The following is a 144,179-nucleotide window of genomic DNA, read 5'->3' as shown; positions in this document are numbered from 1 at the left end:
GAGATTAAATTACATTCTGTTTTGAAGGAATCGAAAACACACTTGTTAATATAATAAATGCCTTCCGTTAGTTCTAGAATTTGTCTTTGTTAGGCACATAATTCAAGAATTATCTATTACGGTAAAAAAAAAAAAAAGAGTCATCTGGGTCTGTGCTAATATCTGTAAGCAATAAGTCTTCGATTTCCTTCATACTTCATTACTGGCAATACACAGAGAGCAATCATTCCAAAATCAAAGCCTGTTTTCCGTGGTCGGACTATTGTTCATCAGGATTTATGAAGCAACGAAAAAGCATTTTCTTGATTTTCATAAGTTAAGCTAACAGTCCGGTGATGACAACCTCATTAAAACCCAGCAAGTTAGATGTTTAAGCCATGGAGTTTTATACTGTATCTATCATTTTTACAAAGCACCTTTCTTTACTCTGACTTTCCGTAGAATCTTTTATCGATAGAAAGGACAGGAAAAAAATGCTTATTTACCGTATATTAGTTAAGCCAGATGCATTTGCAATGTATCTTACCCGACAATGTGTAAAGGATATAAAGCATCATCCAACTGACCGATTTTGATGATGTAGAGAGAAGAGATGTGGGCAAACAGCCTTCTCTTCCGAACGGACTCTGCCACGCTGCATTTTAATGCACTTCTCCCTGGGGATGGAGAGCAGGGAAGAGACAGCTCACTGGTAGCTGAGGTCAGCAGCACACTTTTCTTTGGAAATAGCATGCCTGCCCATCTCTGGGTTATTGGGTCTACAGTCTACAATGGTGCAACCTGTAGACTGTACCTTGTGAGCCTTCTTGTGACTTGCGCTGCTGAAAAAATTTAGTGCCAACTAAGACTTTGGGAATCAATGTGGGAAAGGAATCTCTGACTGGCAAGAAAAAGAAATGTCTTGGCTTTAAAGTCTTGCATTTAGAAAGTTCCCATTTGCAATAAGGGAATTCCTTTTAGGTACTGAGAGCATTAGTTTATTCTCTGTGACTCATTTCTTCCTCGGGGCTGCCTGTTGGATTTACAGCAAAAGAGTTGTCCAGGGCAGAAAGTATTTTTTTAGGAAGGGAGCACTTGTCATCTGAGAGTCAAATAGATTCTCAGGCCAGTTCCATCTTAAATCAGCCTACAGCTTGCTGGTGGCCATGGCCTTAGTAGCCTGGACCTGAGAGACGAGCGTGGATGTCACTGAAAACAGAGGAAGGAATTTGAAGAAATTTCATTCTGAGGAAAGGTGAACTGCCCAAGCGGAGTTAATTGCAAACTTGTATAGAGTCAGAGAGATGGATCGAGTGCCCAAGAGCCCCACAAAGTCTTGCCTCCAGGCATCTTCCATTAACTTGCTATTCTGGAAACGCAGTGGGAAAGGGAGGGGAAAATGGGAGCTAACATTTTGTGTGTGTGTGTGCCCAATGTGTTCCAGGCACTGTACTAGGCATGTTTATATATGTGATCTGGGCAAAGATGCCCAGTCTGCTTTCTCCCAAACATAGCCTCTCAGGAGCCCAGTGCTACCAATTCCAGCTGTGACGCTGAGACATGGGGAAAAAAAAAAAAAAAGTGTGCCCAGTTGTGCTTCACGATCTGCCCCCAGGAGGTGACTAATGTGGACCCAGCAAAAGCACAATCACGTTGATAGACGACTCGAAGCTCTGTTTCTAAGAAACTCAAAAGTCTTCCTGTGGGATTGCCTAAAATTCCAGAAAGCCTGGGCTTGGGTTCTTTCTGCCATCGTTGTGGCTGAGGTCAGAGGCCATCTTTTGCGTGACTAACTCCCTTTCCTGAAATGAAAACCAGTCGAAGCAGCTACCAAACACAGACCGGCACGGGCCAGTTGGCAGTTGAGCTCCCCTGTCCACCAACGTGGGTTTCTTGCTCTCCCAGCTGGTGGGTTAACGCCACGAAGCGAATTCCCATTCGTTCCATCATTACCCTTTATCGGGCTTCCCTTGGGGTACCCAGTGGAATAATGAAACACAGACTCCATTTTTTTTTTTCTGAAACTGCCCTGTAATAAAATAATTTTTAAGATGATAGATTAGATCTTAAAATATATGAACAGCTTATGTTATCGCTTGCCTGGGAGACTTCATCTCTCCTGTATGGTTCTGACTCTGTTTCTGATTAAATTAAAAAAAAAAAATGCTGTTGTGAGCGTTTGACTTCTGATTTTCCATAATTCTTATTTGTAAGCACTTTTGTGCTGGTCCCTCCTTATAATTTACTAAGTGCTTTGCTCTTAAAGAGCACTTAGCAGAAAGAGGTGCAGGGAAATTACATCTGGCAATTATGCCAGTAAATTTAACTCCAGGATTTAGGCTGAACAGGTCATTCTTTGCTTTAGGTTTCCTATGCCTGTCCCTTGCAACAGGTTGCCTGTGGGCTGCTCCTAACCACGCTGAAGGAGGCATGGGGTGATTGCCTGATGTTAAGCTGTCACTTCGGGCTCTGATGGCCCTTGGAAAGCATTAGTGAGACTCATTCAAGAGCTAGAACCAAGATAGCACAGCCAAGGCAAAACTCAAGAAGCCCACATTCCAAGAAGTCTTGTAGTCTTGGTTTCTTGAGATGCCAACTAATTCAGCCCTCAAAAAAAGAACGTGGCCACATTTTTTTTCTCTGCCTTAAAGAATGTGTCAGTAATCTTGCCCATGACCTGTGCCTCTCCTTTGCCTAAACATTCCCCATGCCTCATGTATAGAACAATCATATCATAGATATCCAAACTGGGGCACTTTGAGAGTGAAAGGGGGAGCTCTTAACAGTCACACAAGGAAAATGGATGTTACCGAAGATTTGGGGGCAAACTAAGGATGACTGGATACTCCCTCCCAAAAGATAGAGATGTAAATAAGGCTGAAGAAAGAGCGGTTTGAGTCATCAGCTGAATCCATTTCTCCATGCTGCCTTTTCTAAAGAGCTGGTGGTTTCAGCCTTCCTGCTGCCGGGGAGGGAGAAGACATTTGATATCATGTGTACTCTGTCTTCTGAGGAATTAGCATGGTGAAGCATCAAAGCATGTGGGTTCTGCAGCCAGACTGTCTGGGTTTAAATCTTAGCTCCTCTCTTACTAGCTGGGTGACCTTGGGAAAGTTACTGACTTTTTTGTGCTTCAGTTACTGAGTGAGTGAAGAAGAGAGAATCCAGGAGGATTACAAGAATGGAAGCATGTCTACCCAGAAACAAGAGGCAAGAGGAAAGGGGGTGGCCTCCTAGGAAGGATTCCTATTTTTAAAATGCGCACCAGCGTCAGACCCTACACGATAACTTTAACGTTCATAACAGCTCTCAAGGTGCCTGTTCTTAACACCTTCGTAACATCATCACCCTTGTTATGTCGATTTGGCAGATGGGAATATAGGAGCTCTGACATTAAGTATCTTGCCCAAGGTCCACACAGCTGGTGAGAATTAGAACCCCCAAAACCTGTCTCAGACTCTGAAGTCCACATTTCTTCCAGAACACAGTGTCTCTCAGCTAGAGTATGCATGTATAGGACAGGGGGCTTCTGCTTCAGTGAGACCCCTAGTCAAACTCATCTCAACTCACCACCAGCTCACTCCCCCTTAGAGAAACTGACCACGACCCAGACACGCCTCTTGCCATAGGATTCCTCCTTCCTCAGGGCTTCACTAGCACCAGTGTGTGCCCTAGGATAAGCTACTTCACCTCTCCTTGCTTTGGTTTCCTCATCTATAAAATGCGGCTAATATTCACATCTGCCCCCTGGGAGTTTTGTGAGCATTTAATAAACGCATACAAGCGAAACCCTTAGAACGGTGCCTGCACGTGGGAAGTACACAACAGTCCGCTGTCAGTGTCACCCTCACTGGGGGACACCGGAGAGCTGGAGAGACAGCAGCTGCCTCACTGGGTTGGGAGGAATGTGGAGAACTTCAGGATTCCTCTAGCAAACACAAAAGGGGGGGGTGCAGGACAAACAAAAAGATCCTCCTTTCCTGCCCTTTCTCCAGGATGTGGCGCTTGGGTGTCATTCTCCCCTTCACGTACCCAGTGGCAAGCCATGGGTCCACATTCAGCATCACTGAAACCCAGGTCTGCAGCTTCTGCCCTTGCCTGTCAACTCCCCTGCTGTCAGGTTGCCTGCATATTAGCCACGTTGGCTGCTCTGTGTCTACCTGCGAAGAATGAGCCAGAGCAGGGCAGCTGAAGCTACGAGGCACACACACCAGAAGAAAGGTTCTTCATCTGGAAACGAGGAGGTTGCACTCGGTAGAAGACCCCTAAGGCCCTCTCCAGCTCCAACATTCCGTGGGTCTGTGACTCAGAGGCACCCCCTGGATCACCGGGGCTGAGCCAGTTGCATTTCTCATGCATAATGGACTAGAGCAAAGCAATTGGTGGGAATTAAAGTCTCAAGTCCCCAGCACTGCCGTTTGTCCTTGCTGCTTATTGGGAAGCCGAAGGTCATGCTTTGCCAAATCTTAAATATCAGTCTCATCCATAAACCCCATTCGGGCTGCCTGGAGAGTCAAAGTCTCTTATTCCAGAAGAGAGCAAGGTGGGGAGAGGACAGAGGACAATGGAATGTTTTAATACCAGCAAACGGCTTTTGGAGTCAAATCGCCTTGTTCAGCTTTCCTTTGCAGCTGTGCTGTTTGATCTCCTTTGCCACTGGGTTGGAAATTGTAAAAATATTTAACTTGCAAAACTACACGGTGGATGTGGTTTCCCATCTACCAGCTTTTAGGAGGCATTAAATATACTGGAACGTTATGATAACTGGAGGCCATGGGCTGAAATCCTCAAGGGCAATAGGTACTGGAAGCAGGGATGAAGGTCACAGACTTGTCCCGTCCAGCCTATAAAGTGCGAACTTGAGAACAAGGGTGTGTTTTGGGGGGTGAGGAGGCGGCAGGGGGTGGTGTGTGTGTACAGACCCTCAGGCAAGTTGTGTCTCTGCTGCGTTACAATGGCATATTCAAAAGTCTAATGAGACCTTGGCCACGGGGTCCTCCTGCCAGGGAGTTGCTTGATTCTGTCTATTCCAAGTGTCTCTCTGATTCGCATCCTATAACTTGTCTCTCCTAAAATCACTTGTTCACCTGTGGTTTCCGGTGAACGGACACACGTGTAAGAGGTTGATAAGCACCGAAGCCCATAGCCAGACAACGTGGGCTCAAACCCCAACTCTGTCACATCTTGACAAGTTACTTAACAATTTTGACTCAGTCTCCCTGCATGCAAAATGGGGAATCGAATATAATTTACCTCAGTGGCTGGTGGAAAGGACTGCAGTACATGAATATTTATATATGTAACACCTGTTTTTTTTTTTTTTCCTTCATTCTCATCAAGCGTGGGCTTGGTATATTGGGTCAGATACTACGAGGGAGACTCTTAAAGTTCCTCAAATCCCCTTCGCCACCTAAGGGATTTATCCCTTCAGCATCTAAAGCTGAATTCCAGTTTTTGCAGCTGCAGAAGGCAAAGGTTACTTAGCTAGCGATTATCGGCGATTATCTCGCTGTCTTGGTGAGATCAAACCCTGTTCTGGTTTGAAAGGAAGAGGAAAGAAAATAAGAAAGTACGAAGTGCTGTGAAGTGAGAGGTGAGGGAACTGGGGGGCAGGCAGAGGAGAAGTGGGCCAGAACAGAGTTACCTAGAGGTCCAGGGAAAGCCTTCTTGATTTTACAGGTTTGCTTCTCTGGTCCCACTGCTTGTGGTCCCCTTCCCTGAAACTCCCGCATCTATATCCCTGCCTTTCTCCTCCCACTCCGATCAGCTCCACGCTCCCTGTCCCCCCAGAGGCTCAGAGCTGAGGGAAAGACATAGGTGGAATGAGGTAGGACCTCATGTGATTTGTGGCCACCATCCATAGCAGCGAGCCCTGCTGTCATTACCAGACATTCAGAAATAAGCCTGGAAACACACTTGATAACCTGTGCTCAGACTGACTCCGAAGCTGCATCCTCACAGCTTGCTGCAAAGAGGCAGGGAGGACGGAACCTGCCAGCCAGAAGCTCCCAAAGAAGGGGGCTCCCACTTCCAGTGGAAAAGAAGAGGATGCTTCCTGCCCTCCTGGTGAGATTTGATTTCTCTGAGTCTCCAAGGCATTAAGAGTTCTGCCAATGGCACATTTTATTGACTAGGAACTAGCACTTCCTCCGAAAAGTTTCCGAGACCCCAGTGGGCAGGCCTCGGGGCCGCCATGCTTCATCCCCTGTGTCAAGTCTCCTCTCCTCCTCCAGCTCCTGCTCCATTTCCCCGCCTCCAGGAAAAAGGCCCCAGGTTGCGCAAGGGACTTGAACTTGGCAAGAGGGAATATAGTTACTAGTAATACATGTTCATTGGGAGAGAAAATAAAGTTGAGAAATTGTGAGGGAAGAAGAAAATCATTCCCATGTTGGCTTAAAACCCAGCAAGTCCTCTTCTCGGGGCAGCCTTGTGAATATACTTCCAGAAGCTTCTTAAGTACTCATAAGCATAGGAGAATAAATGCAGCAGCTTTTTTTTAATAAAGTAAATTTACATCATGCTTGTCAGTTTGCAACTCCATATTTTCTGGTCCATAATAGATCATGGGTGTGTTTGTTTCCTGGGGTTGTTGTCAAAACTGGGTGGCTGATACACCCGAAATGGACACAGTGCCGCATGTCAGTTATACCTCAGCAAGACTGGAAGAAAATAAGCAAATAAAGAAATAAACACGATTTTATTTAGGAAAAAATGAAAATAAATAAAAGCTGGGTGGCTCAAACAACAGAAATGTATGCACTCCCCATTCTGGAGGCTGGGAACCCAACATCAAGACGCCGGCAGGGTCTTGCTTCCCCTGCTGGCTCTAGAGCAGAAGCCCCTCTTGCTTCTTCCAGCGTCTGGGGTTTGCCAACAATCCTTCGTGTTCCTTGGCCTGTGTGCACACCTCACTCTAGTTACATAAGTGTCTTCTCCCTGTGTCTTCACATCCCTCTTCCTTCTGTGTCTGTCTCTGTGTCTAAGTTTCTCCTTTCTAAAAGGATACCAGTCATACTGGATTAGGGCCCACCCTAATGACCTCATTTTAACGTGATTGCCTCTGTAAAGACACTATTTCCAAATTAAACCACATTCTGTGGTACTGGGGGTTAGGACTGCAACATATCTTTTGGGGGGGCACAATTCAACCCATAACAATGGGCGCCTTTTTGAATCTCTATCAGTTCCTTAATGACGGCTTATTATCCCAGAGTCTTATTGTGCTATAATTTACCGTTTTCCAAATGAGAGAAGTCATCTTTAATTTTCTAACATGCTAAATAGTACTTTAATAAAAACTCTTATAACCCACATATTCTTATTTCTGCATTTTTTTAAAGTGGGATCCTAGAAGTAGAATTTCTGGATCAAACTATCTTAAATTTAGATGGTTATTATAAAATTTTTTCTGCATAAAATTATATCCATTTTTACACTCAATATTATATAGTGGCACCCACTCCCCTACATTTTCATTAACACATATTTATTAAAGGATATCATTAATCCTTTATATTTCTGCCAATCTGATGGGTTAAAAATAACTTTGTATTTTATTTTCATAGGTATTTTCTGATCTCTAATGAATCTTATCATAAAATGCTTATAATCCACTTGATTTTTTATTCAGTTTTTTATATTTTGCCCACTATTTCATGGATTTTATTCATGGAGTTTCACTGAGTTTATTTCATGGAGTTTATTCATTCAGTGATTATTTATAGAACACTCATAATGTGCCAGTTAGAGTGCTGGGTTGCATCTATGTTTTTTTTTTTCTTATTTATTTGTAAGTTTTTAGACAGTATCTTCATAATGAGGAAATTAGTCTAATTTCTATGATATCCTTAAATTCTTTTCTTGGGTTTTTGCTTAGCATTGTTTGTGGTATGTGTTGCCCTGTCGTATAAAAATTGTAAAAATTTAAATAACTCACTTCTTTTTTCTTATTTATTCTGAATCTCTGTTTAGAGGGCTTTCCATAGTCCAAGGTTATAAAAAGTATCTGATATTTTTTTCTTATATTACTTTGTAATTTCAGTAGGTTTTCTTTGCATTTAAAATTTTACACAATAGAATATATATGTTTTTGATGTAAATTTATCTTATTTTACAGTGGTCAGCTACTTTAAATACCACTTATCAATTATCCTGTCCTTTACTAGTTAGCAATGAAGATATTAGCTAACATTTTGTTGGATACTTTCTGCTTTTGCCTTGGTTGGTTCCCTGAACATAGAACTCAGGACAAAAGTTTGATCCCAGGAAACAGGAATTCTTAAGTGGAGACTGAGACTTGGCAGGAAGGAAAGTCAATACATGAATAGTCAGCCACCCTTATGGACAACTATTGCCTAAGTCCCTGGATCTTCTGAGAAACTTCAGGAAATAGTCTGGGATACTACTAAATACACTGAGCACGCAGGGGAGAAGAATGTATCCCTGGACTCCCCTTCGTCATTGGTCAAGGGCAGCCCCATGAACATCGACTCCCTACAATTCCAGGTTGGGCGAGTCTGAGTACAGAACACAACCTCACTTACATTCCACGTGATGCACACAGCAGTAAATGGGTTAAGTGGTAGGGACCAGAGACAGCTGCTGTCTGACCGCACCTTCATGAAGCTGGTCAAAGCTTGCATTGCACGCAACTGGCTTTTGCAGAAAGCTCTTGAACAGTGCTGTCTAATAGCACTCTGCAGTGATGGAGACGGTCCCTATCTGAACTGTCCAGCATGGTACTCCACAGCCCCATATGGCTGTTGACTCTTAAAACGTGGCCAGTGAAACTGAGAAACTGAACTATTCATTTTGGGTAAATTTTAATTCATTTAAATGTAAGTATACATACCCATATATAGCTAGTGGCTACCTATAGGGCAGCGTGGATCTAGAATAAGAGGTAGATGAAGAGGATTTTGAAATGGTGTCTAAGTGATGCCGGTATACGTTTTTTCACGTACCAAGCAGCATGCAAACTAAGAATTTTCTAGGATGCGCTGAGATCCTTACCTGTACTATCTTACTTAGCCCTCACAGCAACACTATGTCATAGATACTGTTCTTCATGTTTTATAGCTGAGGTGGCTGAAACTTAGGAAATGGAAGTAACTCTCCAGTCTTTGCACAGGTAATAATTGACTGGGGCCAGGATTTAAGACCAGGCAATATAATTCCAAAGAGTACTTCTAATCATTATACTATCAGGTCCATCCCCTTTGCACTCAGTTCTCATATATACATGGATCTGTATCTGGATTTTTATTTGCCTACTGTGCACCAGTACCCCAATGTTTACATACGGCTGCTGTACAGTATGTATTGCCTCCTGGTACTTTTTTAGCATTCTGTTGTGCAACAGTTTAAAATATGTTGGCCATCACTGGCTATCTTCCATGTGTAAGAGAGAATTAATTAGAAAGGCAGAAGATGATTAAGATGCTTTGGACTTCAAGTAACAGAAAACTAAAAATAGGTGTTTGTTATCCTATGTATTAAGAAGTCCAATAACTAGATAAAGAAGACAGCCATAAAAAAGAATAAAATAATGCCATGTGCAGCAACATGGATGGACCTGGAGATCGTCATACCAAGTGAAGCCAGAAAGAGAAAGAAAAATGCCATGTGATATCACTCATATGGGCAATCTAAAAAAAAAAAAAGGACACAAATGAACTTACTTAGAAAACAGAAACAGACTCACAGACATAGAGAACAAACTTATGGTTACCAAGGGGTAAAGGAGGTAGGAAAGGATGAATTGGGAATTCGAAAATTGCACCTCTTGGGGACTGATGGAAGTGCTAGCTATCTTGACGGTGGCAGTGGTTTCACGGGTGTGTACATCTATCAAAATTCATCAAATTGTACATTTGAAATGTGTGTAGTTTACTGTATAGGAACTATATCACCATAATTTTTTTTTTTCTTAGAAAAGAAGCCTGTAAGCAGATACTTACAGAATTGGCTAATACAGCTGCTCAGAGACTTAAGGTTTCAGATTCATTTATTTTTCAACTTTTCCAGGGTATTGGCATTTGCCCTAAAGTTTGTCTCTCTATAGTGCAATGCAACACTTCTAGCACAGCCTCCTCAAACAGTCAGATGTGGATTTGAGTAGGCAGCTTATAGTGCCTGTTCTCATGATTCAATTCAAAGACTATATAGGTTTACTATTCAGTAGAACTAAAAATATTCCAAATTTGTTTGCTAACTAAATACAATCTCTATATTGGAACCAAAACAAGGGGAGAGAATATGGGGAGAGTTCAGGGGATCAAAGTAATTCAAGATTTTGATTCTTCTTTGGGCAAAAGGAAATCATGTCTGAGTTCAAAAAGTACACTGTAACTATGTCTTTCTTGGAAGAATTCAATTTTGCCACATATCTTATTTTTTATAGACGTTTAGTCCGTTTACAATGTTGTGTTCATTTCTGGTATACAGTGTAGTGACTTGAGTTATACACATACATATATTCCTTTTCATGTTCTTTTTCATTATAGGCTAGTACAAGATATTGAATATAGTTCCCTGTGCTATAGTCCCTGTTTGTCTACTTTATATACAGTAGTTAGTATCTGCAAATTCCAAACTCCCAACTTATCCCACCACCCCCATTTCCCCCTGCCCCGGAAATATCTTTTCTTTTTTAACATTTATTGTGGTATGCTTTCTGTACAGGTAAACTACACATATTTCAGATGTACAATGTGATGAATTTTGATAGATGTGCACATCCATGAAACCACCACCACAATCAAGATAGCTAACATTTCCATCACTACCCAAGAGGTGCAATTTTCGAATTCTCAATTTATCCCTTCTCACCCTCTTTAACCCCTGGTAACTATAAGTTTATTCTCTATGTCTGTGAGTCTGTTTCGGTTTTGTAGGTAAGTAGTTAAGTAAGTTGTGTCCTCTTATTAATATAAAGAGAAGCTGAATTTCAACCCTCTGAGCCACAGTTCTCAGAGTAGATTCAAACTGTGGCATACTAAAATTTTAGATCTTGGGAAATCTGGAAAAATCACGTGGTCCCGATTGTTCAATTTACAGATGAGGAAACTGAAGCCCACTCAGAGCCAGAATGAGGAGTAGAACCCAGTTCCCTAAAGACTGCCACATCCTCTCCCCCTGGACACTTTCCCCAAACAGAAGAGAAACGAACGCTGATCATTTATGGTTACATTTTTTTTTCTGTGACTAAAAGCCCTTGAATCATTTTTGACCAGCTTCTAAAATGGGCACATGCTCACAGTCTTCAGAACCCTAACACTGCTGTTGTTCAGAAGATATTTTCTGAATAAGTTAGATTATATAACAGATATGCTATGAGATCGTTTAGGCATTTAAAGGACATGGTGAGCTTAAAATTGGAAAAGACTAATGAAAAGTTTGTTGTGTATTTTCTAATTGATAAGGTCATGTGTACTGATGGCAGAAAACTTAGAAACCTCTTTACAAAAAAAAAAAAAGCTCAAAGAAAGAAAAATCACCCCGTGTCCCCCATCCATAATTACTTAGCATCATGGCTTTTGTCTTTCCACACTGTCGCAGTGCATCTTTACATCTGCATTTCTAAGTAAATAAGTGCTACATTTTTCTCTTTTGCAGCCTCCTTTTTTAAAAATTTGAAGATAGACCAGGATCATTTTCTAATAAATAAATAGTATACAGCTTGATTTTTTAAATGCAAAGTATCATAATGTATAAAGCACATTTAACCTAATCAATCATGTGTATTTATTACTAATATTTTGATATTGTAGACACGTATCTTTACACATTTGCAAAGGTGGAAATATGCAGTCAAAAGATATGCACCTTGTTAAAGTTGTTTATACATTTTGCCAAACTGCCCTCCAGAAAGCTTACACCAATTTACATAGCTCCCTGGTTCCCTACTTCTTTACTCACGCTGGGGACTATCGTTCATCGTAATCTCAGCCAAGTGCAGATCTTGTAAGAGCCACGCTTGCCTTGGTGACTGCGTTTTACTTGCACCCGTCCGCAGTGCCCGTGAATTCCTGTCGCGGCCAAGGCCGGGTGAGGGGTTCCTGGCCTCACTCAGCTGCGCTGACACTGATTCAGCAAACAGTTTTGCCAGAAGGACAAAGCTAACCGACAACCACGAAGAGAGTGTGAGGGGGAAACAGCAGCTCCTCCAGAAGTGCCTCTGACAGTCCGGAGAGGCGCGGTCCTCTCTCTAATTGCTTCCACCTTCCTCTCCTGCAGGTGACTTCCCTCCTGGCCTCCGATTTCCCCAGGTAGAGGCTTATTTGCATTTCCTTCTGCGCTTCATGCTAGTGGACACACAGAGGTGAATCTGGGAGCAAATCTAACAGACTGGCAGGGGTATCTATTCCAGCTTGTTCTGGATAAGCTTGGGGTAGCAGGGTATTTTATTCACTGCTAAATCAGTGCAAACAACAGGGTGCTTTATTTCTTTCCGTGCAAGCTTTAATAACCCAACCCAGTCATAATGAGTTCTGGCGCAGAATTAATGTAAAAGAGTAATGGTGATTAGGTAATTATCAAGTACAGAGAGCATTTAACCTTCCCAGTGACAGGACTGCCTAAGACTAGCTGATATCATGGATGCTGTCTGGAAATAATTAATAATTTTAAAATTATCCAATCTCTAGTATTAATCAAGAAATAAGGATCCAAGAGCAGCGTCAATCAAGCCGAAGTTTTCCTCCATTTAACGTCTGCCGATGCACCAGTTTCTCTCTGGTGTCTTTGAATGTGTCGGTCTTTTTGATTTTTATTTCAGGCAGGCCAGGCTTAAGCTGTGGCAAGTCTCTCGGAATATCTCAACAAGCTGAGACACATCACCCTCTAAAATTATCCACCCGGAGTGAAATGCCAGGGAGTAACCTTTGGCCTCTGCCTTTTTTAATTGCAGCTCAAGCCATTTTTAAGCCACAGGCTGTGACAGCCCCGTGTTCTGCTCTCCTTCACCCACACTCCACTCCCCCTACCCTTCTTGGGGGGGCTGCTCCCACGAGGACGCGTGTGCGCGTGCACATGTTACCTACTGCCTTACATCCCAATAAAATAATAGGCCTGCCTTCTCCCTGACTTAATTTAATTCCACAACAAACGCAGATATACGTCGTTGGGTCTTACGAACCCATACGTACATGAGCGCCTATGAGCACCCACAAATACACAAATATGACGCGCAGAATAGGACAGTTCTTTCTGCTAAGTAACAAAGTAGACACTACAGGAAGATTCAGAGTAGAACAACTGGAAGGGACTTTAAAGGTCATTTTCTCCAAACCCCCTGCAGAAGATAACCTCGAGACACCGAGAAAAGAAGTGATTCTTTTCCAGGATCAGTACAACTAATAAAAAAGAGAAGACGAATTACAATAAAATGCATTAGTTTGGTTTTTTTTTTTTTTTTTTGGCTGGGAAGGGGGTGGAGGTAATTAGGTTTATATATATATATATATATATATATTTATTTATTTATTTAATGGAGATACTGGGGATTGAACCCAGGGCCTTGTGTATGCTAAGCATGTGCTCTACCACTTGAGCTATACCCTCCCCTCCAATAAAATGTACAAATAATGAAAATCTTGATTCCTGTTTCCAGAACTCTTTTCCCCAAATGCAACAGAATCCAAGACCAGGATATTCAAGTACTAAAGGGAATCTAGTTACCAAAATATTTGCTTCTATGCATGCTGCCTCCTCTTCCTAGAATGCCCATTCATCTTTCTTTGACTGACTGACTCCTCAAGATGCAGATCAAGGAGCACCTCCTCCAGGAGACCTTCCCTGATACACTGAGAGTCAAGTTAAGGCCCCTTCTGTGAGCTCCCATAACAACTTGTGCTTAGTCTTAATCTAGCATTTTTCACATCATTCAGCCAGTTGTGGGTTTTCTGGTCTTTTATTTCTCCTGAGATTCTAAGATGAGGAGGTTGCATATCATTCCCTGTTGCACCCCCACCCTCTAGCCTCATGCAGAGAGCCCAAAAAGATATCACCAAATTATGCAAAATCTTGCAGATTCAGGAAGCCATGACAAGGTCAAGGGGGCATATGTGCAGAAGCGCTCAGGCCAAATAATTTGTCAGCAATCTGGGACAGGCAGACACATAGGAGGGTGAAGGGGAGTCACCACCAAAGGTGTTCCTGGGGGACAATCACAGTACAGCATCCGGCAGCCTTGCTCCTTCGTGAAGCAGCCATGCTCATCAGGGTGATGCCTGCTGTGGGCCAAGGGAGGACAGGAAATGACTCCATTTGTCTAGAAAAGAAGAAAGGGAGCAGGAGACAGTGGGGGAACAGAGATGCCAATCACAGCCTAGAATGGGGAGCAGTCTGGATGCCTCCTTGGGATCCACAGCTCGTTCCCCCAAAGAAGACTACCTGGGGGACAGGAGCAGGGTATACATTTCTGCCTGTTGAATTAACTGGCTGTCTGCTTGTTGCAGATCCGGGCTCCATGTCTGGGGCAGATGCGGGCAAGTCTGGGGATGTAGAGGGGGCAGGGGGTGGTGAGAGTCTGTGAAATATCCTCAATCCCTAATCCATGGCTGGGGTCTCAGGAAACACAGCCGACTATGTGGGATTTTCTTGTGTGTCCCTCCCTCCCTCAATGGGCTAGACCTGGGCCCTGAGTCCTGCATCCTGGATGACCGTTATTGTTTGCAAACATTTATTAAGGACAATTGGTGCCAGGCACTGGGCTGGGCACCTGGTTCTATAGCTCAGTGTTTCCCAAACTTCTGTGATCATCAAAATCTTCAAAGTCTTTTTTTTTTGTTTATTACAGATTCCTGGACAACTATTCTATATCTCTTGATTTAAACTCTAAGGAAGGGGTTTAAGAACGTGTATTTTTCCCAAGCCACCCAAGGAATTCATACCATCAGACAAGCTTGGGAAACACTGATAGAAATAAACAGTAATAATAATAGATACAATAAATAAAGACAATGACTTCTGTCTCCAATGAGTACACAGGTAACAAATTGTCCTTTAAAATAGTCATTCCTAACTCAAGAGACACTCATTCACTTTCTAAGAAAACACATGAAAAAAAACTAGAGTTCCATCTTAAATCCATGATATTTATTTGTATGATTTCAGTGCAAGCATTTCCTGTGGAGATTGACTTGGAAGTCCCCAAGTGGGGACAGCTAACTGAGAGGACTCCAGATTAGCTATTGAGAATATTGGCGTAACTGGAAGACCCTTTACAGATCAGGGCTCAGGAAATATAGAACATGTAAACTTTTAGATACAGAAAAGAGTTTCTTTGGGTTCTGGGAAGCATTTGCAGACAGTGGAGAACGAGTAAGAGTAAAAATCAGTCACCCCAGCAGAAGCTTATGATAGATGAGACACTTAATCCACATTATGGAGACAAAAAAAATCTCCCAGCTTCAGCCAGTAATGCAGAACTTGGAGCAGCTGGGCAAACAGTTCTCAGAAATCACTGGACAATCAAAATCCTATTTGGCTGTAAAATGTGCATTGCCACCACGCTGGTTGCCCAATGTCCTGTCTACCGTCTCTACCTCAGCATCTCTGCCTTCTTGTCTGCCATTATCCCCTCCCCTTAGAGAAGCCCTCCCCTTCCCACCCACTGGGCTTGGCTCCCTTTCAAGTGCCCTCACCCTACTCTGGAAGCTTGTCATCAGTCCGTGAGGCATTAACGCATGTACTGATGGTAAAGACACAATGAAGTTACTTCTACCCGGTGCCAGCATAATCAGAGCACTTGTTAAGGGGAAAAAAAAATCAGTCTGAATGGCATTTGGGTGCTACAAAGACTAAATAATGGACTGCATTTACCGCTTTTCAACTAGGACATGTTGGTGTTAAAAATTATTAAATATTGGGGATTACACGGTCCAGGGTTTTTGTTTCAAATTTGTTTGTTTGCTTGTTTGTTTCATCTTGTTTGGCAATGGGGTCCGTTTTTCCAATGAAATATGCAGACGCCTAATATACAATGTATGCAAGTCAAGCGGCTCTGGGTGGATGAGGGGAGGTGATCAGATTGCTGCTACTCCCACCCTTGTTCTCCCTCAGTGTCCCCTAAGGCACCCTACAGATGCCTAACACTCTGGGGGAAAAAAAATCTGTTTGTAGTCCTCCAAGCTCCTTGTTCCACGAATAAGGAAACTGAGACCCAGAGATTGAAACTGCCAGCAGCATCCTGGCCAACAGCAGTGGAACCGGAAGTAGAACTCAGGTCTCTTGAATTCCTGTCCATTGTCCTTGCCCCCATGCCAAGGAGCGTTCCTCCAATGTCTCTCACCACTCCAGGACAGTGGGGCAGGGTAGCAAGAGGAGGAAGATGATGTTTCTTAGGTTCTCCATCTGTACCTGTTCCCTGCTTTCTTTGTAGGCACCCTCTCATTTCTTTGAAATTCTGAGCTGGATTCAGGTCAAAATGATGAGTTAACTCCTTCCAAACTAGGCAGATTTCCCCAAAACGAAACAAAATGGTAAGTTGTAGTTTTACTCTCTGGCCCACCATCAGTCTCTGTGTGCTCTAGACCATAAAGCCCTGTGCATCCTTTCTGCTTCCTTCTGATCCAGCCCACATCTCTGCATTTCTGTCCCCGTTCTCCTCTCTAAGAATATCAAATAATCTTAGCTTCTGTCCAGACTCGTTGCCCTGCCCTGGAGAGTTTCTCTTTTTATTATCTACCAATAAGGTATTAATACTTTAGTTGCCTCAAAGTGCACTCTTTAATGAGGGCCGTGGACATTCATTTAGCTGAATTTGATAGCGACAACGCATTGACATTGGTAAGGTTAATCATCCAAAGCTCTATTTCATTGAACAAGTTGAACAACACTTAGCACATTGATCCACAATGTCCTACGATCCGTCTTTGCTATTACTTTAATGGTGCCATGGCATCGATGCCCTTTAAGTAATTGGCACTGTGGGAAAAGGTGGACTTGGCCTTGTCACGTCGGATTAGTGCTATGCTGAATTGTGAAAGATTTTTGTCTTTCCTCTGTTCTGTCTTTCCTCTCATTTTATGTCCTCCTGATTGAAGAGGCAAGACGGGGCTCATAGAGGCCGGTGGGGAGAGTCGGGCTGCAGAGTGAAGAGAGAATTGAGTGCTCAGGGGTACAATGATCACCATTTCTCAGCCCTGACTTCCTTCACAGATCAGCAGTTCTGTGTGACCTTGGGCTGGTCTCTGAGCCTCCTTACATCCCAAAGTCTTCATTTTTTAAAAGTGAGGCTAATTAATAAATCGACTCATCCCCACCTGGCTCACAAATGGTGAGTCCTAGTTTTAAGACATAATGCTTTACCTCTGGTACAAGGATATGATGAAAGAAGGAGAGGGGAGTGAGCTGGGGTCTCACCTGAGCCGTGTCCAGGAGGACAGCCAGACATTGATTTGGGGACAGTGTATACCAAAAGCTAGCTCTGAGGTGACACCTAGGAAAGTCTAAGATCATGGTGTGCTTCTGGGTCTGCCAGGAGAGGGCGCTGAGATCCTGACCAGGTAGGCAGAGCACCCTAGTCAAGGTTCCAGGTGAAGACAGGCAGGCCGTGGTCACTTGGGAGTATGTCCTTAAGACACATGTGCATAGCAGGACTGGATTCAGGCCAGGCCTTCTGTCCTGAAGGTGAGCCTTGGATGGGTGAAAACTTTGAAAGAGGTACCCTGGCTGATGGGAAGATGGGCTTTTGCTGGGGGACCACACAAAGCTCAGTGGTCCCTCTAAGTAGAGATCTCCCCTTGAATATTGGCAGGTGAGAGTCTAATGGTAACTGGGCCAATGAATTCAGTTAAGTCTTAAACCTGCAGATTCACCTGATTAAACATTAAGTCTACTTAGTCAGGACTGGCTAAGAACTTGGGAGAGGATGGAAATGGGTGCACTCTGAACTAGCGAGGAGAAGCCACAGGGCACATGAGGGCTGAGGAGGCCCGGGCACTGAACCTGGCCTCGCCACCAGCTTGCTGGCTGACTTGCTCACTAAACCGGTTACTGAAGAGCCCTGAGCTTCGTTTCCCTCCTTTGTGGGAGAGAGAGTGATTCTACTCCACAGGGGCTTTGTACAAATGACAACGTGGGGTGGTGGGTGGAACCTGGCTGGCAGAAGGGAGCATAAGCAGTATCAATTTTTGTTTGAAAGGAATGAAATGAGGCAGAAGAGAGAGACATGAAGTATGTCAAACATCATTCATTTAACAGACCTGCTATGTACCAGACGCTAAGCCCGGAGTTGAGAAAACAAAGATAGACCATATGGTCTTCCTGCCCCCAAGTTGTCCACAATCTAACAGAGGAGGCAGACTGTATATTTTGATGTCAACTCTGAAATATTTAGCCCCCAAGAAAGGGAAAAAATTACCAAACTACAGGATGAAAAAGTGTGGGGCCTCTTTCTTTCCATCGTCTCACTCACTACCCTCCAGCACACTTCTGATTCTGCCTGGGGCTGCATGGGTGAGTTTCACTCTGGAAGGAATTATCTGGGAGCCACACTTGGCTGCAGATCTAAGCCATGTTCTCTAGTAAAATCTACCCGTGAAGTTTATATTTTTATTTCCATCTGTTTGACAACTGTGTCATTTCTCAATTGATTCTGGATTCAATAGGGGAAATCAAAGGGGCATTGCTTATTGGTTTTCACAAAATCCAACATGATACAGGTTATTCTCCTGCAGAGTGGGTCCAAAGCACAGAGGTAATATGCAGCATGGGAAGATTTAGTCTATGCGGAGTGTGTGTGTGTGTGTGTGTGAGCGCGTGTGGGTGTGGGCATGTGTGCATGGGTGTGCATGCACGCACATGCATATGGAGAGAGGACGAGCTGGGAAATATTTACAGAAGGGGGGATGGGCCTCTAGCCAAAGGACAGTTGGCAAAGGGAATGAAAAAAGGACTGCGTGGACCAAGAACTGAAGATGAGAAACAGCCTATGCAAAGAAATTTCAGAAAAGGCAAAATGATGTCTAAGTTTCCAGCAGGAGTACCAGTGTCATCCCGCCACCAGTGTGCAAAAGAACCCATATTTCACAGGACAGCATCTCTCAGCTCTCTCCCTGTCACAGTGAGCAATGCCCAGGTAAAACCAAGAAATACCTCCGTCAGAGCTAGCCCTGTGCTCACTGTGATGACCCTGAGGAATCCCTAGGGGCACTGTTGCACCTCAGTAACTCTCAATCTTGAGTTTGGGTCCCAGGGTACCATTATCAGTGCCAGCTCTGGGGGACTCGTCTCCCCAAGTGGAAAAGGAACAGTATGACAATCTTGAAGATGTCTTCCAGCCCTGACATTCCATGGACCTCTCTTCCTTTCATACAGTTTTGTTTTTTTTCTGTTTTTTTTTTTTCAATCAATTCTTTCTTGACCTTTCCAACTCTCAGCAGAGCTCTGCGTTCTCAAGATCTGTAGAGATTAATTATCAATATTTCAGATCTTACTTTGCCAACTCTTGGGAGAATATCCCTACAGAGCATCACTTGACTCTTATTTCCCCCCTTTTTTCTTACTATCTACACAGGAGGGTATAGTTAATTTTGTAGAGAGGAAACAAATATTGGGCTGAGCCAGTGTTTGGTTTTAAAATCAAATACAGTTCTTGAAGCCCTTCTCCTTCCCTTAAGAACTCCATTCCCCAGCAGTCATACTTACAGACTCATAATAAAGGTTAATGCCAAGATCGTCTCTATCTTGAAAATAGGGCAAGTATAGAAATGTTTATTCCTCCAGGGCAGAGTTTCTCAACCTTGGCACTACTGACATTTGGGGCTGGGTGATTCTTTGTTGTGGGGGCTGTCCTGTGCATTGTAAGATGTTTAGCAGTGTCACCTATATTTACCCACCCAATGCCAGTGGCACTCCCTCCCCAGCTGTAAGGACATAAAATGTCTCCAGACATTGTCTAATGTCCCCTGGGGGGTCAAAATTGTTCTTTGAGTACAACTGCTGTAGGAGATCACATCCCCACCTAAAGTGAGTGAACTGATCATAAGCATCCGTGCATGTCTTCAGGGAAGAGCTGAAAAATGCATTTCTCTTTGATGCCATTCATGCCTTTGTTCATTCAACGAATGGGGTTCCTACTGGATGTTTCCTACACTTCTTGGTCATTGAAATTCTCATTTCTGGATCCCTGACTTCATCCATTTTAAACCTGACAATGCTGGCTTTCAGCCATGTCTCCTCACTTGTTTCTTACAATATGGCCACAGTAGTCCCTGCTGTCTGTCCACCATCTTGGGGTTTGTTCATTTCCAGCTCTGTGCTTCCATGCCTGTCACTCAACCACAGGAAATCACATGCGACTGTGAAAACACTAAGGGCCTGAAGGTGTAAGGCCGGGAATTCTAGTTCTGGTTCTGCCACTTCCTAGCTGTGTGACCCTAGAAAAACAGGAGCATCTCTGAGCACCGTACTCTGGCCTGTAAAATGGGAATGACGGTGGCACATTCCTGCTCACTGACCCAGTTGTCTGTGGGAAGAATAAGAGCATGGCAGAGGAAGCGATCTGAAAACGACAAAGCACTGTGAAGAAAGATTGTTGTTGTTGTGATCATTATCTGTAAAACAAAAGAGTATTAGCACAAAGTGCTTGTCAAGCAGAGAGAAAGCCAGCTGAGGCAGAGAAACAATAACCACCTAGATCGGACAAGATAAGGAATTAGAGGAGAAAGGCACAGTGCTTTGCTGATTTGAGGGCAACGAAGCTCACTTCCTCCAGGAATGTGAGCCTAAAGATAAGAAGCCCTGGTGTGGCCATGGGAAGGGCTCCGCTGGGCTCAGAGCAGAACCTAGGCTCAGGTATCCAAGTACAATTCCTTCATGCAGAGGAAAACTTAGAAAGTTAATCTGTTAACGTATATTAGTCACTTCCTGTGTGTCAGGAACTATGTTGGGCGTGTTCCCGAGGATCCTTTCAGGAGTACTGCATCTAGAAAGGATGGAAGAGTCGATGGAGGGTCCCCTCACAGCCCACGTGGCCCCATCTATGTTACCCCAATATCCAGTGGAACATTTCTCTACGCCATAAGGAAAAAATGGAGGCACTTTGGAAACACTAGAACACGAAACATAATAGTCCAGGAAATTGCGTATGTGAATCGGGAAGCACACGGCATGGTTCTTTTTTATGTTATAATAATGATGATAGCTAGCATGTGTGCCATGTCAGCACGGGCCAGGTGTTAAGCTAGACGCTTGACAGTCTATTCATTAATTAAAACAAACTGAAAATGAAGATAAACATAAGCACCACCACACAGAGAGGTCTGCATCCCTCCTTCCCTACCTAACCATTCCCATGGTCCTTGCCTCCGGATTTTCAATGACAAAGGACAAAAGTATGTCCAAAGCGGGCAGCCATCCAGGTAGTCCCTGATAAGAGCACTACCAGCAGTGGTGACAATGATCACATCACATTCAATAGACAAGTGAGAGGACAAGTGATGGTGGATGAGGCTGGAGGGTTCTCCATGCAGTGAAGGGAAGCCACGGTCAGAGGGACCAAGGTGACTGGTCATAAACACCATGGGAAGTTGGAGAAGTGGTCAGCTTAACATGATCCCACAGAGATTTCATCTTTTTCACCCAGGTAGAGATTTTAGGAAACTGGATCTTGTCATGATTCTTTGAGTGGAAAGAGAATAATTTAGTAACTGTTGCTTATGTGTGCACAAAGGTGCATGATCTACCAATAGGACCATCAGGGTCCTGGAAAGAGACATTTTCTTTGGCACTGAAGAACAATGTTCTACCCACCCCTCCCCGACAAGAAGAGCACGATGTTCCAGTGACATTTACTTGACGGGCCCCACCAGCTCCTGACTACTGCGACCACGGTATCCAGAGAGCTCAGTTTTCCTACAGAGCTCGTGAGCACAAGTCATTTCATGTACCTGGAAGTTTTGTGATTTTTTTATTTTGTCTGAGATCAAGCCCTTTTTTCCGAGCCAGCAAACATTTCATTTTCACTAAGACGAAGGAGGGAGGAGAGGCAGCCTCCAATGATGTGCTGTCACTAGGCCATGGTTTAAATCTGAAAAGATGGCCCTGTTCATTGTAGGTACAGCCATTGCTTTGATCATTTACCACCTGACTTGACCATCACGCTTGGATTGGATCCAAAAAAAAAAAAAAAAACTTTGGCAGCTAAAGAGTCCTTTTTTCAACCAAATACCATGCCTCCCATATTTAAAACCACTTAAAAAGCATCTTTTGATATATGTGTGTACCCCCCACTTTGTCACTGTACGTATCATTCCATTTAATCCTTAAAACAATCCTGAGAAGACAGGCATTACTAGTAATACCTCTGTTTTCTAGCTGATAGAATGAGGCTGTGAGTAAGCAAACAACATTTTCAAGATGAAGAAGCGGTAGAGCTGAATCTCACTCTAAGTGGGACCTTCATCGTCACCCTTCGCCGCCCTGCATTCAGTGCTCGGCTATAGATTTGGTAACTTCTTTGAAGGTCTGTTCCGCCTCGTCCCCTAGCAATGGAATTCCTTCCATGGCAACAGCTGAGCTGAGGTTGGTGGCGTCTGTACACCTGTAACTCACTCCTTTTGTGGCTGCTTCTTTCATACTTGCCTGTAGCCTCTGGTACAACTGCTCAAGGAACAGAGAGCACTCAGGCACCTCAGAAAAGGGACAGTCATGGCACAAAAACCTCCCGATGCTGGATATGAGGTCTGTCCTTTTTTTTAAACTTCTCTTTTCCTTGTAAATTACAGTTGGGTGCGCAGTGTCTGCTTGCTTCTGAGATGCATATGCTTCTACCTCTCAATCTGAATGCCTGTCAAGTAGCCCAAGACAGAGCTGCATACAAATACACAGCTGAAAGTTGTCTTCAGAAGCCCTCCATAAATCAGATCTACAAACTCAGCAAGCACATCTCTGGAGGTGGCAGATAGCAGCACAGGCAAAGAGAGGAAATGCCCGCCCTCCCCAAGCAAGGCATCCGATAGCTCAGAAGGTTCCATGGCCCCAGGCTCAGACGGCAAGTTAAGGCAGTCAGCAAGAAAATGTTTGCTCTTCTTCCACCGAATGGATCTCCAGCCTCCCTGGCAGTGGAAGAAAAAGGGGATCTGGGGTGTCAGGAGGAGTCCCCATCTCCCTAGACTCTCATGTCAGTTTATCTGTAGGGTCCCCTGATATGCCAGTCTCATTCTACCTCTCAATAAGTGACTGGTGTTCAACCCTTCTAGGCGATGAGGTCTTTCTGGACACAGGACATAGGTTTCTCACACATCTTTGCCATGTATCTTACATAGGCTCACTTTTGAAAAAAAATATTAGTAGAGTTAATTTGAGTTAGGTGATTTGACTTGTGTTGGTGGCCATAAGAAAATTCACAACAACATAAATAATAAAGAAACAATCATTACTAACTATTATATATAAAATAAACAAGTTCATACTGTATAGCACAGGGAACTATATTCAATATCTTGTAGTAACTTATGGTGAAAAGAAAATGAAAACAAATACATGTATGTTCATGTATGACTGAAGCATTGTGCTGTGCACCAGAAATTGACACAACATTGTACACTGACTATACTTCAACAAATATGTATATATACACACACACACACACACACACAAAAGAAGAAATAATCATTAAAGCCAGGACACCAAGGGAGCCTAGAGTAAGCAAAGAAGCATTGTGGGCTGAAGAAGCCAGCCGTTCTTGGAGGGCACAGATAGACGCATTGCTGACCCCTTTCCCCTAACAAATGGCTTGTGGGAGGGGCCTGGGCAACCCTGAGAGCAGAATTGAGTCCAGACCAGGGTGGAAGTTTCTCCTGCTTCCAATTTCAGTGCATGGAGCCAAGAGGCAATTAGAGAAAGTAGACTCTTGCTGTAAGCCAGGAAATTTGAATGGATTATCTTTCTTTTCACAGCTTTACTGAGGTATAATTGACACCCGATAAACCGCACATATTTAAAAGTACACAATTTGATAAGGTTCGGCATACATTTACGTCAACGGAATTATCACCACCACCAAGATCATGAGCATATCCATCATCCCCCCAAATTTCCTTGTGCCCTCCCTCCTGCCCCCGCCCCACCCCCTCCCAGGCAATCACTGATTTGCTTTCTTTTGCTATAGATTTGTTTGCTTTTTCTAACAATTGTAAATAAGCGGAATTGTGCAATATGCACTCCATAGTTCATTCTATTATACTGCTAAGTAATACACATGATTGTTTTAGCCGCTCGCCTGTTGATGGGTGCTTGGATTGCTTCCAGCTTTGCACTACCACAAATAAAACTGCTATGAATATTTATGTACAAGTCTTTCTATGGACACATGTTGTCATTTCTGTGGGGTAAATACCTAAGAGTCAAATAGCTCAATCATGTGGTAGGCATATGTTGAATGCTTAAGAAACTGCCAAGCATTTTGCAAAGCCTTTACACCACGTTACATTAGCACCAGCAATATATGAGAGTTCCAGTTCTGACACATTCTTGACAACATCTAGTCAATCTTTTCAATTTTAGCTGTTCTAACAGGTAGTGGTATAACATTGTGGCTTTAATTTACATTTTCTTAACGACTAATGATGTTGAATATATTTTCATATGTTTATTTGCCATCTGTATATCTTCTTGGGTGAGTATTTGTTCAAATCTTTTGCCCATTTTTAATTGGTTTCTTTTTTTCTTATTATTGAAGTTTTTAAAAATCAATTTTGTTGAGGATTAATTTACATACATTTCAACGAGTTTTGAAAAACGCATATATCCCAAGAACTACCACCACAATCAAGCTGTGGAGTGTTTCTATCATCTTATAAATTCCTGCCTCCTTTTGGATGGCCCATCCCTCTCCAACATTCACTCTTTTTTAAATGACAGCATTATTGAGATATAATTCACATATCAAACAATTCATCCATTTAAAGTGTACTGGTCAATGTTTTTTAGTATATTCACAAATTTTGAAATCATCACTGTAATCAACTTTATAACATTTTCATCACTTCAGAAAGAAACTGCATGTTCATTAGCAGACACTCCCCTTCCCCCACTTCCCAACCACTAATCTACTTTCTGTCTCTGCAGATCTTCCTATTCTGAACATTTCATATAAATTAAATCACATAATAGCTTCTGTGACTGTGTCTTTCAGGTAGCATAATGTTTTCAAGGTTCAATTAACTTTGTAGCATATGTCAGTACTTTATTTCTTTTTACTGCCAAATAATATTCTACTATATGGATATACCACATTTTATTTACCGATTTATCAGTTGGCTGATATTTAGGCTTTCACTTTTTTGGCATTCTGTATATAATACTGCTATGAATATTTGTGTACAAATGTTTGTGTGGGTTATTGTGAGATAATAGAAAATATATGTATGTTGTTCTGCCCCTGGATCCTGACACAGAGCTCCTGAAAGCCTTGTAATTTCCTGAGTGATAAGAACACTAGGAGCATCTTTGTTCTAATGAGGCAACTCTGGGTGGGTCCCTGGATGGCTCCTGGGCAGGAGCTGCTCACCAGGAAGACCATACCACACCTAGGAATTTGGAATTTTCAGCCCCCTTGCCCTTAACTTCTCCAGAGAGGGTAGAGGGACTGGAAATAAAGTTAGTAACTGATCATGCCTACATGAGGAAGCCGCTGTAAATCCCAATAACAGGGGGTTTGGTGAGCTTCCAGGCTGGGAACACACCCACAAACCAGGTAGGTGACACACCCCTGACTCCTTGGGGACAGAAGCTCTGACACTTGGGACCCCCCCCCCAGACATTGCCCTGTGTACGTCTTTTTCAGGCTGTCCATCTATATCCTTTAATAAACTAGTAAATGCAGGTGTTTCCCTGAGTTCTGTGAGCTCCTCTAGCAAACTAATCAAATTTTAAGAGGGAGAAGGTCATGGAAACCTCCGATTTGTATCCAAGCCAGACAAAATTCAAGGTAACGTGGGGACCTACTACTTGCAATTAGCATCTAAAGGTGGGGGAGCAGTTTTGTGGTACTGATCCCTTAACCTGTGGGATCTGACGTTATCATCGGGTAAATAAAGTCAGAATTGAGTTGGGTTGTAGGACACGCAGTTAGTGTCATGGAGAATTGCTTGATGTGGGGGAAAAAATGCACACACATGTGGTGACCAGAAGTGTCAAAAGTGTTGTTCTGTGTAAAAGTAAAGGAGATTCAGGAGGGAAGACTGGATTTTTACAATACAATTATGTTTTGTTTTTTCTTGAATATGTACCCAGGAAGGAATCTCTGGGCCATATGGTAATTCTATGTTTGGTTTTTTTTTAGAAATTGACAGACTGTTTTCCAAAGATCTGTACCATTTTACATTTCAACCAGCAGTCATGAGGATTTTGGTGTTTACACACCTGCAAAGACACTTATTATCATCTGTCTTTTTTTATCATAGCCATGTTAGTAAGTATTAAGTGACAGCTCACTCTGGCTTTGTTTCACATTTCTCTGATGGTTAATGATGTTGAGTGTCTTTTCATGTCTTATTGGCCATTTGTGTATATTCTTTGGAAAGATGTCTATCAAATCTTTTGCTTATTTTTCAATTGAGTTATTCATTTTTTTAAATAATTGAGTTGTTAGCATTTTTTATATATTCTAAATACAAATCCTTTATCAAATAAATAATTTGCAAAATTTTTCTCCCATTTTGTAGGTTGTCTTCACTTTCATGATGGTGTATTTTGGAGAATAAAAGTTTTAATTTCATTGATATCTCATTATTGAGATTCAAGCATTTTATGTGTATTGTAGATATATGCATATTTCTACATGCATATCCTTTATCAGATATATGTTTTGCAAATATTTCCTCCCAGTTTGATTTGTCTTTTCATTCTCTTAACAAACAATATCTTTTGAAAAGCAGAGTTTTAATTTTCATGAAGTCAAATTGATCAACATGTTCTTTTATACAACTCTGTTTTTGTTATATTATCTCTCGAGACTTTTGCCTAATCCAAGATAACAAATATTTCATGCTGTGTTTTCTTTTAGAAGTTTTCTAGTTTAGGTTTTTCATTTAAATCTATGCTGCATTTGAGTTAACTTTTTTATATCATGCAAAGTATGGATTAAAGCTTTTTCTTTTTTTTTTTTTAATATAGATATTCAGTTGTTCAGCACCATTTGTTGAAAAGACCATCCCTTCTCCACTGAATTGCCTTTTTACTGTTGTCAAATAAGTTGTCCAGGTATGTGTGGGTCTTTCCACAGACTCGTATTTTTCTTATTGTCTATCTTTATACCAGTACCATACTGTCTTGATTTCTACAGATTTATTAGCCTTGCAATCAGGCAGTGTTACCCCTCTAACTTTGTTCTTTTATAAAGTTGTTTGGCTATTCCAGATTCTCTGCATTTCCAGTGAATTTTAGAATCAGCTTACCAACGTCTACCAAAAAACAATAAAAAGGCCTGCTGCAATTTTGATTTGAATTGCACTAAATCTATAAATCAATTTAGGTACATGGACATCTTAGTAATACTGAGTCTTTCAACCCATAATAAATTGTATGTCTATATTTATTTAGGTCTTTAACTTCTTTCAGCAATTTCTTATAGTATTGTTGTACAGGTTTTTAGCATCTTTTGTCAAATTTGTCACTACTTCACATTTTTCATGGAATTGTAAATGATACCACAACTTAACTTCAATGTCCATTTATTCATTGCTAGTACATAAAAATATAGTTGCTTTTTACACATTGATCTTATATTTTATAATCTTGCTAAACTCATAAGTTCTAGTAGATTTTTGTAGATTCCATCAAATTTTCTATGTCAGTGATTCTCAACTAGGAGTGGTTGAGACCCTGGGGGGTCGTGTGGTGATATCGGGAGACACTTTTAGTTGTCACACCTTGGGGTAGGCAGGTACTGGCAGTGATGTCGGCAACTAGTGAATAGAGGCTAGGGTTGTTGCTAAACTTCCTACAACACAAAGGACAACTTTCCACAATTAAAAATTATTGAACCCAAAATATCCAGCAGAGGTTGAAAAAACTGTCCTAAATGCACAAGAATGTCATTTGCAAGTAAAGACAGTTCACTTCCTGTTTTCCAGCCTGCATGATTTTGTACTTCTTTTTTAACCTGGTAATACTAGTCAAATCTCCAATGTTGGATAAAAGAGAGAGAAAAGCAGACATATTTCTCTTGTTGTTGATTTTAGGGGCAAAAATCAACCTAGCCTTTCACCAGTACATACGATGTTAGCTGTAGGTTTTTTGTAGACGACCTTTATCAACTTGAAAAAGTTCCCTTCAATTCTCAGTTTGCTGAGATTTTATTTAAGAATAAATGTATTTTGCCACACTATTTTTCTTCTTTTATTGAGATGATCATATAGTTTTTCTTTATTAGTTTTGTAATTTGATAATATGCTTCCTAGGATAAATCCCCCTAGTTCAAGATACATACTCCTTTTTGTATGTTGGATTGGATTTGATAAAAGTTTGTTTTGAATTTTTCATTTATGTTCCCAAAAGATACTGGTCTGCAATTTTTTGGGTTTTTGGTTTTTTCCACATGTCATGTGTTTGTCTACTTTTGGTATCGAGGTAACGGTAGCCTCAAAGAATGTCTTGAGAAGTAGCCCCTCCCCTTCAATTTTCTGGAGCAGTTTATGTAGAACTGGTATTATTTCTTCCTTAAAAGTTTGGAAGAATTCACCAGTGAAGTCATGAGAGACTGCAGTTTTCTTTGTAGGAAGATGTTTAACTACAAATTCAGTATCTTTATCTGATATGTGAATATTCAGGTTATCTGTTTCTTCTTGAATGCACATCAGTAGTCTGTTCTTTTCAAGGAATTCATCAATTTCACCTTAGATGTCAAATTTATAGGAATAAAGCTGTTCAGAGCATTTCCTCATTATCCTCTGAATCTGTGTAGCCCTATAGTGACGTCACCTTTCATTTCTGACATCAGCAATTTGTGAGCCTTTTTTTTCCCTGATCATGTGGTGGTTCTAAGAGATGAACAAAACTGAGAAACCTCTAGCCAGACTGTTTTCTAGTTTGGTTATTTCTGCTTTGATCTTTATTTTCTTCCTTTCTACTTTAGTTCTAATTGCTCTTCTTTTCCTAGCTTTTAAAATAGAAGATGAGATCATATGATTTGAAACTATTCTTTCTTAATACAAATATTTTGTGCTATAATTTCCCCCTAAAATACTGCTACAGAGCACCCCACATCATCTAATATATAGTGTTCTCATTTCATTCAGTTCAAAACCTTCTGATTCCTTCTTTGACCAATGGGTTATTTAGAAGCACATTACGTAGTTTCTAAATCTCTGGGGATTTTCTAGGTATATTTCTGTTATTGATTCATAATTTAACTCCATTAAGGTGAGAGAAGAAACATAGAGTGTAGGACTTGAATCCTTTTAAATTTGTTGAGACTTGTTTCGTGGCCCAGAACAGGGTCTGTCTTAACAATCTGTAATAGAAAGCAGGCCCAAGGCGCAGGACAGGCATTCGAGGGCAGCCTTCCGTCTCTGAGAAGAGCCTGATAATGCTCTACGCACACTCAAAAAGAATGCATGTTCTGCTGTTACTGGGTGGAGTTGTTCTATAAATGTAAGCCAGGCCTGTTTGTTGATAACATTGTTCAAGTCTGTCTTGTTCTTGCTGATTTTCTCTTTTGAGATCTGTGGCTTTATAGTTTTCAGCAAGTTTAGAAAAAAAATTATCCATTATGTCTCCAAATACGTATCCTGACTCCCCTCCCCGTTTCTTCAGGGACCTCAATCTCACATGCATCAGGCGGCTTGACGTGGTCCCACAGCCCTTTCCATTTTTTTAAATTCCTTTTTGATTCCTGTGTGTTTTATTTCAGATAGTTTCCGTTCCTATGTCTTCATGTTTAAAAAAGATTTTCTTCTCCAACTTATCTGCCATCAATCCCATTCAGCGTATTGTTCATATCAGACATTGCGGTTTTTATATCTAGAAGTTTATCTTGGACCCTTTGGATAACTTCCATATTTCTACTTAACTCTTTAAACATATAAATAGAGTTATAATAACTGCTCTAATGGCCTTACTTCATCTATCCATTATGTCTGTTCTTGATCATGTTCAATTGATTATTTTCCTCACCATAGGTCATAGTTTCCTGTTTCTTTATATCTAGTAATACTTTATCGGATTTCAATACTGTGGATTTCTCTTTGTTGGGTGCTGTATTTTTTTTATTATTATTATTCTTAGAAATATCCTTGGGCTTTGTTTTCATACATATTTAAGTTTATTAAAAAACAGTTTGATCCTTTTGTGTTTTGTTTTTCAGCATTGTTAGGCAAGACCAAATCAGGGGTCTGTCTAGGGCTAATGTTCCACTTCTGAGGCAAGATCTTCAGGGGTGTGCACCCTGTGCTTCATTCATTATGCGTTTTTCCAGCCTTGGTGGTGGAGGCAGGCACTATCTTCAGTGCTGTGTGAGCCACCAACATGATCCTTTCTAATACTTTTAGATGGCTATGTCTTGACCTCAAATATGTCCCTAACACACATGTGTAAGTAGGCACGCCATTAAATATTTAAGACAGAGCATCTGCAGATTTCTGGGGTTCTCCCTCTGTGTAGCTCTCTCCTCTCCAGTATTCTGTCTTACAAACTCTAACCACCTTCGACTCATCAGACTCCATCTGCCTCCTCAACTTAGGAAGTTTGCTAGACTCCACCTAGACTTTCCTATCTGCATCACAGACTAGAAACTCCTCAAGGCAGTAAGCTGGTGTCATTATAGTGCTCACCTCATTTGTTTCCCATCTCTCAGGGGTCACAAGCCATTGTTACCTGATGGCCAATGCCTTGAAACCATTGCTTCACATATTTTGTCCTTTTTTTTCTTTGGTTGCTTCAGACAGAACAGTAAAATATATCCATGTTACTCCAACTGGTGCAGAGGCAGGAGTCTTTAATTGCATTACCTTCTGATTCACAACCACTTGGTAAGTACTAAATTTGTGCTGAAATTGTGCTTATTTTATGGAAAGATAATTTGAAGGACAGAGAGGTTAAGCTCACTCAAGTTTGCCTAGCTCCTAAGTGAGGGATTCAGGATTCACACCTAGATCTGTGTGACACCAGGTTCCGTGCTCAGAGTCACCATAATACTTGTCCTTCTAACCTTGTGACATCATGCTATCTGTGGGCTTGTCTACGCCATGATCAACCCCCAACCATCTTCACCTGAGGTCCATTTCCAGCCACACTCACTCTTACTTTTTCAATTCTGGTTCATTCAAGCAATGCATAGTGAGGGAGGAGGTGATGTGGAAAAGAAACCTCAGATCCCAGCAAGTAAGTGGAGGTTGGAAAAGGAGCTCTAAGTAAGTGGCACCTAGTGGTCCCATCTGGCCATCTGCAATAGAAGGTGGTCCTTCAGCCACAGGACAGCCATTCAAGGACAGGCTCCCCATCCATGATAAAAAAAAAAAAAAAAGTAAAATTAAAAGCAAGACTGGAGAGAAGCTTGGATAAGGATTCAAACAGGATTACTGTTTTCAAATATGGTTCACAGAATTGTAATTGGGCACAAGATAAAACCAAGAGGCAGTTCTCAGAACAAGTGTGCTGTGGGTTAGAGGGTGGATGGAAGAGGGAAATGAAGTGCTGGAGTTAGCACCTTATCCTCAGCCAGAGTAACAGGGAAAATAGCTCAGTGCTAATCCTACCATAAGACAGTGTGAGATGTCACATGTCCTTCTTGCTTTAGGTCAGGATATTGGAAGCTGGTCAGACCTGGGCTTAGACAAGCAGAGGAAGAGAGACAGGAGAAGTGGTGCTTAACTGATATGTCTTTATGGAGACGTGAGGACAAAAGTAAGGGCGGCAGGGTTCTAGTCCTGCACCTCCCATCCTCCTTGTTTGAACTCTCAGCCTCTGCTGGCCTGGGTCATACTTGAAGCAGCTGGTTGACATTCCCTGTGGCTTTCAGCACAGTCACGTGCTGTTGGGCTGAGGACAGTAATCCTCTACTTTCCCAGAAGAAGCAGAATTGCAAAATGAATAAATAAGAAATATGCCCTTGTGTCTGCATGTTTATTTGATGATCTGGGTTTGTGCATTTCATTGCCATAATGATGGGGGTGAACTCGGCTTTGGAGCCAAGTTCCAGTCTTTATCCGGATGGCCTGGGAGCCAGTCTGGTGGGACAATCAGTGAGCAGAACCACAGTGTGTATGAGTGCCTCTTTTTAAATGCATGACCCAGGATCTACAGGCTCATGGTTTTGTTTTTTTTTTTTTTTTTTTCTGACATAAAAGCAGCCTTAGTTCAGGCTAATCCAAGCCAGCAGGTAGCTCGGCATTGCAGTAAAGCACCAGCATTTTCCTTCACTGCCTCCTCAAAGCCTGGCCACAGAACTTGCCCAGGAGTGGGTCCTGGGCTCCCAGCAGAGCCTCCAACAACAGAACCCGGTTTGCCCTCCCTATGCATTGGGTCCCCTTCTTTGCCTTGAAGAGTAAAATTAAAAAGAAAAACCAAAAAACCACACTGGTTTGTCTACTCATAGATGCTTCTTGGAGGCATGAAGTAGACAGGGTTTGTCCTTTTATGGGAAGGCTTTGTAGTGTCATTCCCCTAGCATCTGTGCTGAGTCCCAGCTGCCCTGTAACCATGAGTCTCAGCCACAGCGCCCAGCCCCAGAAAGGCACTTAGGGGAAATCAGATCGTGGGTGTCTATTAGACCTTGTAACAGTTCTTTTGAGAATTTTGCTCCTCTCTCCCCTTTGGAGACTGCATCTCTGTGTTTCTCCTGTATGTTTTCTCTTTTTCTGTTGGATTGTCATTCCCCCACGTCCTTTCTTTCTTCTCTCAGGTCTTTAGCGTTCCCCTTCCATCGCCATCACTATACTTCGACATCTGGACCCAGCAGCCCAGCATGGCCTAGGTTTAATTTTTCACCACTCACTTGTTCCCTCCCTGCACCAGGCCTTTAGGGCAAGGAAGTGGTTATCCGTTTCCCAAATACTCTGTGTCCTTGTCCTACCTGACTTCCTTTCTTCATCCCACTGCCTCTGCCTGGTAATTCTTCCTTAACTTGGTATAATTGTCATATTCCAACACATCTTTTAAACATGAGCCCAAATGCTCATTCCCCTGACCCTCCTTAACACATTACCCCTTCCTGTTTCAGCACTTTACTATCTCAGTATAATTTCTTAGAATTTTCCTACTAGAATGACTCTTCCTCCATGGTAGGGACCATGTTTCATTTATCTATATCCCTTGCTCCAAGTATGGAGCCTAACGCCTAGCAGGTACTCAATTAATGAAAAAGTAAAGAAAGGAAGGAAAGAGGGAAGGAGGGGAAAGAAGGTGAGATCTGCTCAGTGTCATATGTTTTCCTTTAAAAACTCAGTGCTCCTGGGATTCTCAACAATACCCTTCTTTAACTAATCGATCATCTTGAAAAAGACCACACTAATAGACATTCTTGGGTTTTTATAATTCACTTTACTGCATTCAATATCAGTCTTGCATGTAGAATACAAACCAGAAGCAAATATAAATGGTGTTCCCCAAACCATTAGATAGTCTTCTGTCAGAAATCCCCTGCACTCTTGCCCTTTGACCTTACACATGGCAGTGCTAGACTGCTTCTACGTAACGTGGATTACCCCTTCCTGACAGATGTCAAGTGTAAGGAACTCCACCTATTAGATGGACAAAAAAAAAAAAAAAATTCCATAAGGGAAGGGAGGCACCTGCCGGTCTTCAAAAGGAGCAAACAGCATACTGCCCTGGATTATTCCAGGTCCACGTGGCTTATACCCTCCGAACATAATTCATGTGAGCTCATGTTTCTTTTAAATACCATGGTGCTCTCACCTGCCCATTCAGTTTTTGCACTACTTATTAGGTTATTCCAGTATATGGCATTGGCCATGCTCCTGGCTCCATCCCAGTGGAAAGAGTAGGTTCTATTATGTGGCTGTTTCGTCTCCTGGCATTTTGACTCTTAGCCCATCCCCAGGCTTACTCAGATTGCCTAGGGCAGTCCCAATTTACACACGTTGTCCCAGTGTAATTATTAATAGCACCCCCTTTCATTCTCATAAGTGTCACAGGGTGGATGATGAATTAGATGATTACCCTACCCATGTCTGGTTTTTCTACTTCTGTCTCTGAACTGACAGCTCAGTCACTTGTCACACCCACCTTGTAATATGCTGAGATAGGACAATCCACATCCTGACCTACTTCTGTCTGCTCCACAGCGTTTGGGATGCTGGGCAGAGAGTCAGTGACTATGTTAGAATAAAATTCCAGCTTTCTGCCCACGTCCCATTGATGAGTATGTCCATATTCCACACAGACACACAAACACATATGTGCACATGTGCACACTCACAGTTGAAATGACATTGGCATCCTTGTTTTTATCAAAGAGACCTCCATGTAGTAGAAAGGGAGGGAGAAAATTGTCTGGCAGTATTATAATGATAGATGTCAAACAGTGACATAGAAAAGAATTACAAAAGGCCAGAAAGCTTGGGCTAGACAGTGATCAAACCATCTTCCTCCAATGGGATGCCATTTTTCTTTCAAACCCCATACTATAAAGGGATGAGTTTTTTTTTTTTTTTTTTTTTTTTGCACAGACACTGGCACAAATAATGCTCACAAGGTCTTCCCAGCAGATGCTCATTACCTAAGCCAGCCACCAAAGAGTTCTCACCTAAGTTAAACCCTGTGAGCTGCTTACCTCATGGAAAAAGGGAACATTTCCCTGTTAGCAGTGTTTCATCAGTGTGGCTTTCCATTCTGCTTCCTCTGAAACCAGCAGAAGCCTAAAGGCATTTGATCTGTTAAGCATTTTATGCTGAGAATATCCCTTATTTAAAATGGCTTCATTACACCTCCGGAATGGCTCCAAATAGCACTCCAGGGTTACAAGCTCGCTTATGAATTTTACCTTGGTGCGGGTATCCATGCCCACTCCCTAAACATTGCTGAAAATTGGATTTTCCCAAAGAGCCTTCCCTGATCAAGTAAGGTCAAGGTGAGGTGAATTTTTTTTCTCTTAACAAACACTTCTAACCCACAGAAGTACACAAATCAGCGCAGATAAATATGGACACAGTTCTGACCCTAAATCCTACCCATTTGAAAAAGGAACCAATGTCCAGCTCACTGTTCTTCTCTGGATCCCAGGGCTTCCCAACCTGTGCATCATGACTGGGTTACTGGTGTGCCAAGGTTGATCCTCAACTCCACAGGTGGCCAGGCTGGGTCCTGACGCAGCCAGAACTCACAGACTATTGTCTCAGGGACTGAGCATCCTCAGTGGTTTTACTCCAACATACTGTTAACATTTTCAATGTGAGTTACGGCATAAAATCATTAGGAAGCAACACATGGCCTTAGGACCAAATACATACCTTCAAGTGAATGAAAAGGAAAGCATCTGTCATTGGTATGATGATTAACACGTCAAAAATAATACCAGCAGGTAGAGAAAAGGATGAAAATGTTAAAAAAAAAATCCTTTAGACACAGAATAATGAATACCTTGAATATTAACACTGAAAATAAACCATATGCCGTCCATTGTTTCATGGATTCTCATAATGTCTTTTTCGTTGTTGGTCAGACTTTCATGACATTGCCCTCTGAGATCATACTCCCTCTTGACACCATGCAAGGGATCTAACAGAAAGGGAACTTGACATAGAGAAAAGCACGCTGGCCTGGAAATCAGCCTGTCTCTGCCAACAGTGAGGAAATTGTGAACAGCTCCCAACATCTCTAGGTCTCAATTTTCTTATCCTTTCAATTAGGGGACTGACGGAGCTCTTCTACCACCAAAATGCTTTTACCACTGAAATAGACTCTTTGACCATTTATAAACATTATTGCATCTGGAAGTAAAAAGAAATGGTAAGTATATCCAGTTTATTTCAATGTCAAAACCCACTGCCATTATATTCAGATTTATTTCACTAAGCCAACCAATAATAGAGACATAATACAACGGTAGTAGAAACTCCAAACTCTCAGCTAGGACCAATGATCCTCCCCTTCTAGGACAAGAGGGTTATGCTCCTTTGGCCCCTTGTAGTTAGGCAAACCATGTGACTGATTCTGCCCAATGAACTGTGAGTGGAAGGGATGTGCTTCACTTGTGAGTCCAAGAGTCTTAATAGTCTCAATGCCCTGGGAGATCCTTTAGCACATTCTTCTTCTTCCAGAATTGGAGATAGTGTAGCAACAAAATCGTGTCCTATCAGCCTGGGGTGCCGAGTAACCATGTGAAGCAGACGCCTCTACTGCCTTTCCTGAGAAATACACTTTGGCTTTGGGAGGTGTGGGGGTTGTTCATTTCGGCAGCATCATGTAGCCTATCTTGCCTAATACGTTAAGGCCGCCCAACCACCCGCTACACTCATTGTCTGTTGTTGTCTTGTTTGCTTTTTTAGAGAACAAGTCCTTGGGTGAAATAGAAGGAAAGGAAGGCAGATCATGCCTTTTATTATTTATTTGTTTTGGCCCTGTTGGGTAGCTCATTAATTGTAGAGTGGGATTGAGGCTACCACTCACAACGTGAGCTGATGGTTCTAATAACAACAGGAAACTCACTATTCAAGCTAAGATTACCAGGAGGAGAAACATTTTTTAAATGAAGAAAAAGCAACCATATTTTTCATTATTGCAAAACATTCATCTTTGGTTCCTATCACCTCATGTCATACTTTTGACCCCTTCCTTAGTGAAGACCCAAAGTGGCCCTGATACATTTGTCTTTTGCTTCCCTGCACTTCTATTATGATGTGAAATTCTAATGCCAGAGCCCCCATCAGCACCTCTGCTCAGTGGTTCGAAGTGGGTTGAATTGTAGCTGGCGGCAGGGGGTGATAAATGTAGCGTGAGCTGCCTTTCCCCTAGCAAACTGCAAATTGCCTGAGCAGTACAACCCACAAAAGGTTCCCATGGAGTGAATTTATCTTGCATTGTCGCGTGGAAAGGGAAAGAGGAGACACCAGGCATTTTATTTTTGCAAAGTCCCATTCGATCTTGTTCAACGTGCAGTCCACACATCTTTTAAAGGGGGCTCCAACGGAAGAGAGTGCTAGCCCAGGAATGCAGAACAGATAAAGGGATTTATTTTAAACGCTGTTGGAGTTCACAACTATGTGAGCATTTCAATTTCAAGTCACTCACACCTGAATAATAATAATGTGTTCTGCGGGAGTGCACGTTATGGCACCCAATAATTCAGCATGGAGAAGACCACGCCATGGACCAGAGGACATACCATCAAAGGGAAAGCTCTCTTGCCATGATAACACCTATTTATTCAGGAGAGGAAAGCTGTACTTCTATCAGTGACTCAAGCTCTTCTTGATCCTCACTTCTAAGCTGGAATGCCTAAGCAGATTACTCCCTCCTAGACAAAATTCCGCTAATACTTCATGGGTCTGTCAAAGCAGCTGCCATTTGGAAATCCTCCCAGGTGTTCAAAAGCAGTAAGAACCTTGGTATCTGACCAGCTTCATTACATCAGGTTTTAGAACGAGGTCTTTGGGGCGAATCTTTCAGATATAGCTCTCTCCCTGTCTCCTGGGATAACTGACAACTGTAACAGTTTTCTTGATAAAGCAGGACTTGTCACAGAACTTCGTCACATTTCCCTGGCCACGGGTCAGAAGATACTCTATGACATGACTCTCTTGTCTTTATTAATATTTTCAATTAAGTCTGAGGAGAGGGGGATTATTTAGTTTTCCTTATTATCTGGAAAGCATCCTCTTCTCTAAAAGGCAAGCCTGAATCCTCTCCCATTTTTCTAGATCCACCTACCCCATAAGGACTTCCCTGACAACTCCAACCTACAGCGATTTTTTCCTTCTGCCAAAGACTGAGTGTTTATGATCTGAACTACCATATCAGCCTTTGTTAGGAACACATGCTTTCCTCCTCAAATCCCTCACAGTGCTTTATACATAGCAAGGGATCAAAACCTAAACTCTCTCAGCGGGGACAGCAGTTAATCTAGCGGTGGTTAATAGCCTGGGCTCAGGAATCACAAAATTGGGTTCAACCTCTGCACCTTTAACTACTAGCTTGGGTAAGTTTGGCAAGCCCCTCCAGATTTCTATGCCTTCATTGTAATATGGAAATATTGGTCATAACATCTATATCATAGGGCCATTGAGAGGATTAAGTGAGAAAGTGCATTTAAAGAGTTTCCGTAATGTCTGTAAATATTTGAAACACTTACTGAGTGTTCATTGTTATTGCGGTTCTCAAATATAATTTACAGCCACTCCCTTTGGTGCATTGAGACCTGCTACCTACAGCCCTTTTAACTGGAGACTTCGTAGGTGCAGCAGTGACCCCACTCTAGAATTTATCATATCTAGGTTTGGATTATGGAAAATAAAGGCAGAAGTTTCCCGTTACCATATTCTGGCACATTTGGCTAAAAGAATGTCTCTGGGAAATGCGAGCAAAATGATGATATAAGGAAATCTTCCAAGACAGATACCTGACCAGAGCAGAGATGATCAAGAACTACCCAAGCAGGGCTCCTGATTTCAAGTGGTCACCCCAGTGAATTAAAAAAGCCATTACGTAGATGACGAGTCCCACTCCTCCAGACACCGGACATGTGTTAAATCGCTAAGACAGCTCATCAGCCCAGAAAGCGGCTCGCAGGTGGAAGTCTGCAGGGGACTCGTGTGGCAGGCCCTGTGACACGTGGCTTTCCCCTTATTTGGGTGAAAATAGACTGCAGTTGACCCTTGAACAGCTCAGGGGTTAATCCATATCCCCAGCTCCTCCACATCCAGGGATTCAACCAACCTCGGACTGTGTAGTCCTGCAGTATTTACTACTGAAAAATACCCACGTATAAGCAGACCCGCACAGCTCAGAACGGAGCTATTCAAGGGCTGACTGTAAACTTTTCACAATTCACCGTGGGGTCTGGAGGAGAGATGGGCAAAATCCGCCACTCCCTGGGGCGTGGTTATTACCTACTACTATTCTTACAGGTGTCCCGATATACCAATAGATGGTGACATTTTCCCCCAGATACTATAGCCTGGGAAGAAAACTCTTTTTATACACCATGGGTTTGGAAAACAACAATAGTCCAAAAATTTTGTTTTTTAACTTCAAGTCAGAGGTCATTCCATGCAGATCATTCAAATCCCTAGCAGAATATTGTGCTGTCCACACTAGGTGTGGAGAAAGTCTGTTTACAATTACTCAGAGTCACTTTGAACTCTGGATCTAAATACCAGTTTGTCTGGCAGGGTTCTCTTTACTCTTAAACACAACAGATCCTTTTCATTCTGGCCTGTCAGACCAGAGAACCTGACCTCCCACCCCAGCAGACCACATCTTGTCATCTGGCCCAGCATCATCCAATCTCACCTGCAGGGCCCAGCCTCTACGGAGGCTGCCTTTGGTGCCATGTGGTCACTTTTAATGAAGGAGTTCCAAAACAATAAACATCAACTTTAAACTCTTTTCAGAAAAAGAAACGCTGAACAGCAACGCAGTGCACTGCCCTCGGATGTGCTGAAAATCACGCTGAGGCTATAGCTCACTTGCAACTTTTCAAAAATAATATTTCAAACACCTTTGCAATTAATGAGGTTAAAAATATGAAATGAAGAATAAAAATCCAACTGAGTAAAAAAGTAGGACTGTTTCCTTATTTTAATGGTGTTTGAAATCACCGATTTCCAACTCCATGAAATGCTTGGCTAAGTCAAATCCCCTTCGCTTTTTTTTTTACATTTTTTATTGATTTATAATCATTTTACAATGCTGTGTCAAATTCCAGTGTAGAGAACAATTTTTCAGTTATACATGAACATATATATATATATTCATTGTCACATTTTTTTTCTCTGTGAGCTACCATAAGATCTTGTATATATTCCCCTGTGCTATACAGTATAATCTTGTTTATCTATTCTACAATTTTGAAATCCCAGTCTATCTCTTCCCACCCCCTGCCCCCTTGGCAACCACAAGTTTGTATTCTATGTCTGTGAGTCTGTCTGTGAGTCTATTTCTGTTTTGTATTTATGCTTTGTTTTTTGTTTGATTGTTTGTTTGTTTGTTTGTTTGTTTAGATTCCACATATGAGCGATCTCATATGGTATTTTTCTTTCTCTTTCTGGCTTACTTCACTTAGAATGACATTCTCCAGGAGCACCCATGTTGCTGTAAATGGTGTTATGTTGTCAGTTTTTATGGCTGAGTAGTATTCTATTGTATAAATATACCACTTCTTCTTTATCCAGTCATCTGTTGATGGACATTTAGGCTGTTTCTATGTCTTGGCTATTGTAAATAGTGCTGCTATGCACCCATTTATGATAAAAACTCTCACCCTTTCACTTTTAAGTCATGAATCATGCTTTCCCTACACACAAGAAAATCCCATCGGTCAATCTGCAGATGGACTAGCTCATCTAAAATGGTCCTTGCCCTACGCAAAAATGACTTGTGTGGCTCAGTCACACATTCCATTTCTTTCCTGGTGGTTGAGATGGAGTGACAGGAAAACAGGCTCTCACCTCTCTAGGACTTCCTCTTGGAGCCCAATAGATAGTGAGCCGTAGACGTCTGCCTCCCCTGAGTCACAGATTGAAATACCAGAGCAGAACGAAATCTACAACCATAATAACAGCGATATTCTCTAAGCAGAAGAGCTGGCCATTGGCAGGGAATACCATTAGATAAGGTATGACTTTGTGGCGAAGATGCTTGTGACACCGGCCTGTGCGTAACAAGAACTGTTATTTCTCAGTGACTCCCTTCCATGAGCAGAATCCTCCTCATAATTCACAGCATGTGAACAAGTTTCAATATTAGACATACTAGGGCACCTGGTTTCAATATTGTAGAGATAAACATAGGGCCTAAAACACTAGAAAATATTATTCATCAAAGACACACCAGACAAGTCACAAACGAGAAAAGGAAAATCTGGACAGCTACTGAGTATAGAAGGTCATGCTTCACCTCCCTAATAATGAAATGGAGCCAAATAAAAAAACAAAAAAATGCTACTTTATGTCTATTATGCTGTAAATATTTGAAAATAAAAATAACAGAATAATAATTAAGGCACCTACTATGTGCCAGGCCCTATTCTGAGCAAAACCTGTGTAATCCTCACAATATCTTATGAAGCAGGTGCTAGTTTAATTCCATTTTACAGCTGAGAAAACTGAGGGAAGAAGTTTTAAGCATCTTAGCCACGGTTTACATAGCAAGAAAGTGGCAGAGCCAAGACTGAATACAAGCACAAGGCAAGGATGTGTGGAAATGGGACGTTGACACAACACTTAGTGGTGTTAGGTACGTTTCACCCTATCATTTAATGACCCCACTTTTAGATGCGTGTCCCACAGAAACTTTCACTCATATGCATAATGAGATGCAGACACAGACATTCATTGCAGCTCTGTTTGTAGGTATTCATACCTAGGGAAATGGGTAAATAAAATGTAATATATTTAAATAAGTATTTAATAGAATGCTCCATTTTGGTCAGAAATAATGAACAGGATAGATTTTAATATATAATTTGAAGTAAACAAAAATAAGATTTATAGTATAAAACTATTTCTGTAATTTTTTTAGTATACACAAACAACTTAACTTTTAAAGCTATTCTTGTAATTAAGTAAATGAAAGTTGGGTCACAATGCCAAGCAAAATTATGACCTCCAAGAAGATCCTGGCCTTAATCCTCAGAACCGTGAATACGTTAATCTATATGGCAAAAGTGACTTTATGGAAGTAAATAAGGTTGCTAACCATTTGACCTTAAAAAAAAAAAAAAAAAAAGTTGGAGATTATCCTGTATTGTTGGAGTGGGTCAGAGACCCCTCAAAAGCAGAAAGGAAAGCAGAAGAGGAAATTGAAGAGATTCTAATAGGAAAACTTATAAGCACAGGGAGGATTCAATACACCACTGCTAGCTTTGAAGATGGAGGAGACTTTGGACCAAGGAATGCAGGTGGTTTCTAGATGCAGAGAACGACTCCCACTAACAGCCAGCAAAGAACTCTATGCAATCAACAACCCGAATGAGCTAAGAAGCAGATTTACCCACCCACTCTGTCACCCCCAGATAAGAGCCAAAGCCAGCCAACACCTTCAACCTTCATTTCAACTCCTTGATTTCAACCCTTAGCAGAGAACCCAGCCAAGTCTGCTGGATTTTGACCTACAGAAACTGAGATAAGATGTTTGTGTTATTTAAAGCCATATGTTTGTGCTATTTTAAGGCAGCAAAAGGAAACCAGCACATCAAGAATATATATGAAACACACACGGGTCGGTGCCTTGAGAGTGAGGGGCAGAGGCAGTGAAGAGAAGGAACAGAGCAGCAATGATTAACAATCAAATAACAGAGATTCCTTAAGGGGACGGATATTAACATTGCAGTATGCATCAAAGACACTGTTCAACTCAATTCTGTGAATCTGAGGTCAAAAAACGTTCTGCAGGAAGAAACACTTGGTAACTCTTTATTCAGAAAATTTCAAGCACAGTCTATTCTAGGCAAGGGGCAGCTCTTCCTGGAAGAAGAAAGTTATACACATTGTTTCTGGTCAGCACTGACATCCTTAATCTATAGGATTTGGAGAGTGTGCTTCAGTCAGAAGTGGTCTTTCCCAGCAGTGTTGGTGGGAAAGCCCAGCAGGCTGACCTGAGGTCTCAGGATCATTGAGAGTTTTTCTCATGGACCCCTCCTGCCCATCTTTGCTGGTTCCCCAGTTTCATTCTGGTTCCTTCTCTCTGCACTGTGAATTTCACATCAGCCTACCCCATTAATTCCACTGCAGACTTTGGTCTTCTTTCTAACTGTACCCCTAACCACACGCAACTTCAAAAATCCCTTTCTTGGTCTTCCAAGCAAGCAGTGTATCTCTGCTTACATATAAATGTGGATAATTAGAGCGGGGTTTGAGTAATTTGGAGTCAAGTCTTCCGTATGTCATGGTTTATAAAATTTAATCTGCCAGAAGCTTCTGGCTAGATATCAATTGTCATCCCTAAAGTGAGAGAAGGGCCTGATGTTTCCACCGAGCAAGAGCCTAGCACATGAACATGTGCGCACGCGCACGCGCACGCACACACCCACCCAGCCCCACCAAGGCTGTCTAAAAGCCCAAAGGCCGTGAAAAATCTATCTTGGGTTTCCAGAATCCCCTGGGGAGATCTCTGTCACTGTCACTCATGAGATAACTTTCCTCTGTCAAATCCAGGAAAATGCTATAAGCTCAGAGCCCTCAGTTGATTTGTGCCCCAGTCCCAGATGGAGAAGGCAACCCAGAGCACCCGTCTGATCACATTTGTGACAGTAATTATCGAGGAATCAGACATCGAGTCATTACCAGTGAATGAATTATTACTAGAAACAGTTAGTGTCCAATGATGAAGTTAATGGGAGGTAATATGACAGTCATTAGACTGACACGGCTCTCTTCATTGTTGAAGAAAGAGGAGCAGCCATCAAAGGCTGGCAGTGGGCAGGGAGGATTAATCTGTGTCAGCAGTGTTTACGACACGTCTCCTGGACTCAGTCCTTGTGGTCTTAGGAGTGGGCTGCGCCATGATTGCAGGTCTTGTGTTTCCTGTTGGAAGTCGGCATTGGCTGGTCAGAAGAGATCTCCCTCTGCTTCAACAATGCTGGCAGTTTTTCAGTTCTCTGACCACAGGATGACCTTATACAAGGCTATGTTTTTGCACAAGCTATTCCCCTCTGCCCATGTTTCTTTCATCTATAAAATTCTTATATTTCCTTTAATCCTTAACTCAAGGATTACTTTCAGAGAAAATTTTCTGTAAATCCTCTGGGAGGAATTAGCCTCTCCCACATGGACGTCCCCCAGTGCCTTGTATAAATATCTATTTTTACCTCTCAGTGTTGCGTTCTACTGGTGTGTTAACATGCCTGTGTTTCCTGTTTCACTGAGAATGCCTCATACGCAAGAGCTCTGTGTTCCTCATCTCTGTACCACCAGCACTGAGGAAAGTACATCTAGGTTCCCTACAACTATCTGATGGAAGAGGAAAAGGGGTAAGATGGGAGGATGGAAGGAAGAGAAGAAGGGGAGGAGGGGAAGAGGGAGGGAAGGAGGATAGAAGAAGAAAGGAGAGAGGAAAGAACCAAGTTCCTAATTCAAAGTCAGCAACGTAACTGACAACAAATCGTTTAATCCACTTTGTCCTAAATTCCCTCATATTTCACAGAAGGCGGATCATCCATACTGTTTCTGACTTCATGGGCTGGGAGGTAGATAAAGGGGATACAGCAGATATAGGACAGCACTTTGGGCTAAGATGAAAGAGGTTTTAAGTACAAAGGGTTTTTATCTCCGTGTTTCACTGGATAGAGAGCGTATCTTTCTGGTCTTGTATAAAACTTTCCTTCGGTGTGATCCCACATCTCCCTGGCTGTACCTATGTACGTGAATTGATGGGGCCGAGAACAAACAAACCCAGCTTGACTCAGCAGAAAAAGCCAGAGCTGTGTGAGTAACCAACGATGCTCCGGTGCCTGCAGAGTTTTCTTTCCCTTTAGTTTCATTCACTGTGGTTGGTACAAAGTAAAAATCTTTGAGGAAAAAATTCTACTTAATGGTAAAATTGTTTGATAAGACAGAGAAGAAGAGGAAAAAAAAAAAAACCTGGAGGGTAATAATTCTTCCCCTTTATTGGCGCTGGTCTGTGAGGGTGTGTATCTGCACCGTCTGCACCGCCATAGAATAAAACCTCATTTTCCAGATGACCCACTGCACCCTGGGAATTGAAGCAACAGAGTTTCCCTGGAAGGAGGCTGAAATGAGGAGGCTGCAAAGACTTGGAGGTGGCCTGAAGTGGTAGAGGAACCAGAGAACGGGGAACTTCCTGTCCTCTTAACCCCCACGCTGTCTCCCTCTTCTAACTGCCAGGTCAGACAGAGGATGAAAAGAGACACACCCTGAACGCTTCAGAACTAAGAACACATCACACCATGGAATTTTAGAGCCCTAGGGTACAGATGTATGAACTATCGTGGTGATGGTGCACATTCTTGGAATAGTGCTGATGGCACCCGTGTGCATAGCACCGTGGTAAGTTCTCATCTATGCAAAACTATAAAAGATACCTTAAGTAACTGGTATTTAAGCCAAACCATTGCTGACGTGACTTTACTAGCAGCCACAGCATGATTCTGGGCAATAGCTTCCTCCTTGGGAGTGACTGTGGTGCCTGTGGCCCCAGCTCTGACTATGCTGCCTGCTTAAGGCCTCTGGGTAGGGAGTTGGAGTTGGCCTGAGACAACGCATTTGTAGTGACTAGAGCATAAATTATAAGTAATTTGGAAAACGTCTCAGTGACTGTGCATGCATGGAGTAGAACCAGTTAAACTGGTGAAGCCAGGCGCTTAGAAGGCCAGGCAGCTGCTTCGCAGAGGGTTTGAGTGAAAGGGGAGCTCGAGCTGCCCCGCCAGTACCTGGCAATCCTGCACCAGCAGGCAGTGCCCTCTCACCAAGGCTGTCAGAAGCCGCGCTGGTAACGCTGGGCAGAAGGGAATGAAGCGTGGTACCAGGTCTCAGAGGAGAAGAAAGCCTCCATTATTTTTGCAAAATTAAACCCACGTCTAAGAGCACCAGGCTACTACCAGCTATTATCTGACATTCATATACGGAGGCTGATAATGGAAAGGGGTTGATGATCTCCTAGACTAAGTCGGCACATACTTAAGCAGGACACCTAGAGTAAAGGCAGAGAAATTAGCAACTCAGGTCAGAAGCAGATGCATCCGGGCTAACCCATGCTGGAATTGTTCAGCCTAGCTTGGGATCTACAGGGTTCTGTGGTGGAGAATGCAGATGTTCACAGGTAATCTCTTTCACCAATGCTGTTACTGGCGTAGCAGTCTTGCTAAGTTCGGTCTTGACATCCCCAAATCTCCAAACCTCTAGGAAGTTATATTTTAACTGAATTCCTATTTTCTTTTCATTGTACAGCACACTTCTGGTATAAGTAAATTTACATCATGTTTTGACATCTGTTAGTTTCCAATCTATTTTATCTCCATGTCTCATATGTTTTTGGTTTCCTTTTCTAGTTATCTTTCCAGGTTTCTTTCCTGTAACAGGGGTCTGCAAACATTTTCTTAAAAAGCCAATCAGTTTTAATTAAAGTGAAACTTGTATTGTTTTCCTGAAAAAAAAAATCCAGTTAGTAAATATCTCAGAATTTGCAGACAATGTAATTTCTGTTGCAGCTACTTAACCTGCTCTGTCATTGAAGCCCAAAAGCTTCACGGACAATACATCGACAAAATAAACATGGCTGTTTTTCAATGAATCTTCATTTATCAAAATAGGTGGGCACTGATATGTCTTGGAGTTTGCCAACCTCTGTCCTAGGGGAACTGAACAAGAGAGATGATTCTCATGACAGTTAAGCCTGTCCAACGTCCATAAACGACCACGTGAAGGACCACATTCCCTGCCGTGATGAGAATTCTAGCAGAGGTACACGTACGGCCACTCTAGCTCTAACCCTGAGGATAACGCTAGCCCAGAGCAGTTCTGTTAATACTGAAGTGATATCGAATCACTTTTCTGCTCAGAACCCTCTGTAGCTCCCCATCTCACTCAGAGTCAAAGATCAAAAGGCCCAACATCATCTACACCCTCCATCACTCTCTGGGTTCATTTCCTGCTGCTGTCTCCACTTAACTGCTCCAGCCACTGGCCTCCTTGAATTCTCCCAGGAAGCCAGGAAGACTTCCACTTGGTACCTTAACACTTGTAGTCCCCTCTACCTGGACCGTTTTTTATCCAAAAATCTGCATGGCTCACTCTCTCACTTCCTTGAGGTCTTTTCTCAAAAAACCACATGCTCAGTCAAGCACTCCCAGTTCATGCTCTCTTGCGTGTGACCCGGCGTTGCACATCCCTCTTCTGCTTCACTTCCCCCCTCAGCACTTCCCACCACTTAGCTTATACATGTGTCACTTACTTAGTGTCAATTGCTGTGCCCCACCCTCCGCTAGAACACAGGCTTCTCAAGGGCGGTTGGCTTTGCTGACTGTAGTATCCCCGTGACCTAGAACGGTGCTCAGAACAGAATCAATAAGTGTTTGTTAAATGAACGCATCCTGGCTCGTAATCCTCGGAGGATCCTCATTAAACTGAAGCATCTTAAATTAAATGAGGCTTCTCTTTTGTCTGAGTCCACATTCCTTCACCCTCCACTCTAGGCATCTGTCTGCCTGGGAAAGATTAGAAACTATTATAGCATGAGTGTAGAGAAAAAACACGGAGGTAATATTCCGTTTTGAAAGGCACAATTTAGATTGTTGCAGCTCTATCAGAGCTGGCAAGCCAGGCTATTGTCTTGATAAGGGGTGTCCACATCTCTGTATCTCCTCCTTCAGCAGACCAACGCCAGCTCTCAGTCAACACCTGAATTCACAGGCATTTTTCTAGGTGTGAAAGCCTGTCCTGTGAAGGAGAGGCTATGGCAGAGGGAGGAGGTAGAAAAGCCCCCTGCCCATCCCTAGTGGGATCCTGGATGTGGTGGGAAGGAAGGGGGTGGAGCACAGAGAACAGGACCCGCACCTCACAGCTGTTCCCTGGACTTAGGCTCGGAGAGGGAGGGAGTAAATTAGACCAGCTGATAGGGGCGCTCATGGGAGGAGCCATTCACCCTGTTACTTTTGGGTACTCGCAGAAGTATCTTGTCACAGGCAGCCTCCCACCAACCTGGACCTTGGTAGAGATAATTCCTGGAGTGTGGTGAGACAGAGAGCCACCCTGATGTTTAGACTGAACCACCAAAAGTTCTTGGGTGAAAGTCACTGGCTCCCCATGGCAATGCAAGATGACCCCACAGTAGGCCCTGGCAGTGGACCTTCTGACCAGCAGGCCGACTGGAGACAGGGCATGAAGCTCAGAAGTAAGATGCCAGTGGGAGCCAAGAGGAGGCCAAGTCAGCAGGGAGCTCCACTGGAAGTGCTGGCTGGGTCAAGACAGATGACCCCCCCAGGTTTCACCAGCCATCCACTTCAGTATCAGAAGCAGATGAGGAATGTTAACCCAGTGACTAGGCAGACACGGAGGCTGAAAGCTGGCACTGGCAGGAGGAACCAGCAGGAGAGCCGGGGAGCAATTCCTTACTGCAGCGGACCCTGGCTAGATCCCACCAGTCTTGTTCCCTCTCTTGAGCACATAGTAAAAATGACACTTACTAGCCTCCCTTGCAGTTAGTCTGAAATCGTGTGGCCAGGTTCTGGTAAATGGAATGTGCACAGTATTAATGTCCACTAGACACAATTCTTTTGTGTGTTTTTTTTCCAGAAAAGCACTAAGATCATTCATTGGAGAGAGAGAGAGAGAAAGAGAGAGAGAGAGAGATTTTGAAGACAAAAATAGATGAAAGGAGCCTGGATTATTCAAGTCACCACTTGGAAGAAAGCCACCCTTCCCACATCACACTATGACATGAAAGAGAAATAACCCTTCTTCATGTTATGCTACTGAGATTATGGGGGTTGTCTGTTACAGAAGCTAGCATTCTTTATCCTGACTAATACATCTACCCAATGCTAAGCCACACACCCCTTCCCCGTATGCCCAAATACCAAAGAAAGAATGAGGTTCTATGAGATATCACACTTTGCTTTTTTCCTAGAGAGACATTGAACATGACCTCAAGGCATTGTTAAACTTTTTAACTTTTAAAATCTGACTAGGGTTATAGTAGCTTGGACACTTCACTAATTTATTTTTCCCACTAATGGAAGATCAGGAGAAAGACCAAGTTAATTACAGACAAGAGTAGAATTTCCTATTTTATTCTTTTGCACATCTGTGTTAGGGTGGAAGTTAAATGTGTGATCCCATTACAATTTGGGAGAAAGGTTTGAACAGTCATTCTAAGATCCTAATTCTTCCTTCTAAGATTCCAGTTAAGTGAAAGTAAGGCTTGGGGGCAGGAGAGCACAGAAGTAAGGAAGTGTGTATAACACTCACACAAGGACTTTCGAGTCCATCAAAACACAGCTTGACTTTTTGCTCAGCCTCATATGAACCTGTGACCTTGAGAAAGTCACTTGATGAATCTGAGCCTCATTTTCCTCACCTTAAACGGGGATCATACAACCTTTGTTGTAACCTGTAGGCGTTATGTTGTGTATAAATCACTTTGTCCCCAGCCTGGCATGGCATACTTACACAATAATTAGCAGCTAAAACAATCATAAATATCAACACAACCAAAAGAGACCGAGAGGATTCCAGAAGAACGGAGCTGAAAGGACACTTTTATCCTCTAGGCGCTGCCTCTTGCAGGGATGGTGTATTTTTCAAAACTTAAGAAGGAAGTTCTCTTCTTTCTAGTCTGTGTCTATCTGTCTGCCTTTCTTTGTCTTTATCTCTCACACACACACTCACTCACACCCCACATAACAATTTTATTTATATTCCAATGTGTGCTTGAAATATTCTGCAAGAATATTTAAGTCCTAAGATTGGAACTCCTCAAACTTGCAATCCGACACCCTGCCTCTTTCCAAATAGCCAACTGGGATATGTCCCAATACCCCAATGGGATTCCATCTTCAACAACAACAACAAAAAACAGGTCAATATTTCCCCTAGGTGGAATGTGACCCCACTTCACCCCTGAAAAGCCTGCCATCGCTAAAGACTAAAGATGTATACGCAGAGAATGGATGACCACCCACATAGGATGCTGGGAGAGGGGAAATCATGCATTTTTTTTCTGACTGCCTTTGATCTGCCCAGATGTGAGGAATAACCTCTTGCTTCCTGCAGACCCAGCACCACTAGCTTCCGAAATAGCCCACTCTGGAATTCTGTAGGAGCCCACTCCTTAAATAATCGATGTCAGCTGCATCTAGGGTAGACTTTGCTTCTAGAATAGCCAACACTGGGCACTGGGCTGCAGCCTCCTGGCTGCCCCCACTACATGCAAACACCATCCAAGGGCCCTTCTGTCTGGTCACTGGTTCTTTATGCTGTTTCCAACACCCCCCTCAGAAGCTCCGCCCCTAGCCCAGCTGGCCAGAAGCTCTGCCCCTTAGATTAGCACTTTCCCTAGAGATAGACCCAGCTTTATAGCCCCAACACAAACTTGAATTAAATCTCTATGAAAACAATGCAGATGTATCTCCAAATCCAGAAATTACTGCCTGGAAGCCACTCTCCAGCTCCGCGTCCCTGTGGTTTTGGAGTTTACCCTAGGCTAGATCAATCCGGAGTTCTGAGTCTTCTCCCTCCTGACTTGTGGTCTTGGCTCCTGTCCTTTCCGGACAAGAGCCAATCACATGTCCCACCACTGTGAGGGGAAGGACAGAAATGGTCGTTGAGCAGCCGAACATGCAACACATTGTGCCAACACTTTTATCAGTGAGTCGGGGCTTCTCAGTGCTTTTGAGTATATTGTGCTTTTTTTCATATCTAAAAAATGTAATGTTCACGTGACAGTATTTTGAGTATTTGCCGACTGAAAGATACAGAGTGACAAGCAGTTACTATGAATTCAGTTATGTCTTTTTTTTCATTGAAGTATAGTTAGTTTATAATGTGTCAATTTCTGATGTACAGCCTGTTTCAGTCATATATATGCTTACCAACTATGTCTTTAAATGATTTTTCTTTATGAATCCCAACAGCATATGTATACATATAGATAGGTACGTATATATATACACACACACATATATTTTGGAAATACTGTACAAATAAGAACAAGACATTTTTTACTCCGTCTATAAACAATGCTTAGCATATTGCATCTAGATTAACCTTTGCCTCTCCCACATGACCATGGCTCACAGGTAGATTCTTTCCCACGAAGGTGGGGGACCAGATGCATGGTGAGCCCCTCAAATTGTTTTTCCACTGCTTTACACTGGACATCTGACACTTCCCTGCACACACCTAGGTTGTGCCCAGTTCCCTCCTCGCAATGCACGTTACCCCTTTCTCTCTCCTTAGGAAATCATGTAAAAATGCAAGCATGGGTGGCATTAATGCAGAGGTAACCTTTATTGTAATTTCTTTTATAGACAAAAAGGATTTGTTATTTACAAGTGTTGGCATTATTATTATTATTTTAGAGGAATTATATACCTCAGAAGTGATTGTGGCATACCAGGACACCATGACTATAAATTTGAAACCACTGGAGAGATGGTTTTGATACTAGTAAAAAAAGGAAAAGAAAAGCTTTATCAGGTGTCACTTTTGCCAGACAGATTATGTGCACTGTCCTATTTTCCTATTTCATCCTTGTAATTTTTTCCAGAAAGGAAAATGAGACAAATCCTAGGGTCTGAGAGTGGTCTCAAACTTAGTTCTGTTACCAGAACCCTTGCAGTTAACCCTTGCTCTAGACAGGAGCCTGACGGCCCAGGAGGTCCATGTGCTTCTCCGCTTGCTTATTTCAACAACCTCAGTGCAATAAGGTGTAGTGATGAAGATCTCAGATCCAGAGCCAGACTGCCTGTGTTCAAGTCCTGACATCGCTTTAACTAACTGAGACGACCTGGGCAGGTTACTTAACTTCTCCGTGATTCAGTTTTCTCATCTATTAAATGAAAAGAATAGCAGTACCTCTGTTATGAGTTAATATATGTAAGCACTTAGCACATTGCCTGACACGTGGTAGGAACTATAAACAAATGTCTTTGCCATCATTATTTCTAGAGATCAGGAAATACTTTGCATTGACTGTATCTTAACTCTTGAGATATAGTCATCTTGAAACATCTTGAAACAAAAAGAGAGCCAATAAAAAGACAGTGGAGTAAAGAAAGCTGACGTCTAACGTCTACCACCTACGTGACAGGGATTGCACACCCTCTAAGCACTGAGTGAGGTGGGTTTTACTATCTGTGAATCCCTATAAATACCAAGCATTGGCTGTAACCACAGCTTCGTGAGTAGATGGGAAGGAGGGAAGATGCAATCCCAGTGAATATAAAGCCTTGCTTCTACCCACAGCAACGGCTGCAGCTCTTTTGTAATTTTAACCAAACTCAGTGACATTTGGACAGAGACTGAAGAGAAAACTCTCAGGAGGGAAAACATAGCTCTTTGCCATTTGAAAATACCAAAATGAGCACATTTCCCTTAGCATTAGATTTAAACTGTTCTTTCCTGTTGAGTAACATGTGACACGAATTACAAATGAGGACTCACAATGTGCTGTGCTCAGAGCTGGCTGGCCAGTGGGCGTGAGTGACCTCAGGTAACTTACAGTCTAGGAAAGGCAGTAAGACAGACACGCCTATAACTAGTCAATTCATTGTGGGCTTAATGTTTGGTTCAATGAACATGAGGATTATCCCAGATGGAAAAGAAATTTTGAGCAAAAACGTTGAAAGAGGAAAGAAAATAATGGGTTATGGGTTTTTTTGTTTGTGTTTTGTTTTGGTAAAGGGTTGGGGTCAGTGAATGGCACTCTTCACAAAGTTGTCAGAATTCCTGAAGTTCTAGTAGGAACTCAGGTCGGAAGGCAGAAGTTGGGAAGACTTGGCTCCATGTTAGACCACAGACATCAACACACAGAAAGGGCATGTGATTTGCTGCCTCTTTCACTAAGTTAGCACATCCAATAACTTGAGGTCCTTCAAATCAGAGGCTCCAGGCCCCATTCCTTTCTCAGGGTTCTCCAGGAACCAGGATCTCCATCCTCCAAGAGGTCGGCCCATCAGTCATTCACAGTGATCAGAAGTCAGCTGCATTCGTTTCCTGCGACTGCTATCACAAAGCACCACAAACTGGGGGGCTTAAAACAATAGAATTTTATTTACAGCTCTGGAGGCCAGAAGTTGGAGATCAGAGAGTTGCCAGGGCCATGCTCCCAATGAAGGCTCTAAACAAGACTCCATCCTCATCTCCTCCGGCTCCTGGTGGCTCCAGGTGTATCTTGGCTTGTGGCGGCATCTCTCCAATTTCTGCCTCTATCTTCACGTGGCCGTCTTCCCTCTGACTCTATGCATGCTTTTTTTTTTTGTAAGAACCCCTGTCACTGGATTTAGGGGCCACCCAAAATCCAAGATGATTTCATCTATAAAGACCCTATTGCCAAATAAGGTCTAACTCTAAGGGTCCAGGCAGATATGAATATTTGGAGACCACTACTCAACCCACTGCAGAGGCCATGAGAATAAACACGCAAGAGGCAAGTGTCTGCTGCCCACTCCTCTGATGCCAGGCATCACCAGTGACAGCCCCCTTTCAGCCACATCTCAGTTCTGCCAGCTTGGCCCCTCTCCAGGGGTCAGGTAGGTGCATTCCAAAGATCACACTTTTGAAGGGAGAATGACGTTTATTTTGAACACATGCTCCATTGAGCAGGAGCCTGAGGAGACAGCTCATGCTTCGCCCTTCCCAGAGGGCTGTCCTCGACTGGTGTTAAAACACTCAGAGGGAGCTGCGAGCTAGGGAACCGTGACCCCCCCCCCCCATTAGACCCGCTGGCTGGAAAACATGACACGCAGAGATAAGGAGCAGAGGGCCGGAGGGAGCGAGCCTCTGGGGCATCAGGCTCGGTCTCTCATCAGCCCAAGTGACACAGACAGAAACGCTAAGGAAATGGATCTTTTCTACCAGTGACTGAGTGATGCTGTTGACCTAGAAGCAGGTGGGCGGGCAGGCTCAGGAGAGGACTGATTCTTCAATCAATACCACACACGAAGGCGTTTTGTTTTTCCAAGTGCTTAAAACAGGACACTTTAAACTGAGCTGGTGGTTAGACTTCTGGGTGAATAAGAATCCCCTGAAAACGAACGCCAGCCTTTGCTGGCATATTCAGCCAGGCATTGGGGGAACATAGGGTCAACAGTGTTTTTCAATATTCAAAGCGGTCTCTCACCCCAAAAAGGCTAAGAACCCCTGGGTTTCCCTTCTCTATGTGAATTCCTCACGGGAGTGACTGCTCTTCTGTCCCAGATATAACATGAGCGGTTAGGGAGGAGATGCTGAATAAACTCTTAACTTTTGATCAGTTGAAATTTAAGACCAGACAGCCAAAGATCTTAAGTTCCCTTCCCTGCTTCACCACAGATCTTTTTGGGGAAAGCCCTGATGTAAATGATTGAAATCAGGATGAGAAAGTTAAGTTGTTCACTCCGTATAGTACCTGACATTCTGAAAAACAGAGCGTTCCCGAAGCAGACAATTGACATTCTTGGTCCGGCTGGTCAGCATTTAATGGAACCCTTGTAGGCTACTGCAAGGGAGGCTGGGACTGTCAATCTGTTTGCTGCGGAATTACACTGCTTGATCTTTATCTAACAAGAATTACTAAAACACTAGTTAATTCCACTTGCAGTTTCAACGCTCTAAGGGAAAAACTGTCCTGACTTGGCAACCTCAGGTGGGAAAAAGGCGAACCTGACCAAGGACAAAGCCGTATGTGGCCCATCAGCTGAAAATGGTATTTACATTTTTAAAAGGTGGTAAAAAGGAAAACAAAAACAAGATACCCCTCCTGTCCAACAAAAATACTAGGCAATAGGAAAACATAAAATATTTACCATCTAGCCCTTCACAGCAAAAACTGGCCAACCCGTAGCCTCTATTATAATAAAATGAAACTTGGCTCCCTAACCACAATTTAAAAAATTGAGATAGCATAGAGTAGGGGTTAAGTCACAGGTTAATCATAGGGGAAGTGACTAAGTTTGAGTCCTGGTTCCACGACCTACTAATTAGTGACTTTGAACCTCAGTCTCTTTATCTGCAAAATGGGGATAATGAAAATACGTCCTCGGTGCATTGTTGTGAGGATAACACAACAGTTACCCTTTTAAGGCCCTTAAAAGACCAGCACATAATGGAACCAGCTCTCAATAAATTCCAATATTATTTAAAATGTATTTTGTAAAAGCACTTTTAGGCAGGGACAGGAATCTGAACGAATACATCCTAATACATCCTGAACAGTGAACGCTGCTAGTGTTCAAACATTTTTTAGTGAACAGCACACTAAAATTATCCTAAATCGTAGGAAGACCTCAAAATACTATCTAATCCATCTCTCAGCCTTGAAGCTGATACAAATCCATTTTACTGATGGGAAAACGGACCTCAGAGATGTTCAGTAACTTGTCAAAAGTCACAGGCTCCTGCTTCCCACATCAGGATGCTCATGGTCAAGTGGACAAAGTATGTCATTGCTACTCATGCAAGATGTGCTCATTCATTCAATAAACACATATTTTATTGGCACATGCCAAGCACTGCACGAGGCACTGCAGACAAGCTAGAGGGGAACCTTCTCCTCGTGAGTGGGACTTAAGAAGCCTGATAAGTAAGTGAGGGCAAAACACAAAGTGTTACAGATCCTAACATAGAAGCCCACGCAGGAAAAGAGAAGACCGGGCTCCAGGCTGAGGAAGTCCTCACCAGGCAGAGGGAACAGCATGAGCCAAGGTCTGGGGATATAAAAGGATCTAGCATGTTCTGAGACCTTCAGGGAATTTGCTTAATTAAGGTGAGGGGGCCACGGTGAGGATAAGTAAGGACCAGAGCCTCGCAGGCCAGGGATGGCGTGCTGGGGAGTTTGCACCTCATCCTGTGGCAGCTATTTTTGGAGTTTTAAGCAAGGCGATGACATGGTTTGCACCTCAGAAAAATCACCCTGGAAGCAGCAGGGTGTGTGATGGATGGGAGGGGAGCAAACTGGAGGCAGGAAGGTCGATTAGGGGTCTGTTGCAAAAGAGCAGATAAGAGAGAGTAGCAGCCTGAACTAGGGCAAGAGCTGCGCAGAATATCAGGAGAGAGAGAGAGAGAGAGAGAGAAATCAGGGGGACCAAAGGCCAGGTCTCCACAAGTTCACGTTCATTTAGACAGTGGCAGGGGGAGAGAGAAGGGAAAAAGAAAGATGATGGAAGATTCCTCAAAAAACTAAAAATAGACTTACTGTATGATCCAGCAATCCCATTCCTGGGCATGTAACTGTAAGGAACTCTAATTTGAAAAAGTACATGCACCCCAATGTTCACAGCAGCACTGCACACAACAGCCAAGACACGGAAGCAACCTAAATGTCCATCCACAGATGATTGGATAAAGAAGTTGTGATATATTTATACAATGGAGTACTACCCAGTGATAAAAAAGAATACAATAATGCCATTTGCAGCAACATGGATAGACCTGGAAATCATCATTCTAAGTGAAGTTAAGCCAGAAAGAGAGAAAACTACCATATGATATCACTCATATATGGAATCTCAAAAAAAAAAAAAAAAAGAAAGAAAAAAGAGGACACTAATGAACTCATCTACAAAATACAAATAGACTCCCAGACATAGTAAACAATCTTATGATTACTGGGGAAATGGGGTGGGAAGGGATAAATTTGGGAGTTTGAGATTCCCAGATGTTAACCACTATCTATAAAAACAGATAAAGAACGAATTTCTTCTGTAAAGCACAGGGAACTTTATTCAATATCATATAGCAACCTTTGATGAAAAAAAAATATGAAAACGAATATATTTATATATATACATGTGTGTATATATATATATAGAGAGAGAGCGAGCTACATGGATAGATACACGTGACTGGGACACTGTGCTGTACACCAGAAATTTGACACATTGTAACTGACTATACTTCAATTAAAAAAAAAAAGAAGACGCAGCAGGGTCACAGACATAAACAGCAAACAAGTGATAACCAGTGAGGAAAGAGAACGGGGTGGGGCAATTTAGGGGTAGGGGACTAAAAGGCACAAACTATTTTGTATCAAGTAGGCTCTGAGAATATATTATAAAGCACAGGGAATATAGCCAATATTTTATAATAACTATAAATGGAGTATAACCTTTATAAATTGTGACTCACTATAGTATATACCTGTAACTTGTAGAATATTGCACACCATCTACACTTCAATCAAAAACACAGCACAGGCCGCAGTCTGACGAGCTCTCCTACTCTCCTCCCGCTAACGCCTTTCATCCGTCCCCACGTCCACTGAAACATCACTTCCTTGGGTTAGTACTCTTAATGTTTATTTCTTACAGTGCTTTGATTAATAATCCAGGCTCTGGGATCACATTTCTTGCAGTCAAATCCTGGGGTCACCATTCACTAGCTGTCGTGTTTTGAACACGACCTCTCTGTGCTTCTGTGTACTGATCTACTAAGTGAGGATAACAATAAGACCAAAGGATTAGTGAGAAAATAAAATCAAAGTATGCAAAGTGCATTAAACAGTTCCCAGTATCCAGATACTAAACGGACTGAGAGTGTATCCAATCCATTTTTTACTGTATTTCTCCACTGTGGCATTTGTCACAATTTTACTTTAGTAATCATACAATTAGTTATTTAACTCCTGACACTTCCAATTGAATATAAGATCCCTGAGGACTTAGGATAGTCTTTTTTTCCTTCCTCATTACATTCTGAGGGACCAGCAGGAACTAAGCCATCAAGGAGTGTATGCAGAATCAATTGAATTTATCTCGCCAAAAATACTGAGGGGAATAGAAAGAGAGCCATTGATAAGATGCACCAAGAGGTCGAGACTCAAGAGGAAGTGATGTTTTAAGGGGGCTGAGTGCCTGTGGAGCACAGTTCAGGGAAAGCACAAGAGGAAGCATGTTCAAATAATAAGATATTTTATCAGAGATTGGCTAGTGTTTGATGTTTAGTGCTCCATTCAAAAGAAAGAAAGAAAGAAAGAAAAGTTATCTGCACGAATGATAAGGAGGGTGAGATGGGCCGTTAAGGTATATTCGTACCATTATTAACATGTCCATCTGGAAGGGCGAGGACCAGGATCTCCCTGCCTCCGTCAAGTGTGGGGAAGTGCATCAGTGCCTTCAACTCTAAAACGGGGAGATAATGCCCTCTTGCCAACTTTTGATGAATAAATAAAAATATAAAGAACATGGTACGTAGTAGGTATTCGATAAGTGGTAGCTGCTCTTACAGTAACAACGATTATTCCTGGGGCATAGTTGTCCTCCTGAGTGATTGCATGCAAATCAGTAGACACTTGAAATGCACTGCCATGTTTGCTTCATAAAAGAATCTTATGTTGAAGCCTTTTGTAAAACATAAAATGACTCTGTGGCGCAGTGATCCCCCCATTAATAAATTGGTGGTGTTCTTTTATGAACGCTGGAGCATCATAATGCATATTAATGGGTCTGTACTGTCGGCACCTAACGGCAAAATTATACACCTGTCACACAGGTCCCGGTCCCTCGTGGGCCAATTACCAGCAGAAGAGTGCTGGCGCTCAGTCTAGAGACTGGGACTGAGGAGAGAGTCCAGTACGGCAACACAACAGTCTTTTTGCAGGTTTGACCATGAAGGTGTTACAGCATTCAAGAGAGAAGTCTTGGGTAGTGCATTATAAAACTTGGATTCAAGTCTTGGCTCCACCACTTACTAGCTTGTGTAGCCTTGAGCTAGTTAATTAATCTCTTTGAACCTTAGTTTCTTCACCTGCAAAATGGGCTTAATAATGCCCATCACATAGAACCCTTGGAAAGAAGAAATGACATAATGTATGGAGACCTCTTTACAAAGTGCCTGTCACGTGTTAGAGATTAACAAAGGTCAGGTGTTTCATTCTCATTTCTCAGCAAGCTCCTCCCCCCATGCAGATGCAGAATAAGACATAAGAGGTCAGAATTACAGATAAAGGGCCACCTGAAGTTTGCAAGGGCTTCTGGTGCAGCCCTCAGGGAGGATAAAGTAGCATCAGGTACCCGTACAGGAGCCAGTCAGGTTATTTAAAATATGTCTTATATGTCCCATCCTCACTCTTAGTGTTTAGTAAAGCCTTTCCAAAGGTCCATCTGGCCTATAAGGGGGCAGGGGCTCCAGCAAAGGCATTTGGGCCCGCCTTAGACCAAAGAAGAAAGGCAGAACAAGCTAGTGCTGGGAGATCCCAAAGCCAGAGGACCCCAGGCATGGCCTCGTGGATAGCTCTTGGCCTGTGGCCCCTCCCAAATGAAGATTCTTTCTCCAGAGCTAACCTTAAGGGGGTGAGGTTTGAATTCATAAGGATCTTTCTACTTACAACTCTCCAGGTAACTTCTGAGTAAATTTGAACCCTTTCACAGGGATGGTTTACTTAGGACACACCTGAATCTGCCAAGGGCTTCTTATTTCATCACCGAATCATCATATGAAAGCAAAGAGGAGACAAAAGCATAAGGCCATTGTTTACTGAAGGGCAGAACAGGTGATAAAAGTCTCCTGAAAGCCCTCAGCTCCTCTCCTCCCTCCCTGCTCCGGGAGATCTGGCAGCTAATCTTCAAAGTACAGCCCAGATGTCCGGCCCCCGCAGCAGTGGGAGCTGGGGGCCCTCTCAGTGCTCATCAGCCAGTCCTTTCCCGGGGCTGCCCTTCCAAAGGCCCATTGGCCAGAGCAGACACTCAGCTGCTGGAAGACAGCCCAGCCAAGGCCTCAGGCAACACATTCTTGCTCTGGTCCCAACCTCCCCTGCCCTACTCCCCAGGTTTAATTTTATTTTCATCAGAAGTATATAGAAGGACATCTTTAGTGGATCAAAGGGACATAGTGAGAATGAGAGAGACACAGTCACAGGGCAGGTGATATGATGTCCACACAGAAAGACTTGCTGTTTTCAAGGATGCTTTGGGGGCTGCAAAACGGTGTGGCCAGAAACCAGATTTAGGGGATGCACTCATCTGCAAATCAGTGCTGCCCGAGCTTGGAGCAATGTCAACCTGAGTGAGTTGGTCCCACAGAAAAGAGCCAATTCTGGGAGCACTGAGTTCAATAGCCCCATAACCCACCTACCCAACTCTTCCCTCCAACTCCTACCTCTGTGCAGTATACTTGCCTGAACTAAAAGAAGTCTAAGCCATGGTTCTATTATCTGTGTACCTCAGAGGTATACAGTGCAGTTGAAAAAATACGACTATTAGAATGAGTGAATAATATTAACTCACTTATTCAGAAGTGCAGCCATCCAGAACACAGGCATAAGCAAAGAAGAACTCTGAATCATAATGTGTCAAAAAAATCCCTTCCCAAAACAAAGGAAAATTCTGGGCTGCTAGCAATTATCTACATCTTGATTTAAGTGGTGGTTGCATGGATATTTGCTTTGTAAAAATTCATGGAGCTATGTACCTATGATTTGTGCACTTGGCTCTAGGTTACAGCTCAATTTTTTAAAAAGTTTACAGAAAAGTTCTTGCCCTAGAATTACAATATTTTATATATGAGAAAACTCACTTTGCCCTCCCTCAAATCTATTTACTCTTGTTTTAGACAAAATTCAAACAAAGTGAATTACACAATTTTGTGACCATCAAGTTATCATAAAGTTGAAGTGACTGAACGTAGGGAGGGGGCAGTGCTAGATTCAAGTCTCAGGTACATGGACAATGAGAAAAGTCTGGCATGAAAAAAGAGGTAGAGAGAACAGAGAGGAAAGAAAACAACACATAAAACTCAAACTCAAGAAGACACGAAATAAAGCCATGCCAGGCTTCTTAGCAGAGAATAAAATAGGCCTATAAAACTACAAGGCCCTAAAAGAGCAACCAAATCCAGCCTCTCTCTTTAGCTGTGTGGCTTTGGGCAAGTCACTTAACCTCTCTGATGCTAGCATCCTCATATCTGAAGTGGAATTAATAATAATACCTATATTGCCAGGTTATTTTGAGGATTAAATGGTGTATTCACATGCAACAGGCAGTCACATGTTATTGGCTTCTAGTAGTAGCATTATTTGGGCACTTTATAATAGTGGAATAAAATTTCAACCAACTATTCGAAATACCGTGGTTGGCTCTTTGGGAGACAACAGGAAGAAAACATGTTCCTTGCCTTCAAGTGGCTTACAATCAAATAGGGACAGCACATAAAGATAAAAAGCTCAAATTCAGGTCAGAATATGACAAACATTTTGGGAAGAGTTCACCAAAGTAAAAAAAAAAAAAAATTGCATATAGTGCTTACTATATACCAAACATTGTGTTACATTTTTTACATGTATCAATACACGTAACGCTTATGAAATCCCAATGAGAGTGACAGTACTGTTATCCTCATATTGTAAAAATGAGAAATCTATGACACAGGGAAGTTAATTTGCCCAGAGTCATTAGTGGCAGAGCTCTCAAACCAGGCAGCCTGGCTCAAGTGCATGCTGTGGATATTGATCTCATCTGGACTAGGAAATTATGTAATATAGATTCTCCAGTTTATCTAAACTAAAGTAAATAGTGTGTGAGTGAGGGCTTAAAGAGTTCTCTACAGGTAAATGCCAGAAATAAAGTACAACATATTTTTTTACTTATTAATCAGTTTTATTGCAGGTGTAATTACATACAATAAAATGTACCCAGCGAGCTTTGATAAAAAGTATACCCTCATGTAATTACCAACCCAAAAAGACAGAATCATTCCATCACCCCAGAATGTTCCCTCATGTCCCTTTGAAGTTAGTCGCAGCCACCCCAGATAACCACGTATCTGTTTCTCTCATTATACATTAGCTGTGATGGTTCTAGAATATTATATAAATAGAATCACACCAAATGTATCTTTCATGTCTGGTTTCTTTCACTCAGCATAGTATTTTTAAGATTCATCTCAGTTATTATATAGCTCAACAGTTCATTCATTTTTAATGCTTCCTAGAATTCCATTTTTGGATATATTACAATTAGTTTATTCATTCACCATTTAATGAACATTTGAACTGTTTCTGGTTTAGGGCTGTTATAAATAAAGCTGCTACGAACATCTAGATACACATTTTGGTAAGGACATATGCTTTCATTTCTTTGGGGTAAAATACCTCAGAGTGAAGTTACTGGGTCGAATGTTAAGTACACGTTTAAATTAATGAGAAACTGTAAAACTAGTTTCCGAAGCCATTAAATCATTTCCCATTCCCACCAGCAGTGTGTGAGAATCCGAGTGGCTCCGCAGCCTTGCCAGCACTTGGGGTTGTCAGTTTTCATTTCGTTAATTCTGTTCGGTTTATAGAATGCGCTGTGCCGCATCGTAATGATGTCGGCTCATTTTATGTGCTTATTAGCCATTTGTACATGCTTCTTGTGAATGCAATTATTTAGCCATTTTTTTAATTGGGATGCTTACTTCCTTATTACTGAATTGTAAGAGTTCTTCTGGCTACAAACAAGTCCTTTGTCAAGTAAATGTAACATGAAAACCTCTCCTAGTCTATGGCTTGTAGGGCAAAAAACAGACTTTTTGAGCACAAGGTTGGCTCAAAGTCAGAGGTTTAGAGTAACGCAGAAAGGCAAGTTGGGGAGGGAGGATCAAGACGGCAAAGCAGGAGGACATAGAACTCAGCTACCCTGCGAACGCAGTAAAAATATACCTGCATGTGGAAAAGTCACTGAAAACTAACTGGAGACCGGCAGACAGACTCCCATGTAACAAAAGCTGTAAGAAAGATCCGCATGGAATGGGGTAGAAAGGAAAAAAGAAGCAATCAGGTCGAAACCTGGGCCCCTTGGAGGGGACTCAGAAGAGGAGGGGAGTTACACAGGTGGGGATCCTCGCTGGGGAATGAGCGGTTCGAGGCACACACTGGGCTTCCCAGCCCTGGGTCTTGACTGACGGACAGGAGGGCTGCGGGAAGCCTGGGCTCCACTTGTGAGAAGGGCACACATGCTTGCTTACTACACAAACAGGGTGGAGAGGGCGAACTGAAACTCCTTGGCTACCTGGCTGGTTTCCCATGACCCCCCCCCCCCAGCAGTGTGCCCCGGCCTACGCCCCTCTTACCTCACGATGCAGCTCCACACTGGAGGGGAGGCTGCCCCAGCCTGGAAGAGAGCGCCACTGTAAAGCGTAAAGGCAGCTCAAACCCGGAGAGGCACCTGAGCAGGGAGGGGGCAGCCGTTACTGGCGCTTACACAGGCAGCCCATGGAAAGCAGTCCGGGGCTCTGACTGTGGCTGGGCCACCACAGCCTGTGCCCCGGCCCACACCGAGCCCCCAAAACACCTTTCCTGCTCCAGCACAGTTCACCTCTGGGGCAAGGTGCTGGTGTTGGGAGGAGGGAGAACACACCCTTAAAGGGACAGAGCCAGCTTGGACCCAACCTTCAGGGCTTCTGCTCCAGAATCCTGGAACCTACCCCTGCCCTGTCCCTAATAAGGCATGATGGACACTGACCAGAGGCTCACACCTCACACTGTCCCTAGCACCTCCATCTCCATCCCCACATCATACCAAGGTGACAGCTGCCAGCACACCCTGAGGAAAGAAGTGACTTGGGTTCACTTGCTATCCAGCTCTCTCACCAAAGCCACTGGGCACATGCAGACTGTACAGGGATGTCCCCACACAAGGACACCCCTTTAAGACCACAGTTGGTAACTGTTTCACCTAATTTCATGGAGACAGGAAAGTTCAGCAAAATTAGAAGAAAAAGGAATTTGTTTCAATCAAAAGAATAAGAGAATACCCCTGAAAGAAAAACTAATGAAATAGAAACAAACAATTTAGCAGATAAAGAGAACTCGAGGACCTCTGGAGCCCACGCGTGCCCCTAAGAAATGTTTTATTCTCCGTGGAGAAATGGGCTGAGAGATATGAAATCAGGGTCCACCTGCCATCTGCAAGGAGAAGATTGTTGGGAACAAGGGAGAAGAATTATTTTGATAAAGAATAAAGAACATGGAGGAATTTCAGTGAATTTAAAGGGGTAGGAGAAAAAATGAGAGCAGGTTAAAGAAATAGAAGAAAATGGTCCAAAAAAGTAGGAAGAAAACTTAAAAATTCAGTGTGTGAACACCTAGGAACCTTTGGGAAAATAGGATGTTAGCGTTGTCAAATGATTCAAAGAGGCTGAGCATTTGGAACCACTGAGAAAAGTGAGCCCTGTGTTCCACGTACTCAGTGCTCAACATATGAGAAGAAGTGTGCCATACTTTTTAAATTTTTTTCTTTTTATATGCTGTGTATTTTTGAGAGATTTTCAAGTTAAAGTAGTAAGTTGAGTTAAATATTGAAATCATTTACTTGAGGAAAACCACGGAATTCTCTGATGGCAAATGAACCAGCAGAGTGGTTTTCAAAAACTTTTTTTTTTTTTAACAAGGTAACCCTTTCTTCAAACCAAATCTTACTCAATTTCTACAGCAAACAGAAGAAAAGCTGTTCTGATGAAAAATTAACGAATGAGAGCCCAGCCTTCACCACTCTGTGATCTCCCTACAATTGTTTAATAGATAACAGATTGATAGGCAGACAAAGAAAAAGGTAGAAAGGTAAATAGATAGATTTTAACCCCTTTATATTCCCAACAGAATGTAATCTCCATGAGAGCAGGGACATTGTCTGGCTGGCTCATCACTGTCTTTTTAGAGCCTAAAATAGTGCCTGGCACTTAGCATGAAACTAACATTAGTGACTAAGTGAATTTGAGCCTCCCAGCAGAGGCAGAATAGAGAAGAAAGAAAATTTACATTAATTGACTGTCTTCTATATACAGAATTCTGGGCTATTTGAAATTATATGAATTTACAGTATGTAACACCAACCCTGTAAGTACATATTGTTAGCCACATTGTATACATAAGGAAATATCTGCCCAAAGACCTTCCCAAAAGACATGTAAGTTGGCCAACATAGAAATGCAACCGAGAGGCATTCAATGCCAATAGGCAAGACCTTTCCTTCCTGCATCACCGTGTCAGGTCACTCTTCCATGGCACTTGTGGATAATAATCTGGTTTCTGACGGTTGCTCTGGCACAACTCAAGTAAGCTGGTGGACTCTCGGCTGAGAAGCACTTTATATTAGGAGACAATAAGCACAACTGAGAAAGGGTGGAGAACAGAAGAGCAGCAGTTATAACTCACTTCTTGTTGATGGTGTAGATGCTTGGGATAGAAGATTGGTAGGGCTACATCAATGAAGAGTAAACTCTGTTCTAATAAAAGACTTTTTCACACACACACACACACAGAGACCAGTGGGGAAATGCTATGAATTCTGTGAACCAGCTCAGCGAAAAGCACGTGCAGCAGGATGCCTGGTGGGTCTTTTAACCGTTGTATCAGTTATCCACTGCTGTTTGACAACCCGTTCTGAAAGTTGGAGACTTAAAAGAACAACCACCTGTTCATATTACAAATGTATGGATTGGCAATTTGGGCTGGGATCAGTTCGGCGCTCTGCTAGTCTGAGCCAGGCTTGACTGATATTGGCAAATCGTGTCCATGCATCCATAGTTAGATGCTAGGCTGGTATCTATTAGTTCAGTGGGGCTGCTATAACAAAGTACCCCAGACTGAGCGGGTTAAAGGGCAGAAATGTGTTTTCTCACAATTTTGGAGGACAGACGTCCAATAGTCAAAGTATCAGCAGGGTTGATTTCTTCTGAGGCCCCTCCCCTTGGCTTGCAGATAGCCGTCCTCTTCCTGTATCTTCATGCAGTCTTTCTCCTGTGCACACACATATCTGTGTACCAGTTTCCTCTTCCTAAAGGACACCAGTCATACTGGACTAGGGCCCAAACTAAAGACTTCATTTGAACTTAACTACCTCTTTAAAGACTTATCTCCAGATACACTTACATTCTGAGATTCTAGGGTCAGACCCTCAATATATCAATGTTGGGAAGAACACAGTTCAGCCCATCACATTTGGCAATAGGCTAGATAATCTAAGACGTTTCGGCTGGCATAGTTTGTCTCTGTTCCACATGGTTCTCTCATCCTCCAGAAGACTAGCCTGCATTTGTTCACATGACTGTGCTTACAGGCACCCCAAGAGAAAAAGAAAAAGAATGCAGGTCTTCTCCAGGCTCGAGCTCAAGACCAGAACAGCATTATTTCTTCCACATTCTCTTGAGCAAAGCAAGTCACAGAGTCAACCGGATTCAAAGGATGGAAAGCTAGAGTCAGTGGAAACCTATCACAGCCATTCTCCATCCTTTCCAATCCCACACCCCAAGAAAACCCATATAATACTGTTTTCACTATTAATCTAAGACTCTGGAAAAACTATGATTCAGTGAATTTTTTTTCATCCCCATCCTCCCACCATCCTTCTTTTCAGTCTCCCCTCTCTCTCCAACTCTCAGACATCCCCCACCTTCCCTTCCACATCAGAAGAGAGTCTGATAAAATCACCTATTTGATTGAGGGTAAATATGAGCAGGGTGAAGGTGATGGCCCTTCTGGAGATAACTCCATTTCGGTAGATGCTTAAGTCTTTTTTTTTTTTTTTTTACACCCTTTATTACCATTTTATTCTTGCAGCACAGTATAGTCACATGGGTTCCTGTAAATTCACTGGATGTGATTTGAATTGCTTTTTGTGAATGCGGTCTCTTGAATCTGGATGCCTTTTGTAAGTCAGCTTTCTGTATGTGCGTGAGAATTAGACTACGCCTGCTCCCCAAAATACAAAATTTTCAAAGTTCTACTCCAAGAGTTGCCCATGGATCTTAGAGATTATTCAGGGCAAGTTAGCTTTGAAGTCAATAGGTGCTTAAGTCTTAAACTAAGAAGTGGAGCACTGTGGCAGAAATTCTGGCAACAACAAAGAGTAGGAGACACTTCCTTAAGCCCCTGAAAATTGCTTCTCCATGCAGAGCAAGAAGAGTCCTTTGTTTGTTTGTTTATTACTTTCTATGTGCAGGGCACTTAGCCCCACATCCAGCAGCCATTCAACGAACACCTAGTGAGTGTTCTAAGGGACGGTGCTAAGGTCTTTTCTGTGTGAGTGAGTGGAAGAATATCACTGTGAACGAGGAATCAGAAGATCTGGGTCCCAGGCTATTCTTAGTCACCATTCAGAGGTCGGACTTTACACAAGCTATTTTCAGCTTACCTGAATCTCAGTCGCTTTCTCATTTGCAAAATGAGGAATTTAGTGAGACAACCTCTAGGATTGCTTTCAGTTCTAATTTCCTCTGAATGCTAACAATGTCTTCACTGGAAGACGGCAGTGGTCTAACCTCTCTCTCCCCAGCCAACCGATCCATCAGCATGTTTACTCAGCACGTGCAGTCCTATGCCTGGCTGGCACCTAGTCTGGGGCTCTGAATTAAGTGAACGTTACAACTATGATCAGCCAGGGACGGGTCATACACTGTCCTAGATTACCTAGATTCTTGTGAGTGGCCGTAGGGAGATAATAAAACCATTCTGTTTAAGAGAAATTGTTGGGGGGAGGTGTAGCTCAGTGGCAGAGTGAATGCTTAGCCATGCACGAGGTCCTGAGTTCAATCCCCAGTACCTCCATTTAAAAAAATAAAAAGAGGAACGGTTGACAGTTTTTCATCCACCAAGTGTTTCCTGCCTCTCAGAATAGTAATTAGGGCTCAAAAAGCTTGGAGTCCTTCATCCTTCTACTTTCAGCCCTGCTCTTCTAAGCAACAACCAGGTCTCATGTGTATTTCTCAGTGTATACATTGACATGCAGTCTACTGTATACATTTTCTGTATATACACAATACATCTGTCTGCCCTGGATATACACAGCTATCTTCCAACTTTAAACACCAGTCTGTATATACAATGTGGGTGGGTTGGATTCAGACCTGAGCAGGACAAGGCCACGCACCCATATATATTTAACTGTCCTGTCTCGACAATCTGCCATTACAGTAAATGCGAAATAAATAAACAGGGACAGAACTCTTTTTTTTTTTTCCCCCAAACTCAACATTAAACGTCATTGAGTGGTCTGGCTGTGCAGTAGCCAGAGGTAGCGTTAACAAAAGGAGATGCTTGGCAAGTAGTTCATATGCTTTATCGTCTCTTAGGACCTGTCAAGCTTGGTTAGTTGGGTGGACGTGGATTGTCTCAAACAGCATTTGCTCTGTGTTTGTTTTCTGAACACACTACACCTATTCTTTGGAAGGTTAATCCCAAGAGATAACATGTTTGGTGGTTGATTTGGGGCTTATCAAGTTGTTCCCCTTTAAAGCCCAGTCCCCAAAGTAAAAAGAGGAACTGAGTTCAAAGGTAGATCACCTATCAGAGCGAACCTAAGCTTTAGTTAAGCTTCTGCTATGCATTAACTGAAAGACAGTAAGTTTTTTGTTTTGTTTTGTTGTTTTAAGCAGAGGACGTACTCCTGTTCATGAATAAGGCTGTTTCTCTGGTTACCCTGAGGCTCCAAAATTCGGTATCTCCCATCTGCAGGACCTCACCGACTGCTTCCACAAAGATAGCATGTGGCATGGGATGGGATTCCAGTGGGTTCTCCTGAGGCCTTGAGCATTCTTTCGTTGCGAGGTCATTGCTATGTGTATTTTTAGCATGCCAAGGAAGAACATATGCACGGCAAATTTCAAGACAAGAGGAAAAAGTAAACCAAAAAACCACCAGCACCTTTTAAGTTTTCAGCCTCCCCAGCAATGAATGGGGGTGCAAATAGCTACCCCAAAAACAGGAGGGCATCTTTCTGGCTCTGGAAGTTGAAAACACTATTCCTGCAACAGCTCAAGTGCAACAGGAGGAAGAATACAGTTGAATGTTTACCTGGAGTGGATGGTAACAGACCATACAGGAACTTTAAAAATTTCAAGGTGAATTTTTCTCTAGGGTAGACAGGAATTGTGTGCTGGCAGAGTATGGCCCGAAGATTCCCATCCCTGTGTGTGCATAACCTGTGTAATTCCTTCACCTTGAGTGTGGGTGGGCCTGGCCTAATCAGGTGAACCTTTCCCACAAAATGTCTGGTGGTCAGAGACAGAAGTTAGAGATTCCAGTCTGTAATAGATGCTCTCCTGTTTGCCTTAAGGAAGCAAACTGTCATGTCATTGAAAGAGCCATGTGGCAGGAAATGACAGACAGCCTTTAGTAGTTGACAGAGGCTCCTGGCTGATGGCTGGCAAGAAAGTAGAGACCTCCATCCTGCACCTGCAAGGAAATGAATTATGCCAATAACCTTGTGAGCTTGAAGACCCGAGCTCCTAAAAGAAATCTTGACCTCAGTCTTGTAAGACCCTGAACAAAGAATCCATCTAAGCTGTGCCTGGACTCCTGACCTACAGAGATTGAGATAATAAATGGATGTTGTTTTAAGTTAAGACTGTGGGGATTTTTAATGCAGCAATAGAAGATGAACGCAAAAGGCTTTTTAGAGCAGAAATAACTTGAGCAGAGCCCAGAAGAAGATGTTGACAAGTTGAAGAAGTCCAAAGAAGGTGGGAAGGAGTTACACTATAGAAGAAGGAAAAGGTGGTGATACAAGCAAAGACCCGGGAGTCATCAGGCACAGGGTCAGGTGTGTCTAAGAAAACATCATGAACAAGGAGAACGTTACCTCCTTATTTCTCTTTTGATGCAGCATGTTTATCTGGTGAGCAGGTCATGACTCATCATGCCCACGACATATGAGAAAACTGAGGTCTATTGATGTTCATCAGTTGGTGTATAGATGATTAACCAGGGCACCGAGTTAGCTTTCTGAAGTGAAAATCTGGCTGAAGCGTATGAAAGGCTTTTTATTCCTGCAACCTAGAAGATAAGATCCAAATTCCTCAGCCAGCATACGAGGTCATTTTTTTCTCATCACTCAACCTCCCTGCGACATTCTAGCCAAGCCAAACTGCACACATCCATGCACACACCCACTCTCCCAGGCATTCTTGCATTGAGCAGATGGTTCCCAAGATTCAGGTCAAAAGCGGGTCTCTTGTGAAGCCTTCCCCTTGTGTCCCCACCTAGCACCCCAGGTACAAATTTTGCTTTATGATCCTGCAGCACATTAAACACACCTCTGTTAGCACTTAATAGTGATATAAGCAAGAGTATGAACAATAGCTTACATTTCTTGGGTATATACCTAATGCCATGTACTGTCCCCTTTTACATGAATTATCACGATGTATTTTTATCACACTTCTTGCATATTTACATGCTTCTCTACTAAATGCTGAATCTCTCAAAGGCAAAGATGATGGCTTTTTCATCTTTGTATCCCCCAGAGCTTTGAGGAGGGTAGAAGGCACTCAAAATATATTTAATAAATGAGTTAAAAGCATCAGAAGTAGGGCTGGAATTCAGGTCTATGGATCACGTTGCAGAGTTATTTGCTGCCATACCATCATGATAAAATAACTGTACGAGGGCTTTGGGAAGTCACAAAGTACTATATCAATGGAAGGTAGAGGCCAACTCAGCTCCCCCGGTCTGAGCGCCTTTCTTATCTCCCACCTGCCTCTGCTGCCAAAATTTTTTTAGATTGTGAAAAGTTTATCAGCAGTGCTTGGCTGCTCTATCTAGACCAGGAACCCCAAAATATAAAGAAGGGTGTGTGTATGTTCATGATGGTGGGAAGTGTCGTGAAGGCTGGTGCCAAGAGAACCAGGGTATCCAATGAACAGGGCAAAGCAGTCTGGACGTGTGTGTAGAGAACCCAGAATCCCTTGAGCACCCAGGAATCCCAAGCAGCAGAAGCAAGCTCCCAGGTCAGGTACCCAGAAGATCCACGTGTTCTCAAGTCGTCCTTAGAATTCTGTGCTGAACTCCAAACATCTTTTGGTGAACAAGGCAGTCAATGTGGCTCTTAAATGAGCTACAACAAACTCATTACCAATTAAGTAAATAGAATTCTCCTTATTCAAGTCCCGCTATTGAGAGATGGGTAACAGAATCACTCTGTGTGGTAGCATTCTAGCCTCTGTCTCTTGCTCTTGTATTTAGGCAAAAGTTGAATATTAAATCAGCTACCAGCCAGCACTGTGCTCTGTTTTGCTGACCCTAAGGCTCAGCTAAAGAAAAGTCAGAGAAAGAAATGTTTCTTCTCAACTTAATATAACAGAATCTATCAAGATATCATATTTCTTATCTTTTTCCCCCAAATAACAAGGTATACAATTCTTCCTTTGTTTTGCAATTGCCTGTGACTTTCCCCCCAAACTCCCTCCTTCCCACGTTCCTCCCTGCCAACTCCCACCCACCCACTCACAGAGCACAGGTAGGCAGAATGTCTCTAAATATAGGCTGTATAAGCAAATATAGGATGGGGTGAGAATGGAAAACGAATATTATAATCGAACTTGCATAGTTGGCACCGGGTTTAGGAAGAGCCAATTAAGGCCAATTAGAGATACAACCCTTAGGATTAGTTAGCAAGACCCTACTTTATTTTCTCTGGTGGAACAACTACAAAAAAATTTCTTATAGCTTTTTGCCTAAGGAGCAGAAGAAAATAGCCTATTCTTTTATACTATGTTTGAGAGTAGTTTTTGCCTTCCACTCAGTTCAACTCAAGAAAACCTAGGAAAAGTAGGACCAGGTACCAGAAGAGACACAGAGATGAGAAAGAAATTGTCACTACCCTCCAAGAACTGATAATCTAGTATCAGACTATGATTGATAAATCATAAACAAACAAACAAACAAATAAATAAGTAGCTCTAAATAAAGCAGAATGAGGATAAATGCTACATGAGAGCTGGAGGCAAAGATGCGTGAATAGGAAAAATTACATGGGGGGAGGGGGCAGGCAGTCTTCAGCTGCTTCCTCTAAACTTTCCTTTTCTGGAACATGGGCAACCTTAAAGTGATTCCAGTTCAACTTTCTGAATAATTTTAAAAAGTATGATTTTCTACTATGAAATAATGGTTGCATTCCTAAGAAATATCACATTATCAAGAATAGCATTACAAAAACAATTATTCTAATAGAAGGAAAAAAATGGTTGAGGCTGGAGTCTTTTAGATATGTAATAACAGTTATTTTTTCCTCCAAGGAATTTTGGCAAGGAAAATGTTTTTACTAGGTTTAAGTGTATTTTGTTATTTTAGGCAATATGCTAGTTCATCAAAACTGACAAAAAATAACCCAAACCTAAAAGTTTCTAGGAAAATCTGAGCAATACATAAAGGGAGACCGAAACAAGTATGTTTTGGGACTATCAAAATCAATTGCAGCCCCATTTGGGGCTGATTGTCTTACTCATTGCTAAATATTCTGGTTTCCACTCCCTGCAGTGCCCTTCCTTATAAGAGGATTATACACACCTGCACCGTTAAATGCCCGAGTGACCATGTGACATGCTTTGGCCAGTGAAATAGGAGCAGAAGTGACAGGCATCACTTCCAAGCAGAGGCTTTCAGAGTTCCACCATGTTTTTCCCCCTAACCCACCACTACCAAGAGTACCCCAGTCAGGGAATACTCCTTCAGCCAGGGTTCTGGAATAAAGATGACGGTGGAGCAGATCCCCAAACAATTCAAGATGTGGATACATACATAGTGGGAAAAAGAAACCTTTGTTGTTGTAAACCAGTAAGATTGAGGGCCATTTGTTACCACAATATAACCCAGTTTATTCTGACCAATACACAAGTACAAAAAATAATGAAACCTGAATTGAGTACCCACAATTCAAATAAAACAATTCAAGTAAAACAACATCCTATAAGCCCAGTGGTATTTCCCAATTGTGACTCTTATTAGCAGTCATTGTCTACATGATGCTACCAGGTTTTGAAGAATCTGTACTAGACATTTTTCATATATTATCTCATTTAATCCTTTCCACGATGGTAATAAGGTAGATTTAAATTTCCATTTTATAGATGAGAAAACTGACAGCCAAAAAGGTTAAGTAATTTGCCAAATGTTATTCACCTATTGTGTACCACAGCAGGAATTTAACCCATTCTGATTCTAAATCTTGCCTTCATAGCCTTCTTCCACAGGACTAAAGAAGAAATAAGCTACAACTTTGAAGTCATAAAAACTAGGGTCATACTAATGTGACCTAAAGTTTTTCAGCCTCCCTGAGGCTTGGTTTTGTCATCTGTAAAATGGAGATGACACTATCTCCAGTGTTGTTGGAGGATTCGATATATGTACAGCTAATCTGCATACCGCTTGGCACATATCAGCCTTCAGTAAATGATGCTCAAGATAATCAGTGGCAGTCCTGATACAGCCTAGATGTACTTAGAGTAAAGAGAGAAAGACCCACTCTTTCTGGGTCCTAGAAAAAGCACCCCCCTCGTGGGTTGTCCTGAGCCCAGAGCTCAGCAGGGACCTGTGACAGTAGACATGTGCTGGGTCATAGAGCAGGATGGGGGTCACCACTAAGGAGAGGGCCACAAGGGCTGGCGCAGGGCAGCAGCAGACCTAACTCCGCCCTCAATCTAATAGGCAAAGCACAAATGGCCAGGGACAGCCGTCAGCGGGCCCCCTAACAGATGGACCCATGAAATATAGGAACAGGTTGGGCCCCAGCGGCCAGAAAAAGAAAAAGAGAGCTTAGAGGAACAGGGCCTGGCTCTGGATGAAGACAGAGGGGTAGAGAGCTGCAAACAAGAGGGAGTTTGCAATATGCATGGCCCCTGACTAGCAATGAGCTGATGGCAGCAGCTGATGGGACTAATGACAGGAGGTAATGATGATGAAAAGCACTTAAGCAAGGGCCTCAAGTCGCCGTTGTTGCTGCTGAAAGGCCTCCGCCACCAAACAAAGCAATTAGTCAGTCACCCTGCCACCCAGCCCCTCCTCTGCCCGCCTCCCTTTTCCCACCTTTGCAGACCTCAGACCATTCATCCCTTTGTCTCACCAGCCCAGCCGGCAGCAGCCCAGGCCCAGTGAGCAGAAATACACCAGCTGGAGCCCAGCCTATAACGGCTGTCTCCCCAGCCAGCAGCGCCAAAGGTGGGTGGGGCTACAAAGGGGGACAGGCCTCGGGGAGACCATTCTGTCTCCATGAATTTTACATGAAAAAATTACCTGTGCATTTGTATATTTCATTGTAGGACAATGGCCATTCCCTATATCACAAAGAGTAGACCTACTGGTTTTTGCAGCTGGGAGGGTGACTCAGAGCTGTAAATTAGCAAGGAATTTTGAGTTTGGGTCTTTCTCTACCCAGAAAGAAAGATTACTAGGCTGGGAGTGGAGGATCCCTGAGTTCTTGCTTTTGCTTCTATTCATCCTTTAAGACTCACCTTAAGCATTCCCATTCTTGGAACCCTTCCTTCATCCTTGCAGACTGTCCTCTCCTGGTACCATTACAGCAGGTGTTATGAGATAACACTGCATGGTCATGATTGCTTCCTGTCCACCTATCTTCCCTCCTCTCCAGACTGTGAGCTCACAGTTGACCGGGACTATTTCTAGTCCTCTTTCCAACCTCAGTATCCAGCACCTGGGGGCTACACAGCACCTTGGATAGTTTCTGAGATGTGCAACTTCCAAATCCATAAAGTAGGGATAATCACATATGCCCTATTACATGCTCCAGTTTGGTATTTTGGAACCAAATATGAGAGCAAAACTGAAAAGCATTTGGAAGTGCACAGTGATAAATGAATTATGAATGTTAGGCACTGTGCATCACTGCTTTCCTCATTCACTCATACGACATTTTTTTAGCACATTTTAGGCATTAGGCATTTTTCTGGTACAAGTGGAACCCCTCTTTGAAGCTCCTCTAAACTCACTGTCTTATCCCCTGGAGCTCTGTACATAGCCTCTGGTCATGGCCCAAATCAGTAAATCTGCCTTGGATGAAATTTATCTCCACTTGCTGATGTCAACACCAAAACCCCAAGCTTACTGTTTGCCATCCATGAAAACCGACAATCATATTTTGAGTGTTCCCTACAAATAGGGGACCAGGCATGGAGGAGAGGAATATATACAGTTCCAGAGTCTTCCCCAACAAGAAAATCGTGAAAAGAGTTGGAAGACATACATCAGAGAATGATGTCACGATTCACAGAGGGAAAAGTTTCATTAACCGATGTATTAGAAAAGCCTTAAGGACAGAGGTGACATTTGAGTTTGGTTATGAAGAATTGAAAGACTTCAGAAGGCAGGGATTATGCAAAAAAAAAAAAACCCAACTATTCTCAAAAAATTTGAGTTATGAGTTTCCTTAGAGGGTCAGTCTTCAACCTCATTGTATGGATGAGGAAATTGAGGCAAAGAGATTCAGTAACTTGCACAAGGTCACTTAGCTAGTAACTAGCAGGGCTGGGATACAAACACCGCAGCCCACACTTTGTCCAGGAAATGATGTACCAGAATCTGCTTTAAGCAAAAGACAAAGGAAAAGAGACAGAGGGCAAGAACAATAAGAGGAAAAGATGGGGTAGAAAGGAAGAGAGAGAGAATGAATTGAAACCAAAAAAAAAACTACTAAAATTCCTAGAGAATGGGAGACATCTAGGAAGCTATTACAAAAGTCGAGAAGCAACATGATTAAAACCCGGTCAAAGGCGGTAGCTGCAGGAACGGAAAGGAATGCATAATTCTGGAAAGGGGATGTGTTGGTTCATTCAAGCTGCTGTAACAATATCAAAGTCTGGGTGGCTTATAAACAACAGAGATCTGTTTCTCACAGTTCTGGAGACTGGAAGTCTGAGATGAGGGTGCCAGGGTAGTTGGGTTCTGCTGAGAACGCACATCCTGGCTCATAGACAGCCATCTGCTAGTGGTGTCTTCACATAGCTTCTGAAGTCTCTGTTACAAGGGCTCTGATCCTATCCCCGAAGGTTCCACTCCTGTGAACTAATCACCTCCCAAAGGCCCCACCTCCCAACACCATCACCTTGGGAATTAGGTTTCAACAGCGAATTTCGGGGGGGAACACAAGCATTTAGTCAATAGAAGATGAGTTAACAGACTTTGATTACTGAATGTAATGAGATGGGGGAGAGTAGAATTCTAAGATTTCAAGCTTGGAGAACAACTCAGAAAACAGTTTAGAAACCTATGTTTTGCTAAGCATACCATCCCGTTCCCCAGGATTGCCACAGACTATGAGCTGGTCTCCCTGCGAAACCAAAACCTCCCCGTTGCCATATTTTTTTCTGCTTTGTGAGGAATGAATGCTGGCAAACAGGAAGTGGGGAATGGCTTTTTTTCTCACTGTAGGGCTCATTTTTCATGGCGACAATATTATAAAGTCAGTAAATAATTGATCTCAGATGAGTAAGTAGGTTTGGGAGTTATATAACCCATCTCAGCTCACCCAAGGGCACGCTGCACAGGGCTGCACCATTCTGCCTGCTCACAGGGATTCTGGGATGTGTAAATGCCTCTCAATTCTGCCTCCAATCAGAAGACACTAGCTTTGTTCAGAGTTAGCCGGGTTCAAATCTAGGATGTGCCCAAACACGAAAGAGGCATTGTTTTCTGTCCCTGGGCCCTCCATATGTTAAAAGCATCTATTAAAATGTGTCTGGGATGGAAGAAACCCAACACACTGTCATTAATTTAAGGAAATAAAATTATACCATATGAAGCGTTATCATAAGGAAGATGGTGACCAGCTGTTCTGCAGCTCCTCTGGGTTAGAATAAGAGAAAGTGGGAGGGAGCTTAATTTGAAATTGAATTGGGAGTGGGAACTTGACAGAAGGAAGGGAGCATAGCCAATGAGGGCTACAAGACAGACAGACAGTGGGGCTGTGGTAAATGGGGAGATGAGATTATTGTGGGGTGGGGAGGGGAGGGGTTCACTCAGCCCAAGACAAAATGAGGTTTTATTTCCTCTGTACCTTTGGGTTCCTAATGTCCTTAGAGTTTCTCTCTTTTTTTGCCTCTTTCCAGGGGGAAAAAAAAAAAGACTGTTTTTTTTTTAATTTTCAGTAAGGTTAAAACAGTTGAGACATTTTCATTTTAATATAGATCAAAGCCTTCTAATAAATGAATGAAGCAGGAGGTAGATTATCAGAGATTATAGCCTTGTGTAGTGTTCAGTCCAGTGCTACCTAGAGACTTCAGAATTTGCCTGGATTTGGGAAACTGGTAGCATAGATGTAAAGTTCCTTGTGGCTTAAGGAATCTCTAATTCCAACCCGGACCAAGGCTAAATTGTGAGTAACCTAATTTATTCATCAGTCACCCCGAGATCCTGTACTCTCCCTGGCACCCCACTTCCTCTCATTTTTAGACATTCAGAGCCACAGTCCCAATCGAAATATGTCTCCAGCAAATAATTTACATCATTACTTTACTCCTAATGAGCTAAAGTCACTTCTACTCTCTCTTCTACTTGCATTTGTATTGAAGCTCTTCCTCTCCCTGGGAACCAGAGGCCTGATTCTCCGGTCAAGAAATTTCAAAATACCGGGAAAAGAGCACGGAGATTTTTTTTTTTTTCTGGAAGAGATTCATTTGAATCCTGAAATGGTACAAAGAAGGAGGCAGTTTGTTCTACCTACTTCTCAGGGCTGTTCCATTAAAATCGATCCTCTGTTACAACTGAAACCCCATTAAAAAGTGGAAAGAAGTCAGAACACTTCTCAAAGGGGGCAAAAAAAGAATTGGCCTCCTGCACTAAAATGTCAGACAAAGTCTTGCTGTGATCACAAAAGTTACGTGTCCAAGCTCATACTGCTTGCCATGGGGCAGTCCAATAAATTAAGAGAGGAGTTGTTGGGACAAGGAATAGTGACTTTCTACGGAAAGCCATCAGACCGAGATGGTGAACTAGTGTCCCAAGGAACCATCTTGCCTGAGTGACAACTCATGCTTCTTTTATACTAAAAGGGGAGGGAGTGAAGTCAAACATTTCCTGTTTCCGGTCAGCCTCCGGAGGGGATGTGTTTATTTCTTCCTCCCTGCAGTCATTCGCAGGTCAGCCTGGTCAGGATGTTTCCTGTGAGCTAAACAAAGGTATTTTAGCTTAATGCTCGTTACCTGGGAGGCAGGGTTCCCAGAGATGGGCCATTATGTATAATTTAAGCTTATAGGCAACATCCCTCTAGTGATTAATTTGTAACAAAAAGCAACAGAATACAGAGGTTAAAGTAAAAGAAACATGTCTAATATAGAATCAGATTTGTTCTTCTCTATTACACAAATAGAACTCTAACCCTGCAACACAGCAAGGAAGTAACACAAATGCACAAACATGCATACAGTCTGTGAAGGAGGAACAGAACACTGGAGGCCTTCAGAGGAGGGAGAGGGGGTTACAGATGGTCAGATCGGGAGGCTGCGTGAGAGAGATGGTATTTGGTAAGCACTAGGATGGTGTCTGGGTGGGTTTTGGTTCCTCATGGAGACCTGCTCATAGTCTGTGGCAGTATTGGGGAACGGGATGGTATGCTTAGGACAACACAGATTTCTAAACTATTTTCTGAGTTGTTCTCCAAGCTTGAAATCTTAGAGATCTACTCCTCTCCATCTCAATACATTGAGTATTGTGAACGAAAAATACCGCGAGCCATATCAATAAACAAAGAATGCTGAAGCCATCAAGTCATCAGTGGCTGCCACCATCCCTCAGTGAAGACAAGCCTGCAGCCCAGCCTCTGCTGCCCCTCACAATGGTGCCCTCTGAGGGGACTCAGAATAAGAAAGGACAAGACACTGACCCTAGATGCTAGTTGCTTGTCAAAGGAATGAATTCACTGAGCCCAAATGTTTATTTCCTCCCATACATAGAAAAGCGCTAAATTCTTTAACTTGAGATGCCTGGTTTTCTTTAGTTAACAAGTAATCTTTTAATGCTCCAACTACCTGTTCTTTGTTGTAGAACTCCCACATATCCTAGCTCTTCCCCTACCTCTTTGGAGCAGTCCTGCAGAGCGATCTGGGAGGCTGTCATCCAGGGCTGAGTCCTCAGAAATGTCCACTGAATAAAACATAACTCTCAACTTTTAGTCTGTGTATTTATTTCAGCTAACAGTTTCAAGGTCTGTTAACCCATCTGCTATGGACTGAATGCTTGTGTCTCCCCCAGATTCATATGTGGAAACCTAAACCCCAAGGTGATGGAGTAGGCTTGAGAGAAAAGCATCCTCAAGCAGCAGAGAGGCATGAGCAAAGGCACGGGGATGGGGCGGCTGGGCCAGGAAACTCGAGGGAACCAGTGTAGCTGGTGCGGGCCACGACTAGGGCAGCAGTGGGAAATGACCCTGGAGAGGCCGGGCGGTCCATTGTCCCGAAGCCCACCAGGATGAGGCGCTCCTCCTTCACTCAGTGGACATGGGGTGGCTTCAGGATTTGGGGAGGGAAACACATGAGGTATCACATAACCCACAAGACCCAAGCTGGCCCTTCGTGATTAGCTCATCTAATTCTTTTCCTGACTGAAAGAATTTTAGGGCTTTACCTTCACCCTTGAGCTCTGCCTTCCTGATCTGGTAACATTTTGCCCAGAGTGACCACAAATGAGCCCGTTTCCAACGCTCTTTCTAACCATGATCGTCTGTCCTTCTCTTCTTAAAATGTCCAAGTTCCCCAACTGGGTCTAGAACAGAAGCAGTTCTATTTGAAAAGAACAGAAGGAGAATTGCTTTCAAATAATAAACCTTGGCATTCAGTTTTTCTTGAATTGAGGAACATTTCGGTTGAAAATTTGGCACCTCCCATTGATAACCAACAAGAGAACTGGGCGCACGGAGGAGAAAGGGGGTGGGGCAAACATGACAGCATAGAGGCTTGAAACACCGGCTTCTGTTTCTCTGTCACCTCAAAGCGAGAGACCAAGCCCTTCTGTTTTCCTGGCAACTCTAAAGCAAGCATGAACCCAGTCTCCAAGTCAGCAGGAGCCTTGAACACAGTAAGATCAGAGAGCCAATTTGGTCCCCGCCCCAAATCAAAGCAGCATTCATTTTGTTCTTAAGTGCAAAGTTGTTTGAGGACAATTTACTCCCCCACTGACAATCTATGTCAAAGTTTCAGCCTCCCTGGAAATAGTTGTGATCTGAACTCTTTCAGGGGCAAGGGAAAAAAAAAAAAAAAAAAGAAAGAAAGAAAACACACAAAACCCCCACATAACTCCAGCTCTTTTAATGGACAAGTTGACAGAGTCCTTAACTATTAAGCATCTCTCTGGGTCCCCACCATAATTACAGGCTGGAAAGGAGAGTTGCGTTTCATGTGATTGGAGACCGTTTGTGCTTCTGTCCATTAGGGAACAAAGAAAAGGAAGCATTTTCAAGAACTTGATGCCAAACATTTTTCACTAGGGAATTTTATTCAATGACTTGCAAAATAATCTCAAAGATGGTCATTTCATCATTAAAACGTTCTTTAAAAAATTTGCCCCAGACTTGTTTAGAGCTGATGTTGATTGGTGGCCCTTTGGAAATTATGTGCTTGATTTAGCACCGTCCTCTCCTAAAACCGTATCAACCACACCCCCTCCCCCATCGGTGTTCCACTTAATTGAGTCAGCCTCTCACTTTTCGCCTGCCCAGACAGTGATGAAGATGTACGGCATACGACTCTTTAGCAGTTTCCTTTCTCTTTTACATCAAGGGAATCCATCAACCTGGAGAGGAAAAAAAAAAAAAATAGCCCTGGGGAGGCAAGAAGAGGGAGGAGGGGAGCTGATCACCAGCAGGACTTTTAGAAAGGACTAGAATTAGGAACGAGTTTTCCTTGCCGAAAGAAATCTCTTTATAGCTTGATGCTGGTGTCCAGTAGGGAACGGGAAATGAGAAACAGAAAGACACTCAGATACCTTAAAACTCAACGTATCTGAGCCAAAGATTTTGCAGGGAAATGCATTCCCGACCTCTTCCAATATTGTCTCATCATAGTATCAAAATTCCCATCGTGCCCTCCCTTCTCCTCTGTAACCGACCACAGTTCTCCTCAGCCTGCAAAATGCAGCTCAGGCGCCACTTCCCCTGTGTAGCTCTCCTTGGCCGCTTTATCCAACCCTGGTCTCTCCTTTCTCCAAAATCTACTTTCACCTATGGTTACTACCAAAAAGTCCAGTGTTGTAGAGAGTCTGTAAGATTAATATAGACGCCTCCGTTGTGCCGGCTATCGGGGTGGGTGTGTCAGGAGGGTGCAGGGTGGAGGGTTAGGATATTCAACATCCTTGAACGTCTGCTGCAGGGACATCCTTTCTCCAGATGAGGACAAACAGGGATACCTCGCACAGCGGGAAGGGAGTTGGGATCACCAGCTGAAGAAGGGAAGGAAGGCTTTAAGTGGGAAGGAGGCGGCAGGGTGGGCGGGGATAGCAAAGGGGCCTGCGGCCTCTGGAAGGGTCTGCTTTCCCATTGGCCCCACAGGCCCCATACATCAAAGGGAGAAAGAGGAGATGGAGCCTGTTTGTGTGTGTTTTGGGAAGATGCTATCATGAAAGTGCTCCTGAATCAAATTAATGCAGCCTTTTCTGTGGCTGGGAATGAGTGTGGAGAGTCTGTGTGTACAGAGAAAAGGCATCTGTGGAATTTATGTCCTCCCTAAGTATGGAAATTCAATTACCAGCACTGACCTACCTAGGACAGGTCAGATAGGAAAGGCGTGAAAAGGCCTTTATTTCACAGTGATGGGAAAATATGTATTTTTCTGTCCTGGTATCTTTACCTACCTCCTCCATTACTCCCTCTTCACCAAATACACACACACACACACAGACACACACACACTTTTTTCATGCCCTTCTCAATAACTTCAGTTATGTTTTTGATCTCTCTCTCCAAATTGTTCCCACCCCCAGCCTGTAATGCTCATGCTCTTCTCCTGAATTATTTAAAACCCATCAGGCATTTCATGTTGTGCTGCAACGTTGGCATCCCCATTACACCTTCCCTGGTGGCTTTGACAAAACCAGCACTGTGTCCTCTCTGAAGTCCTACTGCATCGAAAATCTGCTCTGTGTTCCCTAGTATATGCATGCTGTGTGTGTGTGTGTGTGTGTGTGTGTGTGTGTGGGTGGGTGTGTGTGTATGTGTGGGTGCCCATGCCCATGCTATTCCCATCAGAACCAAAGTTCCTTGAGGTCTAGGCAGGAGAACTCCTTAAACATATAGTAGGTCTCAATTAAAGCTCGTTGACCCAAAGTTGAATATTGGATCGCACCCAGGTTGGTTATTTCCCACTACGCCTACTATCGAACCCTAGGACTTTGGAAGATACTGTTTTCTCATTTCCTTTTGCCAATGATGAAGCGGACTTTGAAAGGCCAAGAAGTGCCTTGGGAACTCTCTTTCCTTTTTCTGATATCCAGCCTGGACTCTGCCATTTCCTTTCCCAGTTCCCCAGGAACTTGCTCATCTCCGCTGCCTCAGGCAGGGTGTAAATGCAATTTCTCAGCAGGACCAAACCAAGGACAAGGATTCTCCAAAAGTTACGGAGTCGTAGAGGGAGTCTCAAGCTGTCCCACCTGGACGAACATTCACACCACTGCGAAGGACGTCAACAAACCATCCTCTCCCCATCCCCAGGTTTCTATCTTTTCCATAAAAATAGGAAATTCAGATATCTGCAAAGTTTTGGCAAACATTGCTTCTGCTCTTCCTTCTGTACCTTTAACTGAGTATCCAAAGCAAATGGAACTGACGATCTAAAGGATGACGCTGGAGGTGAAGAACTTGGGTATGCTTGACTCAGCGCCTTCTGGGTCTTTTAAACTATCTGTGCACACAGTGGGTGCACTTACTTCTGCTCCTGCCTCCAAACGAAGGGGTGGGCTCTCCAATGTCTGTATAGCTGTGGGCACGGAGGCCCACGTCTCTCTGTTTCCACTCTCATGGATCAACAGACAAGTAGAGTGACTTGAGGTAAGTCTGACCAGAGATGCAAACCACAAATTCTCAACTCCAGTATTACAAATAAAAGCTTATATTTTGACCGCTATGTTTTACTCCTTTTTCTGCTTCTCACTTGATTCAAAACTCAGTGAAGACTTAAGGGGTAAGAGTAATCTGAAAAACCCAACAATTAATGCATTGATTGAGGAACCTTAAGACAGGCAGAGCTGGCATTTAGAAATCAAAGTAACACATGGAGAGAACACATGCTTCTATGCGGTGGGGGTGTGGGTCACATGGGATTTAACTTTTGTAGGACAGAATAGCTTTTTGTGGTTGTTTCATGGCCAAGCGACTGGTTTTTCTAAAGGTGCCAGGCTATTTTTGTAAGTCTCAGGTCTTTTTTTTAACAGATGCTGTAATTTTTATACCCAAACTGAATGAGTCTTAGAAAGAGGCACAGGCTGCTCAGGCCTCTGCCAATGTTTTATCACTTACGAATACAAATATACTTAGGAAAGGACCAGAAAGGGCATCCCATATTATAAGGCTGAAGGACTATCCTGCAAGATAGGGTGTTAATATTCTCCTTCTTCCTGTTTTGAGTAAGAATCATTATTGTAATGTGTATTATATTTCACTTCTTTTTGTCCTACTTTATGGGCTTTTTATTTCTAATTTTATATTGATTAAGTTTACCATTTAAGTCTATTGGACTGTAACCAGGGGAGAAATGGACTTCACGCGGAAATTGCAAGTAGGCATTGAAGGTGGCTCTCTTGATGCCAACTCTGGATGCCATAGCGGGTCATGACTTTGCATTGTCTTCTGAGGGAAGAGGCTGAGTAAGGGTTTGCCCGCACTTGTGACAATACGGCTGATACCAGCTACCACTAATTAAGTGCTTGCCTTCTGCTCCACAGCAACTCTATGACGTGGTGCTCTCACTAGCACCATTTTATGAGTGAGGACACTAAAAACCAGAAAGGTTTAAGTCACTTTCTTGAGGACATAATAAAACTAAAATGGCAGAGCCAAGATTCAAATTCAGTCATTCTGACTCGAGTTTACACTCTTCACCACTAAGCTTTAAAAATAATAATTTATTTATGTAGGGGCATGTTTGGAGCTAAATGTTTGAAAAAAAGAGAACACAAGGAACAGAATGTACTAGGTAATTTTGCAGGGCTTTTTTGCCCATTCCGCCATCTGACCGTAGCCGATTGAACCCCAGGTGGACACTTGGCACAAGAACCATGAATATACAGGCTGATGAGCATTTTATGACTAGCATCTGAAAGACAAGATAGTCAGTCAAATTGTTTTTCAAGAATTTAAACTAAGATACATAGTGATACCCACCAACACTGAGGGCCAGCATTGAAACTGGAAGGCTATACAATATTACATAACAGGGGAGCCATTTGGAACCGAAAGGAAAATTAGTAAATAGAAAAAGCTAGTTGGTAAAGAGGAGAACAAAATAGAAACTTAGAGAAAAATCTGAGATACACAGTGCAATATCTGAGAGAAAAACTTACTCTTCAGTTTTCTCAAGCTTTCTTGAGTACGTCTGTTCTTTTCCCTGGCCTTCTAAGTGGTCAATGACAAAGAATTATAACTGGCTTTCTACTGCAGTTACTCAAGGACAAAGCACAATATCTGGAACACAGTAAGTGCTCAATAAATGTTTTTCAAAATAAAAGGTAAGGTAGTTTAGTCCTGAACAAACACAGAAACCTGTGCCCCTTTTCAAGTTTTGGGTTTTTTTGGTTTTTGTTTTTTATATTTTATTTTTTATGTATATATATTTTTTTAATTGAAGTGTAGTCAGTTGACAATGTTGTGTCAATTTCTGGTGTACAGCATAATAGTTCAGTTGTACATATACAAACATAATTTTTCATATCCTTTTTCATTATTTCATTATAGGTTACTACAAGATACTCAATATAGTTCCCTGTGCTGCACAGTATAAACTTGTTGTTTATCTAGTTTAGGTATAGTAGTTAGTATCTGCAAATCTCAAACTCCCAGTTTATCCCTCCTCACCCATTTCCCCCCTTGTAACCATAAGTTTGTTTTCTATGTCTGTGAGTCTGTTTCTGTTTTGTAAATAAGTTCATTTATGTTTTTTTTTTTTAGATTACACATGTAAGTGATTATCATATAGTATTTTTCTTTTTCTTTCTGGCTTTCTTCACTTAGAATGACCACTGAGGTGTATCCAAGTTGCTGCAAATGGCATTTTAAATTTTTTATGGCAGAGTAGTATTCCATTGTGTAAATATACCACAACTTCTTTATCCAGTCATCTGTCATTAGACATTTAGGTTGATTCCATGTCTTGGTTACTGCAAATAGTGCTGCTGTGAACACTGGGATGCGTGTATCTTTTCGAATTAGAGTTCCTTCCAGATATACACCCAGGAGTAGGATTCCTGGTTCATATGGTAAGCTTATTTTCAGTTTTTTTAAGAAATCTCCATACTGTTCTCCATAACAGCTGCACCAAACTACATTCCCACTATCAGTGTAGGAAGTTTCCCTTTTCTCCACAGCCTCTCCAGCATTCATCGTTGTGGACTTTTGAATGATGGCCATTCTGACTGGTGTGAGGTGATACCTCGTTGTAGTTTTGATTTGCATTTCTCTGATAATTAATGATACTGAGCACTTTCTCATGTGCCTATTGGCCATTTGTATGCCTTCATTGGAGAATTGCTTGTTTAGGTCTTCTGCCCATTTTGGATTGGATTGTTTTTTGTTGTTGTTGTTGTTAAGTTGTATGAGCTGTTTGTATGTTCTGGAAAGTAAGCTCTTGTCAATAGAATCATTTGCAAATATTTTCTCCTATTCCGTAGGCGTCTTTCTGTTTTGTTTATGGTTTCCTTTTCTGTGAAAAAGCTTATAAGTTTAATTAGGTCGCATTTGTTTATTTTTGCTTTTATTTCTTTTGCCTGGGTAGGCTGACCTAGGAGACATTGCTTAGATTTATTTCAAAAAATGCTTTGCTTATGTTTTTTTCTAGGAGGTTTATAACATCTGTTTGAATAACTAACTGGGTGTTTTTTTCAGCATATCTATTGTTTTAAGCTGTACAGCAGGAAAATTTCCCAACACTTGATTGGGTACAAGGTCTTTAATCTCCTACTTCCAATTTTCTGACTCTCACGGGCACTGTAAACCTTGGAAAAACAATAATAGTTGTGTGCTTGCTTCATAATCCAAAGAGACTCTGACATTGCCTACTGCCCCACCCAAGTAGAGGTGCCAGACAAAATGCAGGATGCCCCACCAAATCTGAATTTCACAACAGTGTGTGTTCCCAACAGTGCATAGTACACACATATACTAATAAGGGATTCATTGTTCATCTGAAATTCAAATTTAATCGAGCCTCCTGTATTTCTGTTTGCTAAATCTGGCAGCCCCCAAGGATACACTTTCCCTCCAAACAAGCAGGCCGGTTCAAGATGTTCAGCTCTTGGAGTTGTCTTCTCATAGCATCTCTCCCTACATAGAGATGGTGGATTCCCCACTCCTCATACCCCATCCATCCACAAGAGCACAAGTACACACATGTATACACACACACACACACACAACCCACAAAAAGAAGCCTTAGTACTTTGAGATGCTTAAAATGTGAAAGTTACTAGATTTGAAGCATTATTAAGCTCATTGAAAAGATATGAGTAGACATAGCAGTATTTGGACCATTTTTTTTTCCTTCACTTTCAGTGGAGAAGGGTCTTAGTATCACCAACCTAGCTTTCTCTGCTCCCAAGGGACACGCAAAAGCACTTCGCTAGACTTTCCTTAACACATGAACGTGTTTCAGCAAATCTAACTCTAATCTGCTACACTAACCAATTTTTCAAATTATGAGTGAAAGCTACTGATGCCCACTTTTCCTCATCAGGGCACCTGTGGCATCATGGACTCCCTCTGATGGGGAGGTACCTACCCCTGCTGTCCAACCATGCTTCCTTTGAGAAGAGCAATATAGAAAAGAGATTTAAAGAATCGTGGCCTTGAGGCTTCTTGCAGCAGCATTTCTCTGTGACCATCATCACCCCCTCCTGCCATATACTGCTCACTGTATTCAGTCATCGCCCCTCTCCCACAGCCACGTTTAGAGGATGCAAATGAGAAGTAGTCTCTGAGTGTCGCATTCGAGATCCCAGATGGCCTCTGTGCCACAACGATAAGTTAAATGCTTTATCATTTAAGACATTACCAAACTTCCCTCACTTTCCTTGTTTGGTCCTCACAGTCACCTTGCATGTGGATATCACTCCGCCATTTGCAACTGAGCAAAGTGAGGCTGGAGGGAGCTCAGTCCAGGGACTTGCCAAGGTCACAAAGAGACACTGGTAGATCAAGGGCTGTAGAGCTGGGACTCAGATTCTGACTTTGCCCATCCCAACCCAGAGCTTCTCCCCACCCACCGCACCTGACTTAGATGAGAATACAACGCATGGCCTGTGTGATAACAAGGTTTGCTGGGAGATGTCCTATCTCCCTCTGTGTGGGTGTGGGACAGGGACTGGCTCCCCTAGAAACCCAGGAAGACAGAGAAAATTAAAAACACATTTTCCAAACAAGTGAGAAAAGCACAGTGGGTCAAAGGACCACTGGGATTCAAAAATGCCCAGCCCCAAAATAGACTACTGTGCCTGAATCCAGGGCGAGGGGTGCTGCTTGTCCGTTACCCAGGGCACAACAGATCGCTGCAGAGGGCGCTCGGGCCCCTAAACCATTCCACTAGATGTTAAATGAAGCAATTAGAGATGAAGGGGACATTTTAATTACTGGGCTTGGCCAGCTCCGAAGGGGCCCAAATTTCAAGTGAATGTGAGAACTCAATTATGCTGAACCGGAGCAAGTCACCTGGTGTCATGGGGCTGATTATCTGGAAGCCTGAGGTGGAGGAAGTGATGCCAAAGAATAAAACAAAGGAGAAAAGAGAAGCCACGTGACAAAAGATTCCTAAGGCAGCAGGAAAATGCAGGAGACCCGTAACATCCTGAGGTGTGGGATGAGCCTGCTTCTCAAGGGAAAACAGGCACATTAGTCCCATTAGCAATTTTAGAAATTCCATCTCTCCTTTCCTCTAATAGATATATGATTTTCATTTTTTTCAGCTTCAAACGTCTCATGAACTTTTCACCTTTCTATTTTTTCCAAGCCAGGATTTCTACTTGCCTCCAACACCAGCAATCCCAGGACAGAGGACATAGCAATTCTGGATCTAGCCTGTCCATTCTGGAACCTTCCCGGCAAGATTCTCACAAAGACACCCCAGGAGTAAGGAGAAAGAATGATTGGTGTTGGGGGTACAATGTATCATTTTTTCATATTCTGGAAGTATTTCTTTAATAATGATAATTAAAACTCCAGTGTGTACAGAACTAGAGAATTATCTTTCTCCTTCTCTTTCCAGTATGTTTTAAGATAAATTGGAATTCAAAAAGCAACCTTTAGAATAAATACCTTTGACACCTGTGACAAATGTGTCTAGAAACCGGGCAGTTTCCCACGTTTAAGGTGACCACGATTTTAGGTACCATCAAATGCTCCCTGCCTATGAGCAGATCTGTTTTCAGGCAGATACAGAGAGTCAGCTAAGCTCACCCTCTGGTCAAGTGATTTGCTGCCATTCACTAGCCTTGCAGCATGTTGGATTCAGACAAGCTAATTTGTTAGCTCCAGAGTTGAAACCAGAGCCTAAATATCTGGACTTCTAGTCTGAGCACTTCCCCCAGGCGACATGACATGATCTCTTTGGGGTTTTGCCTAATTTCTAAAAATAAATGCATGGTCCAGTTAATCTTAGGTTGATTTCTCATAGCGTCTCATTTTTTTCAACTCCTAGGCTGACGTATTTTGGCTCTATGTAACCTTTTTGCCCAACTCGAAGAATGTCCAGGAATACAGATAAGAGTTACTCATTTACCTGTCTTCCCACCTCCTTGTTTTCACCAGACTAGGGCCAGCTGAGATCGCTGTGTGATATTAGGAGGGGGCCTGCCCTTTGTCCATGGCGGAGGCGGGGTTACCACCCCCTTGGATGGAACTTGCCTCGCTGCACAGCAGGGAAAGGGCTCTTTTCAGGCTGAAAGTCAGCAGCATCATGGGAAAAGTGCTGACAGCTGAATAGCAAAGGAGACAATAGTTGCTTAGGAAGAGTAGGCCAGTCCCTGAGAAACAGGCCTGCCCGCTAATGAGTGGAACCATCCCTACGCTGCAGGCTGGGAGAAGGATGGAGTGCCTTTCAGTGAAGATGCATCGTCTTTAATTCCCAAAGATCTGCTTGCAAAGATCAGTGTCCCAGAATCATGGTTTGAAAAAGGTCTTCGAGAGGTCAAGAAGTCCATCCCTCTGCTCTCAGGATTTTGAATATCATCTCAACAAAAATATCTTTGCCTAGGATTGAGGGGATCGGGTAGGGGACACCTGGTATATTGCAAAATCTCCCCAAGGGGAAATATGCCCCACTTCTCTCCTTTATTGAGCCCCATCTCTCATACTGACAGGAAACAAATATATGAAGTTGTCACCACTGGTCTTCACAGCCCCTCTCATGCCCTTTTCTCTCCTCTCTAGTAGTTTTTGCCATCTGATCAACTGGTAAAAAGCAATCCTTTCACATCCCCTGAGACAGGTGGGAAAGCTTTGTTTCTTTTGTGTGTGTGTGTGATGGATGGGGAAACCGAGGCAGAATGCGTCATTGAGCAAGGGGACACAGGGACCCAAGAATTCTGGTCCCCATCCTACCCGAGCCAACCAATCTCCCTTCTTAACAGAGAATGAACGTTTCTCTTTCTTCCTCCCTGTAATTAAATCAGGACTTCACCACTTCAGGAAAAACAACATTTGTTTAGGGAGGAAAGAGGGACGCGGCATGTGGTGCAGCCTTCCCTTTGAGCTGCCCTGACAGAAACATCACCGGGCCATGTGTGCCCGCCGGCCCCCTTTTGTAGTGTGTACCGTTCATCACTGCCTTTTGGGGCGGCTAAGTGGAGGGCTGGAAAGAGGGGAAAAAAAAAAATGAGACGAGCTTCCGAAAACACAGTGGTATTTTTTCCTCTTTTCTTTTCGCTTTTCATTTAAAAGTCCAGAAGTGTAAAGTGTAGGGCTAATTAATCAGAGGGATAACGTTTTCCATTTCGAAGATCCTTTAATCTGAGGAGACAATTCACAAACGTCTCTTCTCCAGGCGTCCCCTTTCTCATCCCATTAATAGGACACTAACGCTGCCTTAAATTGAGCCAGAGTTTAGTTTGGGGTACCGTGTGCAAATTTACTCATTCACCCATCCAGGTCTGTGTTCAGACCTGCTACCCCGGTGATCCTGCAAATAAGACATCCACATTTTGAAATGCACTCTCCAGGTCTGCCCTGCTTCAAGAAAGCCCACTACATGAAGCACTCAGCAGACAGGCAAATTTCCCCCATTACAAAAGGTTTTGGGGGAAAAAAAAAAACAGGAAACCTACACTGGAGGTAGGGAAACCTGGGGTTCAACTCATCATCCATGAATGCATGAGTTGATTTGTTCTTTAAACCAACACACACTATGTCCAGATTCTCTGCTGAAGATCAAGGTTGAGAGGTGAATAAAATACAGCTCTCCCTCAAGCATTACAGGCCTGGTTCAGCCTCTGATCAGCTATGTCCTTGAGTCAGTTGCTTCAAGCAATGTGGGTCTCAGATCTCCCTTTTGAAGAAGAAAAATAATAGCTAGCTTCACTCTAGCTCGCAGAGTGAGAAGGTAGTAAACCTGTGCATTTAAGTGTTTCTTTACAGATCATTAACTGCTATGCTGAATGGAGGGTCATAGGAATAATAGAATTTTTGAGCTAGAAGGAACCAATGAAATCAACTATTCCAACCTTTTCATAAAAGAAGGGAGTCTGAGAGCTAAAATGTTAGGAGTCTCTGTCTGTTGAAAAACTAACAGAAATGAAAACAAAACATCTTTGAAATAATAATGGAAGATACAGGGTTACGTTAGATGACTTATATCCACTTGGGAGCGGGGAGAGGCTTTGGAATAACAATCAGGAAAACTGAGTTCTAGTCTTGAGTTTTTCACGAATCAGCTAAGTTCATAGATGAATGTTTCAACATCTCTTGACTCCCAGCTCTGTCACCTGCAAAATGAGAATTACAGATGCAGGAAACATGGTACAGTGGGAAGACAGTGGGCTTTGAAGTCCTGTGGATCTAGGTTTGAGTTCTGCCTCTGCCACATTTTAGCTGTGTGACCTGGGGTTAAGTTACCTAAAAGTGACCCTCTGAGCCTCAGCTTCCACTTCTGTAAATTGGGCGTAACTCCACCTCCCTAATAGGGTTGTTAGGATTAAATATGGTGCTGCATATAAAGCACTTTGAACATGGTGAGTATTTCTAATGAATCTTAATTCCCTCCCTTCCTAGATAACCTCTTCTTAGCATTAAAATTCTATGACTATGAAATGTCTCCTTAAAATGTGAGCTCATATAAGTACATTGACTTTACTACTTTCTCACCTTACAAGGAAAGGAGAAGCCAGACACTTTTCTTCTAAGAGAAGAGGGAATGGGGACCTGGAAATATGACAACTCACTCAAGGTCACAGCAGGTTAGCCACAAAAATGGAAATTGAACCAGGTATCCCTGCTTCTAGCTTGGTGGCATTTCTCAAAACAGCCATTTGTGGCTAAGAGATGGGGCCTCCTTACTTCCCATTGGCCACCTTACCATGAATTCCAGTGGTTTAAAAGAACAGTAGAAAGGAGAGGAAGAACTCACATTTGAGCCAATGGTGTCACTGATAGTTCATTTAATCTTCTCAATAATCCCATGGGGTTGTAAGCATCTCCATTTAGTAGAGGATAAAATGGAGGAACAAAGAGGTAAAAGAAATTGTCCAAGGTTCCAAGAATTGTGAATAATGAAGCCAGAATTCATCCAGGTATAAAGCAGGTACTCTTACCTCATATCACCCAGCACCTGGGGTCATCACCGCGGTGCGTGCGTGCGGGGTAAACCTTCACTGTCAGCAGAGATCTTTGTCTACCGAAACAGACTCAGTCCCTGAGAACGTGCAAGGAACCTTCTCTTCTACTCCATGATCTCATTCATGATCTTTGGTACAAGCCCCCAAAGAGTATTTTCCAGCCTGAAATTTACTTACACCTTCCTCCTACGCACTTGCCCAGAGCCAAAGAGAAAGGTCAAAGGGCTATGGAGTTTCTGGGAACAATAGTCAACACCTCTGACTGTCCCTTGGGTAAACAGACCTGGGCTTTTCATGGGCTTCAAAAAAGGGAATGAGGAAACCCAGGGCTCGAGAATATGTGGCAGGCTTTAAGGCTAAAGCCAGCAGCTGATGATAAATGAAAAAAGACTTTTCAAACAGAATGAATGTAAATGAGAAAAGAAGCCCCCGGTTAGGGAAGTTATTCTAGCAAGTGGCTATATAAATGTCTTTATATTGTTATTTCCAATATTAGTTTGTTGTTCCTCCATGAAAGCTGATTTATTTGAAATGTTATTACTAGAAACACCCTAATCTTTTGGTAATAATTCATATACTGGAAGATTACAGTTTTGGAAGGCAGCCCAGCGCTGTCTGGAATCCTATTTATGGATTAAAGGATTTGAACAGCATTGCAAGCAAGATCTCTAAAGAGTAGGATAATGTAAACCTGGTTCCATATAAAATGCTTTACCCCAGCTATAGTAACCCCATTAAAGTCAGATCGTTGGAGGACACTGGGCACGAGGACTTTCATTGCACTAAACCAGGATATCACTGCCCCTGAAGAGCCATGATTTTTCAAGCCCAATTGCCCCTTGTCTTGACAGACTATGCTTAACTTTGCATTTCCCCTTTCTCCTAGGACATACCAACCTCACATGATAGATCTTGACTTCTTGAAAGCAGATGTCCAGGTGAAGGAAGGAAAAAAATAATTTGTCATAGCAAAGGCAATTGTGAAGCTAATGTAGTTTATCCACTGGGCTAGGATGATGGGTATTAAGTACTTTTTGTTCTTGGAAACCTTCAGGTTAAGATTGATCCCGCTCTGCCAAGAGTGCTCCTCTGGTAAGTGGTCCAGGCCTTGATGCTGGAAGAACCCAGGGGAGACTCACCAAAGCTGACAAGAGCAGACAAGGATCACTGTTGACCACAGTGAGGGCAGAGGGGCCACCAGACTAGAGACCCTGCATGCTCTTTTCCCTTTGAGGGCCCTTGGAGAGCCCTGATACGGTGGTAAGTAGTGAAAAGACCTGGGGAGTAACACTCAGGTCACCTGGTTCCACTGTTTATTGGTTGTGTTGCCACGAGCTGGTCATTTAACCTCTTTGAACCTTAGCTTCTTCATCTTTAAAGAGACAGTACCTACGTCCAAGGTTGCTGTGAGAGTTTTATGAAGTCACCTATGACAAATGTCCAACACACGGAGGGTGGTCAAGGAATGGCAGAGGCACCTGTAACTGCTCTCAAACAATTGATGTATGGAGAAAGATGTCCAGTTTCTAAATCAGACTCTGAACGTTGTGCTTCACTTCTCTGTCACAAACTCCTACCAGGTGCCACACCAGAAATGCTGTTAGAACTGGCTGGGTCTCACTAGAAGCAGAGAGACAGTGGGAGGGAGGCAGGAGAGAGAAAGGATAGACCAATGTCACATTTCCCTTCAGCAAAGACACTGCCTATTAACATAGAGTCATCAAGCATCTCATGATCATCATCAGCCACATAAATAATGGATAATAATTCTAATTATACCACCATCTAAAACTTGACTTAGGAAGTCTTTATTTTTTTTTTCCTCCAACTTATTTCAGTCACCTCAACCAGATCCTATTTCATTTTATGACTTCCAGCCTCTGATCGACCATTCAGGTCTGGGCTCTGACTTTAGACACAGTACAGGAGGGGAAATTTCTTCTCAGATCCATTGCAGGAAAGGCAAGCATCCCAGGGCAGTTGGAGTCTCTGGAGAAGCACGGAGCAATATGTTTAAAAAGACAGACTTTGGAATACCTGTGTTAGAGTCACTGGGGGAGGATCAGAGCCCTTTTTTCAAAAACACAGATTTCCGGGTTCCACCCCAGAACCATTAAATCAGAATATCTGAGAGTGGGCCCTGGGAATCTTCACTGTTAGCAAATTCCCCCAAAGAGCTTGATGTGCACTAAACTTGAGAATGACTCTTGTCCCGGGACTTTTAGGGAGAAGCCAGGAGGTCTCAGTGTCCTGCAGGACTTCTACAGAACATGGTGGTAAAAAACACTGTATTGCGGTTTACTGTTTACAAAATGCTCTCACAAACATTATCGCATACTAAAGAGTGTGCATACAAACAAAACAAAGATATCCATACTGCAAATTATTTATATTGATAAGCAATGCCGTACACCTCATCGACCGAGCACTATCAGAGAAAGGGCTGTTCTACAGAAATAAATCTGCTAGAAAGACTGGAATTTAACCCTTTGAGTGCCAGGCATTTGAAACAATTAATCATAGTATTTTTTTGAATGAATTTTACAGGCTCCTACCTAATAAGCCATGGATCCCAAAGAAAATGGGCCATTATGTTGACTCAAGGTCACCATTAGGAGCATTGGCTTCTGCAGGAAGCTACAGCAGTGATGTGCAGTGCAAGGATGCACAGCGATGTGTTCTGGACTCTGCTTGTGTAAAACACTCTTTGTCCTGAAATTTGACGGCCCCAAGCTCCAGACATTCTGCTTGCTGTGTATAGCTTTTCTAACTGCTCTTTGAATCAACTAATAAATGTCACTTCCTGCCCATAGGACACAAAGCACCCCCACCCTCACCCTTCGTGATGGGGCACCACTTCTATTTTAAGGTAGGAGAAAATCGAAGAAGTCTTATAATTCTATGTACAACGAGAGGAAATCACCTCTGAGGTTTTGTGTATAGATGGTCCTTAGAGTAATATCCATGAGATTGAGTGTAAGTTATATGCTCTGTATTACATCTGCTTACTTCCGGTTTCAGCAGCGTTCAGGAAGTGGAAGAGGGTCTGCACCTGGCTGCTGGCTAGTGAAGTGAATGGTTACATAGCCCTGAGGCTCTCAGAGCTGAGTGTCTGCTCACCAGGAAGACTGTGACCAAAGACCTGAAGTCACTCGCATGTTTACCACCAGAGCGTGGAGGGAAGGGACACGGAGAACTCTGGATTGCTCGGAAAGAGAAGATTTAATACCATTGGATGAATTAGTAGAATTCTTTCTAAGACTGTCAGATAAACAACTTGGATTAGTTTTAGAATAAGGGGGAATTTGTTAACTCCCCAAACTGGCAGGTTTCTCTCTCTATATATAAATATATGTCTCTTGTCTCTGTTTCAGTGTGTGCTGGCAAAGCTCTCTTCTACTGCAGATGGGCATGCCACAGGAAGCATGCTCTGCGTTCACGTCATCTTCTCTTAGAACCCAAAGGAAAGAGAGGCCCCTTATATCCCTACTTTAAAATAGCAGAGTTCTCCAATTAGACCAACTTGGGTCATATTTCTACCCTTTGTACCAATCCCTTGTGGAAGACCGCTGAATAGTCAGGCTTAGATCATGTGCATATTACTGCTGGTCAGGAGTACCTGATGCTATGATTGGCAGCCCATTAGAATCATAAAGTTGGTGTGGGTCAGGAGCAGCCCCTCAAAGGCAGTGGGAATTGATCTTAGCAGAAGTGGGACAGATGCTACAGAAATTAAACTAGAGCTGTCCACTCCAGTGAAGCAACAGCTCAAAGTCCACCTAGTGAGAGCACCCTGGGAAGATCAGGTGAGACGATCAAGGGTCAGATCAGGGAGAGCAGGAGCTGCGGATGTGTGAGTATACATGACGCTGAGCCCCATCTTCCCACGGAATCCCCAGCAGGAGACTTTTAGTGAAGAGAAAGTTTTTATTTCAGTGACTGTGCATCAGCCAGAGGAGACCAGATCACCCTGTGGGAACCAATAACCTGCAAATATCAATGCTTTACATGAAGCTTTACTTCTCAATACATGCCCAGTACAGGTTGCATCTGAGCATCGTCATCCTCACTGAGACACCAGCAGCCACCATCTGAGAACGGTGGGTCCCGTTTCAGCTCCAGGAGCCTCTGTCTGGCGGTAACCCTCCACTTCTATTCAGGCAAGTAAGTAAATCCTGCTGTGAGTCTTGGAAGTACTTAATGGGCAACACTAGTGACTGTCAAAGACTCTGTGAATTCCCATCCTCCAAAGGAAAGCGGATGGAGAGGGGAAAGGATGGTTCCTTACCGGACTCGACCTGGTAAGATCAGTGCTCTGGGTTCGCTCCCACACCTCCATCTCCCATCCTGCACCTTTGCCCCACTGCTCTGGGTTCGCTCCCACACCTCCATCCCCCATCCTCACCTTTGCCCCACTGCTCTGGGTTCAGCTCCCACACCTCCATCCCCCGTCTGCACCATTGCCCCCTGCTCTGGAACCTAATAAAGTGGTCTGACGTTGTGGTTGGAAAAGGGGGAGCAGAATCTTCCACCTTTCTGCTGGAGTACTTGGAGAATGTGAGCAAGAACACAGCTATCTTGGCCATGACATGATCTATAGATAGGTACAGATATCATATGGGTAATCATATATGTATCTGATTGGTGGTAAGAGTGAAGAAATCTGGGAGGGAACTGAGGAAGGGCTCTAAATCTCTCAACAGGTTTACCTGGGGACACTGTGGAGGTGATATCTATCCAAAAAATGACACCCTGCTAAACCCAGTGATGCACCATATGTAGCAAAAAGGAAAAAATAAATCGTCCCAAACTAGGAGAGAAATAAAGATTAAAGAAAGAAGAGAGAAAGGGAGGGAAGGATGGAGGGAGAAAGGAAGGGAAAAAAAGGAAACAGCTTACTTGTGAGGAATTAGCCTATATTGGCATGGGTCAAATATTTATTCATCCAGCATTTGCTAAGAACCTACTTTATTGATCAAGTACCAGGGTTAAAAAGATGATTAAGGCTCAGTCATTGCCTCAAACTCTTAAGTTCTTGTAGGAAAAAAGACAAGTAAAGAGAAAATGTAAAGACAGGGAGATACTGCTATGCTTGCAGCAAGCCCAAAGGTTGCAGGCATCCCAAGAACAAACGCCTATCTTAAATTTGATCTGTGGCACTCAACTATGAATAGCATCTGAATGAAGAGCATCTCTGAATGAGTCCTGCAGGTTGAGTGAAAGCTAGCCAGATAAGAGGAAGCAGTTCCAGGGAGAATATTCCAGAGAAGAAGGAGCGCACTTGAAGAGATTCCCAGGTAAGGGATGGTCTATAAGCAGATCAATGTGAAATTAGGATGGGGAGGCTCCTAAGAGGGGAGATTGGAAAGAACAGCCCATAATGGGCTTTTTTGGCTCACAAAGGGATTTGTATTTTATCTTGACATTAATGAAGAGAATGTTAAGCAAGGAACCAACATGGTCGGATTCACATTTTAGAACAGTCATTGTGCGTAAATCATGAAGATGGACTGAAGACATGCAAGACCGGAGACAGGGATGAGGAACAGTCAGGGGCTCTCACAGTAACCCAAGGAAGAATATTGAAAGTGTCGGCTGAATCTATGGGGGCTGAGGGAGGGGTGGGCATCAGCAAACCCCAGCCCTAATCAGTTTCTTAGGGAAAGCAGGCACTTGGGGAAGGAGAAAGATGGCATCTGAAGTCCTCTGGACCAGAGTAGAGACACCATCCTATTTATTTGCTTCCTTGGGAAATGTTACTTAAAAAAAAAAAAAAAAGGTTTGCTGAGAACCACAACACTGAGAGGATAAAGTTGATGGGAGAGCATGTCCCTTGTACCCTGTCAACTTCATTCCCCTAAAAGCCATCAATTTCATGGTGTTGAAGAGCCCAATTCAGCAACACCCAGAGACACCTCAAATGAATTACAGGGATGAACGACTTGTATGGTCAAAAAAGTCCAAAAGAATCAGGTGTGCTGTACCCAGAGTACGCTCTGATGCTGAAAGGAGAAGGCGCTAAGGGGGAGCTTTCTCTCCATCCCTACAGAGCTTACCTACCGATTGCTTCACAGAACTTGGGTATGGGTCAGTGCATCCACAGAAAACAACATGCAGTAGAGGTACTGCACCACTAACCAAACAGAGCCTGTGAATAACGGTATCTTTTGTCATAAACAATGTACTAAAATGACGACCAGTGCTCGGCACTGCACTTTTTTCAAAACATCCTGAACTCAGCCCAGGCGTAATGAGGCCACAGCAGCATCCAGGAGGAGTCCACATCCCAGGGCCACATTCATTACAAGAGATGCCCCAAGTCCCATCAGGAGCAAGCCGACCAGATCTGCTCTCCTTCCTCCTGGATTGGAAAGGGGACTCAGCTGGTTTGAGGCAACAAACCTACCCCAAACCAACCAAACTCATTATAATGGGCGAGGAGGAGAAAGGACAGCAGCTGGACTATTGGGAAAGGGAGGAAAGGAGGAAATGCAAGGAAGTCCCACTCATTTCAACTCACCGTCTTTGGGATTGTTTATTTGTTTGTTTTGGGAAAAACAACACTGAAGGATGGGATACAGGACAGCAGTCAGGTCTAACAAAATGTATCATCTCAGCATCCCTTTTCCACTTTCCCAATCTGTACTTATATTTCGGAAACAAACCTACACTGCTTTAGGAAGAGTCCATCTGCCTTGTGAGTAACTCATGGAGCCTTCTCAAGTCCCCAGGGATGGGCTACTAGCTCAGAGTCTCAATGGAGAGTGCAGAAGCCTAAGACTGGCTCAATACGAGCTTCTGACAACACCCAAATCTTCTCCAGTCAGCCAGGCCACCCTGTTACACCTCCCATCCCTGCTGTAACCCTGCCTGTGACTGTGTCACTTTGCAGTCCTATACGATCAGGCAGGACTTCTCAGCTACACCATTTTCTTATCTTTCGAAGATGGTGGGCGAGCATGGGTACAAGAATGGCCACTGTAAGCCTTCCAAGGCATTCTCCCTCCGCAGAAACAAGCCTTTCATCTTATCCTTTGTTTCAAGGGAAACAGCTGGAAGTACACTGGAGTCATGTCTTCTGCGGATGTTAAACATGCCACTCTGCATTTTCAAGATATTGCATCGTCGCCTTTGTCCTGTGCTCTGTGCAAGGAAAGGAGGGTTTCGGAATGTGGAGCAGGGGAGAACTGCCTACCCGGCCACTTCGATCTTGTCTCATAGGCAGAAGGATTTGAGTCCCATTACCTGGAGTGATCTGAAAGACCTTCCCAGCTTCCCTTTGCTTCCAGACCTAGTCCAAAATTATCTTCTGATCAGAGTCCTTTATGATGTCTGAATGTTCGCCATTAAATAGTACCACTCTTTGAGTAGTAATATTGCTTTCCAATCATCCACTATCAAAATGTAAACCAGTACAGGAAGGATTCTGGCTTCAGGTCTTAATCAGCCATTAGCTTCTCAAGTTTTCACCTATCAATGCTGAGACGTGTGGAACAGGACGAGCAGCTAGGGTTGTTTAGGTCTTAGATGCCTAGGTGAGGAAAGACGGGAGAGGACGGGTCTTACTGGACAATAGAGAAGGAGCACTAGGGGAGAAGGTGGGGAGATAAAGGTAAACAGCAGCAACTTCTATGCCCTAAACTCAGCCATTTGTTCAAGGCCAGTCTTGACCCCAGGCTCAGTCCCCACTGGATTTTAGGTGCTGGAGAAATTTCGAGAGAAATGCAGGGAAAAGTTTCACTCTTAAGTACAGCTGAACCACACTTCATTCTAACAAATTGGCATGTGGATTGATGTTTTTATATCAACGTATCAATGTAAAGACATCTCTGTGTTTTACAAGGACTGTATCAGCAATTCTGTCAGACTTTCAGAAAACGTTAGTTTGTTGGCACTTAAATTTTATCTTCTCTGTCTGCACATTGACCTGCCCCCAGCTGGGGAAAAAAAGCTTTTCTGTCTAGTCATTAATGATGTATACACAGTCACTTAAGAGAACTGGAGGACTCATTCTTCAAGGAAACATTCTTTTTGATTTGTGAGAAAAAAAAAAAAAACTGCCTCCAAGCGTATATGCCATTTAAAGTGTTTTCTACATTGGGCTTTCTTATTTCCTCAGAGAAATAAGATCTCAATAGAATGTCACATCTTTTGACTGAATTTAAGGACATGGGTTTAACTTGGGGTGGGACAAGAGCTTCTTAGAAAGGAAGGCTGCTAAACTTTGAGACAAGTTACCAAGAACAATTTTGGGACCTCCATCTGAAGAGCTCTGTTTAAATAGGATGCTCAAGGTTTCAGCCCTACCTGAAGAGAGGGGGCACTGGCACAGATGACGCAAGGAGCTCTCTCCCAGCACTCAAGCACGGTAATCCTAAATCCTGGTCCTTTCTTTTTGCATCCTTTGACAAAGCAAGAAAGTAGAATACCTCGTCCATCCTGTCCTTCTACGTGCTGAGAAATCTAATGGAATAAAAGCCCAGCTTTGCATGAGAGGTAAATCAGAGGAGTCCGTCTCCACAAATTCTGAACAGAGCTCATGTTGATAAATAAAATGTGACATTCATAACAAACAAACCAAAAAGCAGATAAAGGACTGAGAGCCCTCAGCATTAATGCTGGAAAACCTTTGGCGATAAATAAGTAATATTATAATAAAAGATATTATAATGTGTTGTCATTTGTAGGGAGGAATGTAATACAGTCTGAGGAGGAAGATAGATGATTCCAGTTGTTTCTCTGACAGTGGAAGTAATAGCTATTGGATGTTATGGTTAGTATATATCCTAAAATCAGTGTTAGCAGGCGAGACAGCCCTCAAGCCTTCCTGAAGTCCATATTCAGCCTTCTGACATCAGCAAGAAAAAGGCCGGGACTGCAGCTCACCTGGGATGGATGGCCTCAATTTATACCAAATCAGAAGAGACAGAGCTTCCCCTTGGCCCTCAGCCTGAAGTGGAAATGAACTTGGGGTGACTGGAGAATGTCTTTCTTCAGCCCCATCTGGACCTGACATCCCCAAGGGGCTCCTGCCAGTTGCAGCAGCCAAGCTGTAAAACTTAAATTCAAGTAGCACTGGACACTTTTCTGTTCCCTTTATACATGGAGCAGCCATGGGCCAATTCAGGATCCCTTCAGAGATGCTGTAAATCCTCCTCACCCCACCGAAAAAGAAAACCTACACATGGTCCTACCACATTGCCTGAACCATCCCCCTCATTATTTATTATGTAAGTTGTATCTCATCCACTGTAAGGAGAGGAGAGAGTCACATGCATCTATGAGACGGTGGAGACTGACCTCCCCACATTGACTAGCTGGAGCTGTGCGGCCTTGCTCATTGTGGGGACAGGAAAGCCAGACGGCAGAAATCATTCAACCAAGTGCTCGCACAGGAGGGGACTTCACTTGTGCCAAATGCACGCAAAAAGAGCACTATTTTATTTACTTTCTTTTTGGTGAAAGATTTGCCAGGAAAGCCCACTAACGAAATATCCTAGACCAAATGCACCCAAACGAATTTTGCATCCACTCTGAAGTAGCCTGCAGAATGAATCTGAGAAAGAATTAGGGCAGGCCTCAGCCTCCGCCTCCCGGGAGCTGTAACAGTGGCGCTGGAATCCGGGCACTGCTATTTCTGGGCTTCCCAGCCTGGAAGAAGAGGGCCCTGGAACTCTGTGATGCAACGGGGCTCAAAAAGAATGGAGAAATGTGACCAAAAAAAGAGATATCTGTCTTATTTCTGGAGAGAACTTGATTTACCATGATTTTTTCTTCTTTTCTGTCTGATCCTCGAGATGAAAATTCCATCAGAAAACAAAGGCTCCCTTCCTGAACCATCAACATTGATCTCAGATATTGAAAGAACTGCCTTTTTCTCCCAAAGGATACCAGGACCCACCACCTGTCCCTGTTGCATATAGAAAGATCAAGAAAGGCCTCCAAGAGCAGTTCTGGGTGGAGTGGCTGAGCAGGGGGTGAAGGTGGTAAGTATGTCAGCGGGTGTTTGTGGAAGGAGACACTCACCAACAGACCACTCCTTTTCTTGCTTCGGTCCTGGTTTGTGAAACTTGCAGGGAATAGAGACAGACTTTGAGAATCTACGCAGAGGGTTCTGTGCTAGATGTTCTGTGGGGTATAGAGGCAGCCCATTCCTTGCTCTCAAGGATGTGGAGAGATACACACTCTTGCAAATAAGACTATGACCAAGCAGTCCAGTCTTTTCTCACTCATAAGTTCAGCAAACGGTGCTCTGATGCCCATCGCCAATTTACACTCAATGTAATGAGCAAAGACGGGAAAGGCAGCTTGGAATTGTGGTTAAGAGCATGAGCTTTGAAATCTTAGGGACTTGACTCTGCATCCTGCTTTGCCTACTCATGAGTTGTGGGGTGCTTGGCAATTATCCTTCGGTCTTTGAGCACTGGGTTGCATTATATAAAAAAACAGACAATTATTGTTGCTACTTCGTGGGACAACTGAATGAGTTAATGGATGTAAAGCACTTGGCACGGCATATAGTAAATGCTCAATAAATGCTGGCTGAAAGGAAGTTCAAGTTGTGCCAGGCACTGGGCTGGAAGCTGGCTACCCAGATGGCCAATGTGCTGCTCTCCAGGAGCTTAGAGGATAATAACTTAGGGGCAAATATCTACGGCAAAATGGCAAAAACATACTGAACTGCCTGTTTTTATTAATATGTTAGAAATGATGTAACTTCCTTTTTTCAGATTCTTTCTTTTAAGGAGGTTTTGGAGACTGGGAGATTCATCTTTTAAGCATGCACAGATGAGGTAATTTGGTTTAATGAAAGCTCCCAGACAGAGCAGTAAGACCTATGATTCTAAACCATCCCACCCCAGCTCCATCTAAGGCCTAGTGTGTGACCTGTAGAGGTTAATGAGTTAATTAATCAAAATATTTATTACAGTACCTACTATGAGTCAAGCATTATGACTGGTGCCAGAGATATAGCAGTTATGGCATAAATTGCTGGTGTTCACCAATTTCCATGCCCTCCTTTGCTTCCTGGGCACACAATTGGACTACATTTCCCAGATTTCCTTGCATTAAAGTGAAACCATGTGACTTGAGCTCTGGCCAATGCAATGCGAGCAGAAATGAGGTGCTCCACTCTCAAGTCTGACTCATAGAAACTTCCTACCAATGATCAGTCTCTTATTCTATATCCACCAAGTAAAATGGAGGCCTTTCAGTGACTCAGAGGAAGATGCAACCATAGATTCAATAGGACTCAACTTGACTCCTTGAATCCTTGGCCTGTGTTGGACCATGATATGAATGAGAAATAGACATAACTTCCTTTTTTCAGATTCTTTCTTTTAAGGAGATTTTTGAGACTGGGAGATTCATCTTTGTGTGCTAAGTCACTGAGATTTGGAGGTTTATCTGTTACAACAATTAGGGTTAATTTTCATATATAACAAAGCAATGAACAAGATTGTCTTGTCCCTGACCTCATGGGGCTGACAGACTGTTGAAAACGAAAAATTAAATAAGTAATTATAACATCACATGATGAACGTTAGGGCAGTGAAAAGACAGAGAAATGGGAGCAGACAGTAGGATGACCTACACTAACCAAGGAGTTAGAGAAATCCTCTCAGAAAAGGTGCCATTATGGTGAGACTTGAAAGATGGTGTATTAGTCAGCTCCAGCTGCCATAACAATATACCACGGGCTGGGTGGCTTAAACAACAGAAATTTATTTCTTCTCAGTTCTAGAGCTGGAAGTCCGAGATCAAGGTGTCAGTAGGGCTGGATTCATTCTGACGCTTCTCTCCTTGTTTTGCAGACAGCTGCTCCCTTGCCATGTCCTCACATGGTCTTTCCAACATGTGTACACATGTGTGTGTCCTAATCACCTCTTTTTTGTAAACACATTAGTCATATTGGATGAGGGCCAGCCTATACGACCTCATTTTACCAGAATTATCTCTTTAAAGGCCTTATCTCCAAATAGTCACATTATGAGGTTCTGGGAGTTAGGACTTCAGCATACCAATGCAGCCTGTAACAGACGGATAAGAGTTAGCCAGCTGAAGGATGAGGCTGACCTCAGGTTCTCTATCTGGCCCAATGATGAGAGCCGGCACAGAGAAGGCAGCAGGATGAGAAAAGAGCTCACATTTCTAAGGGGCAGAATGCTAGAGCTATTCAAGGGAGGATTCAGATCACAGCCTGACAGCAGTGCTTTGACTGCAGATTTGGAACCTAAGATATTAAAAATCAAGTTGTGGAAGGGCAGGAAGCAGCAGCATGCCTTGGCTCTCTGGAGATGGACAGAGATTGACTGCAGCTGTGGCTTGCGGACATGGAGACTGCATGGGGCTGTTCTGTTCGCTAAGAAATCCCAGGAGGGTCTTTTAGAGTAAAGACTGGCCCCAGAAGTCAGATCACAAGAACGATAGCTACCTGGCCATGGGCAGAGATTGAAGATCAATGAGTGAAAGATCAATCTGAATAAATGATCTATTAATACATACAACAGGTTCCTAGCAATTACTCTCCAGGAGGATGACAGCCCGCCAGTTACAGTGAACTGCTGATGGTGATTGACATAATGGGATCGTGTGCAGCTGCCAGGCTGCTGAGTTAGTGATATTCACATTTATTTTCCTGCTTGGAGTGAGTGGTTTCTGGGGCAGCTCTGGAGTTTGGGGTTGAAAACATATTGCTCAGAAGACCAAAACTGTCTCTTCTAAGAGGAGGTGGACGTAAGAAGATCCAGGACCAATGTCTGCTCTACTGGAAGGGAAAAGGGTGGAGGTGGGGGGGCTTTTCTTCCCTCTCAAGTGATTAGTTGGAGAGCCTTGCTCATAAGTGAGGGGTGTTACCACGCAATTGAGGGCTGCCATTGTGAAAGGAAAGAACTGCACATCCATGAGAAATATCCACTTTCAAGTATTGCTTCCCTGGTTCTTTCAGAAGAATATCATGAGTGAACCTTGTTCTTCCAAAACACATGGCCCCACACTTTTGGTCTTCTAAACCTAGAATTTTAAATGTCTGCCTAGTGAATCCCTAGTTATTCTTCAAAGCCCATCTCATCCGCTCATAATCTTCCCTAAAAGATCTTTCCCAGGTACTTTTGATGCTCTTCCCAAAATAGATCCCAAATCCATCCACCTTTCTCCATGGCCACACCTTCCATCTTAGACCAAATCACCATTATCACTTGCCTGCATGACTGCAAGAGCCTCCCACCCGGCCTCCCTGCTTACAGCCTTACCCTCAATAGCCTAGTCTCCACACAACAGCCAGAACTATGTGGTTTACGCATACATCAGTGCATACTGCCGCAGTTGCACTCAGAGTAAAGTTCACTGTAACACTTACTATGGCCTCACAGCCCTACATAACCTGGGTCCTGACAGCTCCTGTGCTTTCTGCTCACCAAGCTCCCCAGAGCTCCCACTAAACCAGGGTAAGGTTAAACTTATCTGTTCCCTGGAGCCTTATGTTCGCTGTCCTCCCTCCTTACGACCCTCTTCTCCCAACTCCCAAAGCTCAGATCTTCCTGTGATCATTTCCTCATCGTTTAAATCCCAGTTCCTCGAAGAGTCTTATCTGGACCAACTGAGCACATGGCACCCACTTCCCCATCTCCATTCGCTATCATATCACCTTGTTTATTGCCTTCACAGCATCATCACTATATATAATATATATATAATATATATGTGTTTGTGTATATATATAATATGTCTTTGCCCACTAGAAGCTAAGTTCTATAAAAACAGAGAGCTGAATGGGATGATTGTGAGAAAGTTAGGGGAGACACAATGGATCCTGCCCTCTCCTTAAAGTAAAGAAGCCACTCTTGGTTCTGATATTATTTGTGTTTCCCAGCATTCAGCCGAATACCCGGCATATAGCAAGTGTTCAAATGCTTTTAGAGTGAATGAATGAATGGCATAATCAATCATTTACTCCTCTGAATTTCCATAGTATCTTATTTCCATCCCTGTAGAGACATTCACCACATTGTAGAGTAGGGATCTGTCAGACTCTCTTTCTCTTGTCTTTGATTCTAAGCTCCTTACAAAGAGGATCGTGTATCATGAAATGATGCACACTAAAGCAGAGGCACGCAGTATTATCCAGAGTCCATGCTTCCCAACGTACTAGTTAAAATGCAGTTTCTGATTCACAGTCTGGAGTGGGACTCAAGATTCTGCTCTTCTAACAGGCTTCCAAATGGTACCAATGCCACTGAACTCAGTATACTTTGAGTAAAAAGACATATTTTGAGTAGATGTTCTAAAATGTTATTTTTCCTTCCATTTGTATTTGCTGTAGAGCCCCATATGGCACCTGGACATAAGATGGACATTAAACTAGTACATGTTAAGTAAATGAATAAATGATAGAGTCAAACACCCTCAAACTTACAGGAAGTGAAACTAAGTCGTGAAGAGGTAAATAATGTGCTAACCTAAAAGCCATCACAGTCTGGTCCAGAATCCTTGCCTCTAGTGCTCTCTTCACTGAGTCACAAGTTCTCCTTCCAGCTGCCTCCTGGGGCTGAGGTTTAGAGGCTCAAGAACGTTAAGAATAAGCTGCTGAGTACAGAGTAGCTCCTCACTCCATAACAAGTGTCAAAACTGGGGGGAGCCCTGACAGGAGAAGGGGTTCATTGCTTGGTAACGACCCAGAGCATTCATACCCCTGCAGGCTGTCAGGGTATCATGGGCTGCCCGCACTGGAGGGGCATCATCCAAGAAATCCTTCTCTGCCAGGAAAGCAGACAGGCAGCTCTTCTTGGCAGAATCCATCACGTTTACATGACCCATAAGCCAATTGCTGAAGAGGGCCAAGAAAAGATACACAGTTTTATTGGGTTGAAGAGGAAAATCTCCATGACTTGGGATTATAAGGTGAGGGGCAGACCCAAAGGGGAGGAGGACCCTGCTGCATTGCTTCCAAGAGGCTTCGAAAGCAAACTCTGTACTGCTGGTTCAGCCTCGGCTCCAAAGTAGCTCAGAAATGCCACCTGGGCAGATGGGCCCTTAATTCATGCCCATCTGATAGTGCTGGAGCTGGCTGGGCACTCTTCATACAAAAGCACACACTACACACTCGTACCATGGGATCTGCCTGAGCAGAATCTGTGTCTGACTAGCAGGCAGCTGAGCACAAAGAATAGCCTGGGAGACAGATGTGCACAGTTGTTCTTATTCCCCCAGTGGAAATACAGGAATCGGTCCTAGGGAGAGAATATGGAACATACAGAAAAAGCATATGCTGCCAAAAACCTGACCCAATTGGAAGCTTTTTCCAAACTCTTTCCTCTCATCATGAGTCCCATCCCTGTGGGTCCTGAAAAGCAGTGATTGTCACGTTGGTCCTTCTGATCAGTCACTTAGCATTAGGCCAGGTTTTGAGGAGAAAGCTCCAGAACCAAGACTTCCAGACCCTCAAGAATTGTATCACTCCCTGCTCCCCAGATGACTCTTAGCACTTGGGACATTTGGAAGATTCAAGGGATTGACGTAAGGAAAGTGTTCGGCTCTTTTGCAGTTCCTCTGTGAACAGGAAGTAAAGCAAAGTGAAGACGTCCATGGTGCACTTCAGTCAGATACACAGACAGACTTCCTGACTACGAATACAGTGAGATCTTAGAATGCGAGTTGCCTCCCTGCAGCAATGACTGACAACTTGCCACTCAAAATATAACCTAGCAAGAGCAGCAGCACCTGGGAGAGGGTTGAAGGTGCAGAGGCCCTTCCCCAGACCCAGACGCTCCTCCGACTAAGGTAAGGGTTAGGGCAAGGAGATGGACAAATGGGGATTCAAGTTCCCTGGGATTTTCTCACTGAAGCTCTTTTCTCCCCCTACCTTGATTATGGGTCCCCGATTACCGTGCAAGAATAGAACCTGCATTTCTGCTTTATCCCCAAAACACAGCAATATATCAATTCTTAGGAACCGAAAGCAGATGAGTGAAACAAGCTCAGATTTACCCCATGAATCAAAAACAAAACCAAGAGTGGCTTCTTTCTTTTACAGAATGAGTAGGATCCACTGTCTCTTTGCTTTCTGACCACCACCCCCTTCAGATCTGTCTGCCCCATACTCCCCTCTTCTCCATCCCTGCATCCTGGACTCAGAACAGGTGCTGGCAAGGAAACCTGGCTCATCAGGTCAAGGGAGTCTCTGTGCCCCTGAGGGCTTGGTCGAGTGGTGCCGATCAGGAAGAGGTCCTCCCTGTCTCTGTCTCTCCAGATGGCTCTTCGATTCCGGTCCCTCCTGACCACACGCTCCCCCACACTGCCTTTCTGCCTGAGGCTCCTCCAGAGCTCTGGACTGTGGGGAGCACATTCTTCTGTCACTGAGTAGTCACCCTCCCCAGCACTCTCTGGCTTTAACTCCTCCTTTACCTGGCTGCACATCTCTCCTTCGCTCTTCAGGGAACCAGACATGGCAGATGGCAGCGTGGTGTTTGAGACATCTTCACAGGTGAGTGAGTATGCCCCAATCTGGAAAGAATCCCATTGGCCAGTCTTTGTGGACCCTTAGAGGCTATGTGGTGGAGTGAGAACCCATCAGACTGGCTGGAATTCAAATCCCAGTGCTGCCATGACCTTCAGCGACCATTGGATATATTTGTCTTTCCTATGGATTCTTCAGCTGGGAATTGAGGGTCATAATACCCACTTCCTGGCATAATAGCTGGCACATAACCTATCAATTTTCCTAGGCTTCCCCTCCTTCCACAAAACCTCTCCTGGTTGACTGGGTACTGGTCGACCTGACGGTCTCTGGTTCTGGGTATGCAAGCTGCATGCTTACTCTTTACTCTTCACGTCCACAGGCAGTCCTTTCTTCCAAAGACTAGTAGTCAGTGCACCTGGGGCTCCTAGAAGTGGCCTGTCCTTGTCTATGCAAAATTGTTCTGGAAATTTTAACCCTTCGCAGATGGAAGAATTTACTATTGCACCATTAGAAGCCTTGGGACAGTGAGGACTCCCAGGAGCCCAGGGCAGACACCCACCCACTCACGTCTGCCCAGATTGTTCGCTCAGATGGCTCTACCTTGTGTTCAGCTTTTAGCCACTACCTGAAGTCTTCATTGTTGAAAAAGTAAATCTCGACAATCAAGATTTAATTAATATTCTACAATTAATCCAAACTAATTGTTGTGGTCTTTTAATTAAGGACTGATGTGGGAGTGGAATGGAAATAGTGAGTTATATAACAGTTTCTTTCCTCAGGGAAGTTTTGACTTGATGTTCTCAGGGGATGTGAACCCAACATAACAATTTTATTAGCTCTTATTAAAGCTTTGATACATGTACTTCAAAGAAATGGCCGTTCTCCTTTTCATCTAAAGTACAGGAATCTTTTCTGGCATCTGCGCTGTCTGGAGGGGCAGCTGCTCTCTGTAGGGCTCAGAGCCGAGACCCTGGAACAAACAGAATCTTCTGACAACCTCAATCCTCCTTAAAGCTATTTACTTTCCTTTTTTCTATCTTCTCCTACAGAGTTAAGGGGTGGGGGGTGGGCAATATGAGAGGGGCTTTCATAATAGGGGGCAAGTGCCATTTAGGGGGTCAGTAAAGGTGATCTGAGTCAAAGAAAATGTAATCCTAGAGTTGGGAGCAAACGTGGCGATCCCCCAGCCCGCCCACTCATTCTGTGCTAGAATCTTCTCAGCTGCATCTGGTCCTCATGTGGTCACCCTGACCTCTGCTTTTAAGCCTATCAACAATCAGAAGCTGGTTAACTTGGAAGTCTGACTTGTCCACGTGTTAATATGGCCAACTTTTTTTTTTTTAATCTTCTGTATATTGAGTCAATATCCATTTCCCTGTTCCACTGCTCACAGACCCGATTCTGCCCTCTGGAAAACAAATGAATAACCCAATTCATCTTCTCCACAGGGACTCTTTCAAATGTCTAAAGCCAGCTGTTATTACTTCCCAAAACATTCTCTTTCTAAATGCATTGCCAACATAATCAATCTTCTGTTGACTAGATGTCCAGACACTTTCAGTGTTCTGGTCTCCATTCTTCTGTTTCTTAGTGTCTCTTCCAAGTATGGAGCCTAGAACGGAACACAGTGCTCTGAAGGACCTCTGACTAGGAAAGAGGAGGACAGTTTGCTCTGCAGACAGGCTCCTCACATTATTTATATATCAATAAATAACAAGGCAGAGAAATATATATGTATTTGCTGGTAAAGTCTCTGGTCAGCTAAAACTCACTCAAATATTTCTTTTATGAACTACATTCAAACCAATTCTATCTCATCCTCTATTTGTGAAATCCAGCCATCTTTCAAACCTAAAAACCAAGGCTCAGCTTGCATCCTTGTTAAATTTATCGTGTTAGTCTCAACCCATCTTTCCAGATATCAAGATCTTTGAAAACTTGTTTATATCATTTGTCACATTAGCTGACCTCTGCTTCATGTCATCACAAATTCGATAAGCACACGGTCAGAGTTTCATCTGAGTCATTGATAAGTTCTCAGAACATGACAGGGATGGGCAAAAGCCCTTTAAAGTTGCTGCTGGAGACCTCTCTCCTCTTAGATGCCATCCCACAGATCAACTCTCTTTAGAATGATGTTGTGCTATCAGCCTCAAATCCACGTACAGCCTGTATTTTCCAGGTCATTCCGGAGGATATCAGGAGAAACACTGTCATAGACTTTACTATATTGTTACTCTCTGTTTCTACACTGCATGCCCTGTCACCACCACCCCTGTCTGCCAGTCTAATAAAGATGTCAAAGAAGGAACTAAGCTTATTTGGCATGACTTGCTTTTAGGAAATCATGGCTGCCTCTGGTAATCATCTCTCTTTCTTATGTGTTCACAGACCATCTGCTTAATCATTTGCTCTAGGATTTTTCCAAGAGTGAGCACCAAGATCACTTGCCAATAGTTTTTATAATTCACATTTCCCCCTTTGTGCAACTGAGGACAGCATTTGCCTATGAACGCAATTGCTTATGATTGTAGAGGATAGAATCAAGACTTGTCCATGAGTATACAACCAGACATTAAATTCACAGTCCAAAAAATGAAGGAATCTGCATTTCTAAAGCATACTCCTTAGCAAGAGAGAGACAGAGAGCCCAAATCACACTTTAAAGATTTACCATCTAGGCCTGAGTAACTGTTAGAAGACCTAGCATGATGGTAGGATCCTAGCTTTATCTCCAACTAGCCATCAGTTCCTCTGGTCTGTTTCCTCATCTGTAAAACAATGGGATGTATTCTAGTTCTAAGTTTTAGTGACTTAAGAGGTTAGTTACTAAGGGTGTCCAGACAGGTGGCTAGATTTACATACCAGAGCCTGATTCCCCAACCTTTTTTGGAAGGTTTAAATAGCTATGACATTTTCATTTGTCTTCTGGACACAAGCACGCACACACAAATACACACACACACACACACACACACACACACATGCTCGCACACATCAGCATCCCCAATCATTAGTTGTTTTTCGTTCCGGTACGTGCACTTGATGAGAATAAAATCCATTGTTCTAACATTATCTCTGTCTTATAATGAATCTGCTCTGGAAACAGCTTGTTACGGCATCATCTGTCAAGAATGTATCACTAACGCCTTTTAAAACATTCTTTGTACTACGTTCCTAGAGAACAGGGCTGGATCTAAGTAACATTTGTTAAATATCAGAAACATTGTCAAATAACTTCACACACCAGTGATGCTGGAGAGTTTGTGTGGATTAACACACATATGTATTTCTAAGGAGACTAATAGGACCCGATGTGAACAGAAATGTTTTGTGGTACTCTGTGTACTCTGTCAAATCCAACATATCTTATTTATGGTCCCTGACACATTCCAGGACATATCTATATCCAAACAGAACTTCAGTAAGGAAAACACAGGGAGGCCGGAAAGACATACACACACTCACTCACACACACACACACACACACACACATACATTCACACTCACTACCAGCACAACTGAACAGTTGCTGCCAAACAAGATATTAAGAAAGAGGCTGTAGAGTTTAGCTCAAAGAGCTAGGAAGAAACTCCTCTAGACCATTACAGAGAAGATTGGGGTATCTCTCCTACTTTACTTCCAAGCTTAGATCCAGGTGGAAAGATATAAACATGGTTCTTAATCCTCCTGGCTGATGAGCAATCACCAGCAGGGCATTTCTAACCTGTACATGCCTAAGCCAAAATTCAGACCTACCCTCCTTGTGGGACTTAATCCTTAAGCATGTTAATTTTGTAAAATCGATGATGCAGACCTCCGGTAGATTTGGTAGGAATCCTGAATCCCTACCAACTACTGCCAACTTTGATAAATACCAAGGAATATTTAATGTACAAAAACACTCCATTGTACCAAAAGTCAGTATGAGGGCGTGGTTGGGTATATAGGATTTTCAGCCAAACTCCTTGGGTTCAAATATTGTCTCAACTACCTTCAAGCGTCTCTGTACATCCATTTCCTCTGCCATGAAACAGAGCTGTTAAAAGCACTACTGTGACGAGCAGATGAGTTAATACATATAAAGGATTGGGTTTTGCTTTATGTAAGCATTTATAAATGTAAATTCTTTTAGGCAAATGCACTCTTAATTTCTAGGATCTGGGCTGGCATGTGTGGCTGTGTTTCATGGTGAAATCGGGGCCAGACTTGTATTTGATTTCCTTCCTGCCCTGTCTCATTTCCTTCTCACCTCCATCTTGCTTCCCTGAGACTTCTGCTCAAACACTCAATAAAGCATTTGCTATAGATTTGCCCCAAGCCCTGTTTTCCAGGGAACTAAGCAAAGATCCAAGGATGACCAGGATAAACTGGCACAGATTGTTATGATGCTTTTGAATAGAAAACACAAATAACCATAGTTGACATCTGGGCAATCATCAAAGGTGATGAGAAGCAATGGTTTGCCTAGGACTTCAGAGTTAAAGGAGGGGCCGGTCTAGAGAACAGAACCCGCTCCCATGCTCCTTCCCCTACACCCCCAGTGAAAACTGCCAGAGGAAAAGTTCAGGTCAGGGTCAAGAAGGCCTTTCCTTTGACGGCAGCCCCAGAGGTGACTGGTAAGAATGAGGTTGGTTTCAGAGAAGTCCAAAGACCTTAGGAGCCTGCCCTGTGGACCAAGTCTAGCTACACTGGAACGGGGTGAGAAGCCCCATAATTTGAGGGCTTACTTAAGCCCCCAGGAGTTACTCCTAGGTCCTGGGATCCAAGGTGCACCTAGGGGAAAGAGAGAACTCATGGAAAACCCAGGATCCTGTGTAGCTAAACTACTTGATACAAGGCCTCGTAAAGTGGATTATTTCTTCCCTTAACTCAAAGCAAGGCCAAGTTTATCTGCACATGTCCTGCCTACATTCCTGAATCTGCCTCAGGACTGGAGTGGCCTGTGCTCCAAAGTGGGACCCTTCGCTAGACGAGCCTGTCTAAGGAAGGGAGGAACAGGAACAGGGGCGGAGACGCCTAGATAAGCTGTATACAGTGAGGTCACAGGACCCGATTAGAAAATGTTTCTGTAACACAAACATTTGCTAAGCATATTTGTGGAAAAAAGGACTACATTTATGGGATTCCAGCAAGAGATCAGGGGCCAGGGCCACGGTTCCCAGAGTTGTGTCTAATGTTAAAATACTCAGCCTTCTGGGCGGTGGTAGCAGAAGGCAGAGTCATCTTTCTTTGCACCTCCGCAGTTTACCCTGGGCTGTTAACTCTCTTGCGTCTCCCTGCACGTCCTGGACCATTCAGCCCTGGTTCCCGCCCACACAGGGAGGTATGAAGCCTGGTATCAAGACCGAGGATTGATTCAGCAACCAAAGTCCTCATTCCTGGCACCGCACACCCATGTCCCTGCTTTTGCTCCCCAATCCCATCTCTGAGCTTTAGCACCTATTCGCTCGCTTCTCATTTGCCTGGGATTTGAATTTTTCTCTTTCCCTGTACCTTTTGAGCCTTAGTTCTTTCCCATCTAACTGGGTCTGGCCATCAGTGGGCCCTGCTCTATTTTGGCAGGTGTAACTGGACTTCGGTTGACCCACTTGATTCGACAGACATATCTTGCCCAGTATTAGCAACTCTGACCCTATGCTCCCCAAACTCTCCAGTCTCCACTCAACACACACACACACACACACACACACACACACACACACTCCAGAATGATACACAACCCATTTGCAACAGAGCTTTAAAAGAGACGAAGACCATCTCATTCTGTTCGTGAGTCTCCAAGCTAGATCTATTACCCCCATCATAGTGTAGAGTCCAAATGAATCACAGAGACGGCCCAGCTGCACTCAGCGCTCAAGCACACGAGTTCTTTGGTGAGAGAAGACCTAAGCAATCCTCCGTGACCCTGCTGATACCAAACTGATTTATCCCCAGCTCCCTCCACCTCGACTCCGTTACCCAAACATTGGGAGACCAGAAACCTCATTTTGCCATTGACAATAAAGGAAAAGAGAAGTGATGGTGGGGACTGGATGAAATTAGAAAGGCAAAAACAAATCAGAGCTGCCTCTGGGTCTCCATTTGGACTAATCTCACTCCCTATCTGCATCTAAGCCCTACCACAGGCATGGGTGGATTCTCATTGAAGAGGCAAAAAAGTTGTTTCTAGAGCCATCAAATTCACATGAGTTAAGCAACATTGAACTGTTTAAAATTTCAGTGTTGTCCGCCAAAAAAATAATAACAGGAAGTTGTATAGAGCAGAATGTGCTGACAGCAGTAATGTTTCAGTAATAATTCATGTGCGGTGGATGATGCTCTGGAAGTCAGCCCAGCAGGCTAATGTGACTGGGGATGCTTGCCTACTGATGGCCAAACAACTGATTGGCATTTCTGCTCCATCATAAAATCGGCTCGCAAATAATGTGGAGGTGGATCCAAAAGGAGGGAAATTGAAGAAGAACAAGGGAGTAAAGGGTGATGAGCAGAGCTGCCTGGAAAACTTGGGACAGAAAGACCAAAGGAACATTTTCAAGCTCAGTTTCCAGTCTAAGCCAACTCTCATTTTGATTTTATGCTATAATTTTGAAAGCTTTTTTTAAAAAGCTAACCATCTAATAAAGGTGACATTATCTATTCATTCTATCTTCCACTTGGAACCAGGTCTCCCTCCCAAATGAATGAGCTGCCTCTTTCCAATTGTTCCGACAATAAGATCCATAAAACCAACGACCTCTTCTCTTGGTGCACGTAGAGCTGAGTGCTCATCTGTCCTCACTGATGGATGTGCCACCAACTCTTGATGTCTATGAGGAAGCAACATGCCACTCTGTCTGCTTCCCTAGACTGGATTCAGCCCGCCATTCAGGAAAATATGCTTCTCCCTGACTATAGAATGTATAGCAAAGCAAAATGGAAACAAATTTGTAAAGTCGTTCACGTTAAGTTTCCTGAATTTAATATGGATAATTAAAAGATTTCTGAGTAGGTATCCTCCGTATTTTGTGATTGGAGGTTAAGAACTAGGGAATTCACAAAGGGCCTACCAAGTGCCAAGCATTTGAAAGGTGACCAGGCCTTTGTGTTGTGTGTTGTAAGTGTACAAATAGACACTGGGTTTGAAGAGTAAGTGTGAAAAATGAATGTGGAATATCATGTTGACCATTTTTATATTGATTCCACATTGAAGTGATTTTTTTTTTTAGAAATATTGGGTCAAACAAAATATGCAATAAAAATTAATTTTATCTGTTTCTTTTGATTTCTTTTAATGTGGCCTAGGTTCAAGTCCCAATTTCCTCTAGGTGCCTTAACCTCTTGGTCTTCTGTTTTTCATCTGGGAAGCAGGGAAGTAGGAAGACCCAAAGGACGAAGTAAGCCTGAGTTTAAGCCCAGCTCTACCATGTATGAGCCATTTATTCTTAAGTTATTTCATTGACTTGGTCATTAGTTTTCTCATCTATGAAAGGGCTTAATAACGACTTATTTGCAAGATTGCTGTGAACATTAAATAAAATGATGTATGTGAAGCAGTTCCCACCATGCCTGGGGTACGACAGGTGCTCAGAAAAACTGGCACTGTTGTTACTACCTGTCAAAAGAAATGCTTAAACAGATGATGTCTGATCACTCTTTAAATCTGTTATTGAATAATCGCATGCCTCTTACCACAGGGTGGTCATTCAGAATCAAATTATGGATATAGAGGAAGCTTTTTATCAATTGCTGGCTACCCTGTTGGTGTATTTTCTGTATGGTTTTGAAATATTCCCCAGGATCATTTTAGAGCTTTTTGTATAGAGAAATAAGGACATCCCAGCTCAGATCAAGTTGCATCTGCTCCCAGATGCATGTCTGAACCCTGCCACCTGTTACAAAGGACTATCCACATCTAATTCCGAGGATAGGAATCTCCCACCAATGGTAATATTGGCCACATTGCCCATGATGTCCAGGGCCTGGTGTCAGTGGGAACCAATGGTGAAGACCTTGACCCCCTATCCCCTCTACGACAGCTTAGCTGGCTGGACCTTCTGGGACAACAGTCAACATATCGACCGAAGCAAATCTTGCCACGTAAATAAAACTAAACAGAGAGTATTTTCTTCTCCTGTCGGCCTTTCATTAGCTTCTTGTGGTTCTTAGAAATAAATTGAAAATCTTTAATGTTGTCTGCAGGATGTGATAGGATCTACCTGCTGTATTTTCATACATCTGCCTTCTTCTTTAACTCTGCTCCAGACAAGGTGGTCCTAATTTTGTCCCTCCAATACACCAGATTCTTTCCTGCTTCAGTGCCTTTGCATATGATGTTTCCTCTTCCCCTAAACTTTGCCTGGCTAACTCCTACTTATCCTTCAGGTCTCTGTTTATGTCTCTTTCAAAGAAAGATTTTCCTCATCTATTAGTCTTCTATCACTCTGATTTTTCCTTCATGCCCCTTATGGCCCTGATCAAAATTTTACTTTTTCTTTTTCTCACAGGATCACAACTCTCTTATTTGCTGCATTTCCAGCACTTTGCACAAATCTGTATGGAACCATCTTTATTGAATTAATACATAAGTAGATGAATAGATAGACACTAGCCATCCAAAGCAGAATTCATTACTTGTCTATATTTCTCCCACCTATGTTTTCTGATTTCTCCTTGCTCCCACTCCAGATCCTCAAGTCTAGAACTTCTTCTCTTTGACGATTCTTCAGGAAGCCCCACACTCACCCAGCAGGTTTCAATGAATAAATCATCCTATGGGCTGATCTTGCAGCCAAGGGAAGAGTTACGCAGGGTTCATCAACGCACAAGTATACTGCAGATAATAACCATAGCTGATGTTTTATCATTTGGAATGTGCCAGGCAATACAGAATGAGTATGATGTATATCATCTCATTTATCCTTCACAACAGTCCTACAGGACAGAGTCTTCAGTTGTCCCCATTTTGCAGATGAGCAAACTGAGACATAGATTAAATAGCTGGTCTGCAGTCAGCTAACTGTCAAGAGGAGATATGAAACAAACTTGGTCTAATTCCAACACTTATGCACCTCATCTCTGGGTATCACTGCCTGTCTCAGTTGCAGGCACCAGCTCTGCCAGTTAACTCTTGTCTGAACTTAGCTCCATTCTGCTTCTCTCCTAATCCACCTAAGCTCTTCTCTTAAGGAGCAACACCTTAATGGCAATTTCCCAAAACAACCCCAATTTCAGGTAGAAGTTAGTTTTTCCTCAACACTCAGATACTATGGATTGATAAGTCTTCTCTGTGGTTCTCACATCCAGCATTTCTTTAACTAGATCCATAATTCTTTTTTGTTTTTTTTTTTAACCAAAGTCATGGTGACTCTTGAATTTAATTCTAGGAGGGAGAGGAGAAAAACAGCATTTAGTTAGTCCCTCCTGTATGCCAGTCATTCTTCTAAATGTTTCACATAGGTCATCTCATCCAATTGCCTAATAACCCATGAAGAGATTACTAGTATCTCTTTCATAAATGAGATAACACAGAGCCTCAGAGAAGTTAAATACTGTGCCCAAGATCACACAGCTACTTTGTAGGAACCTGAAAATGTCAGACCCATTTTATTTTATTCCAAAGTCATGCTTCCTCCTTTATCCATACGGTATTCACCCCCCAAGCCTTTCTGGCTTGCCCAGTAAGCCTTCTTACATCGTTTCTCAGTCTTCTGTTCTTCCCTGTTCTTATGAACGTTCTCCCATCACTCACCTCCATCCTGACATTGGGTTCTAGTTTCCTCTCCCACCCTCCACAACAAATCATTTCCTTTCCCTCCTTCCTTCCTTGAGCAATGTAAATTTATGTTTATATGTATGTTCATTCAATTTACATTGGCAAAGCACCTATATTTGCATATCTCTTTTCCACAGCCACATATCACTAATGTGAACCAAGGCAAGAGCCCTGAGCATGGGGTAAAGATCTGGTACAAATGCAGATACATGGCCGCTTATCATCACTTTAGCAGAAAGTAGGAGCCTAAGGGGATGGGACAGAAGATAGACTAGCTCTGACAGGATAAGTGGAAACCTTGTATCAGGCAGCTAATGGATGGGAGGACAACATAGCTACTGCAAGTGGAGGGGGAATGGAAACGGCAAAAGAGCTCGGGGAGCCCTGATTCACTGACAGAGAGAAGGCAGCCAAGGGGGGCAGTGAGTACACTGTTTGGAAAAATGGAAAGTGAACTTCAAATTTGTATTCAATCTGGTCCCCAAAATACCATTACCATTAACGTATCTCTTAAAACAAATAAAAGAGAATGGGGGAAAGACATCATTGCAATTTGATCCTTAGAAGAGGTACTATTGGTCAGAGAAGACCTGGCTCCCTCGCTGAATCTGACTGGGTTCCATGTACAGAGGAGATCTATGAATTACCATGGTCTAGCACAGCAGAATAATTAAATGGGTTTCCCACACAGTTTAAGACTGGCATCTACGTTGGTTAGGTAAATGCAAAAGATGGGTCTGATCAAATTAGTGAGCATTCTAGGGAGGCTCTGCCGTGTGAGGTCTGTAGCCTCCAAACTAGCTTTTAAGATTCTTCTCCTGGGAGTCATCAGCCATCTCTCTCTTGGATAAAACCTGTGAGATTTAGGTATAAACAAGACAGTCAAATGTACCCATAAGTGCCATAATTTGAGTTTAGGTACTAGCACTATGTCTGAATGACAAGTATGAGAGGGGTTTTTAGAGATACCATTTGAAAGCTTTGATGGGTTACGTGTGCATATGTGGCCCAGGTGTGAATTCCTGGCTGCCCTTGATAAGAAACATACCTAGTTTACAGCCCCACCAAAGGGAACCTGTGGTCCCCTTCCTGGGGCTGCCTGATGTAAAGACACACTCTGATTTGAGCCATAGCTGTGACCTTCACACAGTAGATATTATTTGTTTCCACCCAGATTCTCTGACCTGCAGGTGCAGCCATCCTGGATGTTGGGCCTTGACTGGATATCAACTCACAGCTCTCTTCTCCCCAGAATTGCCTTTGGTTAAGCCAGAGCATTGCTACTTCTGAGACGATCATCTCCTACCACCTCCAGAGGTACAAAAGCCTAGAGTCTGGCCACAGGACGGTCATGTTTGTATGCCATTTGTGCTTCCAAACGTCCCTGTGATTAGAACCAAAGCGAACATCCAGAGGACATGTTCTTGCTTACCCTTTCCCTTTCCCATCCTGCTTCCTTCACTCTCCTTCCCTCAAGAGGACTCTCCCAAAGATGGGGTGTATACATACAATGGAATGTTATTTAGCCATGAGAAAGGAGGACATCCTGCCTTTTGCAAGAACATGGATGGACCTTGAAGGTATTATGTTTGGTGAAATGAGCCAGACAAAGACCAACACTGTATGTTCTTCTACAGGTGGAAACTTAAAAAGCTGAACTTGTAGAAACTGAGAGTAGAATGGTGGCTACCAACACCTGGCGGGGGGGGGGGGGTGGTAAAAAGGGACAATATTGATCAAAGGGTACAAACTTCCAGTTAGAAGATGAATGAGTTCCAGGAATCTAGTGCACGGCACCGTGATTATACATAACAATACTGTACTATATACTTGAAGTTGCTAAGAGAGTAGATATTAAATGTTCTCACCACAAAGAAGAAATGATAATTATGTGATGCGGTGGAGGTGTGAGCTAACACCACAGTGGTAATTATATTGCAATGACTACGCGTATCTAATCAACGCTTTGTACACCTTAAACTTACACAACGTTATATCTCAATTATACCTCAATAAAGTCAGAAAAAAATCGTTTGAACGAGGCTTCTCCACCTCAGGCTCTGCTTCTAAAGAACACCTCTGGTGGCGTTACTGTCCTGCCCCCAACTGGACAAAGCTTTTCTGGAGCTGTAGCTTAGGGAGCCCCTAATACCTCTCCCAGCTGTACACCCTTGAGTGGGGTGATGTGATCTGTGCTGTACCCTGGCCAGGGACACCCACGGGGGACCTAGGAGGAGGTCGGCTTTCCTTACTCCAGTAGGTCTATCTTTTCTGTTGGTTGAAGAGCCCACTCTTGAGCTCACCTTCAGAATTAGGAAACGAGTCTTCGACTCAACTAAACCCCAGCTGCTCCTGTTTTTGGAGTCAGGGAGAGTCCACAGGGAGGAGCAGAGTTCTCTCAAGTCTGCGTGGGATAGAGGCCAAGCCCAGCCGGAATCACCTGTACCCAACGCTAAGCTGTCCTGACATCTCTCTTAATGATTCCCTCCTCAACAGCAGCTGGGACGAGGATGGCAAGCTGCTCCTTTTCCATTAACAGGTGTCCCCCTGGCCATTCTCCTGTGAACCAAGCAATGAACAAAAGACTCGGGCAGAAAATTGGGAAAAGCGATGCTGGCTACCATCAGATGTGTATTTATTCAGTTTCTAGGTGCTCAAGAAGTAACATCCCCTGCTTCCCCTCTCAGGCTGGGAAGAAACAGGACTCTGAAGACAGATAGATGGAGAGCAAGATATCACCTTCATCTTTAATAAGTTGTGAAAAAACAAGACCATGGGGGAACCAAATGGCCTGCTGACACTTTATCCCTAAACTACACAGCTTATCAACCCAGTGAGAAGCTGTGAGGGACACCCTGGGGCCTCTCGTGAAGGTTCCGGCTCAGGAGGGAGGAGACAAGCATGGACTCACTCTGTGGGCAGGCCCGCAAGCGAGCAAGAGGGCTGAGCTCGGTTTCTTCACTCACATTCGCTAATGGAAGAACTCACTGCCCCTCCCTTGGGGAGGAGTGAGGGAGGGGTGGAAAAAGTGCTATTCTATCTGTGGTTTTGAATCTTTTCAATCATTACTAAATTTCCCGGGGGGGGGGGGGCACTTAAAAACATGGCAGGGTACGACCAGCATCCAGTGGGCAGGAGTGAGGGATGTTAAACACCATGTGATGAGCAGGACAGCGCCATACGACTGATAGCAGCTCTATCCACGATGCCAATAGCACCCTCGTGGGAAACAGAAGTCCTTCTATGTGGAAACACAAGCACAGATCTCGAAGACTGCCTCCACCTGCATGTGCACACCTATCGATCCCCTATAGACTGCAAAACACGAGACACTCTGCAAAGTTAATCAAGGAGACGCAATACTAGATTCCCAACCTTCAAAAAACCAGGAGACACAGTGCCCTGGAGAGCAAGGCGTTGTTACCGGCACTTCATCAGCGCCTAACAGCAGGAAAAGAGCAGCAGCCGGGTGGCCAGGGGCCTGTCCGGAGAAAGCAACACCTTCAAAGGCCGCAGCTGGGCCAGCGGCAGGTCGTCTCTGCTAAAAGCTGCACTCAGCTACCCGGGAGTCCTCGCCTCCCTTTCTTCCTCCCCTTTTCTCTTTCCCTTTTCTTAAGGACTGTGGTGCTTCTCTGTGAGGTTAATTACTTGCCTGTCATTGAGCCCAGCACTCTCTCTGTCAGCTCCCTCGGCTCAAGAACCAAAGGTGTCAAAGGAAGAATTTCTAGGAACGCCAGACTCACACGCCCACCCCCTTGCTCTTCTCCTGCTTTCAAAAAAGGCTAGTGTTGCCTCGGTCTTGGCCTTGAGGGGACGAGGGCTGGAAGCAAGTGTTCCCAGAAATGTTGCTCATAGAAAGTCATCTAATTCTGCACACATTACCCTGTCTGGCCGTATTAACAGGGTTATAAATATGCCTGAAGTTTAGAATTGATGATCAACAAAGTACTTAAATAAACATGCTTATTACTGAAGCCCCGAGAGGAACGCAGTGACATGCAGAGAGGGCCCAAGCACATCATTTTCACCTTCGTTTCCTAATCTTATCTACTTTTATTTCACGCCACATGAAAAATGGATGGGGAGCTCCTTGCTATTTTTGATGGGTTTTCTCTGTAAGTATTCTTCCCCCACCTGCTGCTTCAGTGAAAGTAACACCAGCCTTCTCAGGGGTGCTCACCCCGGGCCCGGCCAGCCACGAAGACCAAACCACCCCCCGAGGCCCAGGAGAAGTGGGGATGCTGGCTCCCCATGGAAATGAGAAAAGGGGGCTCATGAAGTCCGCCAGCAGGCCCGGCAGAGTGCTCTACGCTCAGCCCTTCCCAGCATCTCAGGGACTGAATGAGTCATTGGCAAATGAAAGTTTGTAGATAAAAAGAATTCCGGAAACCAATTGGTTTCGTCTCTATTTACATGACTAGCTTAGAGAGCCTTTCCGAAAATGGTCCTCTGTGTCTGGCCCTTGTGTTTTATAACACGCACATTTCATCATACCAGGCACTCGGTCTTATCCTGGAAGTTTTAGCCAAACATTTTAAGATTATTTGCTACTCAAGAAAAGATTGTGTAAATATTTCATAAAAAGGTCTAATAATAGCCAGTGACAGCTAACTACCACTGGCCATTTAAGATGTGTCTGGCCGTATTTGTGAGCTCTTTAGAGAAACTGATTTATTTCATCCTCAGGGGAGTAGGTCCATTATGCAGATGAGGAAACCGGAGGCAACAGAGCAGATTAGTAACGTGTTGGTAAAAGGCAGGCCAGGATGCAAACTCAGGCAGACTGGCTCTGGAGCCGGAACACTCAGCCAAGACTCTACGCTGCTTCTCACGTTTACGTTCCTTAAGACTCTATCATGAGCAAAGTTAGTATATGGATAGAATCAAATAATGTCAAGGCCCTTCTAAAGTAACCAGTCCAATCGTCTCTCTCAAATGCTCGTGTAAATGGTCAGGTAGCATCTACGTATACATCCAGCAAGGCTTGGTGCAGCCTGTGAATCGGGGAGTATGAGAGATGCCTAAAATTATTTTTTAAAAAAACCTTGCTTAAAAAAAAAAAAGTCCTTAGGCTGAATTCTGCCAGCTGGCTGGCGGTCTGGGAGTCCTGCTTCTCATCCAAAATTTTACAGACAGTGAAACTAGCCCAGAGAGGGAAAGCGGTCTGTGCAAGGTCACACATCAATAGCGACAGAAGCAAGGCTAGAATCCAAGGCTCATGGACCTTTCTGCCCACATGAAAACCCTGCTCCACCCTCTGCTTCCCCATCCCCTCTCCTCCCCGCCCCCCCCCCCCAGTTCCCATCTCTCTCACGCACAAGCAGTACGGCTCTTACTTTATTTGCAAAGTAAATAGAGCTGAGATACAGATTACTTTCAAGCATCAAAGCTTTTATCCAATATAAACAGAATCAGGGTAACTTGTTCCCTCTCACTCCTCTCTCACACATGCACACAGGCTCTGTGCCAGGCCAGCATCATTAGCAGAAGGCAAACAGAACTCAGGCATCCTGGCCAAGCTGGGGAGCACTGTCTACACCCAATACGATCAGGGAGCTGCATTTAACATGGCCTCCTTCCTTCTTTTTTTCCCACTGACGCTCCGCTAGGAATAAAGACTGGATTGTTAAATGCGAGGTACGTCACAAAGGAAAGGGCTACGGACTGAGAGTGGGTCGAGAGATCTTCTCCCACAGCCTCCCTGAACCTCAGTTACCTTATTTGTAGTGATGGGAGGATTAAATGGGTTAATAGGAAGCCAAGGTCAAAAATATGGTACATTAGCAAAGTCCTCATTCTCTGGTTCTGAGAGTTCCCAAACTCGCCAAAGAGGAGACATACACACCAATACATGCACACCACACACACACACACACACACACACACGTTCTCACATATTAACACCAATGAAAAATAATACATGAGGTTAGAAAGTTACACCTTTAAAACAATAGAGCCGCCGTCATTCAAATGACTCTTTTTCAGAACGAACTCATCCCAGAGAATGCGATCAAGGGCTCTAGCAAATTCAGTTTAACACTGGCAGCAGCCACTCTTCATTCTTTGAGTGTAAGTTGATTGCATCTTTGGTTACAGCCGCAAGTCTTCCCTAGCTCTGGAGAATAAAGTTGAGAAACAAGCTTGGGATGGTAGTTTTGGGGAGAGGGAGGCAGGGTGGTGTAGTGATAAGGGCTCAGGATTCTGTGTCAGAAGATCTGGATTGTTCTCTGCTCAGATACCTTCCAGCCCTGTGACTTTAGGCAAGTCTACAACCTCTCTCGCTCTCAGTTTCCTCATCTATAAAACAGAAATGATAATTCCTTTATAGGATTTTTATGAAGATCAAAAGCTAATAGTAGATGTGAAAGTGTTCTCCAGGCCATAAAATCTAAATGCAAATTTTGTAAGTCTTTTTTTTTAATGTAAAAGATGTGGGGTGATTAGTAAATTAAATTGGAAGGCAGTTCTTATAATGGAACTTAAAAGTCATTATAATGGGAGCAAGTATCATCACCATCGTTGTAGAGCGTCTGATAAGACAGCCTTAAATGGCCAAGCTCATATCTGTACATTTCATCCATTCAGTCAGCCAGCTGACAAATGTCCTTTGAGTACCTAGACGTGCCAAATGCTGTTAAACTCAGGGAACACCGTGTCGAACGCACACAGCCCCTTTCCCTCTAAAAGCTCCCGATGGAACGTGACTAGACATCTAACATCTACTGCTCATTTATCTCATTACCTCATAGTTAAATCTGGTATAAACCAATGACAACTGCAGAGCAACTTCAGAGGCTTCTTGAGGTTCCCAAGTGTCTGCAAAATGCTTTGAAAAATAAAAGACCCTCTCATAATGTGAGTCAAAAGAGAGGATAAACCAATGAGTGGGTGAGTGAGGACCACAGAGATGGCGGAGCAAAGGATTCAAGGGGAAGATTTCAGGAAGGAAGTGAGGGTGGGCCCAGGTTGGGAGGTCTTATCAAAAGCCACTCACCTCCTTTTTTCCACCTGCTCTTTGATGCTGTAATCTAGAAAATAAAGGACTTGAGCCAAGTGACCATCCACGCCCATTTCAGCTCTGAGATTCTGCCATCCTCGGCCATGTAGGATGGCGGTACAGTGGCTTGAAGTAGTTAATTTATCCTGCAGAATATTTCAAACCTGAGTCAGCATAGGTGAGACAGAATAGAAGGACAATCACCCCCCACACCCTTTCCCAAGAAGACAAAGCTGCCCATCATTTGCCTTTAATCTGTTTTCTTAATTTTCTTCCTAAGGAAAGTCACAGCTCCAATCAGTCCTCTAATCAATGGCTGCACTACTCCTGCACAAATGAGCTGGATTTATTAAAGGAGCCCTCTCTTCGATGGAAATGGGCTCCCTGCTGGGGCTGCACATACAGGCTAAGATTGACTGCTTCCAGAATAGGTAAGGATGGAAAGAAAATGAGAGCAGGCACGTGATGGGGAAGAGAGCCCCCAAGACTGCTCTATGACCTCCTCACCACCATGACAAGGAACGGATGGTCGCCAGCGGCCCCTAGACATTTGCATCTCATTCAGGCCGATCCTGTGCATGGTGACCAGTAGTGCCTCGCAAGAAAGCATCCTCTGTCACTTCCCTACATGGCCGAGGTAAAGGACCTCACCCGAAAGAGAGAGACTCTTCCAGATGGAAAACTTCACAGAAACCAGGAGGCTACAGGCTATCAGAGCTGGAAAGAGCCTTGGAGGCGGACATACAGCCACAAATTCAGGGGGTGTTCTGTGACAGGACCCCAATATTTCTGAATTGTTGACGGCCAGAAGCAGAGGAAATTAATATTTCAATGCTGTAAGAAATTATTCATATTAGGCAGAAATTAGATAATTATCTATTCATATTTGGGGGCTGAGGTCTCCTTTTCAGTAGGAAGTGGACACTTGATTAAACTTTTGTCTACATATAGAAGCAGCCAGTGGAGATGCCTGGAACAAGGAAAACTTAATCTCTTCTGCAACTAATGTCAAGCTCTGTCTTCACTGCACGATTTGTATTTCTGGAAATTATTATTATGTTTCTTGGGGCGGGGAGAGAATGGGGAAGTCAATTTCTTGTTTCTCCTTAAAACCTCAGAGAAATCTGAGAGGCCTGGACATCCATGTAGAATATGGACAAAGGCACTCACGTAATAGGTCAATGTCTGACCCCAGTGACATGATGGAAGACAGAGAGAGACAGAGAGACAGAGGGACAGACAGAAAGAGAGACAGAGAGACAGAGAGAGAGAGCGTCCCATGCTATAAACAATAGAAGCCAAGTTGCTTGGCAGCCTGTTTTCAGATTTTCTATTCTCAGTTATGATTTCCTTCTGTTACCCTCCAACCTCAGTTTTGTTCAACATGTCAGCCTGAGAGAGAGCAGTCTGGAAAAACAAACCAGTTACGAGATGGTACCGAGGATCAACGTCCAGAGATGCAGACTAAAATAGGTGTGGAGAGGATGATGTCAGCCGGTGTGGGTGGAAAACGCAGACATTCCTCAGACACAGCTCCCTCCAAGGCTGTGGACCCGGGAACCTGGTGGAAGGCTCGGCATTCCAGAGTTAGGTGGAAACGGAGCTGGTGCTGATTAAGAATGATAAAGGGGGGGCTGGGCTGTCTGGATTCTATAAACAACAAAAGGCATCATTAAGTGATTTGCTCAGAGTCACAGAGTTAGTTAGTGAGACAAACTCAGAGACACTGTGATTCTTAATCTTGAGTTTTCTGTGATCCTAGACTCACCACACCTCTCCTGCATTTCAAAGTCCAGCCAAGCTTTATGTCACTGGTGTTCACCACCTGGAGAGAGAAAGAGAGAGAAAGAGAGAAGAGGGAGGAAGAGGGCAGAAACAAGAGGAGGGGAGGGGACTCAAGCAGTGTTCAGAGATTTACTTTCTGCAGTTTTCAGATTACTCATCCTTTTCTTGACCTGGTTCTGCTTTGTGAGACTTGCAGCCCATCGGCGTTGGAAGATCAGTTAATCCTGTTTTTTTTTGTTTTTTTGTTTTTTTTGCAGGTAGACCAAACTGGCCCTGGAAGTGACTTGCCTAAAATTACTAGCAACTAAGAGTCCAAGTGGGTTTGGAAGCAGAGAAGGAAAGCAGCAAAGTGTGGAGGGAGAATCAAGAAAAAGAATTCCCCAGGAAGCCTGCAGCTCAGCCCCAGGGAGTGAGTGTGGATGGACCCTTACTGTCCCGCCTCCCACCCCTCCCGTCTGCACGCATCTCCTACCCTTTCCTTCACGGAACCTCTACAAGGACTAGAGTGAGAAAACGCAGCATCTTACGAGTCTCCACTCAGAATATTCTGTCTCATATCATCCTGTGTGTGAGTCTTGTGTACCCCCAACACTTCCAGCTCCACTGGGGTGGGAACTGGATTCCAGGGAGTGTACTGTACTGCGTGCTTCCCTTTTATACAGCACCTCCCACAATTGGGAATAAGCGACTCATGTTCGACAAATACCCGCCTGGACGTTGCTCTGAGAAAACTTGCAAAACTTCTCATGGTGCAAATTCTTACATTATAGAGGGAAAAGTTTAAAGATGGGGAAATGACACCCAGTTTCCAATCTGCAAAGTGGAGAGGGAGAGACTTAATGGCACCTGGCCGTTCCTTCTCATCTGAGATGTGTCATTTTGATAACAAAATTTAGCAACTGTATTGATAGACTACAATTTGGACAGGACATTCTCGTACCATGAGGCCTTCTCCCTTTCCTCCGTCATCCCCTTCTCTCTTGTCCCCCACACCAACTTACAAAAGCCTTGGCACGCAGAGGGCTCAGGATGGGACCGAATCCTCAAGAACTCCAGCAGAGTCACAGGCAGAAATTTGCCTGAGGCTTCTGAAGGGTAGCTGCCTTTTTGACGCCGTTATATTGGTTTTGTCTCAATTGAAACTCTGAGTCTGAAAGTGAGCGATGGGGGTTCTGAATGCGTTTGCCGTTGTAGAAGCTGTCAGAACACAGCGTTCCCTTTGCCTCCTGGAATGGGAAGCAGTCAGAGGTTGGACTGGAAGTGGGTGATAGTTGCAACTGGAAAGCATTCCTCAGGCAGGTGAGAATGTGGAGAACGTGTCAGCTGCTCACGCTCCCCACATCTCTTCCCCAAATCTACCAGACTCTTTCCCTCCTTGCGTCTGTGTATCATTAAAATTTTACTCATGATATAAAATGCCACCCTGAAGTCCTCAGGTAACTATGGGAGCCACAAAACTATTTATGGAAAGCTTGAATTTTAAGTTTTCTCCTCTCCTATTGCAAAACATTCTAGGGGGATGCGGGAAGGAGGCGAGGACTGACTCAAACAGTCTTCCCGGTCCACTGGGGAGATGGTGACAAAAAATGGGAGAGGAGCAAGTATGTTCTTGCCTAGAATATCCATTACAAAGCCTTTTGCCTGGCATTATGCAGCCACTTAACCTTTTCCACTTGAACAGCAGATTCCAAATGTATTTTTTGTCAAGCCAGGTCACAGCTCCACAGCCCTCCCAGAGAAGACCCGTGTGGAGCATCCATCCTTTCATTCTGGCGGATCTAAGTAGAGCTGAAGATAGAGACCACTCTGTTCCCCATCCTCCGACCTTCACTCTTGAAAGCCACTTGCTTTCAAGGAGAACAACTCTTGTCTTGGAACCAATTAAATATACATACCAGAGTGACTAAAGTGTTCTTGAAAGGATGTGCAAGGGGAGTGCCAAGAAAGAAGAAGCATCTCAGAATGAATTATTGATCAAGTTTTCTTTCGTACACACACACGTATGAGGGTCTGGCGCTCCCAGCCAGGGGGAGATGGCATCTTGTGCAGTCTGCACAGGGTTAAGAAAGATAACCTCTTTGCCCTAAACTCCATTTATTTGGTGGATGGGAAACGTGTTTACATCTCTGTGTATCTCCTTTTGTTTGGTTTTCCAAGAAATCCTGAATCAGCAGATTTCAGAAGAAAGCTAACACAACTGACAGGCTTAGAGAAATGATGTGTGCTCTGTGAAAAAATTAATTGGAAAAACAAAAACAAAAACGCTTTTCACTTATATAGCAGTTTTTATCCCAGTCTCTAAACGAGTTATGAGTATTAATTAAATGTTGTCATGCATCATTTGTCACCTTGTTTCTATTAGTCCAAGTGGAAACCTCAGGTTCGATTACTGTTAGAGGTGGAGAAACTGAGGCAGTGTGGAAGGATGGATGAAATCGTGAGGAAGTTAAGGGAACTGTCACTTCTATATTGACCACTCCAAACTCATTCATCTCATGAGACCTACTTTGGTGATGACAAACTAGCACAGTGCACACCAATCCTGACACCCTCACTTCCACTAGTTGCCATTTCTGCTAAGCCAGCTGATGGAACTGTCTCCTTATAAGTCAACTTGGTGACCATTACCAGAGTAGTAGTTACCTATGGCTGGATAACCCATGGCCACAACTTATAAATAACACACATTTATTGTCTGACAGTTTCTGCAGATCAGGAGTCTGAGCATGACCCCGCTGGGTCCTATGCTTAGGGTCTTACAAGTTGCCAGCCAGGGCTGAGTTCTCATCCAAAGGCTCAGCTGAGGAACTATCTGCTCTCCTGCTCACATAGTTTGGGTAGCATTTCATTCCTGGCAGCTGTTTTGTGCTGGCTATTGGCTGTATTTCCTAAAAGCCACCAGAACTTCCTTGCTACATAGACTCCCTCACCATGGCTACTTACTCATCAAGTCAGCGAGGCAACTATTTAGCGTCTGGTATCAAAATTGAGTCTTGATGCCACGTAATGTAATCACGTTGTGTGCTTCATGATTACAAAAGGGGATAGCCCACCTCTTTTGCTGTATTCTTTTGGTTAAAAGGAACTTGCAATTCTCACCCACACTTGAGGTGAGGGAATTACACAAAGGGGTGAATACTAGGAAGCAGGGATCCTGGGGGCCAGTCTAGAATCTGTCTGTCAAACCCAAAAATCTGGAAGTAAAAACTCCTTCATTACTGTAAGCTTTATGGTAAGCTTTCAAGAAAATAAAAGGTAGGGAGTTGGTCAGATTATTTGATGTTACGGGCAAACTTCAGCGATACTGCAAGCTCAGTTCCCGATCACCGCAATAAAGAGAGTCACGCAAATTTTTTGATACCTCATGCATATAACATTCTGTTTGCATTGTACTGTCTATTAAGCATACAATAGCATTATGTCTGAAAAAACAACATATGTACCTTAATTAAAAATATGTGTACCCAAAAATGCTATCATCTGACAGTGCAGGGTTGCCACAAATCTTCAACTGGAAAAAATGCAGCAGCTACAAAGCACAATAAAATAAAGTCTGCTTGTATCCACCTTACAGGAAACAGGAGAACTCAGCAGAACACTGAACACATACAAACACAGGTGTTTAATAGAGATCTCAGGGAAGCCCCAGTAATTTCACTTATTAATCAAGATACACAGGATTAAGTTACTCAACTAGCAGCCAGAGTGCTAAGACGGCCACCTTCAGATCCCCGTTTTTAGTTTCAGGAAAAAAAAAAAGAAAGACAAACAAGAATAACTTAGTTCAATGCAATAAAGATTTATTGAATGCCTACTTTTTGCTTACTGCATCCTAAAAGCCAGACATGAGACACAGACTGGTGTCTGTGTTTCTCTAAGTGTCATCCTCAGCTGGATCAGAGCCACCCAAAGGGTGTGTGATGAAAGGCAAGTGTCTGAGTGCCATCTCAGACTTACTGAGTCAATTTTTTGGGTTTGGAACCCAGTAATCTACATTTTTAACAAGAACCCAGAGAATCTCATTCACAGCGAAGTTTGAGAAACCTGGGTGGAGCAGGGCTTTAGAAACTTTAACGTGCCTGTGACTCAGCTGAGGTCTTGCTGGAATGCAGATTCTGATGCAGTAGTTCTGGAGTGGGGCCTACGATTCTGCAAGTTCCCAAACAATATCATTGTCATTGGTCCTCCGAAGCAATGTAGACAGTTAAAAAGAATGAAAGAACCAAATAATACAATTCTCTCCTTACACAAAGTGACTGTAAATAATGGGATTTTAAGTAATTTAAATATTTTGAGTGAGAATCTCTGAAAAATTCCCAGAGCCAGATGGGGATTGCCTTTTATTCCCCATGCACATGGCAAATTGTGAATTTGGGAGAAAAGTGATATCGAGGCGCAGAGGAGTGTGGAGAGAGCTTAGATAGGGGCCGTGAGTGATGCTGTAGGGTTAAATTGTGAAGTGAATGGGTACCTGGTTAGAGAGAAAAGGACACATAGAGGAAACAGAGAAGATTCAGGTGAGTGTCCGGGAAGGCAGAGCTTGGTCAGTGCTAGCTAGAACGGCCTAGATGTAGTGATACCCTCTATCTAGCAGAACCTGGGGGAGAGATGGGGGTACAGGGCATGCTGGTATCGGCTCATCAAGAGGGAAACAAAAAAATAAAGATAAAAAGGAGACAAGAGTTTTAATAATTACGGATCAGAATCAATCAAGAGCCTCCAACCAAATGCACAAAATAGAGCAGAGGGCAGAAGGGATTTTCTAGAAGACAGAAGGCAGTAGGAGGGGGTGAGGAAGATGGCCACAGGTTTAGTTTTCCACCAGAAGCTGACGGAGGCATGTCCCCCAGTCAAAGCAAAGGTTTGCTTCTGAGCTAGAGAACAGGACCAGGGGAAATGCCTGGGAGATCCAGGTGGCTAAGTAATATTTTAACCCTGAGTTAAGCCAACTTAACTGTGGAGTAGCAGCCATATTGGAAGGCCTGAAGCCATGCGATGTGGAGGAAAGACCATGGAACTCATGGTCAGGGGAAGTGGCTTCTCTGTCTTGTTCATCTCTTCATTCGTTACAAACTCATTGAGAGTCTACTGGATTCTAAGCCCCATGCTAAGTTCTGGGACACTTAACATAACAATTGAAATAATACAAAATAACAAAAATAATGTCATAATAGTGATAACAATCATGAAATTTGGAATGATCGATGTGTGTGAAGTACCACACTAAGAAGTGCATATCTGGGGGTACTTTAACTATTAGCACAACCTGTTGAGGCGAGTAGTGCTTTTATATCCATCTTTCAGGTATTGAAACTGAGGTGAAGACATAACATAACAACAGACAGACTATTTCTGCTCTAATGGAGCTTATATTCCAATCATGCCTCTGATTAACAGAATGACTTTTGGTGATTTTTCATTCTGTTTCCCCTTCTATAGCCATGGCAGAGGTAGCTAAAAGTGTTAAAGCTGCTCTGAATAAAGATGTATTATCTTATTTAATCCTTGCAATAACCTTATGAGGTGATTACTGTTATCATTCCCATTTTACAGATGAGGAAACTAATGTCCAGAGAAACTAAGTAATTTTCCCAAGAGTCCTCACCTGGAATTTAAACCCAGGCAGTCTAACTCCAGACTAAAGTACAACATGACTGCAAATATGGAGATTGGACTAAATCTCTGAGATGACATCTTGCTGGAATGTTCCATTACATTCCTGTAAGTTCCCTGAATCTCATGTATTTTATGATTCAGATACTTTTTGTACCTGAACCAGAGATGTGTGCCAACAGAGTACAAGGAGCAGGTGAAAGAAAAGGCCACAACTGAAGGAGAAGTTGTGAAATCCACTTGAGGTTTGTGGGCAATGGCAATGAAGAGCAAATTCAAGTTCCCCCGTCTTGGGAACCCTCGGTCGATGGCACGAGACAGGCTGTGGAGCCAGCCCGTGTGGACCCAGACCCAGCACCGTACAAGGATGCTCCCTTCCCCTTAGAGACCTCAAGGAGTAACTGACTGTTTGCAAGTGCAAGGATTTGTTTCAGCACAGACTCAGAATGCAACCTCGCCTGATCGAGTTGAACAGGAAAGGATTTAAATTGAGGTCCTGAACTGAAAGGAGAGCACATTAATCATGCCCATTGCTGGAGTCAGAAACAAATTCATTTTTTCTTACAAGAAGTGTTATCAAGCAGGAAATCAAGTCCACAGGTGAGGGAGGTGGTGAGGTGCCTAAGGCGAGTGGCAGAGGTGCTCAGGCAGACACAGAGCAAGTGCATCTCCAGACCCTACAGAACTTCATAACAACAACCACAAAACGGGCCGTGGGCAACATTTTGGCTTTTATAATGGATGAACAAAATTTAATGGATTTAAATTAATTCCAAAACCCTCCAAATTGGAGAATTTTAACTTGTCCAGAATCATTCATTCACTCATTCATTCATGCAACAAATATGCCTCCTAAGCTCCAGGTCTAAGAGACTTAGCAGTGAAGCAAATAAAAACTGACCTTGGCTTTCTCAAGTTTATTTCTAGATACAGACAATAATCAAAGAGCCTGACAACTGCCAGTAGACCAAAAGTTAAGACAATTTTAGATGGTGATGGATGTTCTGAAGGGTGCACCCAGGGTGATCTGACAGAAGGGGGCTGGAAATGGGACAACAGATAGGATGGTTGGGGATGAGCGCTATTATGAGGTGACAATGGATCTGAGACCTGAAGGATGGAAAGGAACCCATGTGATAAGGAGAGGGAAGAGAGGGCTGGGAAGAAGGAAGAGCAAGCTGGGCCTCTTCCAGGACCTCACAGGAGGCCACGTGGCTGGTGGGTAATGGGAGGAGCACATAGGATGAGACACATGAGAGGAGAAGCCAGGACGGGGCAGGAGGACACAGGGCTTTGGGTGCCACATTGAGAAGGTCAGTTCTATTCTAAGAGCAAGTGTAGCTTGCTAAGCACAAGAGTGACTTGATTTGCTTTATGGAAAAGGTCACTTTATCAGTGTGAAAAATGAACCAGAGGGGGTTCCACAATGGTGGCAGATCAATTTGGAGACTCTTGCAGTACATGGGAGATGATGGTGACTTGGATTAAGTTGGGGCAGGGGAGGTAGAAAGAAGTGGATGGATTTAAGAGCTATTCTGGGGGAGGGCATAGCTCAGAGTTAGAGTGCCTGCCTAGCATGCACAAGGTCCTGGGTTCAATCCCCAGTACCTCCATTTAAGAAAAAAAAAAAAGACTTAGAAAAAGAGCAATTCTGGAGGTGGAACTGGAAGGACTTGCTAATGGATTAGGTGCGGAGGAGGGTAAAGGGCATATTTGCACCTGTTATCACAGCTTTTCTGTACTTAAAGCTCTTCTTTGTGAATTTGGTTCAGCATCATAAACTAGAGAGGCCCCCGCGTGCAAAGCACAATTAACTAGACTCAGTTTCTCCTGTTCTTCTCTCGTGCTGGTGACCATGCCCCAGGGACAGACCATGGTGGGAAGAGAGAGAGTCGAGGACCCAGGTGGCCCACCACTGGACCTGCAGCCTTCTGGCATCCTCAGCTTCCGGGCCCCTGGGCTGGCTTCGACAGGAGAGGGACACCTGGGGGACATCAGTGATGCAGTTTTGGGCACAGAACACTGGAAGATGATGGCTTTGTCAACCATTTCAGATTGATGGCATCCCATCAGTGAGGGATGAGTGGTAAGATCAGGCTGAAAACATGCTGTGTGCGCGTGCACGCGCACGTGTGTGCAGTACGTGTGTAGGGAAGCCGAGGTTAGGGTTGAGAAAGCTACGGATAGCAGAGAGGCAGGCTGGCTGTTGTCTTTAGAAAGCGGATTCCTAGCTGCCCTGAATTAGCAGGAAGAGAAATAACTACGTCTCAATCCCGCGTGCCTCTGAACTTGCCAGGACTTGTCTCTGATTTGCAGCACAGATGGGAGGGCGGGTGGTAAACATCTGACTGGGCATTCTTCCATCATAATTCAGGTTCACTCCCTCCCACTGTCACGCATCCTCTCTCCAAGCCGACCCCTCCAGCTGGATGGCTGGATGCTGGCATGTGATGCGGGGGCTGCTGCCCCATAGAGGCCAGGTCGTGGGCCGGAGGGAAGCACAGAAACGCTGCCTCTTGTGCCCTAGTCAAAGCCAATTAGCCATAAAGGGGGAGATGCAGGTCCTTAAAAAACTTTTCTGTATAACAAAATACAGACCCGGAGCTGGGCCTGAGTGATCTGCCTTCAAAAGTCAGAGAAAATGAAGTGGAATCTCAAGTGGGAGGAAAAGCAGGACGGTTGAGCAGAGAACAGAAGAGTATGTTTTGTTTGGCCTCTGATAAAAGGGACACAGCCAGCAAGCAGCGAGCGGGGGTCCCCTGACCATCTAGAGAGGGAGCACCCTTCCCTCCACCTGTCTCATGTCTCCATATTTTGACAAATAACTTAATCCCCTAAGTCCCTATTACTTTGTAAGCAAAAAGGGAAGGAGAAATACAAAATAAAACCTTAACTGCCTGGAGACAGGGAACTGGGCCGAACGATCTCGAGGTCTTTTCAATGGTCTTAGGCCCCTGAGGGGACACCAGAGGCCGTGCCATGCAGCGGAAATTACGTTTAAACCCAGCTCTGCTATGTCCTGGCTGAGTAGCCTTAGACAAGTCATTTATCTTCTTTGCATTTTAATTTCTTAATTTGTAAAGCACAGACCATAGCAAGGTTGCTGTAAGGATTGAATGACTTAATGTAAGTCAATTACTTTAGAACTGTGCCTGGCCCATGGTTACTGTTCCAGAAATATTAGATGTGTTTTCTCTGAAAATCAGTCTTCTGTTCCAATCACTCTATCATTTTGGCTCCAAAGAATTCAACACAGGGATCCTCAGGCTACCAGGAGGATCTGGATTCATCCTGTCTCTTCTCCGGCTTCCATGGAAACTTCTTCTAAACTATCCCAGAGAGATGGGAGTTTGTGCCACTTAATAGAATTGGGGGAAGCACTCTGAGGTGTCTGGTTTCCATGGCTACCATCACAGCTGGTGGGCTTGGATGTGACCGGGAAGCCCCCTCTGAGTAGGAAAGCTTGTGGGCAACACAGCCACGGCAAATGAGGCCAACATCATAAGATTAGGCATTTGGGGAAAAGATCAGAAGCAGTGAGGGCTTCTTCCAAATAGCGTAGAAAAGCCAAAGAACCAACTCAAGTTCCTGTCCCCTGATCCATGCTCCAGGGACTGGTGAAGCAGAATAAGCTCTTCCCAGACTTGTTTCACTTAGTGAGGCCAAAGACTCATTAATTAACCATTAGTCTCATTAAAAAGAAGAGACATGACTTCACAAAGCACTGGGAACCCACAGTTCTCAGAGCCAGGAGCAGAAGCTGTCGGGAGAGGCAGGAAGGGAACAGGGACTCTGTGACCTGGCTGGGGGAGCAGAGAGTACCCAGACGTCTTCCCTTCCTCAGCACACTGTTAAATGTTTCTCCAAAAGATGAATAATAAATGGCACGTGGGCGAGTCTAGTCTCTAGCAAACTCAGAGGCCATCAGGAACAACTGTCATCTTATTCATTCCAGAAGAAAGATGTAGCATCGCAAACGCCTTTCCTTATTTAATAGAAGAAAAAACTGAGATCCAGAGACGTAGAAGTTGTCCAAGTTTGAAAAGCAGTGGAAGATTTGGAATAGAATTCCACTGTTGGGCTCCCAGCTCCTCAGACAATCAGTCTCATACCTGATATTTTAAGCAAGGAGGGGAAAAAAAAAGATGTCGTCTTTAGGTGAACTCCCTTGCATGACCCAAAGGAGCAGTGATGTTTTGAAAAGAATAGAGAAACAGCCACTAATGGTCTCACCACCTCTGGTGCCTTCCCCTACAATTCAATCCTGTTGCCTGAGTGATTTTTCTAAAACTTAAACCTGCTTCTATCACTCTCCTGGTTAAATCCTTAAATGACTCCCCCTTGACTTTAGGATAAAATCCAAAGTCCTCGTAATAAGGCCATTCATTAACTGCCTCTTTCATCCCTGCCTGTCCCCTCAGCACACATACAGTCCATTCCATCCATCACAAGTTTCCCACTGGACCCCAATAGCAATCCTCTCTCTCATTTCTCTTTTCCCCAAGGTGCAGGATGTACCGCACCCTGCTTGTCCATCCCTTTCAACTTTCCAACTCCAGTTCCTCTCTGGCCAGATACCACCTCCTCCAGGATGCCTGCTCTCACGGCAGACTGAGTGAGGTTCCCCTGCCCCTGCTCTTGCAGGACACTGAGGAGACACTTTAGCCAGGATGTGTCACCATTTTGAGTTAGGTTAACCCTTTGCCAACCGGCCTGTGAGCTCCCCTAGGATGGAGGCTGACAATATCCACGTCCATCCCCCCAGACCCTAGGGCAGCGCCTGGCACATGATAGGTGCCTGATAGATTGTTAACAAATGCACTCTCTCACCTAAAGTCAGCCCTTTATTTTTAGTGTGTATATATATATATAAAAAACTTTTTGCATGGCCATTTTGTCACAACCAAGGAAAAAAACAGGGGAGTGGAATCAATCATTAATTACTCTGAACATGATTATCACCTGCTTTAACAGGGTAAAAGAAGAGCATCAAAAACGCAAATTTGCAGATGACCTGGAAGTCATTGCTGGCTTGTTCAGGGTGCATGCGGCTGTGGTATAGATGTGCATGGGTGTGTGTGTGTATGCGTGTGCACACTTATGTATGTGTGTGAGGAGGAAAGGAGCATGTACGATTACACGTGAGGTTTACTTTTATAATTTCACCTTTGTTTTGGCTGATTGAGTATGTCTGCCACTTCCCTGACATCATACGCACTAACGAAGAGAGTGAAGGGGAGAAAATGGCGAGAAGTTAGAAGAAGTGAGTGTGGTATTACGAATTCCCCAAAGACACACACAATCCACCAAATGGATGACTCACAATATCCCAGGAATTTAGCCACAAGCTACCAACGTTCATGATCCTTTTATCATAATAACCTTTTACGTTTGTGTTGCACACTAGAGTTTACAAAGCACTTTTACATTAAAGTACTCATTTGTTTCTGACAACATTCTGAAAGGTGTAAGGAACACTTTATCTTGTCTTGTTTTATCTTTAAATAATGTAACAAGCAACCGCATGCTCACAAACAAAGCAAAAATTAGAACCTTGACGCAGACTTGCACTGTCAGTAGCTGGCAGCGTTGTGGTTTTCTCGCACCCCACCCCCTCCCCCATCCCCCATCCCATAACACCAGGCTGAAGGAAGTATTTCTCAAGAGCATCAGTTTTATTTTATTTCTTTTTTTTTAATTTTATGAAATGGGCATCATGCAACATAATTTCTTCGTGTCTGACTTTTTCACATAACATTATATCACTAAATTTCATTTTTATCCTTGTGTGGAGCTGTAATATATTCCTTTTTACCTGCCAGATAACCATCCATTATATGAGTGACTATATACTGCAATCTACTAACCCACTTCTCCGTCAGTGGCTACTTGACTTGTTTACATGTTTGCTGTTGAACAATGGTGCTATGAATATTCTTATGCATATATCCTGATACACATGTGCAGAAGTGTCTCTTAGTCATTCACTAGCAGTGCAATTGAAAAGAAAGAGAGAAAGTGAGTGTTTAACTTTATGGAATAATGTCAAACTGTCTTATAAAGAGGTCATACCAAATTACATATTCACCAGCCAAGTGTAGGCATCCCCATCACTCCGTATCCTCTCCCAAAATAGGACGGACCAAATGACTGAGAGCAGTAAAACGTGAGTCTCAGACTAGCCTCCTGGGAGCCAAATCAGGCTACTTGTCTTGCAAAGTATTTAACTAGTTGTTTGTTTGTTTTAATTTGACTCTGAAAGCCTTTGGATGGACAAACACTCGTCTACCACAAGCCCCACTATTCCCTAATGTCATACACATGGGCTAATTCATTTATATTGTCACCTGGCCTCTATAGATATTTGAATTTGAGATCTCTATGATTTATAGAGTATATGAATTTAGTCTATAGAAAAATAATGAGTCCAAGAAAATCTCCTTTCTAAAAGAATACAAGAAGAACACAGTCGAATGCCCTGAACATTTTTGATAAATTATCCCCAGAAACGAAAACTGTGGATATTCTGTACCAAACAGAGTGAGTTAGTGAAATTCAAGTGCAAGTGACAGGGGCAAATGGGCTGGTGTTTGAAACAAACAGTTGCTGAGGGAACGTCCTGCCACAATTAATCCTCACGCTGATTCTTAAAGCTATGTCTTACTATCCCTGTCTCATGGCCACAGAAAGGTCATTACTTCCCAAGCTGATAAGTAGGGGAGAGCTGGGGTTTGAATTGATGCCTGAAAGAGTGAACTTAAAATCCACGCACAGCGCACTGTAGCGCACTGTCCCCAAAGTAACGCCTCCAACATCACTGCAAGGCAGGTACAGCACTTGCTTTTACTTCTTTGTAGAAACAGGAAATTGAGGGCTAGAGACGTTAAGGGGTTTTCCCAAGATCACCTGCGGAGGGAGTGAAGGTACAGAAATGTGAACATATTCTCCTCACACTAACACCAACCTCTTATTCCATCCTGACTGAGCAGTAAGTTCCTACCAGAAAGCCCAAAGGCAGTCATTGCAAGCTGATAGGATTTATTCTTCCTGGATAGAACCACAAGTCACCTTACAGCCAGGCACAGAAGACGCTGATGGTCCCCAAAGGAGCAAGTTTGGGAGGGGAGAGAACAATGTTATCTATACTGATCTAGAAACTGAATACCTCCAAAGATGTAAGTAGTGGACTGCACTTTGAGTACAATTACCTTCTTTGGAAGCCTCCTAAAACAGGAGGCACATGCCAGAGCTTAGAGATTCAGTCAGCTTCCTGGAAAGGAGAGAAATGTCAGGAAAGCAGGCTTCCAAAGAAAAGTAACATCCTCCCTAGAAATAATGACGGGGAATGGGGATGCTTTCCACTGAGTTTTAATATGACGTCCTTCTCCTTCTCAAAGTGGGTTTGGAGGGTTGCAAGAATAAATTGATCACCTTGGAGAATAAATTAGAATTTTTCCAGTCCAGGCTAGCTTCCCTGGGGGCTGCATCCTGGTGCGGGTTATACTGTAGACACCAGGATAAACCTTCCAACTTCTGAATGATCCCCCAGGAGAGCCATTACTGAATCATTTACCAACAACAATTCTGACTCCATGTCTGTATAGAGAGAGAATATTCCTGAAAGACAGAGAAGTCATTAGCATGGGCTACTCCAAGCTTTAATGCAAGTTGTTTCTTTGTTGGAAGCTTCCCAATCTTCTCCAATCCTGAGGAAGTCTTGAGGTGATGCCTACTTGCCTTCCTTCAGGCACAGAACTAGATACAGAAGATGTGATAATGAGTAAGACAGACCTTGCCCTCAACGATCCCTCAGTCCAGTAGGGAAGGCACAGTTAGAAATAGACAAAAATCAGAGTACCTTGTGTAATGATAGAGACATGAAGCCAGGCCTAAAGATAAGGGAAGTGAAAAAAAAAACCTACTCTGAGTGGTGAAAAAATAAACATACAGAAATGGAGACAAAGGCTGAGTGCTGAGTTTTAGGGATGAATGTAATACTCAGTTCTATCCATTTGATCTCAAGCTTGTACTTGGATTCTATCTTGGGTTATCTCTTCACCAAAAAGGCAGAGTAGTTATCTCCTGTGTGGCAGAGAATTAACACTTCCATTTGGAGAGCTAAGATTCGGTGGTCCTAAGACTAAAGAGCAAATGCACCTGCTTGAAAGGCACCCCTGAAGAGCGGAGCCCTTTTCCTGTACTATGTGATGAAGCGTGATCTCCACCCAGGTGCTCCCCACCTACCTGGATTCATCATACCTGTGGAGACAGAGGCTAAACTGATGACCTCCAGTAGTAGCACCTGCCTCTTTATCTTTGTCTCTCTTAGCCAGCAATAATAGCAACCTTTTCTATTGTCTCAGAATCCACAAGTTCAAGCTGGCATCTCTGTCTCTTGTGACCATCAGATCCGCAGACGTGACTGCCTCTGCTTTCCCCTCCAGAAAAACAATAGGTTAATTTTGTGTAGTGGGGGAGAAAAGTAGTGGGGGAAAAGAATTGTCATCACCTGCTCCCAGGCAATTTTAGCATCCTCCTGTCCCTCTCCTTCCCATCGAAGTCAACAAAGCCAACCATTCCATCCTGATCTGTCCCTTTCCCCTACACTATATAAAGCTAGCTACAGATGGCATGCATGGATCGATGCTCCAAAACTCCCCAGTGCCCACTCCCTTCCATCAAGCTGGTTCCTAAATCTGTGGATGCAGCAGACTTCAGAAGAGGAAGTGGTATGATCGAGCAGCATGAGCCTTGGCACAATGGAGTCTGGGCTGTGCCAGGGCCCTGATGCCCAAGTCTCAGCCACTCTGATGCAGCACTCAGAATGGCATCTGGTTGCCCCACTGCCCATGTGATGGGAGCCTGGTGCTGAAAGCCAAGTTTCTCCCTTTAGTGTGCCCTGGGTAGTAGGTAAAGAAATTCATGATAAAGAGGAGAGAAAGGAAAAAGGAAATGGTCAGAGAAAAAGTAGTTGAGGAGCTTAGAGGAAATACAACCTTGAATCTTTCCTTCTCTGCTCATTCAGCTTGCTGAAAACAGCTTCCACAGGGGGTCTTGGGTAAAGCCACCAAGGAAGGGGAATAAAGATTTTTGGAGGCCTTTCTCCCTTGGGAGATTTTTTTCATACAGTTCCCCATATTCCTCCCCTGGTCACCTTAAGTTCTGTCCCAGAGCACTTAATGGTCACAATAATATTCATTTATTGATATTTATTATGTTCCAAGCAGTGAATAAAATGTTTCATACTCTTTTTCTCATTTAATCCTGAGGCAAAGTTGAAAAATGGAATTTCCCCCCATTTTTTTCTGAAGATAAAACAGAGATGTTAAAGAAGTTGCCAAAATCACACAGCTCTTAAATGGTGGAGCCAAGATTCAAGCCCTGATCTGTAGGATCTCAAAGCCCTTATGCTTTATTCCTTATTACTCAGCCATAAAAAAGAATAAAATAATGCCATTTGCCAGCAACATGGATGAACCTGGAGATCGTCATTCTAAGTGAAGTTAAGCCAGAAAGAAAAGGGAAAATACCATATGATATCGCTTATATGTGGAATCTAAAAAAAGACACAAATGAACTTATCTACAGAACAGAAATAGACTCACAGAAATAGAGAACAAACTTCTGGCTACCAGGGGGTAAAGGGGATGGGAAGGGATAAATTAGGAGTTCGAGATTTGCAGATAGCAGCTACTATATATAAAATAGATGAATAACAAGTTAATACTGTATAACACAGGGAACTATATTCAATATCTTGTAGTAATCTATAATGAAAAAGACAATTAAATCAAATATATGTATATATATGTATGACTGAAACATTATGCTGTACACCAGAAATTGACACAACACTGTAAACTGACTATACTTCAATAAAAAAAGAATGCAAAAAAAAAAAAAAAAGCCCTTATTCCTAAAGGATCTCATCAGTCTCAACTAGTGGTCAAAACAGAGTCAAAAAGCATCACCTGAAGCACCCTATCTTGGCGATATTTACATATTAATAGCCTGTCTCTTAATGAGGCTTCAGTGAGAGAAGAAATGAATTGCTTGTAATGCTATTTGGGGCACTATAATAGGTCACAGAGAAAAAACATGGGGTCAGGGTGTCTCAAATAACAGTGTGTAGACTGGTATCGCTCTCAACTCCATACAATGAAACCAGACCCATCTGAACGAAGGTTGGAGCTGTTGTTTTCTATTTACTCTAATAAAAACTGTGTTTATCAGGTGTTATAACCAAGAGAAACTTTGTTTGAATATAGGAAGTCCTCCCCAGTGAGGGAGACTGTGGAATTTGGGTAGATGACTACAACACATACATTAACACACAGACACACACACAGACACACACACACATTCGACTCTCACTCCCCAGACTGAAGGAGTTCAGTCTTACCTGGTCACAGAGAGATGAACAAGGTGATTTCCCAGGAAAACTCTTGGCCTTGACTTGGAACCTTTAATTTTGACTCAGAGAAGTTTATTTCCCAGGACTTCCTAAAGACACACACAAAGTTGACATTTTTCTCTCCTTAAAGCAACATCAGATAAGCAAAGCTAGAGACTTCCAACACATTCTTTGAAAAGAAAAATATTTTCCCAGACCTGGGTCAAGAATGAGTTGTCCAGCCAATAACATTTGGAACTGCAACTGCCACCCTCCTCCAGGCTTCCAAGTCTCTCAACACAAGTCGCCTTTCTGTCCTTCCAGACTAACCTATAGAGAAAATTATTTCCTGCAGGCTACCAAATGCAACTCCTAGAAAGCAAACAACAGACCTAAATGCCTTCATTTGTCTGAGTCTTCCCCCTCACACTGTCGAGAGAAAGTTTATCTCCAGCGGAGGAGGAGACAAGGGGTGTTGCCCCCTCCACTCCTGGGACTGGCAGAGGCTGGGATGCCAGTTTCCTCCTCAGATGCTCCTTCTCTCTCCCCCTTCCCTCCCAGAATGCTCCTGAGGCTGCCCTACCAGAGAGGGAGAGGACAACTCTCACGTCCTATCAATCGGGATGCTCCATATGCAAATCGATAATTAAAAGAAATTTAAACTAGGGCTTCAACACATTCTCAACTCAGAGATATAAATGCACGTGAGCTAGATGAACATGGGCTTAGTTATTCCAGGCATGCCTTTCTGAGCCTTCCCCATCATTTTAGCACAGGCAGGAAGCCCTAGTTCCAACCTATCAATCAAGCTATGTGTTATCTGACAAATGCTTTCATAATTATCTATTAGTGTGACCCAAGGTATGTTTTTGTCCTAGGGGCATTTGTGCTTAGGAAAAGATGTAAACTGGTCAATACTTAATCTCGAAATAAAAGCCAAATCCCCTATTACAGTGCCCTACAGGCCCCTTCAAAATGTGCCACCCCCACCCCAGACTCTCTGACCTCATTTATTTCTGATTGCCCTCCTGGTTCCCCACTCACCCTCCTCCAGCAAAGAGTGTCCTTCACTGAATCTCCCATTCTGTTGTCATTGCTCTGACTCTTCTTTTTGTCTAGAATCATATTTACCCAGAAATCTTCTTGGCTCACTCCTTCACTCCATCATCTTTGCTCAAATACCACCTTCCAAGAGGTGTTGTTTCTTCCTTAAGCATCCTGCCTGCCTCTGTACCACTCCCCATGCCCCCTTTACCCTGTACTATGTTTTCTTCCTCCATAGCACATATCATTTTATAATATGCTGCATACTTTACTGGTTCATTATGTTTATTGTTTATACTCCTTTATCTTTATATCCTACTAGAATGTAACTCTGTGAGAGCAAAGGTCTTTGAGGGTTTTTGTTTGTTTGTTTGTTTGTTTGTTTGGTTGTTTGTTTGTTTTGTCACTGGTGTATCCCAAAATGTCTAAGATAATGCCACAAAACAGATGCTCAAGAAATGTTGGCTGAATGAATGCTGAGTGAAAGAAATACTCCTCTAATGGAAGGATTTCAAATACTCTCTAGAATCAGATATTCACCCCTACCTGTATCCTAGGCAGTTAGGTTTACCCCAACATATGCTGAAGCTCAAAAGAAGAGCAGACCCCCATACTTCTTCTATCCCTCATAACCTTAATCCTTAGTCTCTTAGGTCTACTTTCCTTT

General features: G+C 43.3%; 1 long non-coding RNA gene across 8 annotated transcripts; it reads right to left on the bottom strand.

The window, feature by feature from the left end:
* Nucleotides 1-79,614: 79,614 nt before the first annotated feature.
* LOC116659428 lies at nucleotides 79,615-142,605 on the bottom strand. Of its 8 annotated transcripts, XR_004314820.1 has the most exons (6): nucleotides 126,990-127,083; nucleotides 126,446-126,502; nucleotides 126,116-126,320; nucleotides 124,675-124,823; nucleotides 124,423-124,506; nucleotides 123,042-123,795 (listed from the first exon to the last, which is right to left on the bottom strand). It is a non-coding gene; the product is annotated as an uncharacterized LOC116659428 (long non-coding RNA). The 8 variants fall into 8 exon arrangements; XR_004314824.1 differs by lacking the exons at nucleotides 123,042-123,795; nucleotides 124,423-124,506 and adding an exon at nucleotides 79,615-80,238; XR_004314818.1 differs by lacking the exons at nucleotides 124,423-124,506; nucleotides 126,990-127,083 and adding an exon at nucleotides 142,478-142,605 and having other exon boundaries at nucleotides 126,116-126,327.
* Between the last annotated feature and the right edge of the window lie 1,574 nt (nucleotides 142,606-144,179).

Source organism: Camelus ferus, chromosome 23, assembly GCF_009834535.1.
Source record: "Camelus ferus isolate YT-003-E chromosome 23, BCGSAC_Cfer_1.0, whole genome shotgun sequence".
NCBI classification, from domain to species: Eukaryota; Metazoa; Chordata; class Mammalia; order Artiodactyla; family Camelidae; genus Camelus; species Camelus ferus.
This window is presented reverse-complemented; position numbering and strand designations above follow the sequence as displayed.